General features: G+C 20.0%; 2 long non-coding RNA genes across 2 annotated transcripts; one reads left to right on the top strand and one right to left on the bottom strand.

Moving 5' to 3' along the window:
• Positions 1 to 2,169: 2,169 nt before the first annotated feature.
• Positions 2,170 to 74,853, bottom strand: LOC147657578 (uncharacterized). Its single transcript, XR_015292171.1, has 2 exons — positions 74,363 to 74,853; positions 2,170 to 2,492 (listed from the first exon to the last, which is right to left on the bottom strand). It is a non-coding gene; the product is annotated as an uncharacterized LOC147657578 (long non-coding RNA).
• LOC147657579 (uncharacterized) lies at positions 5,705 to 6,279 on the top strand. Its single transcript, XR_015292205.1, has 2 exons — positions 5,705 to 5,860; positions 5,929 to 6,279. It is a non-coding gene; the product is annotated as an uncharacterized LOC147657579 (long non-coding RNA).
• Positions 74,854 to 121,896: the final 47,043 nt, after the last annotated feature.

The raw sequence follows: 121,896 nt of genomic DNA, 5'->3' as shown, positions 1-121,896 counted from the left end.
TTCTAAAAATAATATTTTATAAAAATATATATCATTGAAGTTAAATTAAATAAAAGTTAATAACATTTAGTGTGAATTATATATGAAAAAAATATATAAAACATTCAATGATATTGAATTATAATAATATTGATTTCATTAATGATGAATTGATAAATATAATTAATAATTTTTTTATAACAAAATCAAAGAATCGTTATTTAAAATATTTAATATTTTATTTTATAATTTAATCAAAATTATACAATGATAATAAATATAAGAATATAATATAATATAATATAATATATAATATAAGATAATAAATAAAGAATGCATCAAGTTATAAAATATAAAAATTATTAATAATAAATAGTATTAAAAAATATATAAAATATATAAATAGTACAAAAATTGCAAATATATATAGAAAATTTTGAATTTATTCTAAAAAGAAGATATATAGTATATTCTATTTAAATAAAAAAATTTAAATTATTTTCATTATTATTCTAAGTAGAAAAAAATAGCAGAAAAAAAAAACATATATATATATGTATATATTTTTAAAATACATATTTAGTGATAAAATAAAAACATTTTTATTCCAAGATCATTTGAAAATGTTTTATAATTATTTTGTTGCATATGGACATTTATTTTTAATATTAGTAATTTTTTTATTATGTGATGTTTTCAATCAACATCAAGACGAGTTATTTTAATGACTTGTGATATTATAAGATAATTTTGAAAATAAAAAATAAAAAAGTTTAAATTCGTACAATATAAAACAACATTTATAAATAGATTTACTTTATAAAATGTTCAAAATTCGTGTTATAAATAAGAATATATTTTATTATATTTATTACTTTTATTAATTTTATAAATTTTTTCAGCAATTTAATTTTTGTTTTCAGAAAATGTAAAGTGTATACTAGAGATATTGAGAAATTTATAAGCATGAAGTTCAACACGATAGCTTGCAACAGGATGTGCTCTTACATTGTATCTTTGACAGCTATTACCGGCAAATCCCTTTTCAAGAGACTTTCCAACCAACAGAATTCTTGGAAGGAAATTCTTATCGAAGCAGCAAAATCCTCAGGTCTAAGCTTTAAACGATATTCCCTTCTCAACGAGGGTGGCCGATTGTTTAGGTTGGAATCTGAAGAGGCGTGGACGGCATTCCGGCTGGTAGTTCGAGTAATTCGAACGTGTCCGGAACGACGTTGTGTTTCGTGGGATACGATGGTACCATGCAGTTGACTTAAGCCATTTTCTAACTAAATAAGTTAAATTCTTTCAGATTTAACAATGGAAAAATTTTTCGAAATTTCATAACACACTATGAAATTTTAGCTATGTATATTGATTATTTTATAGTTAAAAAAAAGTACATTATTAATTTGTAATTTGTAATATTTTAAATATTATAATATTTTAACATTATTTGCAATTTTTCTATTTATAGATAAATTAAATTATTTAAACATGGTATACAGAATGTTTTCTCAGTATTATTATTCAAAAAATAAAAGTTACAAATAAAAATTGAATATTCTGGTGTTATTAATTATTTCAGAAATAAATGTGTAAAGATGATATGGTGACATAATTGTATTTTTTAACTTTATTTTTTTAAATGGAATTATATATTTTTTAATATATTGGTTGATGCAGCTTAACATTTTTTATAAAAAAATATTAATTTATTTATGTCTAAAAATTATTAATTTAACAATATTTCAATTGAATTTTATAAAATTTTATTGTATGAAAGACAAGAAAAGTATAAACAGGCGAGTATTACTTTTATATTTTTTGTCTCTATACAAAGATATGCAATATTTTTATATAGAAAATATCAATATGTATTGATTGATATTAAAAATATAATTCTATTTAAAAAAAGTTAATTTATGTGATTTCATGAGTTTCACAAAAAAATTAATAATATTATAATTTGTCTCCATTAATATCATTCAAATTTCATATAAAACAATTTTCGTTGTGAATAACAATATTGAGAAAGTAAAAATGTCAAAATCAGATGAGATACTCTGTATAGTATATTCTTAATAAAAATATTTTGAAAATACATTTTATATGTAAAGAGCAATATTCGCCAATTTTTTTGGATTAGCAACTTATTTTAAAATTATAATAGATTTTTGTGGCAAATTATAATTTTTAAAATTTTTATTTATTTAACATAATAATATATTTTGATACTTGTTTTAATTGTTTATAAAAAATGTACAATAAAAAATTTACAAAATAAAAGTAAAGAAGGTAATTGAAGAGAAATAAGATAGTTATTCATAAAAATGAATTTATTGAAGATATTTCGCTAAATAATATCTTTCAACAAATGTTTTTGATTTTCTTTTTTCTCACAAATTTTCGAGACTCCATTGTGAGTGGAAAGAGAAGAGGAAGTTCACCGCCATAGTCTGCTGATACTATCGTGTGGAACCTTTCTTCCTTTCTGGCGTGTCGTTTGGTGCCTTAGAATATTCAACAAGAAAAAAAATATTTATATTACAATATTAATAATTAGTATTTTGCATATAATTTAATTAGTAATTAGATACATTTTACATTTTGATTGTTACATTAATTAATTTGTTCATGATCGCATTTTTTAATATTATTCATAAGTATTAAAATATTAAATATTTTTATGTGTACTAAAAAAATTTTAGTGTCACATAAAGGGAAACAATGATATAAAAGAAAATTTTTATTATCAGTTAATTATATGTTGATAAAATAACGAATAATATAAATTATAGATAATGTAAATATAAATTTATTGCAATATTATATTTCAATTAAATAAATTAAATAAATTAAGGATGATATTATCATAATTATAATCATTAATTATAATATTAAGATATTTAAAAAGAATATTATCATATTAATTATAATAAGATATATATAATTAAGATATTAAAATATTAAGATATTAAGATATTAAAAAAGTTGTTTGAAAGATAAACTCTACAAAATAATTACATTAATTTGAAGTTAATTATTTTAGATGTATGTAAAAACTTTATATTACATATTTAATATTTTGGTAATTATTTAGAACATTTTTTATTTAATTTATTTAATCTTTATTATTATTATATTTATTGTTATATTATTTACAATATTGTTTTATTTTATAATTTCTTTGTTATGATTTATTTATCATTTTTTTTGTTAAATAAATGGATTTATTATTATAAAGATTCATTAAATTATAAAGACTCTCATTGATGAAAGGATTATATTAAGAATATTTTTTCTTTCATATTATTCATAATGAGACAGTTGATATTCTTATAATATTTACAATTTTATTATATTTATTAATATTTTATTGCATATAATTTCTTCTATTTGCTATTTGTTTAATCTAATATATATTTTTTTAAATTATTATGATATAAAAAATAAAAATATAATATATAATAAGATATAAAAATTATAAAATTAAAATCTATAATATTATCATATAATGTGAAACCTTATAACATATTATAATATTTTTTTTCTTTAATATACAATTGAATTAAATCTCAAATTTAAAAAAAATTTATTCAATATAAAAAAGAATTTTTAAGAAATATGGAAAATAAAAACATAAAAAATGTAAAATTTATTAAATTGATTTAATTATTAAGAACTATAAGAAATATAAAAATTGTTAGAATAGAAATAATACGTTACAATGTAAGTATGTATGAATATTTATATCTTATAAAAGACCAAATATGGAAATAGTAGGAAAGTTCTAGAAATATTAGAAATGACATCATTGTGCAGCACGTGCATCCACTATAATACACCTGCATTATGCTTGGCAATATATTCGCTCACATGTGCATTCCATTCTAAATGACGTTCATCTACATTACTTTTATCCTATCTTTCGCTATCTGCCTGCATAATATTCTAAAGTTATAGTCATATTTATTTCCATTCTGATAATTCTCTATATTTGTTTAAGTATTGATATTTGAATGAGTAAAATAGAGCTGGAGAAAACTTGAAATAAATTAAATTAGATATTGAAATATTCTCATAAATGCTATTTAATAATAAAATTTAGTGCTATTATTATAATTTAATATTATTTAATAATAAAATTAAATCAATACATTTTACAAATTAATTAATATTATGAAATAATATATAAATATTTTACTTAGTATTACTTAACATATAAATAATCATATTATTTAATTTAAATCATGGACAATTATTATGTATTTATTATTTTTTTTCATTTAACTGAAATATATATAATAGAGAAAATTTATAAATACTTTTATATAAATATATATTTATGTAATAATGATTAATATTTATGTAATAATAGTGATTAGTATTTAATACTCATGTACTTATAGTATTTAATAGTGATTAATAAAAAACATACTGAATAAAAAATTTTATTATTTTAAATATTATTATACTTTTTATTTCAAAGTAATAATTTTTCTTCTTCATATCTTTCTTTCATATCTTTCTGAAATAAATTAAATTTATTTATAAATAATAAATTTTAATTTATATTATATTATATTTATATATATTATTTTACATATATATAACGTATATAAAAAATTATAATTTTATATATATATAAAAAATAAACGCATAATATAACATAAGTAAAAATATTTATAATAATATTTTTTAATTGATATAATATAATTAAATATACACTATCATAATATGATTATTATTGTTATTGAATTATCACACCATAAAGTAAAAATATTTATTTAATATAATCCATATTGCTAATAATGATCACTCGTCATATGAAATAGACTTTAAAATTTATTACTTATATAGTATAAATTAGTACTTATATAAACATATATAAAAACATGTATTAAAATTATAGTATTCTATAATTAACAATTAACGAAGAAAAAGTTATATATCTTATATATTTGTTTGAATTAATTAAAAATATGTATATTTCTACAATTCTCATGAAATATAAATAATTTTTTTATGACGTTTTAATTAATAATTTTTAATTAATTTTATTTTTGCTAAGCTATATTTTTATCATACAAGTTAGATTTCGAATGTATTAATTCGAATATAATATTTATCATCACAGAAATATTTATTATCATTACAAAACATAAAAAAAAAAATGAGTCACATTGATAGTGAGGAAAAAAAATAGTTTCTTTCCATTAGTCAAATATTCAACAGTATATGTGTTTATATAATTTTATTTTTTGCAGTCTTGTATCGAGTGCGATTCGACAAAAAATGTCCTCCGTCGAATGATCAATAACGAATTTAGATAAAAACTTTTAAATTTATTCAGAATATATTTAAATCTAATAAGAAATTTTCTCGTATTTAAAATTGATACAATCATCGTCCAATGATCAGAAATAAATTGGATGGAAAATTATATATTAAAGGAATCAAATAAAATAACGAATTTTCATCTGTATTTCGAGAACGAAAACAGCTATCAAAATGAAACAAAATGGAAATGAGGAAATGAAAATATGATTCTCTAATTGTAAAAATACTATATTTATTTTTTAACATAATCATTATCGTGATAAGTTTTCTTCATTTCGAATGAAACATTTTACCGACGTTCGATAAAAAATGTCACTATTGCTTTCAATTCTGGAAAGAAATGAAAATCTAAATCCGGGTTGATAAAGCGAATGGTCTTAAATTTCAAACTGCAAGAGTATCGAGAGTTGAACGTGCGGCGTGCATTTCAGCACTGTCATTGACATCGTATTTCTAACCTTGAAATTGTGCGAAGCAAAATTATACTCTACACTTGGTTTATAAAGGAGAGATGTAGCTGTAAACAAAGTGTCACAGAGTAAAACAGTGTATTTATTATTTCTTATTTTGTTCTGGAGATACAGACGAAAGTTCATTCATTTTCAGCCGGATTCACAAACATAAACATAAAAATTGTGTAACGTGTTCAAATTGTAAGATGCTAATAAATCGAAAAAAAGAATATATATTCTATAACTATGTATATGAAATATATAAAAAGAAATCTAAATTACGTATGAAAGAATATTTCAGAAGATTATATAATTGTAACTTTTAAATCATGTAATAATTTAAATAATAATTTAATTTACATATTACAATATTATGCTTTGTAAAAATATTCATGTTAATTATTTAAATATATTATTATATTAATTAATTTTTGAAATATTAACAGTAAATACAAAATACAAAACATGTCTAATAAACTTATTAAAAATAAACTGGAATAAAAAATAACTGCTTTTCAATTCGACATTGCTGTCACTTTTATACAGAAAGGAACATGGAGTTAAGAAACCTTCGAAAAAGTTTTACAGAATTCTGTAAGAGTACATTAAGACGGGAAAATATTACCGTCCTTAACGGAAAAAGAGCAGGTAGAGGGATTACCTGTCGTAATTACTTACGAAGTGAAAAACTTTTGGGATTTCCTGCGATTTTTAAAAGAAAAAAAGTGATATTCAGTTAGAACAATAGGGATTTATTATAACTAAAGCATTTGTCACAATCTAATAGCTATGAATGTGAGATTATTGCAATAAAGAATAAAATGATCGAGTGGAATTTGCTAGATTTTCCTTATAATTATTATTATATAAAATTATATTAAAATTTAAAATTGAGACAAAAAAAACGGTGAAATTTTCAGATTCTGAAATGAATAATTTTTAAAAAAGCTTCAAAAGCTTGGTTAAAAGTAAATAGAACAAATTTTCGATCAGCATAAAACGTTGAGATTTAAAATTAAATTTTTCTAAAAATAATCTTTCTGTTTAAAATTTATAAAATATCTAGTAAGAATAATTCATTGTTAATTGATTCATTACATCGTCAAAAATACATATGTTTTCAACTGCGAGTTTAAACGAATATTTGAGAGTATTATCTATATATTTATATTATAATATATTATAATATAGAGGATTTTTCCGAAATCAAACGCTAGTGATTTTATGTGCAAGTCAATTTCACTTATATTTGAAAAATTTTCAAATTTGATTTATTTAAAAACGAAGGCTTAAATGGAAAAAAAATTTTTTTTTGCGATTTATTGATGTAGAATCATCACTGTTTGTACCATGATTTCGAAGATAATTTTGCATATAATTAGTCACAAAAATCTTCATATGTCTTACATAAATTCAATTAATTGAAAGTTTTATTATCAAATCCAATAATAATTTTTATGTAAAATGTTTTGTAATTCCAATAAAATATTATTGGAATTTTTTTATTAATAAAATATCATTCCATAAAACTCTTAAAATTTCAGTATTATTTTTTAAAAATATAACTTTGTAATACTACAGATAAAATATAAAATTATAAAATATTAAATTTAAATTTTAATATTCCTGTTAAAAATATTTTCAGACGAAATTTTATACGAAACATGATAAAAATTTGAAAATTGATTTCACTCAGATTTTCCATTGAAATATAGTTTGCTCTATTTATATAATCTATTATCTATTCTCCATTCTATTATCTATTCTACAGATATATAAATTTTCATTAAAATCAGATTTTTCAAAGTAATGAATAGTGAATTTTCTTAATAACAGAGTATGGAGATTTTTATAAAAAATTGTACATATTATTGAAGAAAATTTTTTTATGAAAAACAACATTTTTCATGATTTTCATGAATAAATATTTTATTAATATAATAGAAATAACTTTTTTTTCTTTTTATTTCTTTAACATCTATCTTATTGCTTCGACAAAATTAAGTATGTTTCAATTACACACCTCATTACGTATGTTTCACGCAATAACATATTTCTGAAAAAAGATTATTACGAAAGATAACAAAGACAAATCAAAGTTAAAATCATTGGAAAATTGATAAATCCGAATAACATATGGTTTGTTTTAGAATAGAAATCTAATAATAGAATTTATATATTTCTTATTATTGAGAATATTACTAATGAATTAATCAATACTCAAGAATTAATATTAAATATTGCAATATATAATAATAGAAGTTCATTCTCATTTAATATAAATGAATAATATATCAAATATTCTTACTCTATAAATTTGAGAAAATACTTAACAGATTTCGAATTAGAAAAATATCTTAAGTTTTCTTTTTAAGAATTGATCTATCGGAATAAAGTTATAATCATGTTCTTAGTTTTAAATTTTTATAAATCTTGACGATATTTTGAAAATCTCGTAAAATAAAAACATGAATATACAAGTTATCGAATTTATTACTTTTCCAATAATTTAAAATGTTTTTTATTTAAACAAACGTTTTGCCAACAATCAAATTCAAGACCAAGATTCAAACTTGAATCTTATTGTTACGTACAATTCTGAAAATAATGTTTTTAATAGTAGCAAAATATCTCAAAATGTGTAACCAATGAAAATTATAAATAATAATAAATAAAATAAGGAATAAATTTGACGTAATAATAAGAAATAATACATAAGAAATAAATTTATTAATAAAACAAGTAAAAGAAAATTCGATAGAAATAAACAGAAATAAACAACGAACTAAAGAGCGGTAATAAGTTACTAAAAAATCAGAGAACATTAATATTAAATCTCTGAGAAATATTATCTTCTTTAGACAAATCTGATTGTGAATTTGAATTATTTTTAATTTAATAAATTCATGGAGAAAGTGTACATGTTTGTATGCTGTAAAAAAAGTAGCAAATTAAAAATATAGATAAATTAATTAAAACAAATTATATTCTATTCTCGAGATAGATACATGAAATAGTAGATTTTTCATGTAGTGAATAGATTAAAAAATTCATCAGCAATAGAATTATCGTATTTTTATATATACACTTATATTGCCAACAATTATTTTTATGAATCAAATATATTTTCTCTATGAGTTTTAAAATGATTTAATAGAATATAAACAGACTTAAATTATAAATATCTTAATTAATAAAGAAGCTTATAACTTGATTTAAACAATTTGTTAGGCAAATTTTAAAAATATTAATTCTATTAAAATTAAAAACTTTATCTAAAATTTTTCGTACTAAAATAGAATTAATTGTTTAGTGACAAAGTAAACATACACAAAAAATAATATAGAATGTAAATAGAATAGTTAATTTTAATAATAATTTAAAAGTAATTTCTATAACATTTTATCTAATCTGTAAGATGATTACTGTCTACAATTTATACATTTTAAATAATTATTTTATGCAGCTAAATTTATGCAAATAAATAAATTAATAAATTAACGAAACTATTTATTATTCTTGACAATATCATTTATAATACGTATCTCTTTATTTTTCTAATAAAGCTGGGATTTTAATAGAATTTTAACAACTAAAGCTTAAAAAAATATTAAATGAGAATGGATTGTATGCATAAAGTCAAAAAAGCTTTTACTAGATTTTTGGTTTTTTTAAGTAAATATTGTTTTGTATGCATAAAAGATGAAATATTTTTTAGAAAGAGTATTTATTGAATATTCTAGTAAATATTTAAAATACGTATGTAATGTAAATATAAATAACGTATAATATTTACTAAAAAAAAATTTCTAAATTCTAATATAATTTTAAGTCTAATTTTGTCATTTTTGTCACTTACTTTAATTTCTCCTTAATCATCATATTGTTCATGTCTCCAAAATTTATAAAAATCGAAGAAATTATAATGTCTGAAAATATCATGCTATGTTCAAAAAACATCATGTGGATATATGATAAATATATTTTTGTTCATGGACCAAACAGAGATGATAGCCTTTCATGGAAGCAGAAAATGAAGCTATTTTTGAGGTGATTCTGGATTTCAAGTATGTTGATGAGAATGTGGATATTCGTCTGTTAGCTGAACTGAAATTATTCATGAAATCTGTATTAAATGCCAAGATTTGAATTTATTTAACAATATAAAATTATTTTATCATACAAAGATCTATTGTAAATTATCTTTCTTTTAAAATCTAATTCATTTGAATCAGATGACAATATAATAAAAACTAACATAAAAGTTTAAGCAAGTAGATAATAGCAAAGAATAATTACCAATAATAATTAATAATAAAAATAATTAGTAATAGTATAAGAATTTCAACGAAAGTTTTTTTCATTAGCTCAATTTATAACTACTATTATAAAAGAAAGTAACTCATTTTATATACATCTATCATCCCCATATAATTTTTTAAAACAAATTGTACCAGAAAAATTAATGCTACTTTTTAATTGCAGAACACTTTTTAACTAATTAATATTCGTTTATTATAAGTAATATTCGTATATTTAAGAATTTCAACGGAACAATTTCAACTAGAAGAATTTCAAGGAAGTAAAGTATGTCAGCTACAAATTATCTGGCTAAAAGTCAATGAAACTAAAAAGTTTTTATTACTTAAGATAGTTAAATATATTAGGAACAACATTCTGTTATTTTTTTTTAATCATTTGAAGTGTCAAATATTAAGAATTATTATGATACTAAGTTCTTAAAATTCTTTGAAATAATTTTTATATTTTAAAGCAGATGGCTACATTTTTTTCTGGTATGTTTTATACTCTAAAAGATTTTTATCTTTATATTTTTTTATGATTATTAATATTTAAAAGCTGTTAATATATCAATAATATTCTTTATTATTGTAATATTTCCTGAATGATTTTGATAATTTTTTAAGCATTCTTCATAATCTGTGAAAGTTTATGTTTACAATAAAAAAAGAATTGGCGCCTATATCTATCCTTTGTTTTGAAAGCAACTATTACATGATGTAACAGTTATGCGGATATATTTTATCGATGTCATTGATAATCAAATTAAAATGATCAAAAATAAAAGAGAATCTAATAAACAAAAAAAAAAAAAAAATTTAGAATTACAAGCGAAGCGAAAAATATTTTGAGAATTAGTCTTTTTTCATACAATATACTTTTATCATTAAATATGAAATTTAATTATCAAAAGAATAACAAAAAAATATAAGAAAATGAAATAATCTTAGTAAATGAACAAAATCTTTTGAAATCTTATTTGGATGAATTCTATTTTATTACTCAAGAATTCAAGATAATGAAAAAAGTTACAAAAAAAAATTGTTAACTTGTTATATATTGATAATATAACATAAACATAATATGTAAGGAACCTAATATATAAAGAACTTTGATAAGATTTTGATTTAATAAATTTGTCAATAATATTAAATTAAATTTAATCAGAATATCTTCTGGAAAGCTCAAGAAATATTCACAGTTAATATTAGCATATTAATATTTTAATAAAGTAGTATTTATAAAACAAGTTTAGTTTTATAGTTCAACAGAAGTGTTAATAAAGTGTTAAAAGTTAGAATTGGCTTTTAACTTTTAATTGATAATAATTTTTTATTTCAAAAGAAAGTTCATCCAATTTGCAACATTTGCAATATAAAAATTATAATTGAATGCGTTTTTATAGTTTATTAATATAAAAAATTTGTATCAAATCCATAGCAATCATAAAGAAGTGTAAAAAAGAGTAAAATACAAATGATAAAACTTTAAATGTCCTTCAATTTTTGAAACATATTATCTGTTGAGATTTTTAAAATAACTGGTAATTTATATACAAAAGCTTTATTAATTAATATTGTAATAATGAATAAAATTATATCTTGTAATATATATATATAACTATTTGGATGAATTGCATGCAATTACTAAGTTACATTAATCAAATTTGAAGATATTTGGTGAATGACAAGCGCGAATTTTGCATACATATACATATAAAATAATTTTAACAATCTAATGTCGAGATAAAAATGTTCAAATCTTTCGATAGAAAATCCAACGTGAAAGAAGATTATATTAATTAGCAGACCTAAATTTATTGGATTCAAAATGATCCAAATCAAAGGAAAAATAAATGATATGTATTTCATAATAATGTTTCGTATTTAAAAAAGAATACAATAAGAAAAATTAAATAAGAGATATTGCAATAAAACGAAATAATTAAAAAAAATTAATAATAGAAAATAATTAATAATATAGAAAATAAATTATAAAATTTTTTATAAAAAGATAATACAAAAATTATATATATTACATATATAATAATACATATAAAAGATATAATAATTTCCAGACATCTATTAAACATTATAATTATAGATTATTCTCATTATTTTTATTAAAAATTTATCGAATTTCTATTAATTCCAATAATCATCATAAAAGTATGATGATATAACCTTGAAAATAATTAAAAAAAAAAAACATCAAAGAGATAATTATAAAAAATTATTACACTACAAGTTGTGATTAGTTTTCTTGGTAGAACTATTTAGAATTTTTTGCCAGATTAGAAGAACAGCTAAAGCTATTTACATATTGAAAATATGTATTCATTTCGCGAGTAATATGTGTTAAGTAATGAACAAATACTAGGTATTAAAGACTTACATATGTTCATTCATAACCAACTTATACAGAGTGTTAATATATTCATGAGATACGCTTGGAGAATTCTAAAAATTGAAACAAACAAAAAATTATATATAGAAATTATATATATTAATTATATAAATTTAATTATATATGAAATACTGCTCATTTAATATAATAATAAATTATAAATAATTTATAAATAAATAATAATTTATAATAAATTATAAATAATTAAATTTTAATTTGTAATGAAGCGAAGATGGAGTTATTTAATTTTATTTGTGTCTTGCTAATTAAAATTTAAAATTTAATATAAATTTTAATTGTTTATTTAATAAATAAGTCTCAACCGATATTTTTATATATTAATTGTTATATTTTGACATTTAAAATCGATTTTTTAAAAATATTTTACGAATATATTAATACACATTGAATATTTAATGTATTGATTTCTGAAATTATTCTTTTTAAAAAGAATTTTTAAAAAATTATATAAGAATATCGAATAAAAAATATAGAATATGAAAATAATTATATAGGATTATGAAAATTTAGCGGTCATTTATTATATCTTACACTTGAATATATAAAATCATTGTAATTATTAATTTTAATTTATTATATTTTACATTCGAATATGTAAAATCATTATTATTTTTAATATATATATTTTTGTTTTGATATAAAAAGGTGAATGGTGAAATTTATAAATAGTATGCAAAAATATGAATTTAGAAATAAAAATTTTTATCTCCACAGAAAATGAAATTAAAAAAAAATACATCGAAAAAATTATTGGATAGATTTAATAGATATATAACATAATAATTGGATATATATTATTTTCCTAGAAATTTATTAATAAATTTATATTATTTTCCTTTATTTCAAAAAAGAAAGAAGTTCATTTTCTTCAATTTTAATCAAATATAATGCATTTCTATAAATAACATTGAAAATATTATATTATCTAAAGAATTTATAAATTTTTTCTCTCTTTTTTTTTATAATTCATTTTAGCAAAAGTTTTGCGACATTCATCACTTTTCATCTTTTTTCAACTTTTCATCATTGCTTATATAATGCCAATAATTTTTCGATATTCTTATGTCTTTTTGGAATATTTTATCTCAAAATATTTTAATTTTTTTTATAACAATGACAGAACTTAATGGAAAATTCAAGTTTATTTTACATATACTCGTAAAATAATAATATGTAAAATTTATTTATTGATAAGAAGTTTTGTGCCAACAAAATTTCACTTTTGTCATATATAAGAAATATTTCATCATCACTTCTAAGTTTTTAAAACTTTAGAAGTTTTTACTAATATTTTGAATATAATTTTGCGATAAGAGCACGTCGAAATCTTAACGATTACTAATATTAGATGCTATTATTTTGATTACGATCAAATAACAATTTTCTATATAATAATACAAGGGCCTTCGTGACTGAAAGAATACGTTGAATAGACAACTGATTTTTGTACCCCAATGATCTATACTTGCATCAAAATTTTGCATCATTATAGAGCTATTGAGATTTAGATATGCTTTCATATTAATATATTCAATGATTTGATGATTTTAAATGTATTATTAAAAATAATATTATTATACATATATGTAATTATATTTTTATTGAAAAATATTTATGAATATTTCTTGAATACGAATATATTCGAAAAATGTTATGCTAATATTACTAAACAAAGTCAATTTAAAAATAAAGACTTCTAAGAACAAATTTTGTTTTGACTTGTGTTCTTTGTAAAACTATTTTCTTTTAGAAGAATTAGAAAAAATTGAAATGCTTTGAAACAAAATATTATATATTTTGTAATAAGAAATATTTCAATAAGCAAAAATTATTTGAAATTCATTTAATATGTTTATCATATAGCAAATATTATTATATTGGGATTCGATGTAAATAAAATATCTATTTTAATTTAATTGAAATACAATAGACTATACTTTTAAGATGATTATACTTTTTTTGATTACTTATTTCTTAAATTGAAAATAGAATAAATTTTTATATATTATATTATATATTATTACGTAATATAATAATATTAAAACTGTAAAACTAAATGTAAAACTACTTATTTAAAATATTATTCTTTTATAATTTAATGAAATATTTATTTTAAAATAGTATTTATATGAGTTAGTTAAATAATTAATATACTAATGTTAATATATACTATATATATATGTATAATATATATATTTGAAATACTATTTCTTTACTATTTCAAAGCAAAGTTTATTTTCAAAATTTTATATTATAAAGAAATAAAAATATTTATTTTTATTTATCTCTTACTAAAGAGTCTATAATTCTATTTCTATTTTTCAAATTGTGATCAATTTTAAAACACCTTATATTCTATAGATTATATAATATAATTTATAGAATTTTCACATATATAACAAATTGTGATTCTTTTTTAAAAAAAAAAATAATAATTAATAAAAATTAATTTTTTTTTAAATTAGATAGAACAAAATTAAAAAAAAAATTAGCAAATTAAATTTTCAAGAGAGAAAATTAATTTTGAAAATAAATGAAATGTATCTATGTATCTAAATATATAATTATTAAATAACAATTTATATATATTTTTTTTATTATTTTTCTATTGACTTAGAAACTTATATAATACAATATATAGAATATATATGTAAAATACTTTATAAAGTGCATATAAAGTTATGCACAAGCATAATACTAAACATAAAATACAATTTCGACTATAATAACTTGTCGCGGTGTACTTTAAGTTGTTCTTCTAATGCTAGCATATAAAGGAATATGATATTTATTTATATTTTGTCACAAACAATAAAATAAAATAATAAAATCGTATATCAATTTCTTAGAAGTCAAAATTGTAAAGTAGAAGATTTTCTTAAAATAATTTCAAAACAAATCTCAAGAAAATTTTTTAAATTCCGTAGAATCGAATTTTTGAATTTATAAAATTTATAAAATTGAAAAAAAAATATTTTAGTTTTTCATTTTATTCTACAATAAAAAGTGATTCGAAAAAATAAAGTTTAAGTTCAAAGTTCAAGATTATAAAAATAGAAGTTTTGCACATTAAAAATGAATTCATTTTCATTAAAATCATATGATTTTTTTTTTACAAAGATATAACAGTTCAAAAATATTTTGGTCGAAATTTAGTATTTCTTTAATTTTGTGGAATTTATATTCATTTCAACAATACATGTTAAGTATCTAATAATTATTTTCATAATATAAATACTATTAACTTTTTGTTACATCTTTTTTTTATTTATTTTTAATTTAATCGTTAATTTCCTATCGTTAATGAATCTATTAAGATTGAAAATAATATGAAAAAATTGTAATTACTATTTATGATTTTTCATTTCAATTTATTTGATAAATTGATGTTTTAATACAAATAAATTTTTATATAAATATCACAAATCTTTTTTTTTTTTTTAATAAAACGAGATCAGAAATGAGATATTGAAATTCAAAAGCCATAGCAGTAGATAATTAATATCAATATATATCATTATCGATGATATATATCAGTTTATCGATGTTGGTGTTAAATGTATATTATAGTTTGTATATTTTTAAATATTTATTTCATCAAAAATTAAGATTTATTTAAAACAGTTATATTTTTTATTTTTAATTTTTTTTTCTACGGAGAATGAAATAGAGTAATTTAAAAAATTGATCACATGTCAAGCCGCCTTTCATTTATTAAAATGTATTACCGGAAAATCAATTAATTGATCGGATCAATTCAATTTATTTATTTTTTTTTTATTTTTATTAATCAAACCAAACGAAGTTCATTTCAATAAAAATAATTTATAAAAAATAATTTATATAAAATATGATTTATTTTTACTCTGTAAAGATAGCTTCGTTTAAAATCTAATTATGAAAATGTGATCAATTTTTGAAGTCACTCTTTATTCAATTTACCTCTTTATGACAAACTTTATATGTTATATATTAACAAAATTAATATTGATGAATATATAACTTTGAAATATTTATATTATATTGAAATAATGATGTATAAAAAAATTTCATTTTATATTATATTATATTACATTATATTATATTATATTATATTATATTATATTATATTATATTATATTATATTATATTATATTATATTATATTATATTATATTATATTATATTATATTATATTATATTATATTATATTATATTAATAAACTCATAAAATCTATTTTTACTCATCTTATTTATATTAGATTCAAAAAATTATCAATATGTTGAAAAAACATTTTAATGTTATTAAAAATTATTAAAACATAAAATTATCAATATTTAGATAATATATTTAAAGAATATTTTAATAATATTTATAGAATTATTATTTAATATATATTATTTAATAGAAAGAGATAAATTATAGCATTGATAATCATATAAAATAATTTTAGATTATCAGATAATTTGCAATTATCAATTCTTTGAAGTACTAATAGAATAGTCATTTCTAATAAGTAGACTAAACTTTCAGGTGTTTGCTCTAAAGAGACTTTGTCTCTGACATAATATATTTAACATAGAGTTCCTCCCACGAGGAAATCGAACGAATTCATTAGCATGTTCGATAGGTCATTCTAAATTAGAAAGTCATATAAGTTATATAAGTTATATATCTCATCTCATTCATTATTGATTTGTCTCAAAAAAAGAAAATTTACACATATTTCAGGATATAGAAAAAACATTTTCTATATAAATGACAACTTTTTTCTTATAAATATAATTATGATATACAGACAATTATTAAATTATTATCATCGACAAGTCTATGCGATGATGATTAGTCAGTTTTTTAGTAACTCGTTAAAAATCGAAATGAAAGTTTTTTAAAAAAAATTATTGCTTGAAATTATCTCAAGAATAACTAGTTTACCATTTTTTGAGATATTCTGTAATAAATAAACAATATACAATGAATGAACAAGAGTATATGAATTCTATAACTGAAATGATATTGAGAATAATAATTAATTAATAATGAATTATGTAAAACAACGAAAAATATTTTGTTGATATTTCATGTTTCTTGAAAAAATTGTGGCCTTCAAATCAAATCATTGAATGTTTCTTCAATTTGTTGTCTATTTCTTTTTGAAGCGATAAAGATTAAAGAAAAATAGGAAGTACATATCAACTCATGAAAACAAATATTCAACAAATTCTTGCAGTATATATGTTTTGTCATTTAATGTAATATGACAATTATCGATATTGTAGCATCATTAATAGACATTTTTATAAAATGTCTATTAATACATTTGAAACTTGAGCAAAAATCGAAGAGATAGATATTGATTTTAGATAAATACAAAGAATAGTTGTAAAATGGCGAAAAATGCAATGAACTTCAAAATGGTTGTGCATATTGACGACGACTTGTGTGCAAAGAAGAAGTCGAATATATGGAAAACTTTTTACTTTTCATATTTATTGGAAAAGTTCATGACCATATGGCATCAACCGTCATAGAATAAGAAATCACCACGAATCGCACTGCGTCACTAGTTTTGAATATGTTAAAAATGTACTATGAATCTCCTCTTAAAAGGTTAGAATCTTCTGTAGATAGAAATTTCAATTTAGCTAACAATCGTTTTATAATCGATATTGTTGGCTTATAATCTGAAATATGTAAATATTCTAGATCTGTATATTGATGTGCATTATGAAATTTTGAAGTGTCATTATGACGTTTCAATTTTACGTTTAAATTCTAATTTCTAATCATCTAATACATTAATAAAATGTTGTAAAGAAAAAACTTTCATTAATTTTTTATTGTTATCGTTAAAAAATTTTTATTGTTATCGTTAAATAAATGTTGACTGAATAAATGTTGATAACAACAAATATCATCTTTAAACTGAAACTAAATGTTTTTTCAATTTATATTGCTTGTTTCTTCAATTTTAAATGTTTGTTGTAAATATCTTGAAAAAACTTTCTCAATATTGTTTTAGTAAATACAACATTTTTCTTGGATGTTATATATGATATATATTTAATCATAAAAAAAAATGAAAAAGGCAAAAGTTTAATTGTTTTTTATATGCAAAACGAAAACCAGAATAAATTTTTTCAATTTATAATGATAGTAAAATGTCGTTACTATGATTTCTTTTAAATTTTTTATTTCCCATATTTTTTTATACTTTGTGATAGCAAGTATTAAGTCAAATATTCAACGACATATTGAATAATAGATAAAAGGTGTGATAATTTACAAAAATTCATGAAGCAATTTTTTTCGCATTCGTTACATCAATTTTATGACATTGAGATCTTAAAAACTTGCAAAACATAGAGAATTTTTATAATTTCATATTTTATTGAATATCCATCAAAAAAAAGTCCAATATTTTTCTTTTTTTGGTCATTAAAAAATGTGTGTTTATTAAATCTTTTTATAAATTATAACCGGCTTTTTATATTTTATAAGTTCATTAAGAAGTTATGTTCATATATCAAAATTAAGAAAGATTTTTTTTAATATAAAATAATATAATATAATAATTTTGTATAATATATACATGCATTCTTCCTTTTTAATAGAATATCATTTTCAAAGGATGAAATTAATCTTTTCCATGTTTTTTTCAATACTTTTTCAAATAACTTTTAAATACTTTTAAATAAATTTTATAATAGTGCGATATATAATAATTATATAATAATTATAGAAGTAAAATTTTAAATTCACTCTATTTTTATAGTAAAAAATATTTTTTACAAAATTGTATTCAAAAGATGAAAAATTGATGAAAATTTGATCTAAACAGATTTTCTATTAAAAAAAAAAAGATTATTAAATATATATATATATATAAAATTCATCATGCTCTGTCTATAAATTATTATTTATTAGTATTTGAACAATTATTATTTATAAGTATTTGTTACTTTATAATAACTTCTTGAAAAATAATTGTTGCAACGCAACAGTAGAATTATAAATCCATCAAATAGAAATATTTTGGTTTAGATTTATTTTAGCTTCTTGACAACCGTTTCGAAAGAAAGAGAAAAATTATAACCTCTGTATATTTTTTTGTCTTTTCTATGAAAACTCAGTGTGATTTATTATTTTATTGCTTGCGCACGTGCTGACCGAATGTTCGGTTGTCGCATGGTTATCTCAAGATCTATTAGTACTTTTTTTATTCCATAAATTTATTTAATAATTTCTTAATCTCTTCATTTCCTTTTTCTTTCTTTTTCTTCTTATATTTATAAATTAGACGATTAACTATTAGCCTTAATCTATTTGGCATTAGATTAATATAACATTATGAACAGTAAGATATTTACAACAAACATATAAAATAACAAAATTAAAGAATGAGAGAAATAAACAATTTTCAAAGAAAACTTCGATTTGATTTTCTTCTTTCTTTTCTTTTCTTATAATCTTATATGTAATACCTATTTTCAAATTCTTCATAATAAATATAAGAGACTTCTGCCAAAATACAAATCATCCGAGAACACAAATGAATAATATGCATTTTTTTATTCTTTTCAAATTTATTTTATATAGAATGAAATAATTTTTTTAAATTATCGTATAAATAATCGAATTGAAAAAAAAATAACATTTTTTCATTTATTTGTTTTGGAATAAATCAAATTTGAAAAATTTTCACGTATAAATGAAATGGATTAATTTCTGATCGATAAGATTTATAAATGATTACAATATAAATGATTTACATATTATAAATTAACAAATTAAAAATTTTTACAAAGTGATCATTTTCATTAATCTGTTTCAAATTTAATTCAAACTTTCTCATCAAAAATTATTTTTATATAATAAGGATTACATAATAAGAAAGATTATATAAAAACAAAAACTGAATTATCAAATAAAAATATATAAAAATATAAAATCAATTAAAATATTAGATTTTAATTAATTTGTGACTAAAAAATATGTTGATCAAATTAAGATTTTAACAATTTTAATATATTGCAGAAGAAAACTTTCGTTATTTGAAATTATGAATAGTAAAAAAAAAAAAAATTTTATTCAAGGAAAAGAGCTGTAGAATTATATTTCATTATGCCTTAATATATTTATACATTAAGTGTATACTATGAAACGCTTTCAGATATATTTTATAGATATAATTCAAAATTAAGTTTAATTGTATTATAAGACATATTAAATATCATAAAAAGATTTTAATTTTGTTATGTGAAATTGAAGAATTTTTCATAACAATTATTTTTTAGAAATATTTTTCATAACTATTATTTAATCAACGCAGCATCTATTTTTATATCTTTCTAAATTATATTAATGAAGAATTTTATTCAAAAAAAAAAAAAAATATATATATATATATATTAGAAATATAAATGAATTATTCCTTCCTTAAACATATAGAAAAAAATCAAAAACAATTTAACATTTTTTTCTAACAAATTTTTAAATGATAACACAAATGAAAAATAAATTTTTTTTTTGTGAAAGAAAGAAAAAAATTTTAACATATTTTTGTATGCTGAATCTGAATTTGGCTATAAAAATTGCTTGTCATTTTAGATTCGGCAGATAAATGAATAAAAAATATTGATTTTTATCATATTTCCAAAAGTTTTTTTAAAAAAAACTTTTTAATTTTATTTTATTTTTTTTCAATATTTTTATAAATTCCATTGTGCAGTACTATTCTTTTCCAATGATATATTTCATTTATTATTATAGGAATTTTTTTTGGCAAAATATATTTCTTCGAATTTATTTCACTTTTATTAATATATATAAATAAAAGAATTTTAAATTATTGAAAAAAATTGTGTTTTGATGTTTGAAGAAATAAAACTATACATTTTCGTTCCATTAGTCTCTTACTTAATGAAAATGAACTCCTTTGTGATTAATTTAATCTTCTTTTACATTAGAAATACATTACAGATATGTATAATAATTAAAAAAGAATATTTTATTTATATATATATATATAAATAATATTTTATTTATATATATATCTTGCATAAATTGCATTAGTTTCGAGAAATATTGAAAATTATAGCGTGTTCTATTTATTCAAAATAAATACCATTCAAAATTCGAATTCAATTCAAAGAGCTATTTTATAAATAACAAAAAATTAATATCATTTTTCATTTAAAAACTTAAGAGATTCTTCATGTTTTTCTTAAGCCTTCTTTCATTTGCTTATGCGATTCACATATGTGATACGCGTTCAACCATTCGTAAATTATAATTTACGTGCATCCGACCATAAGATACTCATTAAATGCAATATTTAATTTTGTAGCAATTTTCTTATTCAATTTACTGTGAATAAGTGATTTATGTAAATAGTTTTCGCGTGAATATTACTTTTTTAAAAATGGATCAACGAGTGAAATTTTTTTGAGATGTTAATCATTTGGTCCAATTTTAAAAAAAGTTATTCCGTTTTAAAGAGTGTGCGAATTTACCCATCACTGCATGTTTTTGTTTGCCAACTTCGATTGAAAAGAAAATTGCCAACAACAGATCGACGAATAGTGATAGATTTTCGAATTTCAACTTCGAAACGATTCGAAATTTTCAAGACTTAGAAACTCGAATTACTTCGATGTAATTCGAAGTCTAAAACTCTTAAATATCTTGATAAGTTTTTCTTACAAAACTTGGAAATTTTAAGTTTTGAAAGTTTCGAAAGTTTTGATAACATTTCAAAAGAATAGCGAATAAAAGAGAAAAAAAAATATTGAAGTGATAAAAAAATCAATGATACAAATTGATACAAATATTCAATGTTCAAACTTTCATATTTACCTTGCTATCCTTTTTTACGTTTGATTGAATTCTATTATATGAAAAATGCTATCCGAATTTTCAAGATTTCTAAAAATTTTCTAGATTTCTTGAATCTTTTAACTTATTGAAGCAGTTAAGATTTCTAAAAATTTTAAACTTTGAATGATTTTTGAATATAATATAAAAAAATAACTCAGATTTAGATTTTTGTCATATATACGAATATATAAATTTGACGTGATTTAAAATATTTCAAATTTAAAATATACGAAATAGAAATTGTGATTCTGAAATTCACGAAAATTGCCGTTTAAACATTTATGTGTAGGTATGATTATTAATCATATACGAATGATGATTCGTGAATCATCGCGTGAAAAACTTCCAAAAGAATTCGTTGTATAATAAGATTAATTGTTGTAGCATTTAATTGAAAAAAATAAAACATAAAATAAATGAATCTTGATTATTATTATTATAGTTAACTATTAACAAAATTCATTATTAATCTCATTGATATTTGATAAAATAATTTGTAAACTTTATATTTTGAAGTTTTCATATATTTCGAATGATTAAAAATGACTAGTTAATAAAAAAAATTGCTTAATTTTTTATTATAAAAATATTGTATTTAGTTTATTATTTATAATCTAATTAAACTAAATTATTACTTACTTATTAAATTATATAAACTATATAATTATATATTTATTTATTTATTTAGATTTGTACATATATTTTTTTTTATTTAAATAAAATAAATTTTAATAATTTAAATTCAACGATATTAATAATTATGAAAATAATTGTATAATTACATTTATGATTTCAGAAAAATAATATTTATTTTAAGTAATTCCCAAAAACAACAAATAATTTTATAATTTATAATTATAATCAATAAGATCCAGTATGAATTATAATGTTAAATTATATTATATATGAAATTTTCGACTTATTATACTATTAATTTTTAAAAAATTTATATTAGCAAAACAAGTTATATATAAAATTATTTTATTTTATTAAATAAATTATTAAAAGAGAAAGATCAAATTCTTTAAATATGTATTAAAAATAAATTTATATGTTTAATGAGAATTTTCCATGTATATTGTTAAATTAGAAATGGAAGATAATAAAAAAGATTAAATATTTGTAATATCGAAATTTTTTAAAAATTAAAAAATTAAATTTTTCAATTAAATATTTCTATCGAAATATTTAAAATTCATCGTATTTCATTACGTATTTAATTTCTTTAAAATTTTAACATTTAAGTTAAAAAGTTCATAAAAAGTTTTTAACTTTTTTTTTTCAAAAAGAAAAAATTTTTAGTTAAATAGATGTGCAATTATACGTTAACGCGAGTAGTTGCATACTGTTTTAACGAAATAAAATTAATTTCCACGAGAAGTAACAAGTTAGTACAAAGTATGGAAGGGCAGGCGACGAAAAGGAAATCTGTTTCATCGTGACTTTCCTCAGAGATCCGGAAGAATAAAAAGGAAGCGGTTTGGTACGGACTGTGAAACTAAAATATTGGATTACGTTCGATTCTGACCATACGGAGCAAACCTCTCCATCGCATGTAACCATTTCCTTCGGTTGCGGTTAAGCCGAACCTATTGCTCCAAACGTGTTCCCGCTTCCTTTTCGCAGGAAAGTCTTTGAAAAATCCTGTCACTACCTCCGGCCTCTACCAGGCTTCTCACCAGCATCACCACCTTTTCATTCCGCCAGCTTTCCTTTTCTTGGAATTTCATGGCCATGTTTCTCTAATTGCATTTCCTGTGTCTCTGACCGACTTACCGGTCCAACTTCATTTCCAGTCTCGTCTCGAGGTTTAAAAATTACTTTTTCATTCTATTTCGTCTTTGCAATTCTTCATCGATTGCATGGTGTGTTTATTTAGCAGTATATTTTCTTCTCTTGGATAGGTATTATAAAGTATAATAGAACTTTGAATATCGAAAAAAATTTTAGATGAATTAATTATTTTTGTTGACAATTATATAATTTATTATTTATTTATTTATTTATTATGAAATTAGAATATTATCTTGGTTGATTATGAATTAAATGTTGACATTTAGAAAATTACATAAAATAATTTTTACGTTTTATGATTCATTAATTTAATTTGAATTACCTTGAAACTTAGTTCTTTTAATATCATTTGATATCACGATAATATATTTTCTCAATAAACTTAAAAATATTGTATTTATAAATTGTTTTTTTAATTAATTGTTAATATGTGGTAAAGATTTTATGCTGTCCATTCTCTATGTTTGTTTATGTTTCTTCTATATTAAAAAATAATATATCTTTTTTTTTGTTAGTCATAAGAATTAATCATTATAATTAATGATTATTGTTTCATTATTGCATTAATTCGTTTATTATATTTTTATTATTATATTGAATATATTGCTGGCTCACTATTGCAAATTTGTTGAAATTATAAGAAATTGAAATTTCCATTAGATGAAATAATAATTAGAATAAAAATAGACTAAGATGACAGAGGTTGATTTTATTTTTATCTTCCTTCATCTAACTTAAATTGTTTATTAAAAATAAATAAGTCTTAAGAAATAATCTTTAATTGATATATTTGTGTATTATCTTGTTTTCAAGACTTCAAAATTAACCTTTCCAGAAATATATTAATATTCTATATAGTGTATTTTTTATATAATTTAATAATTTAATTCGTTATTGAAAGATAATTTAATAAACATGAGAAACATGTAATATTTTAAAAGTTTAAGTTTAAATATTTTATTCATATAAAAATGATACTAAGATACAATAATCATAATTTTAATATATTGAAAATATTAATATATTCATATAACAAATATTTTTTTGTCATAAATATATCTATTTTTTAATTGTACGTAATATATACATATATCATGTATGGATAAGTATTTCAATATTTATTAACTTATTTAATTTTTTAAATTAATTAAAATTTTACTTTTTGAAATTTTTTATTTTTTAATTCAATCTTAAGTAATATTTGAGTGCTAATATGCTATTTTTATGCTTATTTAAGTTAAAATTTTATGTTAAAGATTTTTAAACTTCATGTTAAGTTGCGTTAAAACATTGCATTTCTATCTTTCGATATTATTATTTTATTTCGAAATATTCGTAAGATTATTTACACTTATTTACATTTACATAAACGTTTTACTTAATGTCTGAAGTAAATGAAATTATTTCTCTGGAAAATAAATCAATAATAATGAATCAATAAATTAGATTTGAATAAATTAGATCTTTATAATATTCTGAATGTGTAATATTCTAAAAATATTTTTGTTTATTTAAAATCTGTTATCTTTGTTTATTTAAATCTGTTTATCAAAATATGAGCATTATAGGTTTATGAATATATTTCCTGCAAAAAGCTTTATTATGTAGATTACCATATTAAATTAATTAATTTATTTGATATTAACTCGTAAAATCGATAATTATAGTTTTCTATAAATAAGTATGCGCTTTAGGAAACTAATTGCTTTTCATCTTGACGTAAATTGCCCTTCTATTGTTATCCTGAAATCGTAAAATTAGCATGAATATTCGCGAATTTTAGCACGAATATCATGCGAAGAGTTAATAAATAGAATTTCATATTTATTCCGTGTCACGTATCGAGAGTTTATTTTCATAAACAGTGAGTCAAAAATTTTTCTTATTTTTAACAATGGTTTTGAATTTTGTATCAAATTTCTTATGATGAAATATTAATCGCAACGAATTTTTAAATTGAATCGATAATTTCTGATCGAATGAATCGATGTGAGAGATCAAAGAGTTTAAAATTCATTAATGTCTTTGTTAGCTTCAATATACAGATTTTGTCAATCTGATAATTTGAAAAATTGTTTTCAGGGATTCTAATAATTAATAATTTGAACTTAGATTTTCAAAATTTACGATAATTGATTCAATATAGTTGACATATTGAAAAAAATTATTTATTATTTCTTTCATTTTGATTTTTGAATTTGATATAATAATGGATAAAGAGAAAAATAACTTGAATTTCTGAAATCATAATAAATGATATATATTTTAATCTTGATCCATATTAAATAACAAATGTGATCTTATATTACGGAAGACATCAAAAAGAAAAAAATTTTTAATTTAAATTAAAGTAATAATTTAGTCTAAAAATCGAATAACGATTATTCAAAATATATAGGGTTTGAAAATCTTTTATTAATCAAGATATCTGATCAAGATATGAATCACAAAATTCACTTTCAAAATCGTAAAAATAAGTAATTTTTTTTTATAATTAATCTAAAACAATAGGGATTAAATTTTCTATTTAATTTCTTTTTTCTGATTCCATATGTATATTAATATATAATAATATATGTATAATATATAATATATAAAATAATATATAACATATAATAATATATGTGTTTCAATTGTATTGACAATTATAATTGATAATATCCATACATTCAAGTTTTTATTTTTATTATTACATAGATGTTTTTGAAGAATTAATTTTAAAGACTTAACAAACAATTGATATACAAAAATATCAATTAAAGCTTATTTATTTATTTAAAAATCAGAAAAATATGTAAAAAAAAAAAGGAAAAAGAGTGAAACCTGTCTCATTGAAAATAAATTCTATTTCTGTTGCATTATTGTTGCACTTTGTCTCATATGAATTTAAATTATTCACAACTTAATAATTAATCTTTAATCGACATTTTTATATCATATATTTTATATCATTATTTTATATCATATATTAGTTTATTTATTAGTTTGTTTTGATTTTTAGAATCGATTCCGCAAAGTACATATAATTAATATTCATTATTTGGCTTTATCGTTCTATGAAAAATTTGAACAATAATAATTGTATATTTTTATATTGAATTGTATGTACATTCAATACTTAATTTTGGCATTTAATATATTAATTCTCTTATTCAGTTTTAATAGTTTTAAATTATTTAATTTATTTTAATTAAAAAATTTCTATTTCTTAAAATCATTATAAAATAAAAGTTGGAATCATTTTTTTTTTTTTTTGCTTTAAAATTATAATTATAAAAATATAGAAATAAAGCAAATTGTGATTTTTATATATTTATCTAATTTTTTACTTAGTCTCTTTTCTAACAATGGAAAAATTTAAAAAAATAAATACTTGCATATAAATATATATTACATATAAATAATATTTGTATATTAGTTCATATACAAATGGAAAAATTGAAAATTTTTCTTTAGATAGAAAAAAAAGAAATTTTTAAAATTTAATTCTTAATTACTATATCATATTTTTATTCCCTTTCTTTACAATAAACTTTTTCTTATTATTATTCCGTGATTTGTAACATGTGTTTTTTCTTTGTATTTAAAATTTTCTTGATTTATCCTCTACATTTTTCTTTTCATCTGTTGTGTATCATTATTGGTTCTCAGGCTTCTCTCAATTTCGCCCTACGGACAAACGCGTGCATAGTCTCACAAACATGCCTACTGATACATAGTGCTTGACTAGACACTCGAAAGTTCAGAGAGTAGAGCTTGAGTACCGGCTACTTTACAAGTAGCTACTGCTATATGGATGAATGAGCACGCCGTTATTCCTCCAACCACTATCGGCTCTCGTCAAGTGCATTAGACCGTGCCATTTCCTATAAGAGGATTTAGAGGGTTGCTGTTCTAACTTCTAATATCGCGAAATTTACAATGATGATTTATCTTTTACTTGCGATAGTCTTTCCTTATTGATCTAATTTTTGCTATAGAATAAATGATTATAGAAAACTAAATGAATATATAGTTATATTAAAATGTATAAACATAATTTTAGGAGGGAAATTAAAAAATCAAAAGCTGTAAAAGTATGTAAATGTAGAATACATTCTACGTAGAGAAATTAGGATAAGATGGCGATTTTAAGAAAAAATGATTTTTAGCATTTGAAATATGTACAGTTTAATAGATATCTCTCTCTGTAATAATGCTTTGTCATTCAATTTATGTCAATCATCTATTTTCTCTCGTAATACATAGTGATTTTGATAATATCTATAATATCTATAAATTTATTGAAAGTTTATAACTTCATCATTTTATTCTTTTAAATTCTAGATAATAAAACAAATAAAAATTAAATTGAAAAGATAATGATTAGCATTATTTATTAATTTGACTTTTAAAGAAATAACAAAATTTCAAGCAAATTTTCAGACAATTAAGAATAGAAAAAAATATAGCATTTTATTTAAAAAAATTAATTTAATCTTGAAATCCTTTTTAAAAAAAAAATATTTATACCATATTCTGTCGTTCTTTGTTTAAATATATAATATTTTTTTTATATTTTTAGTTTTTTTTAAAATAGTTTTTTAGACCTTATTCAAATAAAACAAATCTTATACATTTATATCAAATTAAAAATCTTCATATTTAATTTTTTTTTAATAATTATTAATTGTTACAATTTAATTATAAGATAATAATTTTTAATAAAAATTAATTTGATATTTTAAATATGCTAAATTTCGAAATTATGAATAAATTATTTTTTGATATAATTATTTTAATTGTTTTGTAAAATTATATTCTGAAAAATTATTACAATCAGTAAACAAATACAAACTATTGTAAACAATTATCATTAATATTATAATTTGATCATATTATTTTATTTTTTAATAAAATTTTTTTAGGTTTAAAGATCTTGGTTAGTAATTTAAATTTTACTATACAAATTATTTACGATGATTTTTAAATTGATTGGTATTTAACGTGTTAAAAAAATCCATAACCAAACTTCATTTTTATAGAAAAGTTTGAAGCTTAGCAATTTTCTTCTAAAACATTAACACAATTTTAATCAAGTTCTAATCTAATATTTTGTATTAAGTTCTTTATTGAAAGAGGTAAATAATGCACGATTCTTCTATAAACTTATTTTTAAAAAAAAAAGTTAAATATAAGAAATAAAAATATAAAAATTTTTATAAATTTTTATAAAAAAAAAAAATTCTTTAGAAATTAATGAATCATAATGCTTTCAGCATAAATCTTTAAATTCCTTCATTCGTAAAAAGTTTAGTTTAATAAAACTTTAAAATTTTCTTAGATCAGATATAACAATTTCGCGATTATTAATGTATGTTTAATGTATTTTAGCTTAATTAAATTCGTAATATTTCAATTTAGAGAAATACAATTTTATTCTATCCTAAAAAAGAATTTATTTAAGCATATTTTAAAAATAAATATTATATCAATGAATATATTCGTATAATATTTTTTCATTTAGACAAAAAGTTAAATCTAATAAAAATAGTTCTTATTTGTTATAAATCTCAAAAATTATTATATTACAAGGAATTCAAACTCAAAAACTTTAATTTTAATAAAAAAATTTTTACGTATATTGAATATAATATTGAATGAATTATACATGAAGTAATTTTTTTTGATGGAAAAATTTCTTTCAAGGGAAGAATAACTAAACTTTTAATATTTTTTCATCTTTGTGTACAACTTCATGGGAATATTTTTTACAACAGAAGAATAGGGTATTTAAACATTTTATTTATTTCTTGTGCCATTGCAAAGAATATAAAAAAAATGAAAATATTAAAATTTTAAAAATTGATTTCATTGAAATGATCTATAAAAAAAATTGCTTCTCATATAATATATTATTTATATATCCAAAAAGTTTTACCAAATATAAAATTATCACATTATTTCTTTTGATAATACAATTTGCTAATTGAATTCGCACGATATAATATAGAAGACTTTTATGCCTGACTATATCTTAGACGTTTCTTATATTGATCTATAATTATAAATCATTTTATAACTTATAGTAATAAAATAGTGAATAAAATAATATTCGTTTATTAACGATAATATTTAATTTATTAATTTAAAAAAATCAACGAAACTGAACATGAATTGATTCTAAAAAACTTGAAGGTAAATCTTGAGGAAATAAAACTGATTCCTTTTTGTCGATAAATATAGCATGTGTGTTTGATTTTCGTCGCCAAATACGATCTGAGATAATTTCCTTGTTACGAAGGTTTCGCAATTTTGCAGGAAGTTGAGCAAGGACACGTAACAGTCTGCCTTATGAAAAGCGGAGATTAAACGAGCATAAGCGTATCGAAACAACGCGGAAGGCGTGTAATTGAACGCGACTAACGTGGCTTACTTGCAAGTTGATCTATAAATACGAGTCGCTAGTATAAGCTTCGCTTTATTAATTCAAGCTTCCTCGTTCCTCTTGAAGCTAAACAGTTTGCCTTCTGGAGTTCGATGGCGTTTGTGAAACAGAGAATAGAATATCTTTTTGCGTATTTGTGATAAGTAGATAAGTAATTGGGAAACAATTGGATAATTGTAGATGTGTCATCGATTAGAAATTAAATAATTTTCAAAATATAATATGAATTTTTATTAAAAATAATATATACCAATAATATATATGTATTATATGAAATATATTTCAATAGATGCTTTAAAATTTTTATTATTGCCAATTTCATTATGCCATTTAAAAGCTTAAAAATAGGTCTGATATTGATGTATCTATTATGGCTTCATTTTTGGAAAATCTATTTGTATATTGTTCGATTTAATTTTCATTATTTACTGTTTTCAAATTTTTATGATAAATTATTTTTATATCTGATATAAGTTTTTTTAAAATTTTAATAGTTTTGATTCAATATTTTAATGCCATAATTTACATTCTATTCTTTTTTTCAATATTCAATTTACTTTCTGATTTTATTCTAATATTATTCTTGATTAATTTATCGATGTACAGTCTTCTTACCAATCTTAACACATTGGCTATCATGTGATACATCGGCATGTCATACTATGTTTGTCCTATGCCACGCACTTTTATATTTTATATCAATCTATTTATTACTATTTTATTTAATTTATCATCAAAGTATTTAAAATTTTTTTGATATATGGAGTCAGAAACACGCACTTATGTAAATAGTAGTATAATTGAATCAATAATATATCATAAAGTTAGTTTTTTGAAATTTTAAACAATAATATGACATCCGAGGAGAGAAAAAAAATTGTAAATTAAATGTTAATAAATTTTAATTTATATGTACATATTGTTATAGAAATCATTTTAAATAATTTTCTTCTTTATATATAAAACAGTGCTCAATTTTATTTTTCGACTAAAATATTTTTTATCTTATATCGTAAAATTTATATTTATATCAAGGTTCGAAATAGATTTACATTAGATACATGTTATTTTCTTCAATTCGATCTCTAATAATTAGGTAAATTTAGATTGATTTAATATTGGATTAGAAATTAAATTAAATTTAATATTGATCTAGATCTATTTCTTAGGTGCGAAGAATATTTTATTCATTTTTCTTCTGAATATGAATGAAGATTTCAAGCCAAAATTAAAATCAAATCTAATTAAATCGAAAACCACTTTAAATTAAAACCCAATTATTCACACTGATCGTGGTATAAGAGGAAAAATTTACGTCTACCTAAGCTAATCTAATATACATATTTTAGAAATTCAAAAAGAATATAAATGCAATTTTCATAAATATTGACACATATTCCAAATTTTAATTAAACTTGCAAATAATTATAAATATATATATAAATATGAAAATAAAAAAATATTTGTCTTTGAAATTATTAAATTATATCTGAATAATGAATATGTAATTTTGTGTATGTAAATATTTCAAGAACATAGAAATCAGTGATATATTCTTCACTTGAAATAATTAAATAAGAAATATTAAAAATATTTAATATAAATACAAAAATTCACATTTAAAATATTAATCAAATGTATAGTTTGATTAATATATTAGTATGATTTTTGATATTTGAGTATTGATTATGAATTGCATTTTTTGACATTATTTATAAATATCTTAATGTTAAGTGAAATTTTAATGAAATTTTTGCAATATACACATGTTGAGATGCAATTAATATATCGTGATTGGCAAACAGTAATCTATATTGCGACACAGTATTTCGCGCATCTGTCAAGTAAAGCAATCAATACACGCTCAAAACATATTGCGATGCATGTCTCAACTGTTAGATTTCGATGCAAGTTGGAGTATGTATGTATAGACTGATATCAGCGTATCGATATCGAACACATCGGTACAGAAATCAGTATTTATATGTGCCATTCTAAATGGTGAACAAGATATTGATACAGATTTTAATGTATGGAGTATATTATATATTCTAAAAGTTCATTTTTAAGAATTAAATATAATAATATGAATTTGTGTTATAATTCAATAGTTTATTGTATAATTTTTTTTGTATTGTACTATTATTTTATATATCTCTCTATATATAATTTGAACTAAATAATATAATTTATAAAATTTCTAATAATTTTATAATGAAATTTGGAAAATTTAACTAAATAAAGACATATTCAATAATATATATAAAATCTATAATAATTTAAAAAATATTTTCAAATCAATATTGTATTTATTTAAGAAATACTATAAATAAACAAGTAATAATTAGTAATTTAATTAAAGAAATTTTGTAAGTTGAAATAATGAAAAACAGTATAATGTGTCTAATTAATATGATAAACTTAAATTAATTTTTTAAACGTTTTTCTATTTTTGCAGATAAAAAAAAATAAACAAATAGTTTACCAATTATTTTATATAATAACAATGTATTTGATTAAGAAAATTTATAAGGAATAATGTAATATAATAATGAAAAATTTCTGTTTTAATAACTTTAAAAGAAAATAGAAATGTTTATTCATTTAAAATTTAAGTATATTAAGTAAAATAAAGTGAAATAGATATAAAAGTGAAATAAAGAAAAATTACAAAAATAACAAAATTATTAATTACCAATTTATGTCTTTTTTTTTTGCTATTATGTCTATGTCTATGTCTATGATTATTAGAATTATTTACATCATGTAATTTTGTAATTAATGATTGTAATAATAAAAAATAGCTTTAGAAAATGTGAAGAATTTTTTTAGAAAATATTTAATTAAAATTATTTATTTATATTATATATTTATTAATTATTTTATTCATTTTATATACCGATATAATTAGAATTTAGAAATAATTATTTATCAAAAATAATACAATAAGTATTATTTTTAATAAATATGAAAAATTAGATGAAAAGAATTAAATATAAATTTGATTTTTATTATAAAATAAAGAAATAGCTTGTTAATGCTAATGCTATTTCTTATATAAAAAAAAGAAAACTCAAATTCATAAGAAATAAAAATATAATATTATAACAATATATACATATATATTGTTATAATAATAGCAATTATAACAATAATAATATGTAGTAAATTAATAATATAGATATGATAATATAAATAATATTATATGATATAATATAATATAAGTCAATATCAGAAAAAGTATATTTATAATTCTTCATCAATGTATTTTATTTTTAAGTGAATTTCACTTATTAAATTTCAAAAAATGTAATTATTTATATGTAAATTTCTATAATCTTGAATTGTTTACTTGTTTTAATAACATAGTTTGATTTAAATAAATTCAATACAATTGTTCTGAAATGAATAAAATAATATTAAATTATAATTATACATATATATAATTATAATTATAATATAATATTAATTTAAAAATAATATTCACTATTTTCTTCTATGAACTAATATTATATTATATTACTTATATTACTTATATTAATTATAATATTACTTAAAAGGAATAATGTTTCTTATGAATAAAAAATAATAAAATAATTTGAAATATAAATAATTTAGAAGTAGAATTAGGATAAAATATTAAAATATTAAAAGTGTATAGTTTGAAATTAAATTTGACTTGAAACTTAAATATTGCTATAATAAGTGCATTGTAAAATATTTCTGCGTGAGTAGATAGTCTATTTAATGTATATTAAAGTATTTTAACTGTTTACCTGAATAATATCACGTCAACAACAATATTATACAATGTGTTGAAATTTGATCAAAGAAATTCTGTAAGACAGTATCTAGAAATAAGAATTTGCCGAGCAATAATATATATTGCACTCATACTACGCTTTTGCTGTATTTTGCTGTATGTCAAAATGTCAAAACAGACTGACAGAAGCAAACGTTCTGCTAAAGAGATGATTTGGATATGAAAGACAAGTTGAAGAGATTCTAAGAGAAAGTAGCAAGATTCTAAGACAGAGAGTCAAGAAATCTTTGATGCTCTCTTTGCTGCCTTGGGAGAGAATTTAAGCTCATCTATGTCTCGTTTAATCTTGTTTCTAAACTCGTTACTCCTTTTTGTAGAAATTTATCTGCAAAATATTGTATAACACTTCATCACTTATATTCAAATATTCAATAATATATTCAAATAACGGAAGGGAAAGCTACTTGGTCGATATAAAATGTCATATTTTGAAATGTTATATTTTGCATAATATAAATGTTTTGATGATTTTTGATGGGTATTAGTTACATTAATTCAATTAGACATTTTGAAAATAATAGATTTTCATACTTTTATTTTTTGCAACTTCTTTGGAACTGCTGTTTAGTTTTCTTGTACTGCTATATTGAAAAAGAAAAGATATTAATTAATAGATAGTTATTAGAGATATTTTTAGAGATTGAAACAAATACAAAAATTGATATACAAAAATATTTAAATTAGTTTATTTAAATTATTATTAAATTATTAAATTATTAATAGTTTAAGTTTGAATTAGATTAGGCAAGATGATAATGATGAATAGTTTTTATTTAATATAAACTTCAATTATTTATAATTTAATAAATTAATATCAACAATCAACAATTTTTATATTAACTTTTGTGTTTATATTTGTGTTTCTTATTTTGACCTCTAAAATCGATTCTTCAAAAATATCTTATGATATATTAATTATGTATGTATAAATTTATAAATATAAAGTGTCTCAAAATATTATATTTCAAAAATTAATTTAGCATTTAAAAGTTAGGAAGAAAATTTGTAGAATTTGTAGAATTTGAGAAAGATTTGTATAATATGATATTTTTAAAATATCATTATTTTGTTCATTGGATTGCTATATTTTATAGGGATGAATATGAGAAATAGACAAGCAGAAAAATAAGATTAAGTTCATGAAACTTTTATTAGTAATTATTTATAAAAATTACTTCATTGATTTTGAAATATATTGTTAAGATCATTATTAATTCTTTTTTGTATCCATATATTTTATTATCGTTCGATTTTAGTTTCTGTAAGATATACATAAAAATATTTTTGATATAATATATCATAGTTCTAAATTTTGAATTGAGATAGATTTAAATTAAGTACATGTTATTTTCTTTAATCTGGTTTCTTGATTATTGAATGGCAATTAAATAAATTTTGGATTTAATTTAAATTTATTCGACTTTGAGTTAAAACTTATTTAAAATTAACAAACTAATTAAACATAATCTAATAATAAATCCATTCGAATCCACTGAAAATATTAAAACATTTCGATTTAAAATTGAACAATGGTTTTTTTAAATTTGAAAAATATCAAATTGAAAGTCAATCAATGGAATATTGTTAACAATACAATACGAATATTGATAATGTGTGTGTGTGTGTGTATTTTGTAGATAATAATTAGAAATAAGATAATAACATAAGATTTGCTATGTCCTGTAAACAAAATTAAATAAAATATTCTAATGAATGCTTAAATGAATTTTTTTTGATTATATAAAAAAATGTTTATTTAAATAGTTTCTATGATCTTGAAAATATATTGTCAAATATTTATAACAATTTTTTTCTATAAGTATAATATATTGCTTGCCCTTCAAAGTTCATCTTTCAGTTTCAAATAAAAGAATTTTTAACATAATATATTTAATTATTATAATTAATTATAAAATTATAATATTAATTATAATTTTTTAAGAATTTAACAAAGTGTAAGTTAAATTGAATTTATAATGCTTTAGAAATGTTTTAATTGTATTTATCTTACTTTTTGCAGAATACTTAAGAAGTAAGCCTTATATTACATTCAATTAAAATTAAAGTTTATTTATAGCCTAAGAGAATATCTAGCATAAGAGAATAAGATTTTTTATTTTTTAAATTATTTTTTTCGTCGTTTATATAATGAATATAAACATTTTAAAAATAAAGTCTAGAAGAAGTCCTTTAAAAATCCAGAGGACTTTTTATGATCGTCTTTTAAGTGCAGTCGCTACTGCAGAAGTTGAAACGTGAACAAGTAGTCAATCTTCGTAGGGATCCTCTTCAAAAAAATTTAACCCAACTTACAAGCATTCAAGTTTCTTGCTCATAAGTGAATAGAAATGTGAAAATTTAGAATCAGATCCGATGTCAAGTTTTTTTTAAGATTTATCTTTTTCAAATGTTTCTGAAATTTTGAAAGTATGCAGTGCTAAAAATATTTTTGTTCGAATGTTAAAAATTCTAACTCGGCAATTATATATATAAATAGAAAAAAGTTGTTCTGAATGATATCCATTATAAAATATTTCAAAATAATTAAAATCAATTTTTGTTTGAAATCAATTTAATTTCTGAAATTATTTGTTTACAAATATTGAATTTTGAAATATTTTTTTTTTATTATTAGTATTAATGTATGAAAAACATATTTAAAAATATTGCTTATGATTGTTTTTTATAAATAATTATTATAAGTAGAAAAATAAAATTGTTTAGTGAATTTTCTATATATTTTCTATATACATTTATATTTTTTTTCAATAATTTTTCAATTCATATCTTAACATTAAATAATACAGTTTGAAATTTTGATTTTGAAACAAATATATTTTTTCTTATAATATATTGTATAAATTATTCTATAAATTAACTTTGCTTTGTGCGTCATAACATTAATTTATATGGAAATAATTTATATTAATTCATTGTTAAATTTCTTGGAATTTTTTATATATTTGTAATTAACATGAAAATATAAAAAAAAAAGACTGTTCCTTTTATTCATATTTGTTTAATAAGCTAAAAATTTTTCCAATAAACAAAACTGAATTAATTATACAAATTCTTATTAATTGCAATACAGAACATTGAAAAAATACTACAAATCCCAAATACACAGACGAATGTTATTAATAACAAAACGAAATATATTAGTGAAATTTTTCTTTGTTATTACTTTAAATAGCAAACAAAAATTGCTTTCTATAGTGTTTAATAAATTGTTAAAATCTGAGTTTGACTAATAATTTTTTTAAGATTACACAAACTTTTTATAAATAATTATTTTCATCGATGTTATAAATTTTTGTTCAATAATTTACAATAATGTAATTTTTATTTTTAACAAATAATATTTTTAATTATGTAAAAATAATTTTTTATAAAAAATATAAAATCTCAAAATTATAATATATTAAAATAATTTTATAATTACTTTATTTTATAATATTTTATATATTATTTTTTATATAATTTTTTTTATATAATTTGTTTAATCTTTCACAATCACAATTTTCATAATTTAACAACTATTTTCTGTTAAAATTAAAGACAAGTTTTTTTATTACTAGAAAATAATTATGCAATTTTTCATTACACACACTATATATATATATAAATGTGAATCGTTTAGATAAATACGACGAGTAATATCAAGGCATTCAGAGAGGAAACGAAATTGAATATAAACTGTTGCACAAAGCAATTGCACCCTGATCGTAATAACCGGCTTAAGAACGTATTCCTGAGTACGAATTGAGAACTTTAACACGTAACATCGTAAGTTCTAGTGAACAACGATAGCTAAGTGAATACAGAAAACGAGAAAAGTCGTAGAAATGTTAAAAGTCAAATGGTACGAGGGACTGAAATAACGATCACCATTAAATAATTATGAGATAAACATGGATATAGTTAGAAAGATTATATTAAATAAGAACAATAAATTTTATATCAGAAAAGAAATTGAAAAAAAAGCAATGATAATGCAAAATTATGAAACATTAAGTGAATATGCATTATTCATAGAATTATTTTTTCAATAGTTATAATAAATTTAAATTTAAACTAATTTTAAATAGTGACTATAGATGTATATTAATTATATATAGGTGACTATATTAGCCAAAATGATAAATCACTTGAAACTAATTATAAGTTATCAACTTAATAATTAAATTGAGTACTATTTAGTTAAATGCTATTAAGTTAATAATTAAATTGATGTTGCTAGTAATAAATATATGCAAAATGTTAATACACTTTTAGGAGAAAATAAAACGAAAACGTTTCGATTTCATCATTGTATAATAGTATCCAAGTACAAAATAAAAATATAAATGAAAGTAAAAATTATTTTTTGATTAAAATCATATAATTTTTTATTTCATTTAATCAATTAATTTTTTTATTTTTTATAATTAGAAAACATTTCTTATTTTATGTGTTTCTTGTATTAAAAATAATTATATAATAAAATTTATTTTTTTAAATGTATTTATAAATAATTATTGAAAATGGATAAAAATTAAATACTTATTTTTGAAATCATATAAAATTTAATATTACAATAATTATAAAATACAATTATTTAATATATATCTACAAAATAAATTTATTAGAAATTTTATTATTTTTATGTATTCATATTAATTTAATTATAATTATCATATTTACGTGCTATTTATATCTAAGAAGAGTAAAAGCAATAAAGGATAGAGATTCTTTCTTTATATGTAAATTTTCTTTATATGAATTTCAAATTATAATATAAAGATTATATCTTCTGCATAAATAGCTTCTTCGACATAAATAGCTTAATTAATTTTTTTGTAGGAAGTAAAATAATTAATAAAAAATATAAGTATATGTATATATATATAAAATTTCACTTATAATTAAAGTTAACTTTCATATGATTACTACGTATCTATGTACAAAATATTGCATAATATATCTCTTTATACTAAAAAACTTATCTGAAATATTTTTTCAAATATTTAAGCGTTTTCAATTAAATCGTATATACATAAATTATTTTACTCTTTTTAATTTAGATTATATTAATCTATTCAATAGATTAATATAGATTCATACAGTGACATTCTCATTGAATATTCTTCTAAAATGCATTTAGATTTGAAACAGAGATTAGATTAGATTAGATATTTTCGAAATAAGCCCATCATAAAAGAGAAAGTTTTTAGTAATATACTGAGAGCGAAATCAAACGCCTAACCATCAGACCTTTACTAACGCGCCGAGTTTAAATGTCATAAAATAATAAAACATCCATTTTGCAACTTCGACATTTTAAGTAAAAAAGAGAAAAGTGTTTCCCTTTGCTCAGTATTTTTAAGTTTTTCTATGAGGAGATATTTGACAACCATAGAGATATTTCCTCCATTGTGTGGAAAGAAGCTAATCTTGCTTCAAAAACTAAGTTGAGACTTAGTCGAACCGAAACGAACAACGATTTTTTTTAACTATTTTTAACTATTTTTAATCCCTTTTTTTTGTGCGTTTTTGTGAGTGTTTGAAAAGAATTGTTAAGAATAATCATTTCATGTTCTACGAAAAATGATTAAATCACTAAGAAACCTGTAGAAGATTTCTTTATATATAAATAGATTAGAATAAATATAATCATAATAAATTTAAAGAGATGTAAATTGCTTTGTTCGAGCATGTAAACAATTTTCCTTTACTTAGTCATTTTGGGGATAGATATTTTCGTTCCGGTATTTTCATAACCTAAGATAATCTAATTTAGCCGTTATGAAAGTATTTTCGTATTTAAAATCACTTTCTTTTTGAAATTAATATTCATATATTTCCATCATTATTTTTATATTTTTATTATATTTTAAATGTATTTTTTATATATTTTATATTTTTTATATTTTTATTATATTTAGAATATATTTTTTTTAAGACAGAATTTTAATATGTATCTTAAAATCTTGACTTGAAAATATTTTGAGATCAATAATGCATCATTCATATTATATCAATAATAATAAAAATTGCTATATCTCAGTAGCAATAGCAGTAGTCAATTTTTTTTTATATAAAAAATTGCGAATGAAAATAAAAAAATATTTAATAATGTATAATTTCAAAAATATCAAAATTTCAAATCAAATATATGTTTAAATATTCAATTCCATTATGTTTAATTTAATTAAATAATTAAATTGAATATTTGATTCATTTAAAGCAATAAAATTGTAAATGATAATTTTAATTTTCTAATATCATTTTAAGGTTTATTTTTTTATATGTAATGATGTACAAAAAAATTACACTACATTATCAAATGTTCAATTACAAGACAGAGTATATTCTAAATTTTTTAAGAAAAAAATGTTATAGAAAAAATATAAAAAAAAAATTGTTTGATATAAAGTGATACATTATATTAACATTCTGTATTAAAAAATTTAAATTTAATTTAGCAGATATTTTAATTTAAAATTTGTAAAACTTACTATATGAAAAATAAAAAGAACATGAGTAAAAAATATCGTTTTACTTATTATTCATACAGTCTCTATTTCTATCTTATTTTATTATAACAAAAATTTCAATTGTTTATGATTTAATAAATTAATCTTAATCGACATTTTTGTATAAGTTCTGCATTTATTTTGATCTCTAGAAATAATCTTTTAAAAGTGTTACATGAATATATTAACACATTAATGACAGAATCTTACTTTCAATTATATTCCTATATATATACTTCAATTATATATATATATATGGGCATATGTATATTCTTAGAATATAACTACACAATTTTTGTTTAATTCTATGCATAAGAGAGAATTGAACATTACAATTGCAAATGTTTAGCAATTAATTTCTTATTGGAAATTCTTATTTCCAATAATATATATAATGAAATACATTAAATGAATCTGAATTATAATTCTTTTAATTTTTAATATATTTGTGAAATTTTATGAAAGTGTAACTTTTAAAATTGTAAATTTAATGAATAAATTTATATATTTTTCTTACATATATATTTGGATGTATATATATTAACTTTGTGTATAATATAAGCTGTCCGTTTAACAACTTTCAAAAATAAAAGAATTCAGGATTTGCCGAATGATAAAAAAGCATGAATTCGATTATTAAAATATATAATATTTATTTTCTTCTAAAAATCTTCTAGAAATGAAAGAAATCTAACGATAAAATATAGTAAATAAACTAAGATTTAATTTTAGGTTATTTTATATATTTATTTTATTTTTTATAATTTTATCTTTAATTAATTATTTTTTAATTGCTGTAAAATATTTATATAAAAATAATGTTTCTATGTTATTTCATTCTATATTATTATATGTAGATTCTAAATGTTGTATGTAAATATCGACATATAGAAACAAATATATATTATTAACTAATTGTACAATGAGAATCATTTCTATATTTATTAATTAACCAATTTATTAATAATTAATTTAATAAGTCAATTAATAATTAATAATCTAACTTATTAATTTATTTATATATTTGATTATTGATTATTGAATGTAAAATTCGCTTAATATAAATGATATCTATTTAGTGAGTGATAAATTGATGTATTAATATGATCACAAGCACAAAACAATTGAATTTAATTAAGATAAAACTTCATTGCAGATATTTCTTACATGCTGTTCATATTCATTCTATTATTTTACGTAAAATATACATTATGAAGTAAATTTCTTATTTAATAATGTACTATGTGATTGAAATAAGAGAAAAAAATATATATTATATTATCAATTTTTCTAATAAAATATCGAAATTATTGAATTTGAAAATAAAAATTTTATTTTTTATAAATATATAAAATATATATGTTTCATATAATTCTTATATTAATTTGCTACAAATTAATTTTGATTTACAAAAACTTTTTTAATATATAAAAGAATTGTACATAAAAATGATTCAAGAAATATTATTTCTTGAACAAAATTATTACAAACATGTCTTTTGCATTAAATTATATATTATAAATTATAAATACATTAAATTATAAATTATATATTAGCAATAAATGTTAATAATGTATCTAATTAATTGCTAAAAAATTTGTTCATTATAATATGTTATTAACAAATTAATATTGTTATAATGAGAACGAGCTTATAGTGATTCTGTTTATAGATTAATCGATATTATATGTATGTAAATTATATATAGTTCTTAATATCATATTCATAATTATCTAATAACTCAAACAGTCACTCTATAAATGATATGTAAATATAATTATTTTCTTTTTGTATATAATAACATAATTTATCTTCATTTTCGTGAAATTGTTTTTTTTTAATTTATTAAATAATTTGAATAAGAACAATAAATCAATGATAAATTAGTAAATATATGAACTTCTAATTAATAAATATATGAAAAATGTGAGGACAAAAAAAAATAAAATAAATATAAAAAAATAAAAATAATAAGTGTCACGTTTAATAATGATACTTTTTGTTTCAATTCAATTATTAATCTTATATCACTAATAATCATTAATATCAGAAAAGTTTTTTTAATATAAATAAGTTATAATTTTGATAAAAATGCATTATATATGAATAAGATATTTTTATAATGAATTTAATAATATTCTAGTTATTATATATTAGTTATATGTCTAGTTATATATTAATTTTCTATTGCTTGCATGTAAAAAAAACTTAATTTTGAAAATATATATCTAGGGTAAAATGAATATGGTAATGCCATCTATGAAATATAATTCATACTGAAAATTATTTATCCAATATTCAAGATTTTCCTGAATTAAAATAAAATGAATTCAATTATTTTTAACTTTTTTCGGTTTAGATGAATATAATTTTATTATATTACATTAATATATCAATTTGAAGAATTTGAAAAAATTTAAAAAAATAAACAACAATTGAGATTGATAATTTTAATTATAATAAAAGGAATGTAAAATTGGATAAATTATAAATTAAAGTCATTTAATAATTTTTATATATATAAAGTATAAGCACAAAATCAAATAAAATAAAAAAAAATGATAAGATTTTAAATGATCATATAGAACAATATATTTTGCAATAAATCTTCAAAAAATATTATAGAAATAAATGTGAATAATATGCAAATATGAAAAAATATTAAAAAAAAAGACATATTCAGAAAATATTCATAAGATATGAAAAAAAATATTATCATAATCGAGTAAAATACGAAGAAAGCTGTTCAATAATTTGAAAAACAGATTGGTCTGGTTTATGATCGAAGAATAAGATGCTAATTTTTTGAATTAAAACAAAATAATAATAACAATGAGCAAAATAAAACATAAAGGAGATAATACCTTTTTTGTTTTTATATACATATATTTCGTATACAATCAAATGTTAGTTCTTATTTATAATATATTTTTCGTACAATGATATTTTTTGCTGCTTATTTAATATTTTACTAGTACGTATCAAGATTGGAATCGAATTATATACATATTGTTTATATTGTGTATTTTTTTGTTTATTTGTTCATTTATTTATTGCCAGATGCTATTTTAATATAATATCATATTGTATTTAAAAATATGATATTGTATTTAAAAAGAATCTTTTGCGTCTTTTGGTCTTTAACATGTTTAACTTTTTCAACATGGATGTATTTATATTCCAATTAACACTATTAGCTATATTTATATCTCATAAACATTTCAATACTATTGAAAATATCTCTACATTCAATATTATTGGGTATATTTATATTTCACGTACTTTGAGAATTATTTTCAAGTTTAATTTTATTTTTAAATTCCATGAAATATAAATATTTCTATTATTTATGAACGTAATAAGGCTATATATGATACAATATGATACAAAGTACAAATAATAAGGATGTATAAGTAGTAAAGAATATATTATTCTGACACTGATTATTATTGACATTGATCCTAGATAACATTAAAAAACTAGATGTCAAAATAACACAATTTATATTAAATTAATTATTTATTAAATTAATTACGTCAATAATACTATTCTTATAATTTTGTAATGTTATAATGTTTTATATAAGATGTCTTTCACACCATATCATCTATAAATAAAACAATATATAATGTTTTATTAATTCATAACGTTATATATTTTTTTTTTGGTTAATAAAATATTGTCGTAATAAAAATTGATTTTACTATAATATTCTATTGGTATTAAAATGATCCATTATAGAACACTATTGAAATATACGTCTTAATTATGATTAAAAAAAAAAAAAATATTTATATATCTTTTAATAATTCATTATAATAATCATAAAAAATACAATTGAAAGGATAAATATGTTCAAGAAAATCAATCAATTTGTTCTTTGAATGTAAGAAATGCAAGAAATTAATATAAAATAATATATTCATCATCAATTTTGTGAAGTGTATGAAAAATATATCATGATTCAATAAGATAAGAAAAGAGATAATAAGAAATTTTAATTTTCGTGAAAACATATATAATGATCAGCGAAACAGCCAATAGTTTAATTTTCATTTCAGGCAAATATTCTGAATATGAAGAGGGAATATAAAAATTGATGTTTCGTTACAATGTCTTAACAAATTAGAAACGATAAAAAAATAGTTTATAATGAAAAATGCTATAAACAACAAATATTTTGGAAATAAATTATTATCTTTCTTTAAAATCTTTCAATCAGAATTTTTTTTTTTTAAAATATTGTAAAATTTTCTGTTTGATATGATCGTTTTAAAAAATATAATATATGTTATTATCACCAAATTACATATTCATCACAATATTATAAATTTCTAGAAAAGAAATAAAATTTTGAAAATTAAAAAAATTGAAATATAATGTAATGGTATAAAATAGGATTGTATAGTTCGAAATAAGAGAAAAATCAAGAATAACGAAATTATGTGTATTTCAAATTTGATTTATTCGAAAACGAATAAATTATGGAAAAATTTTATTCTATATTTTCGTTTTATTATAATATTTCTAGAATTTCACTTATATTATGAATTATAAACTGTTCTATATAATATGTCATTACAAAAACATAATAAATGAACATGATAATGTAACTAAAATAAATTACTGAATGTTTCATTTGTTAATTAAGAAAAAAAATCGTTTGTCAATAGTGACTTAATTAAATTAATTAAATTATGCTAGATTAATAATTGAAGAAATGTATCTAAAAAGAATAAATTTATTTCAGAATATTAACTTTTTGACGAAGATAGTTTGACAAAGAATTAGACATTAGGAACAATATAAAAGTCAATTGAATGAATAAAATTATTTAGAATAATTTTCTTTAGCTTAATGAGTTAACAGATATTAATAATGAAGTTCAATCATTAATTTTTGTTTATTCGAAAAATTAATACTGAATTTGAAATAATCGAAGAATTTCTATTTGCATAAAACAATTATAAATGAAAATATTTTTAGAAAAATATTTTTAGAATACATTAATTTAATACAACTTAAAGTGAAATTATTTAAAATAATTATTATTAATAATGTAAAAATGCGACGATGTATGGAATAGAATATGGCTTAGTTGAACTAATTTATAAAGTTGCAAAGTGTTTATATATATATAAATTAATACAATGTAAATTAAAATTAATATTAATAATTATAATTAATAATAATAAATTTATTTGATTTTGTGAATGTCAATGTAATGAATTTTTATTAAAAATAGAAATAGAGTATTTTTTACCTTTTTATTTTACAGAAGTAAAGTTTATATTAAAATAATTTCTTGATTTTAGAATCGAAATCGAAATTTTTCTCAATAAGAAAATCCATTTAATGGAATAGCTTTAGAAGTTAGCTTTTACTGCAAATTCAACAGCGTATCTTAATGTATTCAACTTAAAATTGAAAAGAAATATATTGCTTACATGCGAAACTTATATTCATTTTGACTATCATTATTAAATCTCCAATTGTTTTATACACTTTCTGTGCTGTCAAAAGTTATTAAATGAAAGAGAATTAAATTAAATGAAGAGAATTCTGTATTTCCATACAAATTTACAGCGAATACATATTCAGAAATAATTAAAGACTACAGTTTCAGTAATGTTTTCCAGATCTTGATGCAAATGCGAAATAAATTTCTTTGTTATAAAATTCATTTAATCATGCGATTGAAGAGCTTTTATCTAACTTTCAATTGAAACTAATTAATCTGCAATTTAATGACATATTAAAAAAGAAATATCATTTAATAGAATATCAATTTGATAGAATTTTGTAAATGCCTTGAAAATAATAAAATATGCACGATTAAAATTACAAGTTTGTGGATTTTTATTAATATTTAATGATATCTATTTGTATGGAAAAATATTTTTAAAGATAAAATACATAAAATTTCACTATAACTCAACATTAAACATTTGTGATCAATTTTATATACAAATTTACAACTTCTAAATAAATGAATCAACTTGACTTGCAAAATCAAAAATTATTTTATATCCACTTTTTCAAAAATAGGATTTGAATTCTATCAAATCTTATAATATATGGACAATTTATATAAATCATATAAGAAAAGATTATGATTGTCTTGACTACTTAATTGATCTCATTATTATAGTTTGAGAATAATATATCTCATATACTGTTTAAGATACTTTATATGGAACATTTCTTTTATTTAAAGATATTTTTCTTGATCTTGTTACTAATTATTTATAATAACTAAATCGAAAGCATAATTTTTTTGTTATTGATTTTCATTTTATTATGGTTTGAAGAATTATTCAATTTTTCAAATTTGAATATCTGTAAGGGAACATTTTTATCAGGTCATAGCATATTTTTTAAAGAATTAATATCAGATAAAAAATATAAAAATTGCAATATGTCAAGTTAAATTTTATCTATTAAATATAAATAATTTTATTTTAGAAACACTTGTATATAGGCAAATCATATAATATTAGCAGTATCATATCAGCAGTACACTAACAATATCTCTTATCTATTGGATTAATAAAAATTTAGAAAGGATATAAAATGATATGTATTTATATCATTTTAGATATAAATAATCTGAAATTTTAATATAATAATTTTAATATATATTTTAAAAGAAACTTTAACAATTTTTTATTATAAAATATAAAATTTATATAATTTATCATCTATTATCAGTAAAATTGGATTGATTTAGCTTGATAATAAATTAGCTTGATAGATAAATTAGATTCTTAATTTAGATTCTATAATAAATAATTTTAGAAGTATTCTTTTTTTAAAATGATATATTTTCATTATATATCATTACATTAAAATCTTAATTGATTTTTGCATACGAATTTCTACTTTCAGTGTTTAAAATTAATTCTCCAAAGATCATCCAATATAATAATATTTTGTATGCATATATATGATATATAAATATATTCTAGATATTATATAAAGACGTATATAAAAATATTTACTTAAACATTAAATTAGTATTAATTTTAATAACACCTATTTATACATTATTAAAAAATATACTAATGATCCTTAATCTTTTTTATTCTTTTTATATTTTTTGATTTTCTTTAAATATTTTTTTATTTTCCGAATTTTTAAGACTTAATTCAAAATTTAAATTAGTAATGCATGTATATGATATATATCAATTTTTAATAAGATTTCATTCATAATATTAAAAACTATTTATTAATATGTTGCAGTAAAAAAATTTGCGATTTATAGATTATAAATTTTGGATTTTTATCTATACGATTGAATATGTGACAATGTAAAAAGATAGAAATATCTTATAGCTGACAGAAAAATATTATATTATATATAATATTTATATTATAAGTTTATATTATAAGTTGGAATGTAAATACTGTTTTACCATGGGAAGTGAAATTTTGCACGCGAGCAAAATCTTCTCTTCGCGAGTTACGTAAAAGTTTTCTTTTAAAAGCTTTTAGGTATTAAGAGTTTTGTGTAAATTGAAAGTAACTTATTTAATGATTTATGTTCTATGTGCTTACGTACAATTTTCTAACAGTATTCTAACATAATGTTTCAATATTCTAGTTAATAGTACACTTATAACTTTTACAATAAATTTATATCTGTATGGATTGATAATTTAAAAAATTTGTAAGATAAAATAGAAAAAAAAAGTATAAATAATAGGTTGAATCTTTAAATATTTAAAAATATTATCAAGATTATCAATATACACTTATAATTTCTTTTAATATTTTAGGATTAATTTTTTAGGTAAAAAATAAAAGAAAAATTGACTTTTAATTATTAATCATAGAAATATATTTGTTTCTGATATTTTTGTAAAGAAAATATAATTTATTAATAATTCAGATCTATTTCATCGAAAAAAAATTAAAATATTGCACAATATTGACATGAAAAGATTAAAGTCATTAATAATAAATTATGACTTTTAAAACAAATAAAATAATTGAGGTTATAAATTTTTTATCAAAATCAGAAAGCTGCAAATTGAATTCATTTTGTAGAAAAATAAAAATGACGTGTATGACATGTTTTCAAAAATAGTTATATTTTCAAAAATAGAGATATATTATATTTTATAAATAGAAATAGATTTTTTTTATCATTTACAATATTAGAATAAATTTTTAGACCACAACAATTTATATCGATTAATGAATAATAGAACTCACCAATAAAATTAAAGAATTATTAAAGTTTTATTGGAAAATTATTTTTGAATTATTATAATATTGTAAAAATATAATAATGATTCATCTGAGCTCATTTTAAATGAAATGTCCACATTCATATATATGACTTTATATTAAAAAGATATAAAAGAAAAAAGATTTTCTTATATTGAAAAACTAAAAATAATTTTATTTTTAAAAAATTTTTAAAATTTAAGAAACCCTACTAATCTTAATATACTTTTCTTTTTCCGATTCATTTTATCAAATTATATTTTTAGAGAAAAATTTCTTTTTTACAGCTTCTGATTTACTGTTGCATTTTATTTTGAATGTATCGTATTTTGAATGAAATGTTAGCCTTTGATATTTAAATAATTCGACAAGAACACATGGTTAATCTTGTACTTCATGTTTCTATGTACAATTCGTGCATGGTGTATGCTTAGTGCATATTTAACATGTTCTTAGTGTATGTTCAATATGTGTATGTCATTTGTGTTTAATGTGTTTAGAATCAAGTAGTAGCCTATTGCTTCATTGCTTCTTACAATAATATCATTCTTGCAATACGTACATATTCATGCATCGCTGCATTAGCTTATTAGATATTGTATCACAATATTATATACACGTATTAAAGACTATATTACATACAAACTATATGTAAACATCTGAGATACATATATCATAAGTCTTTGTAAACAAAAAACTTTTTTTATAAATTAAAAAAATTATTTGGTTGTAAAATCAATAGGATTTGTAAAATTTTTAAGAAAGAAGAACCAATTTTAATTTTCTAATTTTTTTTTTTTAATATAAAAATATCTTTGGAAAAATGTTATTTAGAAAATAAGAAATTTTAAAAACTTGCCAGATTATTATACGATATTTTTTTATATCTCAGGTTCTTATATCTCTATTATACAATATAAGTTACAGCATCAATAATTAAATTTAATTTCTTTTAATTTTACTTTAGTTAAATTTTTTAAATATAATTTTGTTAAAAATTACGTAAATGATCTTTATTTAAGCTTAATGTTTTCATTTAACAATATGTTTATCTATATTTTTCTACAACATAATATAATATTTATTTTATATATTTATTATATATTTGTAATTATTTGAACATTTATTACAAAATGTATAAACAATATATATGTATAATAAATATATAAAATATGTATAATAATTAAATGTATTATAGTTACATGTACAAACAATATTGATATTTTTTCTTTATGTAATTTTATTTCTTATATATTATATATTATTATATTATATCAAAAATTAAAACATCTTAAAAATGATTTTAAGAAAATTTTGTATTCTCACGTTGACTTTATATCTTTATACTTTATAAATATTTTTTTTTTCTGATAATTTTTGGTATCATAAAAAATAAGATAAGCGAGAATTATAAAAATAGAAAAATAAAATATGTTCAAATTATGTGTATCTTAAAAATGTTAAAACAAAAACGAATAGTTAAAATAAAATATTGAAGTTGAAAAGATGGCGAGTATGCAACGAATTTAACAAAAGAATATGATATTGAAAAACTAATATTAATTAATTATTATATTTTGGATATTTACTTAATAATAAATTTAGGATGAAATTGATATAAAAATTTAATTTGAATATGAGAAATACGTGCTAAAATTTTTTAAAATATTATAAAAACATTCTGAATTAAGAAATGGACTAATATACTAATATAACGTATCTTTTCATTTTGAAGCATTTATAATTTTTGAAAAAAACCTTAATTTAAGAAATAATTAAAAATAATATAATTTCAAAAAATTATTAAAAAGTGATAATTTAACAGCTAAAAAATATAAAAGATTATTTGCTTTGATAATAAAATATATTATTATAAAATTTAATACATAGTTCTATTATCTGAATGCATTTATATTATTATTATTTACTTTTGATAATTCGTGATTTTATTATATCTTTCTTTTTGTCATTCTAGTATTTCCTACAATAGCAATTAAGAAAAAATTTTTTTAAACATTATCTAATAAATTAATCAACATCTCAAAAAGAATTTAAGATATTTGATCAAATTATAAAAAAGTTATTCATTTTAAAGAATATATGAATATTTATTGTTACTTTATATACATATTGTACAGTTGTTATATTTTATTATAATTGAAAGATATACAGAATAACCAATAAGTTACATTTAACACAAAACGTAGTTTGTTAACAAAGAAGTTTTTTTGAATTGATAAAATGTATTCTCATTTTGTGGCCTTCGGTTCTGCACCAAAGAAAAGAATTCATGAAATAAGGTCAGTTTACTGTTTCCTTGAGAAGCTAATTTCAGAATACTTGCAGCTCTTTTTTCACGATACACTCACCTTTACCATGGAGAATCGCTTATAATAACCTTATTATGTATCATGCAAAATGATGGACAATGACAAAGATATATGAAAATTATTTCTATTATTTTCTTCTATCCATAGCTAAAGAATAGTTTTATCTCTTTCTTAGTTATGCTTCAATGTGAATCAAATATTTTATATAAAATTAAAGATATGTTTTATAGTTTTATTGAGATAATATTTTTAATCAACAATTTAAATATTTTTGAAATTTTCAGTTACATTTATCGAATAAATTTTTTTATTAAATCATTTTATTACATACATTAATATTTTTATAATTAATTTTATATTTCTATTTAGTTTATTATCTTTTCAGTACTATTATTTAACTTAGAAATCATGCATTTATTTTAATTAAAGAAATTTTATTTTGTATATCTAATACTTATATCTATAATAATACTAATAAAATTTTTAATTAAATTCATTTTTATTTTATTATTCAATATTTTATTACTTTATTTTATTATTTTATTTATTATTCAATATTTATTTTATTATTCAATAATAAAAGAAGAAACGAAGAAGTTTCAATAAAAAAATGAGAAAATACATTTTTGATAATACATTATACATACTATATAAGTATAATTTCAATTACGACATATCAATATATATATATAAATAAAAGATCTGAAAATTTTTATCACAAATATAATAAAGTAATAAATAAATATTATGAAAAAAATTCTAATTTTAAAAATTCATTTTTGAATATTAAATAAATAATTGCATATGTCTAAAACTACAAAACATAATATATAATATGATCTTTTTATATTCAACACTTATTTATGTATATATTATTATAGACAATATATTTATTTTCTATATTTTTTTTTCAATTGTTATTAAAAATTCGCAAAAAACTAGGTACATTATAGAATACTTTGCATTGATAGATTTGCACAATCTTTTTTCTAATCGTTGGGATCAAAAAAGCAAAAAAGAAATTGTTAAGATAAAATATATCTAATATAATAATTTTTTTATATATTATTTTATTTTTGTTTCTAATTCCAATATTTGTTAATTAATTAAAAAATATTTGTATAATCTGTATAATATCTATCTAAATTTATAATAATATGAATAATTTTTATTATTTTCTATTATTTTTTATTATATTCTCTTAATAAATAAGAAATATTTATGAAGAATAATTAACAGTATTTAATATAATATGAAAAAAAAAAGAATTATTGCAAAAAATTAGTTTTTGTTAATTTTTTCCAAAAAGTAAGACATATCACCTGATTTTCCTTTTTTCAACTTATCTTTTCATATATATTATCTGAAATATAAAATTATCTTACAGTAAAAATATAATTAATATTACTGAATCTTGGTAATTTTAATATCAAGGAAAGAAATAAAATCCTCGAAATATGGATATTTTTGTCTTATTATTTTTAAGAAAGGTTTAATAAATGAAAATTTATGTTTAAAGGTGTAAATAATTTAAAGATTGTATAAGAATTTTATCAATTATAAAGAAAAAAAATTTATAAATATAAATAAATTTTATTATGCTTCTTTTTACATTTGAATAAAAGGAAATAATAATTGATTAAATTAATTACTAATAGATCATAAGTTATAATTACTTCGAGTTGTAAATATATATTTTAATATTATATATTTTATATTTATTTATATTTATTATTACGTGAATATTAATTACTATTTCATATAAATATTACATGGAATGTTTTACTGAATAGATAAGAATATATAAGAAAATAGTAGTTATATATTTAAAAAAATAGTATTTCAGTTAAGCAGTTTTTAATTTTAACATTTTTATAATGTAGAAGTGAAATTACATTATTTTATATAATATATAAAAAATTTAATTTATTCTCTATTTGTTCTTTAAAGAATAAAAAATATCATTTAAGGAAAACCAAAATATATCATTTTTGATACTTATTGTATTTCAATTAAACAAAGAATAAATTTATTTCCATTGAATCCAAGCATAAATAATAAATACTTATTATAGTGACTTCAATACTAAATGAAATAATATGATCAAATTTTGCATTAGTTTAGAGAAATATTTTAATTTTTTTGTATTTAATTTTTTCTAATTCTAAAATTGTACTTCCACAAATGCTCGAATTATATTTAGCTATATAAATAGAGAAAAATGATTAGAAAAGTATAAAATAAAACGGTATTTGCACGTTATAATTCTTCGATTAATTTCGTATATAATTCTATTCTCAAAACGAATATCAAAAAATATATGGAAATATATAGAAATAGATTACAGTGTGATCGTAATAAAGTAAAAAGCGAGGACGAAACGCTAGTGAATACCTGCGAATCGTAAAAATTGGAATAGTCGGATTTGGTTTGTCTCCTCGCAAAGAACAGTAGCGGTTCCTTTCTCACGATCCGACGGTCTCTACTTCAGAAGGACCGCTCGTGAGCGTAACAGCGAAATCTTATTACTTTCTGTAGCGAAACGTGGCGGTGTGGATCACAAGCTCGTGAAAAGGAGAGAAGAGAAGAGAAGAGGATAAGAGTGGGTCGATGCGCGCGCGCTCTCACTCTCGTGACGTGATTCATCCGGCTTTCATGAGAAAATGCAATCTTTACAGCGCGCCACGGCGAAGCCAGGCCCCGGCCTTATGTCACGCGCTATAACAGCCGCTATTACGACCGCCCCGCTAGACATCGTTGAGACAAAGCTAACCGGTTGTTCCTTCTCGGATGCACCAAAAGGCTGCATTACCGTACCACTTGCGAAATAAGCGGTATATGTGTATACATGCGGTATATCCACTGGAACGCGCATTGAATTCTCTCAAGTTTCGCTTGAAATTTCGATTCGGAAATTTTCTCTTTTATCAATTTCTTTTTTCATTGCCGTTTATTAATCGAAGCAATGTTTCTCGAAAATTAACGTTAGAGAACAGTTGTTTATATCGTATTGTTACTCGTGGAATTATTGCAACATATTGATTTTTTTTTTTTTCGTTATTAATAACGAAAACGATATTTAATGTTATAGTCGTGAAATAACTGTGAATAGCCTATGTATATAAATATTTGGAAATATAAGAAAATCAAAGAATTTTATTTATGGCAAATTGATGAATATTTAAAAAAATTAGATAAATTTTAAGGAATTTTTGGTCAATTTATTTTAGTTGATTCTAATTTAAAGATATAAATTCTTTTAGAATTTTTATAATGTATTTTATATGCCTTATATATATATATATGATAAAGATTAAATTAATGAGAACCAAAAATTAATATATAGTTTATGTACATATAAATATATACGAATGATATTTATTTTATATTGATATTAATAAAGAAGTATTCTCACTTTTGATACTTTATTTATCAATGAATTGAATATAATTAAGTCGTATTGAAACAATTTGAGGATTTACATATTCATTTTATTGCATAATTGGCATTTAAATTGTATATACATTAATAACAATAAATATAGTTTTAGCAATATATATTATTTTGGACATTAAATGGTTTTTCATCTTTTTGTAATATATTCTAATATTAATATATTTGTGGGATAACTTTTTAGATGAAGCGAGACAAAAATAGAATGAGACACTCTGTCTCTTAAATTTAAATTATTTGTAACTTAATAAATAAACAAATACTTTTATATATTTTTGTTTATTTAGAATCAATCCTTTAGAGATATCTCACAAATACTTTACACTCCGTATATAAACTTTTAAATTGTTATTTAAGAACTGATATAATATATGTTTTATTTCATTTCATAAAAGTTAAAGTTATTTAAATTAAAACGATAATTTTTTTTCATTTTAATGTACATTGCTTATAATATTATTGGTTAAATAAATTGTTTGTATTAATCAATTTGTGGTATGTGAAACAAATTGATTGATCTCAAGTCGTTTAAGATCATCTATATAGATTAAATTTCAATCAAATTAAATAATAAAAACTTAAGTTATTAATAAGAACAATGTAATTTATAAGTTTAATTTATAAATTGGCAGTTAATATATGTAAATCTAAGAATTAACATAAGAAAAGATTTCCAAAATTTTATTATGAGTTTTAAAAAAAGAAAAAAATATTATTTAAATAAGAAAATCTATTTTAAGTTAATTTTTATTAAAAAACTTAAAATTTTTAAATATTAATAAGAAACTATATTTGATATACTTTTGAAATATGTGTTTCATTGATGTAACATTAAGATATAAAAGATTAAATTGATTTATTAAATATATCTAATATTAATAGCATTGTGTAAAATCAGTGTAAAAAATCAAATTATTAATAATCATGTGAATTAATTATTTATTATAGAGTGTACATGAATTATTCGATATTTAATGTTCTAGTTTTCAAAGAGTTGATAAAAACAAAGGAAAATATTTCTTTTAATGTATGCTGATGCGCAAAAATTTCTAATAAGTTTGTTTTTTCATTTTTAAAAAAAAATTTCGGAAAATTCTTTTTAATATTATTTTCGACAAAAATTTTCTTATCAAATAATAAGTACATTTATTAAAAATAATTATAATTTTTGAGATATAAAATGCGAGATAAAATATAGGAAATTGTTAAATTGCTTTAACATAAGAAATAATAGAAATAATAGAAAAAAAATATTAATTAAAATTTGATCACAGAAAAAACAAGAAAAAAGTAAAACTTTAATTGGATATACAGTTAATAATTTTAATGCTAATATACAAAAAAAAAAATATTATACGTGGATATGAAAACGTTACAAAATAAAAAATAAAATTAAAAATAAGATGATTAAATTTAATTAAATTACATTTCAAATTATATTTAAAAAATTACAATATTTTTAATAAATTTAACAATATAAAATAATAATGCAAAAAAAAGAATATTTATTACTATATGATATATATATTGTATACTTGTTAAAAAAATAATATATCTAAAAATTTGTGTTTATTGACACAAGAAACTATTATTATTTTATTATTAGTAATAAAAACTTAAGTTATTAATAAGAACAATGTAATTTATAAGTTTAATTTATAAATTGGCATTCTACAAATAAGTGAATTATCAATTTGATATTTTGATGTAATATTTTTACATGTTCAAACCATTCTTTTAAAATCGTTTTTTTCTTACTCAAAATCATAATTTTTGAGTTGTGTCATTTTTCCAACAATCTTTAAAAGTTTGAAGAATATATTTGTTTGAAGAATTATTAAATTGACATGTACAAAAGTTTTCGATCAGTTTCGATTATAGATCCGTGAAAAGTTTAGAATATTTACATTCGAAGAAATCTACGCAAAACTACTACATTTAGTTGACCTTAAAATCTCAAAATGAAACATTGTTTCGAAATATATATATATATATTCAATGGAAAATCTTTGCAAGAAATTATTTCTATATCATTTCTATTCATCGAAAAATTAAATCAAAAATATATAAATCCGAAAAACGACAAAAGAATTGAATTGTAATCATAAGCATAAATCAAAGAAAACAACTGTGAATATTTTCAATTATAAAGATTATAACAATTATAAAAATGTTACTAATGTTAGTTATTTTATCAAGTTATGATGTAATGTTAATGATTTTTGGCCGAGTAAGTGCAAGAAAATTTATAATTATTAAAAGAAAAAAAAATAGTAGCATTAAGGAAATTTGCTAAAAAATTTCGACATTAATTTTAATTACTTTTAATATAGAATATAATAAAAAATAATTTCAAATATAATAAAATATCAATTATCTAAATTTTAATTATTCAAATATTTGAATATAAAATAAATGACATATATATAAGATGTTAGTATATGTATAAGATATATATAATATGTTCGTGGGACACTTTTGGAAATTTGATTTTAGAGTTCAAAACAAAGAGAATATTCGAACACAAAAATAATCATACGTGAAAATAAAAATATTGTTGACGAATGAAAAATTTTAAATTTCCCATTCATTAGATTTGAATTCGATTGAGTATCTTTGGGATAAAATGTCAAATTAAAAAGTCAAAAACTTGGATAGCATTATTTATTTCAATGTTAAATAAGAATGGCATAAAATTCTATATGCTTATAATATATTACTTAATTAATTGAATTCGTGATTTATCATTGTTTATCACAACAACGGGCATGACTCTTAAATATTAATTATAATATATTAATATAAAAATTAGAAATATTATTTTTAGTGTAAAACGAATCGATCGAGAATTTTTGCATGTGATAATTTAATAAATCTTGAAATATATATATATACTATATGATGAATAAATAATATTAATTTATTTTTGTTTTTATAATCTGATTAATAAATCCACAAATCATAATTAATAACAAAAACATATCTATGACTTACTTAAATAATATTTAAAAATTGATTTGGAAAACTTATTTCATTGTTAAAAAAAAGCAAATTGACATAAAATTATGAAAAATGATCTGATTATTTAAAAATCATCGCTATCATTATACAATTCACTTCATAACTATTATTATATAAAATAGCAGTAATATTCATCAAGCCTATAGGATCCAATTACAAAAAATAATATTGAATTGAACATTCCCACAATAAAGCACTTAGAATAATAACCATAGCAATGAAACACTTCATAAAGATCACACGAAATATGTGCATCTAAGATTATGCTTGCACTGATATTAATATTAACATATAGCAGATATATAATTATATAATATCCCACTAATTATTAAATAATTTTTCTTCTTAAAAATATTAAATATAAGAATATTAAAAAAATTAAATTCTATTTAATAAAAGTAAAATCTATAAAATAGCAAACAATATGTTGAAAAAGAAAAAAAAAACATATATATATCTTTCTTTTACATGTTTACATTGATTAGAATTATTTATAGATTCTGTGAAAATTGTAGTTATAGATAAATAAAATAAGAAAAATTTATTTTTATAGTGTTGCTTCATGTAATATATCTTTTAAATATTATGATATATATTTTTAGATCGTATAAACTTTTGCATGACATTATAGTTGTTTCTATAATTATTCTGTATTTTTTTATCTATTTTAATTATATTATTAATTATATTTTTTATTTTAATAGCAATATTATTATATTACTATTTTAATTATATATTTATTACATGTTATATATTTTGCGTTTGTGTTTTTTGCGTAAATTTATTAATTGTCTTGCAAATTGTATATTGCTGTATTGCTATGCAATTTAAATGATTTCTAAACTTTAATAAATTTCTTTAGAAATCTATAATATGGAGATTGACTTGATGAAATATTCAAATAATTTAAATCCAATTAAAACGAAGAAATAACATTCCTTTCATATTTGCATATGAATAGTATTAAAATTTACGCGATAAGCATGCATATCATATTGTTTAATTTAAAAGTGAAAATTTTCATTATCTAAAAATCTAAAAATGATTTGTACACGCAAGAAATAAACTAACATCTATAGATAATTTATAGATATTTCTTTAGTTTAACGCGATATTTCTTTTTAATAATTTTTGAATTATTATATATTTTTACATCGAGAAATTCTTAATGTTTCTTAAGTAAATATTATTTTTCATGTTTATAAAATAATTATTAAATGAAAAATAAAAAATTAATAATTAATTTATTATTTCATAATTTAATAACAACTACTGTTATATAATTGGTATCAATTATTAAATATCTTTTAAGACATTAAGTATATTAATATATTTTGTTGTAACAAGATTAAATCAAGACTACAAATTATAGAATTCCAACCGCCAGAGAAAGACGTCAATTAATGAGTTAGTATTGTGGAAAGGATAATCATGTCGTATCATGATTGTTATAATTATCTACAAGACATTGAATAATTACATTAAGACAAAATATCTTTTATTTTTATATATAAGATATCAAATATGATATATTGATTATGATACAGTATGAATTTATATTTTTTGTTTTATTCTTTAATTTTTTTTTTATAGATATACTTTTTAATTTTAATTTGGAGAATTTTATGAATACTATCATTTAAAACTATTATATCATTTATGTTGATATAATTCATATTTTTTATGATATATAAATAAAATAAAATATTAATCACCATTAATTGGTTCTTTAATGCACATAAATAATTTGTGAAAAAAAAGTCCCTTTATAAATCGTTTAGGAGCTTTCGAATATCAATTTATAACGTGCCGAATGAACTTGGACATATTATCAAAGAGTAAATCTAAACATTTATTTTATGATGAAATGTAAAATTCTTGCTCTCTGATTTTATGATGACAAAATTATAAATATATAAATATTACAAATAATTTTAAGTAATTTGGAATCTAAATTAGTATAAAATAATAACATAATAAAATCAGTAATAATTATTATTTATTGTTATTACTGATATATATTTTTATATATAAAATCGAAATCAAAATTATTTTAATTTGCTCATTTATTTATTATATTTAGTGTTAATATAAATGTTTGCTCTAATATATTGGGTGTCTATATATTTCTAAAAAATATGTATAAATATTTAAATATAAAAAATAAATAATAATTTTGTAAATATAGTGTATAATATTATATATTATAAATTTGTTATATATATTATATATAATTCTTTTAATATTTTATTTAAAAGAGACTCTAATAACTAAAAATAAATAATAAAAATAAAATATATTAAAAAATATCAATTAATTGAATATTAAGTTATGATTATATTTTCTCGATCAGACTTTTAGATAAAAAACTATTACTTGCTTTGATTTTTGAGGATATGTTTATAAAGAAGTCTTTCGTTTGAGATGTTTTATAAACATAAATATTAAATATAGAGTTAGACAAAATTTGAAATGAATTAAAATGAGCAAAAAATTGTAATATTTCTATAAAAAAATATTATTTGGAAATACTATTTCATTTAGTGTCTAAACTATGAACAAATTATTATTTTTTATTTATACACGATTAAAGTAAAACGCGGATGTAAATAAAATATTTATGCACTTTTTGTTTAATTAGAATACAATAAACATCAAAGAGGATTTTGTTTTATCTTTCATTTCTTTTTTTTTAGACCAAAAATATTTTCAATTTTTTTATATTATATATATATAATAACATGATTCAATATATTATATTATAATAATATTAAATTTCAAAACATTTTATTTGAAGTAAATATTATTTCAAAATAAATAAAATATTTTTTTTTTTATGTTTCAATACACTCAATTCAAAATAAAACATTTGAATTGATTTATTGGAAAGAAAAATCTGTTTGCAAACTACATTAAAAAATGCAAGGGATAAAAATACTTACTTTTATTTATATATTTCAAAAATATATTTCTATATATCTTCTTATCTCAATTATCAAGTAATTCAATTTTCAATTAATTATGAATATTAATTCATATTCAAATATCATATCTATTATAATATATTTTTCCATTTCTTTTTTCAATATTTCTTTTATATATTCAATCAAATAATAATTTTATTTGAACAATGAAATTTGAAATAATACATGTTACATAAACTTTGCTAATCTATCGCTTTTTGATATCTGATTCTATCTGATTTTGATCTTGTACGATCTGACCGGTTCACGAGCAATAAATGTATGCATGTGTATGTACACGCCACATAAGAGAGTCGCAGACACGTTGTAAGACCGACTTTCTCCTCCGGCAAGCAATAAGGCGGCATTACGCAACCACGCTCTCTGTACCTTTTACTATGTTGCAAACAGAGAGCCGTTGGTCAGGCCCGTTTTCATCATCCGCACTCAAGCTGCGAACTATATGCGTGAAACGTATGATTCGAGCTCAAACGATATACCACGTTTCTCCACAGATTTGTATTAATTATTATGTTATATACTGCGGCGTTTCCCGTAATTTGTGGTATAAACGAGGTCAAGGAGATATTATGGCTAATTGTAAAATGAAAATGAAAAGAAACATGGGAAATAAGTAAAAGTATATAGAATAATATATATTTTATTATATATTGTTATAGTTCTTGAATGAAGTTATTTTTTCTAAAAATTTAGACAATAATTAACTTCAATAATTTGAAAAATGATTTTTTGTATTTCAATTTTAAAAAATTTCATCATAATATTTAATAATAAATTTTGTTTTCATTAATCTTTATTTTAAAAAATTTATCTTTTAATAAATAAATAATTAATTTTTTAAGTTTAGTTTCAATATATATCTATAATAGGTAAATAAATATATATACATATCGTATATATCGTGTATATGAGATATGTATATAAAAAAATTTTGATTTTGTAATCGTAATTAAACACATAAAGATAAGTAATGCTATAATAATTTTCGTAATTTACATAAATAGCATCAAGGAAATTATATGACTTAAAATAAGAAGTGGAAAAATAATTAAATCATTATTATTGAATTAATCAAATTAAAATATTTATTAAATACATGTGAACTTGCCTAATTTAGATATGATTAAATACATAAGGTTATATGTATGAGAATATTCTTTTATTTTACTACAAAATTTTGTTTTTAATGACATGTATATAATTTATTTATACATATTTATTCAATACTTGATAAATTTTCAATTTCAGCTTTATTGAAAATAAAATCTTAAATAAAAAACTTTATTTTAAAATTTTTATTTTCATATGAAATTTTAGAATTTTTTATTGATTATTCAATTGTATCCAATTGGGAATTAATCATCTGAACAGAAATAAATCTGCTGATTTTTCAACATATTTTTGTATTTTTATTGAAAATAAAATATTATATTCTTAATATTATTCTTGATTTTAACTATTAGTTATAACTAGCTAATCTTCTTTTAAATTATCTTTATGATCTTATTTGAACTATTAATTGTAAGACACTATGTATATTTCATAAAAATATATACTGTTCTTTCACATATTATTAATTAATAAAAAAAATATATATGTTTTTTCATTAATTTCACTAAATAAATTTTAATATTGTTAAATAAATTATTTAAATTATATTTATATAGATATTTATTCTTGTTTTGAACAAATAATGGAATAAGTAAAGTTAAAATTGTAATTTTAAAGCAAATAACACAGAACAATTTTTTGCGAAAAAACGATTTGCAAAAAAATATGCAACAAAGAATGTTTACTAAAGTAACATTGCAATTTAATCGAAGTTTCTTCTATTTTGAAGTTTTTAGGAAAGTTTAAGAAGAGTCGAAGCTAGAAAAGTTTAAATTTAAAACGAGTGGTTTGCGAACAGAAGAAATATGTGTAATAACTGCTCGTCCAATACAACTTGTTAAACTTTTTCCTTTGAGCAATAAAAAAGTTTAAAAATTCATATTTCGTATATAAATATGTATATATTTTTCTTAATATTTTTTTTAATTAAAATTTTTTACTTTTGTTTTAATTTTGAATTTTATACGTATATTTAATATATTTAATATTTTCTGGAAGTTATTTTTGGGAAATTGATTCTAGAGATCAAAACAAAATTGGTATACAAAAATCGATTGATATTTATTTATTTAAATCGCGAGTAATTTATGTTTGTTAGATAAAAAACATAATAATGAATATAGAGCTTACTATATTTGTCTTTCGCTTTGTTTGATATAAACTTTAATTATTTATAACTCAACAAATATGCGTGTTTCTTTCTCCTCTATATTTGACGGGACACGTTGTGCAATTGCATCGCTTTTGTTGAGTTATACACGTGCATGCACAATTATGACGATAATAGAACCTTTTTTAAATAGTGATATTATATTTATGCTAATAATTTTCATAATAATATTAAACTAGCATCTAGTATATTATTAAAAATAATTAGAATTTACCATATGATTAGAAATAATCAAGGATTATCAATTTCTTTTTTAAAATATGAAATTGTGATAAAAAAAATATATATATGAAAAAAGTATATAATTTCAAATTTGGAAATCAAATAATAAAAAATTTTAATAATTACGATTTAAAATGAACAAATTATTGCACAATAAACTAATGTATATTTATTTTTCAAATTATTAGAAAAAATACCAAGATTACAAAATTATGATATTTTTTGTTAAATATACTTTTTTTCGTAAAATTCTACAAATTTATCATCAGCAACTTTATATAATATAAAGTGCTCGGATGTGTTAATAATAAGTCTTGATAACCAATATTTTTTTTATAACTATGTACTATATATGTTGTCTGAATCTTTATATTAACATTTGAATATATTAACATATATGTTTTAATTCATAAAGTATAATATTGTTTGTTTTATTGTATTGATTGAAATTAATGAATCTTATTTTTTACATAAATAACTTAAATAAATTTAAATCAAAAGTAATTGTTTTTGAAAATATAACAAATTGGCTAATTATAAGGATTTATTTTTACTTAGAAAAAAATTAATTTGATAATAATAAATTATTAAAATTAATACAATATATATGTTTTGAAAAATAAATTTATTGTGCAATAAATATGCATGTATTATTTTGCATATTATATTACGATCTTGTATTATGTATATTGAATATACATTATATCCTTATTGTATCCTGCTTATGATATATCTATTGTATTTATATGTATTGAATTTTTTATGTGCTATTCATATTTATTTTATTTAAATGTAAATATTAATTAATATTTATATCAATATTTATTTTAAAAATGCATTATTTTAACTTCTATTTGATATTTATAAGATAATATATTTTAGAATAATTTAAAAAAAATTCTTTTAAAAGTTTTATGTGAAATATAAAATATTTATGTAAATACGTATCTATATTTCATTTAATAATATTTTCAAAGATGAATGATTCTTAGAAATAATTTCATAAAATATAATTATTATAATTTTTTTATTATAGATTATATTTATTAAAATATTATATATAGATTATAATTTTATTAAAACAAATTTTTTTACTTTACAAGTTATACTCATAGAAAACTTGTTAGTATATTTAATTTAGTTTCATCAAAATTGTTAATAAAATTATTTTCACCATCGCGAGATATATGATACGATATGTGACTAAATGTGACTAACTTATCTAATATTTATCTCATTGAATTATAAATATTGTTTAATTTTAAATATAATGTCATTGATGAAGGAATAAATTTAAAATAATACATAAATATAGAATAGATAATTTACGATATTATTATTATATATATAAATTAGAGTCAGGAATATTTCAATAGTTTAGAATTAAATAAAAATGAAGAATAAAATTACATTAGAATAATAAAATTATATTAGAAATTTCATTTTTAAAAAAATCAAATTTATCAAATATATCTGAATTTGATTAGTTTAAGTACGATTGGATCTATAAATGAATATCAAATGAATAATAAATTTTTGGATGTTGATCAATGAAGATATTGAACAATCGACGAATTAATTAAATAAATATATATTCAAATTTGAATTTAATTTTCTCAAGGCTTTAAATAAAACAATTTTACTTTATATATTTTACTGATTCCCTTATGTAACTTTGTACTGATTATTTAGTCGTCTCAGTTGGGAATAAATCAGGTGCAGGTGTACTTGAATATAACTTTCAAATATATTTTTCCCGGAAACGAAAAACAATTTTATATTTCTTGAGTTATATCGTTTGCATCATTATTGACAATCATAATTATTGACAATCTGTAGTTTATGACAAGTATATCTGACAATAAGTTTAATTATAAAATTGAAGCATTAATTATATATTCTATAAGCAATAATTATTATTCTATATTGATATAGGATTAAGAATTTAAGAAATTTAATAAAATAATAGTTGATTGAAATTATTTATTAAACTTAGAAATCGTTGATAAAATGAATATTATTAATTTCACTAATATCAATGTTAATAATCAATGTTGATAAAATGAATATTATTAATTTCATTATTATCAATGTTAATAATAGATTATATACCTTTTAGACAATTTGTCTAGAAAGAAAAATTCTATTTATTTAGACAATTGATTCTGAAAAAATCATCAATTGGTTCTTGATTACTTAATTAAGAGCAACGTTAAGAGTTATTAAAAGAACTATTAAATTACATTAAGGATTACTTAAAAAGTAACTTTGCTTTATGAAATTTCAGGCGATGAAAGGATTATTATTATAATAAGAAATTGAAATCGGATGAGTCTGCAGTATAGTGAATGGCATTTGAATTTTGCATGATTATATTTTTCATGTAAATGAAAACTTTATCTTTAAAACTATAACTTTATCTTTAAAACAATTAGGATTAAAAAGAAACATTTTAAGATAAAATGAGTGATGCTTCGTAAATTTTATGTATTTTATGGATAATCGTATTACATTAAAAAATTTCAAGTGTTTTAATATATGAGTGCATTTATTGATATAATTTTTTATTCTTTTAAAATATAATTAATCTTCAATTTTTTTTCATTAAATTTGGATCAATATGATGTTAAATTTTTATATAATAAATTACGACTAATGATGAAAATGTATGTAACATATCTTTCATAAATTATTTTACATTATAAAATATATTTAAATTTTGAATAAAAATCTCGATAACAAAAAATAAATAATTGAATGTATTTATTATATAATACATCACAATAACAATAAATAAATAATTGAATGTATTTATTAAATATATTTATTAAATTTAAATCTATTTATTATATTATAAGCATTAAGGGTTAATTTAGTTAATAAATTTAGTTAATAATTATTAATTTAATGATATTTCTAATATCATCTTATTTAAATTGTCTCTTGATTTTTTAGGTCATAAAATTAGTCTTTTCATTTTTAATTTATTTAATTATATCATTTATTTATTAGTTGATAAATTAATACTAAATTCGTACAATTTAGGATTTGTATTTATGATTTCTCAACTCTCCATGCAAAGATAAGTTTTATATAGAAAATAATCATTTAAATGGAAGAAAAATTAATTACAATTTTGTAATTAGTTTTTGATAAGAGAAATGCTTTATTTTGCAATTCTAAATAGACATTATCTTCGTATGTAAAAATAAAAGATTTAAAAATTAATAAATAAATAAATTTTAATCTTTGCAAATGTGACATATTATATATTAAAATGTGATATAATTTATTGCTAATAAAAATAAAATAATATATTGTAAAAGAATTCTTTAATAAATTCAATAATAAATAAATTATTTAATATTTATAAAATGAAATCACAAGAAATTTTTATTTTTGAAAAAATTGTTAAAACAAGATATTTAAAAGAGTATCTATATAAACTAATATTTGCTATAGTTATATGCCAATAATATTAATTGGCATATAGATTAAAATACAAATAGATAAGATACAAATTTTCCTTTAACCCCTTTAAAGTATAATAATAAGAGAGAGTCAGAGAAGCTGTCTATTATAGTTGGGGAAAGTTGATTGAAACGGGATATTTACTATGTACATATGTAAGTATAGTACTATACTTACAATAGAAATTGATGATTTTTCCTGGTCTGAATATACATAAATAAAAGTTAATATTTTTATTTCATTATCATATTGTTAGTCGTGTTTTTCAATAATAATGATATTTACAGTAATTTTTATCGTTTAATTTATTCGAAAGAGAAATCAAAATTTTTATTTATTTTAATTCATTTTTGTAAAATTATTATTGAATTATTGATGTTTTCTTGACGTTAGTAAGTTTATATACATATATTTAATATTTGATTATATTATGGAATATATTGTATGGATACGCATATAAAAAAATAATTTATTAATTATGATGATTAATAATAATTTATTAATGATGATTGTAAATTGTAAAGAATGCATGTATAATTTGTAATATTAAAGAAAAATATAAAAGGATTTAAATATTTAGAATTTTTATTAAATAAAGTAGAAAAATAAATTTATATTATAAAATAAAATTTTATGAAATTATATAAAATATAATTAAGTTATATTTAAAAATATTAAAAAAATAATAAAATAATTAAGAAATATTAGATTGAAATTTATGAATATATTATGAATTCTTTAGAATTTTTTAATTTTAAAATAGATAAATTTTAAATAATATTTTCTTAATATTTTCTTTTTATATTTTCAATTGCAAGAGATATCAGTTGGAAATAATATAATTCATTGAAATTTAATTAATTTTATTTCTGATTATTACATATGTAATGTATAATAATAAAATTGTTACAATAAGAAAAAAAATCTTTTTACAAGTTATTATGCAAATTATAAATATATGGTAGAGAATGATAATATTATGTATATAAAAATTCATATAAATAAAAATATGGATTTTATTGGAATTGGATTTTTTTTAAAAATTATGCAAAAATTTGTTTATAAAATATAAAATATAAAAAGTATATTTTTAAAATTTTATCTGAAAAATAGTGATATCTACTTTATTATGATCTGAATTCGAATTTTATATTTTGAATTTGATGTAATTTTTAAATGAAATTAATTCAAAAAAATATTTCAGTTATTATTTACTAATTTATATATCATTTTAATATCATTATATGATGAAATACCACGTATTTATTTTGCGTTAAATTAAAGATAGATATTCAAATTTCTTTCTTTCAAATTTGATAAGAATAATGTTGTTTTTATATTTTAAAATAGATATGCATAGAAAATAATTCATAATTTTATTTTTGTTTTATTTATGTTCTGAAATACTCAATATATGTATAAATACATATAAAAAGATATAATATTTGCACGAGTTGATTCGAAAGTTGTTTAAACAATTGTTATAATTTGATATATATTAATATTTTTAATATATATATTTTATTTTAATTTTTAAACTTATTAAAGTTTTAAATTTAAAGTTTATTTTTTGTTTCAATCTGTATGTGTTGAAATGTATAATTATTTTAATTTAAAATTAAATTTTAAAATAAAATTTTTAGTATTGAAATTTTTTTAGTAATTATTAATACAATATCTATATTATAATAATTTAATTACGTTCCAAGCTACTGAATATCTTATAAGATTTGCTCAATTGAAATAAGTTAACTCTTCAATGAAACCTTTTATTATCTCACAACAAAATATATATTTCCATTATTATATTATAAAATTGTTGTATAAAATTTGTATAATTTTGTTTTTAATATAATTACATAAAAAATATGTAAATACTTAAAAATATTCTAGTGAATTTTTTTAGGATATTTTTATATTATATCTGAAAAACGCTAGTTCGATGAATTGAAAGAATAACATATCATACTACAATTAATATTACATATTAATAAAAATAGTGAATGTTTCGAATTTTCGAATCAATAAATTTGCTTATTATGCAAATTAATTTTAATTAATTAACAAATTGGCTGTAAAATTTTTGAATTTATTTGTGCAATAGAGCTAATAATTTAAATTAAACCAATAATTTACAACATTTCATTTGTACACTAATGTTATTAATCGATTAATTATTGCAATGCATACATGCAAGAAGATGTAATAGATTTTATTGTGTACGTGTGCGTTCCATTTATAGATATCATTATCAATAAAACTCGAATTAATTAATATAATCTTTGTGACTTTGGTTATAACTTTGATAATTTCCAATTACTTAATAAAAAATTTAATTGTTTTTATTTATCAATATCGTGAAGAAAGTGAATACATTCTCTGAAAAACAATATTTTTTTTACATACTATTTTATATTACATAATAAGTAATATTTAATATTTATTTTTAAATTTTTATTTTTTTAAATTATATTTTTTATAAATTGTTTTAAATTTATTTAATCAAATTTATATTTCTCTCTTTTCAATATTCGACGCAACAGCATCGCAAATCGATTATTATTAATTAATTATTATATTATTTCATAAATTGATTTTGATAGAGTGCACGATCCAGTTAGAGATACCAAGTTGATTCACCACACTTTCTGTACATACGTACAATTCGAACTTGTAAACATCGCAGACGGAAATACATTTTATATATTAATAGCCTGTTCACCAAGATGCATCTGGATGAAAGTGAGCAAGCTGCAAGTAGGAACAAGTTACGTCGAATTGGAAACTAACGAGCACAGTATCGTATGTAAAGAACGTATTTCCACTTTCGAATATATACACTTTGAGGCTTATGTTAAAAGCAATTGGCCTTGAGTGGTTTGATGGCCTTTAGGAAGTACTTACAAGTATCTTGAAGAGGGTTTAATTTTAAAGGAATAATTGAAATATTTTATTTTTGTATTATTTTGTGTATTATTTTAACTTTTAAATGATAATTATAATTTTAATATGATAATTTTAACTTTAAAGTTTAATTTTTAATGACACTTTATAATATAAGTGACATGTTGCGAATTACTATCTTATATAATTCTTTAATTTTTATTTATTTTTAATAAAATATAGAAAATGTTAAAAAAAATTAAGGTTATCAAGATAATTAAAAAAATTTAAATATTGAATAGTTAAGGAAACATTTTATCTTATTAACTATTAGAATAAGAAATTTTGTTTCTTCTATTATTCTTGCTTTGTCTATCCTGTTAAGTATTACAATTTTATATTGATTGTGTCTTTAACTTATATATTAAATAAATTGATAAAATAAAAAAAACAATTTTATATTTTCAATGAATTTTATGATAATTCAATACACAAAATATATTATTATAATAACTTATAAAATCATATTTAAATATACAAAGTAATCTAATCATGTTTCTTTATTCATATAATTTTATTATCCTTTTAATATTTTATGAAGATTTATTTTTAGAATTTATGATAAATATCTAAAATAGGAATTATCTAGTTAATTTTGATGTCTTTGAAATATGTTGTCAAGGTCAATATTCTGAACAATTTTTCTCTTTTAAGGGAAAGTATAATATAGAACGAGCAGTTAAAGCGAAACATTAATGTTTTTCTAAACAAAAAATACGAATGAAAGGATATCGTATGAAAAGAATTTAGACAGTGATCGAAGCATTTTATGATTGATCATGGCTTCATGAAAAGGTTTTCTCATAGTGCGAAGAATTTATAAGTACAAAAGTTTTTTGAAATATTGAAGTTTCGATATATTAGTGACGTAATAACGATTTTTTTAATTTGGGTATTAATCAATTATTATATATAATAGATAAAATATATTCTATCGATTATTTCAGGCTGAAGTGTAAATACCTCATCTATGTAAAGAATAAAATCAAACACTTCAGTGTGAAGTAAAGGAAAGTAGCTATGTAGGAAAAATTTCTTTTATATATTTATTTTTTCTTAAAATCAATAGATTGAACAGTAATATATTGAGACATGACAATTGCCAGAATGCAGAAAAGAAAATAATTTATATATTTATGATAATTCTTCATATAAAATTTTAATTTACTTACCTATTTTTTGGTTTTTTATATTTTTAATTATAGATTTTATTATTATATTTATTAATTTATTAATTATATAAATTAATAATTTTCATTTTAATAAAATAAATATTTTTCAATTTTTAAACCTTAACTTAAACATTTTAAATGAATGTGCTACCATTTTGAAAATACCTCGGGAAAATCTTATTTTTCTTTGTAGCTAAATATCTCTTTAATGTTATATCTTATTTTTTTATCTCACTTATTTACACAAGTCCACTATTCTTATACAGAATAAATGTTATTTTTATCCTTCATTTTTTTGTTAACACAATATAAAGTTATGGGTTTAGTTTTATCCTATTTATAATCGCCATTTATTCTTAGTTTTCAAGATATACATAAAATATTTTTGATATTATATATTGAAATAAGTTTAGATAAGTTCAGATTATACGTGTAGATTTCAATTAAATTTTGTTTTATTAAATTCACAATTTAATACATTTAGATTTAATTTGTTTGATCTAAAATTAATCAAATTAAACATCTGATGTTCTAAAGCAATATTCTTGACTTTTGTACGAAGAATTTTTTGCCAAAATTTAGGCTAATTCAACACTAATTAATTTTTTGGAATAGCAAGTTTTTTTATTTGTTAATGAAAATCTATAATTATATTGGAAAATGGCTTTGTTTCTAGTTCCGTTTCTATGCTAGTTCTAATTTTGCTTCGGGGACTTGGATTAGAAAAACAAAAAGAAACTTGGAGTAGAAGAAACATCAATTATCAGGCATGAGAGAAGTACTTTTTGCCCTCGTAATTTTAAAAACTTGAAAAGATGGAAGCTCGAGATATCATGGGTGAAAGGGAAAGAAAGTATGTATTTCCTTTACAGCAACACATGAGAGTTCCAATGATCAGAAATTCAATGATCATCACATGACTTGTGCTTTATGTAACAGCTTTTAAATGATATAAAGATAGAAAAAGATATTAGATATATCGGATATTTTAAGAAATATTGTGAGAATATGCGTAAAATTTCAAGTAAAAAAAATATGCAATTTTATACAACTTTATTTTTCATTTTTTTTAATTTTTATTTAAAAAAGAAAAATTATTTTTATGTTTTTACAAATGAAACATTTTTTAAAGATATATAAAAACAGATTATAAAATTTATTTCAATTTATCAAAAACTGTTTCTGTCATTTATTATTTTAAACATAAAAAATGCATTTTTTACAATTTTTATTTTTAATACTATTTAATATAATTTTTAATTTTAATAAATTAATAACAAAATTTAAAATTTAAAATTAATAACAAAATAATAATACAAATTCTGATAGAATATAATATAAATTAATCTTTAAACATGAAATCTTGGACATATATAAAATTTGAAACACTTATCGTATATATCGTTTATCAATACAACAGTTTGAACAAATTTTAAAATAATAATAAAATTTTGTTAATAATTATTCATGCATATTTTTTTAATAATTTTAATAATTTTTTTAATAATTTTTTTTCATTATTAGGCGATTTCATCTAAAAAATTTTGAAATTGTTTTCATCATTCGAGAAAGTTAAATATTTTTCTATAATAATTCTTAATTTTATTTTTATTTATCTTTTCCTATAATAATATCAATTCATAATATATGTATTCTTTGTATTGGATTCTAGTATTTTCTTCGATATATAGATATATTAGAAACAAATAAATAATTAATAATATTATCTTTTATATTATATAATTGATTACCAGCTTTCTAAAAGATTTTCTGCTTATCTTTATTAAATTGTCGTCATCGTGATAAGTTTCATATTTACTGAGATCTTTCTCTTCGTTATTATATTTCATTTTGTTTCATTTACTGCGAACTTAAATTGTTTATAATTCAATAAATAAACCTCATAATTTTACAGTAATACAATAATTACAATAAAATTGTAATAGAATAATCACTTGAAAAATTAAATGTTCAAAAAGACATTATCTTTTTTAAAAATTTGTAAAATAGGTTAGTAATTAAAAAGTTAGAAATTTTTAAAAAGTTAGAATTCTTGTATCTTAAATAATTTACTGCTAATAATAAATAGTATTAATATCTGATATTAAATTATATATTGATATAAGTAGTAATATTAATAAAGTTGAAGTTAAAAATATTAAATTAACATTACTTGTATAGATTATCATTTTTATTTTTATTTCGAGAAAAAGATTAGAAATTTAATTTTTTTGAGAAAAATATTTAATTTGATAATAATAATTGCTTTTTATGTGAAGAAATGAAATTATAAAATAGAAAAAAAAACAATTCTTAAAGAAACAAAAAAGAAAAGAAATATGATGAAAATAAGAGATTGCTGATGTGTAGATACGGTGAATTTATGTTGTTTCGATAAATCTGTCGGTAACGAATTACATCTGTTTGATTCATGTGTTCTTTTAATCATTGCCTCGACAAACTAGACATCTCTAAAAAAGCGATTGGAATATTGAATGGAAAAAAATAATCAATATGTTTGATATTTTTAACAAAATCTCTAAAACAACTATTATATTTTTTGTATGCAGAGTTTATAAAGAATTAATCTCTTTCAATTAGCTTTAGAATATGCAATAAATAAATAAATTGTTTTTTTATGTTTGATAAAAACAATATTAATTCCTTAATATAAATTAATAATAATTTTGTAGTGTTCATATCACATCTTTAGTAAAATTTTAATAATGAAATTATTTTCAATATTTTGAGAAATTGTACTGCTTATATTTTAACAAAAACAAAAATTTGATGTATTTAGGTTTATTGAAATTTATATAAATTTGATATTTTTTAATGTTTAAATGGTAAAAGTTATTAAGTCAGAACTATCGAAGAATTGATTTTTCGTTTATGATTATTTTTATTCTTATCAAAATAAATGATCTTTCCATCATATTATAATTTTCAATTCAAATAAATATTCCCATGAATTTCGATGAATTATTAATTACGAAATAAATTTTATAGATAATACTTGATTTTAAATTGTTTTGATTCATGAGTTTAATGTGATTTATAAATCCAAATTTCAAACTTTTAAAAAATATTCATAAAAGATATTCGTATAAAGAATCGTAGCTTTTAAAAATTTGAAAGAATTAGTAAACATATATATGATTCTTAAATAGATAATCAATTTATTGATATAATCGATCAGAAATGTGTACAGTTACAAATATATGTACAAATATCGTCGATACTTGCACACTTGTTTTTAAACTTGTTATTGCAGCAAACAATACTCAAATAAACTGATTGAACGTGTTAAAACGATCTTGAACCTGCTTACCTTGGGTTGGCCATGCGATGATGTTTCTTCTTCACATTCGCCACGTGACAATAGTCCAAGGAAATCGTCTTTAGAGAAATCCGAGATTTAACAGATTTAATTTGAAGAATCGAAACACCCACGATCCCACGATCAAGTCAAATTCAGGAACGATTGTCACGAGAAAACAATAGGCTCACTATAAAAATAATAATAATAATAATAAGGGGAACAAGAAACACTGAACTATCGAACAATAACGTTGTCAATTTAAAAAAATATCTCTCTCTGGAACTTGCGCAAAATATTGTAACATCGGTCACGCGGTTCCTTAAGAAGGAAAAACTTGTTACTCGAGCGCACATTAACAACAGAATTTTTTCTTGCGATTGTCTGGTAATAATCCTTTTTTTCGAATCGTTGCGATCACACCGACGACGACACGACGACAACGATGATGACGGTGGTGCTGACGGCGGCAGCCAACGTAGCGTGGATGCACGCCAGGAATAGAGGATTTCGAGGAGGGCAAAAGGGGGTGGTTGGCGGTAAGTCTGCAGAGGGGGTGGGGAGGAAGTGAACCTAAGCGCAGGTTCCTGCGCTCGACGAGTACATTTGCCTATCGAATGCACCTTCCTGCGATGTGGGAATATTCGCAGCAGCAGAGATTCCTTTTTCTCTGTCAAAAGCTATAACCTTCCATTCAAATCTGGTTCTACTAAATTAACTTATTAGCGGAATTGAGAAGATAGATTTTTCAAACAGATAAATGAAAATATATAAATATTTTTGCTTTTTTCAAGTAATACGGAATATAGAATTTTAGTAGCAACTTATACAATTATTTTAAAATAAGCATTTTATTGAAATACAAATGATAGTACTTTGAATAACAACTTATATATAACAATAAAAATAATAAATATAACATAAAAATTCAATATTTAAAAATAAGAAATTGAATATATTATAATCAAATATTTCACTATAATAAATTTTGAATAAATATTTCATTTTTTGCAAATTTATCCGTAATCTTTAATATTAATCCATGCTTTTAATTAATTTAATCGATCAAATTGAATTTAACATATTCTTATAACATCTGGCGGAATAGAATACTATTATTTTTGTTCTTCTCATCATAAATTGATTAGTGATATAAAATTTTTTTAAAATTATTCCTTAAATACATACAGATATTGCATTAAGTTTAGATTATGATTTTGAATAAGTTAATCTAATATTTTGTTTATAAAAAAATTATTTTTTGAATATTGTATATTGTACAATAACAATATTATTTATTTGTATTAGAAAATGAAAATAATTTAAAAAAGTTAAATATTTTAAAATATATTATAAATATATTTTAATAATGAAGATATAAAAAATTAAATTTAAAAACAAAAAACAATAGGAATAAAAATTAATATTTATTTTTTTTAATTTTAGACTATAAATCTGTGTATAATAAATTTATTATGTTATAAACTATATAAAATATATATACATATAATATATTGCCTTCTTTTTATTATTTTCTAATATTTCATTATTTTAAAAATACTTTTAACTTTTTGTTATAATTACATAATATTTATAATTATTATATATATTATAATGTTGATTTTCTTTATATGAAATTTTTAATGATCACTTTTTAATGATTAGAAATTTAAGAGATATATTAAGTAATACTTTTGATCGGGAAATTTTTATTTGGTTTTGTAAAAATTAATTCATAAAAATTAAAAATTGATTTTATTATTTTAATTTAATTATTTTAAATTTATAGTTAATAATTAAAATTATTTTTAAACTTTTATTAATCTAAATATATATCAAATAATAATATTTATTATTAATTAAGTATTTAATAATTTTTTTATATTTTTTATTTTGAAATAAAAAGTTTCTATTTTTAAGTTTTTTATAGGATATTAAGCATTATTTTATAAATATTATTTGTATAAATATAGCAATCTATTACATTTTTTTCAACAATTATAGACATTATATTTTATATAAATATAAATATAATAAAATATTTTCTTATGCTTAAATTATTTTTCATTTGCATAACATTTCTAATATCTATTTAAAAATTAAATATTAAAATATCTATGTAAGTATTAAAATTCTGACTATTTTTCATAAATGGTCAAATGATATAAAGACATTAATTCTTTGATTGATATTATTCAATATTTTTGATTCTTCGGATCATACAATATTTGTAATACTATAATATAATACTATAATAAAAAAAAAGTATTAAATGTATCAATATTCATATGATAGCTCACAAATGATAGCTCTAAATATTCTTTTGACTGTTACTGTATATATAATTAAATGAATTTCTGTAAATTCTTCAAATCTTTTTTAAATTTCTATAAAATTGATAAGAATTAATGAAATAATTTTAAAGTAAATTATATTTATTTATATTTATATCATTTCAAACGTAATAATACATTATTTACATATGATATAAAATATACATTGAAAAAGAATAATTAAAATAAAATGAATGAATGGGAATTAAAAAAGCAATATAATTAGTATTTAATTCTTTAATAACTTTTATTTTAAGGGACAGGATGTGCAACAATTTATTACAATATATTACTGGTTTCGAAAAATGTAAATTTTTTATATTATGCGATAATATTTATTTCATAAATCAACAACATTACTTGTTGATTCATTTCCCATAATTTTCTGTCGGAGAGAAACAAGTTGTTGAAAGTAATACGCTTGAAAACACCCTTCCATTACAAACTCATGAGTTACAGTTAACTGGTCGTATTATTCGTATTTCAGTCTCGGTTTCATTCGAAAAGAATTCGAGTTTTCTACGCGAGGTGAACGGATGCCGTGAAAGAATTTCCGTTTTGGCAGGATCGTTTAGTTTAACCAATTTGCCAGAGAGGCAGCTTCGTTTAAATGTGAAAGATTACACAAGCATCGTGGCATAACGTCGTGTATGTCGTCACACAACATTGTACCAACTTCCTTAATTTGTTTTTACTCCGTGCGTTCGCCTATTTATGCCCACGTCGCTGTGGGGATGCTTTTAGCTAATAACACGTCGTAACCATCCCCTTGCTTCTCTTTTATTCGCCCCGTTATCTCTTTCTCGCGCTCTATTCTTTCTATCCTCAAAGGATTTACCAAATTTCCGACGATTGTGCATATTTTGTTTTTCCATTGAACACGTTGTTTTTAAATCATAATTCTCGACGGTGTATAACTCGCCTTCTAAAAGACAAACAATAACGCAGATTCAAATAAATGCAGGTTATCCGTAAAATCAAAGTAACGTAATATTTTTGCTGTATGATGTAGAATTTATGTGATATTGATTGTAATTTCGTATCCATCGATTGCAAACAATCTGATATTTAATATTTTCAGTATTGAAATCGAATTGAAATAAACTTATTTCTTCATCATTGATATGTTTTGTTTATTTTATTATTATCTTCTTATTTTATCTTTTTTTTTTAAATAATTTATTATATAAAATTATGAATATCGAATAATCGATTATGATAATTACGTCGTAATTTTAGAAATCAATCGAAAGATAATATTTGAAAATAAAATATCATATGTATTCATGACTCATAATAATGATATAATAAGTGTATTATCTTTTACTTTTCTTTTCGAATTTCCTATATGTTCAAATTTATCATATTTTCTTTAAGATTGAATTAATAAAGGAAAAAATCGAATTCCTTCATTTCTTTCTGAACTTTTTCTTTTATATATAAATAGTAACTTCGCGTGGGTATCTATATATAAAACTGTAAACAATCCTATCTATAAATAGCACTAATAATTATATCCATATATGTAATTATTAATTAGATTGTAATTTAGTTTTTAGATTGTAATATAGATATTCTTAAGTCAAATGTAAATAATTATTTTCTGAATAATAATTTTTAATTAATCATAAGTTAAATATAAAAAAAAAAATTATACTAAAGTTTTAAATAAAACATCTTGGTCTGCAATATTATACTAATGATATGATAAATTATTTTCAATAAATTTTAATTTTTAAAATAATATAATATGAATATATATATATATATATAAACATAATATATAATAATAATTAATAATATAATATATGAAAAATTTATTGTAAATATTATTAAAAAAATTGACAATCCTTTGACATTCGTAGTCATTGTATTATTTTAAATTCAAATTTTATTAAATATACATTTTTATATTTCTAGTTATAAAAAAATATACATATATATGTGCTTATTTGTAATTTAAAATATAATTTAAAATATATCTATATATATATTTGCATATTAATTTAAATATCAATTTTTGAATGCTTTGTTTTAAAATAAATACTAAAATCAAGCGCATTTTTCTTATAAGAATGTATCTTAGAATATATATCTAATATAATATATATCTATAATATATATCATAGAATATATCTTACAAGAATATATAATTTATTATTAAACTTCTTAATATCAAGAAAATATATAAAATTAATTAAAATGTTCAATATTTGGTGGAAATGGATGGTAGAAAAATTTTAAATTTTTAATTTCAAGACATTTTGAATACTATTAAGAATATTTTATCTGTGATATCATTAAAATTGTAATAAAGTTGTTAAATGAATATCTAGAAGTATGAGAAAAATATTCCTTGAAAGCAGCTTACGTTAAGATATATCTTGAGAAATCGTTTCATTTATTTCAAATGCTCGTGTAAAATTAAAAGTAATAACATAAAATAAAAAACTATTTTTTATTTTTAGTTTATTATTACAATTGATTATTTTTCACATGTTTAAATTGATTATGTTTTTTTTATTAGTTATTAAATAGTAATATAACTTAACTTTCATCTTTATATAATAAAAATGTTTTTAATTTTTACTTATTTTTTATTAATTTTTATATGTATTAATTTTTAACTCTTAATAAGATTAAGATCTCTTACTAAAATATTACATAAATCAGTTCTTAAAATATTTTCAAAATTCAAAAATTACATACATTCAGAAATTTTCATAATAATTTACGTAACTAATAATATTTTGGTTTAAGATAAATTCAGAAAATAGTGGTATACGTACGTGGTATTAGCGGCAGTACATATCATTCAAATTTTATAATCACTTATTGAATAATCAATATAGGCTTTAGAATAGTGGAGTAGCAGCTGATGAAATATAGATTCTCACTTTAATGGGTATAAAATAATCATTAAAATATGATATCTTACTGTAGAATATGTTTTTTAAACTCGCCTTTTAAGCAAGAATTTGAACTATTAAAAATAAAAGGTGGTATTTATAAAAAAATGATTTTGCATTCATTTAATAAATCGAATAAGGAAAAAAAATATGAGATTGATGAGTATTTAGATCTCTTTATATTTAGGAGAATAAATGTGGAAGAAAATACATGTTAATAATAAAATTGTCAAATAAAACTATTGGAAATAATTATTAAAATAGTTTTGTCGAAATAAAATAATAATAATAAGTTATTAATCGAAATAATTTTTTAAAATGTTTTTAAGATGTATTAAAATAATGTTAACGATAGTATTTGAAGTAATATATTATTATATTTAAATTAATTATTTCAAATAATATTTTTCGTGAAAAATAAATATACTTTTTATTATGTTTTTCAATTAATAAATCAACTTAATATTAATTTCTACTCATTCCATAATATATTAAATAAAAACGAATATTAAGATACATTATAATTGCTTGGTGAATAGGATTTTATGAAAATAATATTCAAATATATACATGTAACAAAGATATAATATTTACTTCAATTATTTCAAGTTCCAATTAAAAAATCTAATATAAAATATTTGTTACACATTTCCAATATTTATTTTTAATCAATATGGAAATTAATTATTATTGCGAATTAATCATACTCTAACAAAATTGAAGAAATAGTTTTTATCCAAATATCATTGCTCGGTGAAGATGATCGGATCCTAAAGCAATGTGGCGCTGTGATATTAGTCGAAAGTTTGAAGAATCAAGAGTGCGCATGTGCACAATTTTGTACGGGGCTGCACCGGGGGAGATAGGTCGTATTTGGTGGGTGGTCGGCGAATATTGACGCGACGCAGGCGAGCCAGGGGATAGCAGGTGGCAGGAGCTTTGCCGAGGCCAAGGGCTCCTGGGGATGGTTATAGGATGGAAACACTCGAAGAAGTTCGATTCGCTCCTTCTTTATAGCTACTCTCTTTTTATCTTGTTCGATAAAGATAGCAAAATGAGATCAAAATTTCAATATCGTTAGGTAATTCGCTTAATTGCTCAAGTATCATTCTTATTTTTAATTATATAAAAAATTTGTTATCGCTTGAATTACGTCAAGGTTGTTCCGATAGTTGCAAGTATAGGTATTTTTAGTCTTATTTAATGTATTTTTAAATAAGTTTGATTCGTGTTGAGATCCTGAAGCGAATGAAGAAAAACATTTATGATCGTATACGATACGTCTCTTGTTTTTAAATCGAAAATCAATTTTGTCTTTTGAAGGGAATGAAATAAAGAAGTTGATAATTTATATCAACTGTGAACTGTAAATTTTATATATTATTGTATTGGTGGAAAAGTAATGTTGATTTTGCAGGAATAAATTAACTTTGTACAAATACTATGAAATAGTCATATATTCTATTGATAAATACGTTCTTTTATATTTTTTAAATCATTCATCATTAATAAAAATCATTAAATAAAAAAATTCATTTTTATTATTTATTTCAAAAATATATTTTTCTAAGAAAGCATTTATACTTGTTATATAATATTATACTTGTTATATAATATTGTACTTGTTATATAATATTATATAAAAAAATAAAAATATAAATTTTATCTTATATTTAATATTTAAGCATTTAATTTACATTGATTTCTAAAGATAAATAAAATATTTTGTAAATATAGAATATATCTCATAAAATAAATTTATCATAAACAATGATTTGTGAGTCACTTAAAATTATTAATTTAATAGAAAATTGATATAAATTTTTCACTAATACATAATGTATTAATAATGTTAATGTAATAATGTTATAATGGAAATCGAAAGAAGATAGCAAATAATAAAAATTAAATTTAAAAAATTATATTTAAATATAGTTTATTAATTAATAATAATAATTCTGAAATTTTAATTATTGAATATTCTATTATTATTTTTCAATATCGTTAGTTTAGAATTTTAGGGTTTATAATTCAATAATAAATTTATTTTTTAATCGATAATATTATATACTATATATAAAATTTGATTTTTGACATTCTTTATATTAGATTAGAATTAAACTGAAAATTATTAAATACACAATAAATAATATATTAAAATCATTTCATTTAGATATGATGTGAATTGTAAAATTTAAAATTAATTATGAATTTGTCAATTTATCCCGAATAATGAAATTTTATTAAAATTATATGATTCAAAAAAATTATATAGTTATACGCTATATTAACTATATAAATCATTTAAATATAGAAATGAAAATTATCTTGAAAGCTTAAAAATATAGTCGAGATGTCATAAACAATATTACAGAAATTATCACAGAAATTATTGTGTAGATATATTTAACATAATAATTATTTACATTTAGTATTTCTCACCGATTTAATGAATTTGAAACTGAATATAATTGGAGCTTGAAATATAATGAATTATAAACAATATTTATTTATATACGTTATCTCCACTTTATTTTTGAAGTATTTAAACATAAAAATGTATATAATGAAATGATTTTCAATAGACAAATTTCATTGATTTAAACAATTTTTAGATTTGTATTCATATATCTATTTGACATTATATATATATACTTCAATAAGTAATATTCGAGTCCCATCAATAATTTTTATCATTAATAACTAAAAAAATTTTTGATTGGCGAACGCCAAATAATATTATCATAATTCAAAATAACTTTTTTATATCATGTATTCGGTTAATGTATATGATTAAAATTAATAATACAAATGATTTTTTATATTTCACAATCATATTCTGATTAGATTAGATTAAATTATTGAATTTTTATTTTTTTTATTTTGATGAAAATATGACTTTGATACAAGAATAATATTTTTATACATTTTTATACATTAGTAAAATAGCATAATGTATTTTTTGATATAATAATAAATATTTTTCCATTTTCTATAACTTAATTTAATATTAATTGATTCAAATCTAATTCTATTATAACTCAATTTTAATATAATCCAAAATTAATTTAAATATAAAATCAATTTAAAAAGTATTTTTGCATATAATTCGGAAATTAAAGCCGAACGATGATATTTATAAATAAAAATTGTTCAAAATGATGATCTTCGCAATATATTTTTAGTTTATAAAATTGATGAGGAATCGATAATGTAAATAATTATCTTTATCTTTCTCTACAATGAAATCTGAATTCTTTATTTTCTTCTTATAAATTATATGCATCTTTTAATTTGAAAACAATAATTAATTAATTACAATAACTTATATAGCAGTAATTTTAGAGATTATGATTAGTTTATTACCTTGTATTATGTTTCTCTATATATTTTATATAAAAAGTTTATCTTGTATACATTTTCTTCTTATAGTTTCTTTTATATGATTATCTCAAAAAATTATACATAATATTAATTATTATATGAAATTAGATATAAAATTTTAAACGTAATTCTGATATAATATTCAAAAAATTGTAAGTTGGAAAAAATAAAGTACAGAAAGATATATGATATTAAAAACATATATATAAATAAATACATATATTTTATTATGTTTATAATATAGAATATTTTCTCTTCTTTAATCTTTTCAGATAAATGATATCAATTTATTAAAAAATTATAAAAGAACTATTATTATACATTAGAATGCAAAATATGTAAATGATAAGTAAAATAAATAAATAATATTACTAAAATTTTACTAACATACATATATAATTTTTGTTATATAACAAAATATACTCATAATATAAATATTTTAAAATAAACTTTCTCGTTAGTTTAAGTTTTACAATAATATTATATGTAAATTTTAATAACATTTGCTTGTTTAACCACATTAACGGTTATCCGATTCAAATGCAAAAGATTACCGAACAAAAGAAGGATTTGCTGTGTTATGAAACTGTAGTTTAACGACGTTACTTCTATTGCTTTATATTACTATAGTAGTTTGTATCTATAGAGTGTAAAACAAATTAGTAAAGTCAAATTTAGGTTACATCCTCGAGGAACGAGATATTTACAACATTGGTATGAATCATTATGTTACAAATTTGATATCATTTTGTCGTATTCAGATTTGAATTTAAATGGGGATGTATTAGAGAAGATGTATTAGAGTGTATAGAGAAATTTTAAATATTCTCGATGTGCATAACTCTCAAAATGAATTGAAATCTTCTTCGTTCTTAGTATGATATAAGATCAGTTAATGTTAAGTTTTTGATATTGAATTTTAGGAAGTTATTTAAATGAAGGATTAATTTTATTTAAAGTTTCTAAGTATTTAATTAATAAGTTAGAATAAATAAGATAGATATATTTTATCTAGAATAAGTTTATATTAATAGAAGGAGAATATTGCTTAATAACATTTTGATAAGTTTTTTTAATCAATATAATAAAATATAAAGCATAATTTATAAAATAATATTATTTTAAAATTCTAAAAAATAGTGAAATATGTATGATTTTAAGTTTTGATAAATATTTAATTATATTAAATATTTATTAAAAATTTCTGGATAAAAAAAAATTAACATTTCGAAATTTTACAAAAATAGAATATCGTTTTCAATAAAATTTCAACTATTTTAAAAAAAGTTTTTACTTGAAGTATCTTTAAATTATCATTATATTTAATAAAATATTTAATCAAAATTAATTTCAGAAAGAAATTTTTCTTAAAATTTTAATGTTATTTAATTTTAAATGATATTAAATTATCTCATATAAATTATTTGAATATATTAAATAGAATTTTACGAAAGTAGACCTATAAGAAATCTTATAGGTCTAAATTCATTTAATTCGGAAATATGAATGAAATTTTGAATGAAAATTTGTAAAGTTTCCAACATTTCTTCAATTTTCAATATATATATAATTTTATCTCGCGAATTTTTTTGCAAGAGCACTAAAATCAGGACATTTTGTAACTTAAAGTTTTGCTCTATTTTTTATATATAGTATTATGTTTAAAAAAGCGAAATACGCATTAAAACTTTGCGCATTGATTTCATCTTTTTAAAGTAATATTCGATCAAAAAAAAATTGCTTCATTTAATTATGAGTATAATCAATTATACTCATAAATTTCATTAAAAATTAAAGAATTTTTCACTTTTCAATTTTTTTTTCTTTTTACACAAATTCTTTACCAATAAATTCTATTGGAAAAAAAGAAAAATAATAAAGATATTTGAATTTCATTTAAATACGATGTACGATTCATTACGAAATATTCAGATTCTTTTATAATTTAATTCTAGTTTTTTAAACTGTTATTAATAGCCTTGATAATAGCTCTTTCTGCAGGCAAAGAAAATTTCTTCTTTAAGCAATATTTTTTATTTTTGTTAATATAAAGATTATTAAAAAAATTCAGATTAGTTTTATGAAATCAATCAACTTTATAAAAAATTTCTCTAATATTTTCTTCTTTGTGAATTAAAACTGCACCGTTTTTTCGCTTATTAATCTTTCGTTCTATTATTATTGGAAATTTAATGTTAAATTAATATTAAAACATATTTAAACAAATAATTAAGTTATATCATATAATTAAACTTAATAAAATAAACGCCAGTTAATGCTACTGTTATATAACAAAGTTACTGTTATATAATAAAATTGTGCAACAGATGAAAATCACTTTTTTATATATATCGTTTACATTATTTATGTAAATTGCAACATCTTTAATAAAGTTTTATTGAAATTCAGTGTTTATACTCTTTCATATCCGTTCAGCTTATCTAATTAATTTTTTTGTGTTCTTACTCTAAACTTTGAATTATATACTAAAATATGAATGATGCACTGCATTTTACTAGACAGCCATATTATCGTTTATATTTTGTATCACGTAATAATAAAGATATTAATAATTAATAATAAATATATTAATAAAAAATATAAATATATTAATAAAGTAATTAATAATAATAAAGATATTAAAAATATTCGAGGCTAGTTACATTTTCCCTACATAAGAATTATCAATTTAAATATCAAAAACTAATTACTTTTAATATTTTTAATTATTTACCTTAGTAATTGTAACTTACAATTGTATGATTTACTTACATTATTATTGTCTTTATGTATAGTAAAATAAAAAAATTTAATTATTATTTATTATTTAAATGACAATTATTGTATATATATATATAATAAATTCTATAAATACAAAATTAAAAATAATTAAACTATTGTTCAATATTTCATGTTCAAGAAAAAATAATAAAAATAGAAGAAAGAAAAAAGAAAGAGAGATTTTTCATTTGAAATTATATTGTAAATTATATTGTAAATAGTATAGTATAGTATAGTATTAGAATAGTATAGTAATTATATTGTAATAGTAAAGTATATTGTAAATATACTAAGTAAATATCTATTATGCGTTTTCTATTAATAGTAAAAATAAATAAACAATATTTAATATATTTCATAAATTTGGAAATTTTTATTCTATCTCATTATTATAATTTATCATAGTGTTTATATATATATATTATATAATTAAATGTTTTATTGTTATACAAAATACATATTTATACATACGTACATAATATTATGCATAAATATATAACGAATTATATTTAGAAATAACAAAATCTGAAAAAATGAGATGTATCAATAAAAATTTATCGGCTATTGGAGTTGATGTTTATATTTCTTATGTCTATTATTTTTTAAATTAATTAAAATCCGCAATTTTTAAAAAAATTCAACTCAAATTTTTTAGATTTATTTTATTAGATATATATAATTTTGTTAATTTAGTACTTATATGATAAACTGTTTAAATATATATTTTTTATTTAAAGTATTTTGTATGATTTAAAAGAATTGATCATTTAATATATTTAAATCTGAAGTTGTCTTATTTATATAATTACATATTGTAGTTTGATTTAAAATTATAATGTATACGAAATAATATAATTAAATCCTAATAGATTTTGCTAAAATATTTTAAATAGTAAGTAGTAAATAATCTTATTTATTTTAAAATATAATTTTAAAATAAAATATTTTATTCATATTTTGGTATCGTAACTTTAAACAATATTAAAAAGTAGTATTTTATTTGAAGAATATTAAAAACGTTTGAATTTTGTCTTGAAATTATTTATTTATTTTAATTTATTTATTTTATTTTAAATATTATTGTTGAAAATAATTAATGGCAATATATTTTGAGTATAAATTGAGTTTTTTTTCTTTATACTTTTATCAAAAATCGTAGTACAACTGGCTGAATGATTGTTTTTGTGCAAAAATAAAAAAGAAAAATATAATAATTCAGCAAGTATGTAGAATAAAATTTTTTTATTTATAATTTTATTTTCAAAAAAATTAAATAATTAATGCTTTTTTAATTAGAAGATGAATAAAAATAAAAAAAACTGCATCAAGGAATAATCTAATATTTTAAACTAAAGTATTTTATTTCATGGCAAATTATTAAAATAAAATATTTTATTTCGTTCGGATTCTTATAAAATTTTATTTGCCAAAAAAATTTACATCTTATTTAAAATACTATTTTATTTAAATTGAAATGAATTATTTCGTTAAATATTTATTTCCCAAATTTTAATAATTAATATTAAAACCTATTAGTATTAAAAAATCTATTAATTTTAGAAAGACCAACTATATTAAACTTAGGTATTATTCTAAGATAATTTTAGGAAAGAATTAAATTTTAAGTTTGTAAAAAATATGTATTTTCGATATATCGATCTAACGTAACAAAAAACATCAATACTCTCAAAATATCGATACATCATTACTATTCTTAATTATATTTTATTTGTAGGAAAATATTTCAATGAGAATATCTTTCCAAATAAAATTAAAGTAAATTTAAAAAAATCAAGCCAATATAACGACAAACACTTACCTTTTAATGTAACTGAATCGATGCTCTACTGTAAGCTGTTCGTGTAACAGGTTTGCTGCAGGTCACGATGAGGGCAGTCTGATAATTTCACCCTTGCGCCGGCTCGGTCAAGGTCATTGCCTCCAAAAGATCGTCACAGAGAGATCTGACGACCTTGCAGCGCTTGGTGGCTGCACAACTGAGGTTCGGGTTCGATGCCCTCCCCTTCCTGACCTACGTTGTGTACGTACGCGTGCGCCATGGTCGATCGTACAATTATCCTCAATTATGCTAATTAAATTGTCGCGGTTTGTTTTTAAAATCAATTGTATGCTTTAAATGAACTGTTATATTTTTCATTTTTATTTTACCGTTAAATTTATTCGATATAATATAAATATACATTTTTGTGTTTCACATATACATATATTAAAACTTTTTTATTATATTATTGGCATGGATGCGTACCTTATTTAATTAAAGTAGAAATATAGAAACAAAAATTTTTTTGCTATTTATTTTGCATTTATATGTTATAACAATGAAAAAGAAGTTGGCTTCTTATGTGTAAATTTAATTAACAAATTTTACATGATGATAATTTTATATTTATTTAAGCTATTTATATATTGATTTTGTATGTATCTTTGTTTTATATTGTATCTTTGTTTTATATTTTCAAATTTGTAATATAAGATTAAAAAAAAAATATTATAACAGAATGATAAAAATAATAATTAAAGAATAAAAAAAATATAAGTTAAAAAAAAACAAAGCATTAAAATTTCAAAATTTTTAATTTTATAGAAATGGTTTTTATACAGAAAAGAATAATGTAAGTATGTTTTTTTCCATTGTTACAAAATAATTATATAATTTTGATATTTTTATTCCATTTTAATGCATATGCTTGCAATTAAATTTATGGTAAAAAGAAAAGCAGTTTTTTTTTCACTTATTTGAATAAATTAATTCTAATAAAACAATATATATATATATAATATATATACATATATATATATATATTATGTATATATATATATATATACTTCTAATAAATAATTATTAGAAGTTAATTCTATTTTATGAAAAAATTTTAATTTTAACATCAAAATATATTTAATTTTTCAAATGATTAATCTTGATTATATTATATTAACTTTAATTGATTATTAATTCATTTAATTCTTATATGACTTATATATCATTTTGATTTCAATTGATTATAACAATGGTTATAACAAGAAGAATTTAAAAGTGTATTTGAAATAATCATTATATTAATTTGAATAATTTCAAGTAATATTAAAAGAAAAAGATATTAAAAATTTCATAATATGTAATATAGATATAATATTAATTTATTTGTATAAAAAATTTATAATAATTTGTTGCAAATATTCGACAAAACATTATATTTAATATTAGAAGTTAATTCAATAATATTAAAATACATAATATTTAAAATTTATTTTATTAGATTATTATTATTCGTTTAATGAAGAACGTAACGTATAATATAATAGATAATATATTATAATATATTAGATGTAAGTAACATAATGGAATATAAAATATAGAAAATAGCACAATCTATTTCTAAAAGTAAATAAAGCAAAAATATACACAAATATTAAAAATAAATTTTTAAATATATCGATTCGAATAATTTATTTTTACTTTTAATGGAAAAAATAATTTTTATTTGTTCTTAATATCAAATAAAGAATTTTATTTTCTTTTTATTATTATTGTATTTACATATTATATATTAATGTTATGTATTAATTTATTATTGAAATAATAATTCATTATTTAGAATTGTAATTCTTTATTTTAAAGAAGAAAATAATTTGGTGTATGTAGCATTAGAAAAACATAAAATAAATTATATAAAAATTTTTTTATTTAAAAAAAACTTTGAACGTCCATGAAAATTCGATATACATTATATAGACGTTTCCTCTAATCCGAAGAACGGATAAATTACACTTTCCCCTCTTTCCTTTCTCGCAACTATTTCCCTTTTCCCTTTCGTGAACGATCTTCTCGTTTTTTTCGATTTCTTTCTATCTATACTTATTCCTCTTCTTAGAAAAAGATAACGTGAACGTCTAATGGATTTAACTCTCTATGGAAAGCAGTGAGATTGATTTTGAAAGGAAAGATTACCTTCGAAAATCGAAGGAAGTGTTATCATTTCTATAGATGTGACAGACTAACCTGAAAAATTAATGACAAGATTTCTCTGATTATCATTCAAATACATTTCCAGAATTATGTTCTTGATTATTATATATTTATTTTCCATATATTCTATTAAATTTATAAATGTTATGTATTTAAATACATAACATATCATTTGATCATATTATTTAAATAATATCGAAATAAAAATACTTTTGAAACATTGAATTATTTGAAAAATAATAATATTTTATTCAATAAATTAATCGAGAAAATCACTTTTTAAAAATTTATATCTATCTATATTATATTATAGATATATTATATTTATAATATATCATTTTAGATATGAATAATTTATTAAAATTTTTTATTTAAAATTACAGGATTAATTCTTTAATATTTATAAAAATTTTTCAAGTATAAATTTTTATCAATTGTATTTTGGATTTTTTCTTAAATAGGTGATATTCATATATCATATGTATATGTATTCATATATCATATATTCATAATGTATATGTAATTATTATATTAATAATATTAATATTTAAAATATTAAATAAAAGATAATTAGTTCATAGTAAAAATTAATTTTATTTTATTTTTACAATTAATGAATTAATACAGTAACCGATGTATATAAGGTATATTCAATTTTCTATCTTCAATAATATGAAAATAATTTTTGACTTAAAAATATAGAATAAAATTTTCTCAAAATTTTCTTAAAAGAATCAATTTTAATAATAAGCTAGATAGAGAATTTGTTTTATTCATTCAATTTGACTAATCATCATTTTTAATAATTATAAATAGACTGCGCATATTTATAATCTGCGCAAAATGAAATTTATATAAACATATTTAAAAAAAACTTAATTAGAGATTTATTTCTTTAAATATTATATGTACTATATTTTGAATTATTTGAATAAAACTAAATTTAATAATTTGATTATTTTATTTTAAATTATCGATTTATTAGATAATGAAATGTCGTAAACAAAATTTAACTTGGTAAATTAAAAAACCAATAAATAAAAAATAATATATTCAAATTTTTTACTTGTTCAATCGCCTGAACGATATTATCTTTTAAATTGATGACAATTTTTGTTTTCTTGAAATAAATTATTTCACTATATGTTATTATACTATTAAAAATTTTAAACATAAATAGAATAGCCAGATTATATGAATACCATTTATATAATCAATAGATTTTTAACTTAATTTTCTTAAAAACGAAGTCTCATATAAAAAAAAATTGTATTCTATACTTTCGACACAATTTAGACATTCTATATAATATATATCTCTATACATCTGCGTAAGTGTTATTAAAATTGTGTAATTAAAAATACGAATATTTTATTTGAGTATTTTTATATTTATTTATGAGTAAATTCAGAAAACATGAAAAAATCTTACCTTCGTTAATATCGATCAATGTTCAATAAAGTAATTAGACATACCCTAGAGATGTAACAAACAGCTTTATATCCCAAGAGAACGAAGATTTGAGTTCGATGGGAATGGTTTATCGAATTTCGACGGCCATACCCTGGGGAAGATATCAGGATCGAATTCACCCTCCTGCAAATAACATACTTGTATAGGTACAAATATTGCACGTATGAGTGTATATATGTATATATTCAACTCTCTCTCTTTATATATATAATGTATTTATATGACCAATACGCACATAGTAAAGGGCGTTAGTAAAGGGAACGAAAAGATGAAAAGACTTCAATCCTCGTTATTGTTCATTTTCTTCTGTGTCCCAATAGATTCAGGATTTGCAATGTAATATTAACATCGGTATATTAATGGGATATAGTTCCATTCCAAGATTTTTATTATGCTATGCATTTACTGAAGAGAATTTTGAATTAGATTTCTCCAATATACTAAGGATTATGTAATTGTGTATTTATTATATAGAAATTAATTACATAAAATCTTACATAATATTTTTTTTTTATATAAAAAAAGAAAAAAAATATTTTTTATTTTTTTCAAGATTATTTATTTATTATTCAATTATGTAATCATTCAACTTCAATTTCATTGGAAAAAACTTTGAATTAATAAAAAAATTATTAATTTTTTATTATTAATTGTTTTTTATTAATTATTATTATTTAATAATAATGATGATGATGATATTTTAATAACTATTAAGATTTAAAAAAAAGTGCAATATTTTATTTTTATAATTTTAAAAATTATTTTAATAACTTTCGAAATAATTTATTATTAATTAATTTAAAAAAAGATATATATATTTATTTCGAAATTTTATTATCTGACATATTTTAATAATATAATATAAAATATTTATATTCTAAGAACTATTTCATTATATTTTAAAAATAATTTTACTTTTAGTTAATTAATTCATTATTTATATAAAAATTCATTTTAATCTTTAACATACAGAATATAAGTCATTTTATCATTTGAGTTTATTTAATAACTATTAAATATTTTGTATAAAAGAAATGTTTCAAACAAAAATTTTTTGATATTGAAGAGGATATACAATATAATAATTATATTTACGAAATATGAAGTATAAAGTATACAATATGAAGTGTAAGATTTTTTTAAGTATAATATGTAATATTTGATTGTATAATTCGAAAATAAAATTGATGTAAAAAATTATTAAGATATAAAATTAAAAAATAGTTTATTAGCAAGATATTTTTTAATTAACTTTTAATTTTAATAATGCTTGAAATGCCATTACGATCAGTACGAATATACAAGCAATTAACCAATACGATTAATATATGTATATGCACATATAATATGTTGCTTACAAATCATCCTTCATGTTTTCAGGTATCGTACCTTATGATTAACTTTATTTATCATTATTCTCACAAAAACTCAAGTAATTTTTTATTGAACATTTATTTTTTTGAATCTTCAAATATTATATATTAAAATTAAGACTCAAAGTCATCATATCTCGATCAAAAAATAAAATATGGAAAAACTAATTATTACATTGTATATCCTCTTTAATATTAAAAAACTTTTGTTCGAAATATTTTCTTATACAATAAATAAATTATACAATAATAAATTTACGAGTAAATTTAGATGACAAAGGTAAATGGCTAACCTATATAACATATATGTGATTGACATTCTATTAAGCTGTTTTGTCATCACGTATTTTTTATCTAATTAACTAACTAATAATGACATTCGTGTAACTAATAATTCTTGGATAATAACACGTAATATGATAAAGCACATACGATACTGTATTAATTTGTGCAACGTGTGTTAAATTCTCAAAATAGAGATCGTTTAATATTACGCTATTCGTATATTATACACGGTTGAACGTTATATACATATTATATAATTAAATATTAATACACATTGCAATATTAAACGGAAATTAATATTGTTACTCATAAAATGCAAATACATTGTTTATTAAATATCAATGAAATATTATATTTAAATTTTTTTGTTAAACTTTTAGATACATTTGTTCTATATTCTTTAGAAAATGCTTTCGAAAAATTTTGTCTTTTATAATAAAGCTCAGCTTAGATTTTTTTAAATTATAATTATACAAAGTTCTAATTATAATGAAAACTAATTGAATTAAGTATTAATATATATAAATCTGATTTTACTTATATAATATAATTAAAACAAAAATTTTTTAATTATATTTATATATTATGAATATAATTAAAAAATAAAATATTCATTTTATAATGTTCTTACATATGTAAATTTTAGTTTAGCAAAAATTAAATTAACTTAACATTATAATAATAAATTATGTATAATCGTATAAGAATTCATAAAAATCATCGATATTTTAGAGTAAATAATAAAAATCTTATTTTTTTCTTGTTTTGACAATAAATTGTAATCTGTCTAGAATTTTTAATGGTTATTCATACAATATATAGATTTTTATAACATATAAGAAATTTTTAAACCTTAATTCGAGAAATAAAATTTGAAAACTTTTTTATATATTTTTATAAATCTCATTATAATCCAAAAACAATAAATGATTGTTTCTATTGTTGAAAATAATAATTATATGCAAAGCTGCGAATTTTTTAAGGATTTTCATACACAACGAATTCTACATTGAAGTGAAAAAAATGCCAAAAAATGTTGGTAATTTAAAATTAATATATTTATAAATATATATATATAAATCTAAACATGCATTTAAAATTTTTAATCTAAAATTAGATTAATTTTTCATTGATCTTATATGTATTATAAATTCTTATATAGATTTCAGTAGGAAAGTTAAATTATATAATGTTTTATTTATTATTATATACACTGACTAATATTTAATAAATAATATATACTTCTAGAGTTTTTTTATATATATCATTTTTATTAAACATATCCTATTTTATTTAAAATAAAGTAGCAATTAATGATTTTCTAGATACTCATTTTTACATTCATGAACAAAGAATGAAAGAACTAAAGAAATGAAATACTATATCTTGCTTTGTAACATTTTGTAGAATATATTTAATATTAATAAAGTATTAAAATTTCGTTAAAAATAAATTTTGAAAAATATTTAGATACATATTTTTGAAACTTTTATTAACATTATATTGAATAATTTTGTATAAAGTTAAAATTAATTGAAAATGATTGATTTCGATTTAAATTTATCATAATAACTTTGATTTTATTTAAATATTTCTAAAAATATAAATAATATAAAATTAAAATTGTTTTACTTTAAAATTCTTGCTTCTCTTCACTTAGCATATATATGCAGATATTATATTATACAGAATGTTAAAAAAAAAGAATTCAAGAATTTAAAGCCTGTAATTATCAAAAATATCCAATTAATAAATTTTAAAATTGATCTTTTTGATAAAATCGAAAATCGAAAATCAATTGTAAAATCGATAAAGATTTGATATGGAAGAATTTCTTCGTTGAATAAAATAAAAAGATTAATTCAGATATATAACACAACAATATTAACATAATTATTACTGATATTATTAATATTAATTAATATAACGATTACTTTATATACACAACCGAAATGCAAAATTTTTATTTGTTATTTGAATATAAAATGTATTTTATATATAGTTTTAGCCAATACTTTGTTTGTTTCTATGAAATAATCTCTGCTATTAATATTAAATAATATTAGTAATAATTGTATTAAAAATCTTAAGTTATGTTCTTTTGAATTAATCCTGATTTAATGAATTTAAATTTTTATACATATAAAATATAATGGATTATGTTATTTTATGCTTATTTTTGATAAGGAAAATTAATTTTCAAATTTTTAGCATTTTTTCATGTTTTTCATATTTATCAATTTCACTGAAATTATATATTTTTAATTTCATGAAAAATTATAAAACATTTTTTATAATGGGATAATAAAAAATTTGAATATTTTATAATTGAATATATTTTAATATTTTATTTTATCTTGTATTACAAACTTATATATATTTAAAAAATTGAAATTTTAAAGATTGATTTTATCTTATGAAATTGATATTCTATTAATAAGAAAATTGTTCCATATATAATTCAGTGTCAGTGATTTATATATTTATAATCTCTCATATAAAATAGAATTTTTATTGATTTTTAAAAATACAACTTATTCATTGAATTTGCATAAATGTATGAATATTTTTGCGACTATATGTAGCTAGAAAATAGAACAAAATATTAAGTATATAAAATTTATATACCACACATTATATATAATTTTTATTTTTTTGCGTTAGAAAGTTTATTTAAAGAAATTCCTATTGAATATGTTCTTACACAAAATCATTCGCAAAATTGTATAATTAAATAGCTTCTGCATAAAATGAAAATATTGAAAATTCGCAATTACACGAAAAAATTTTATTTGAATTCCATTGATGTTACAAGAGTACACAAAAAATATTGTAGATATTGCAATTCATCTTTATCTTAAAAATTTACATAATTTTAACGAACAAATTATTAAAAAAAAACAACAATATTTATTTTATATTATTTTCAAATCTTTTTTTAAATATTAAACATTAGAACAAAATAAAAAACATCAATTTCTATTATTATCAAGACAAAAAATTAATTATTTTATCAATGTTCCGATTTTTATTCAATTGTTGAGCATAAAATAAATTAAATACTAATCTATACTAAAGTGGTAGAAGATAATAAGTAGAAAAAATGAATTCCTATAGTATGTAATTATTTTTGCTTCAAATCCTTTCATGATTTAAGATCTTTTCAATTTGGTATAAACGAAATATATTATACATTATGAATTTTCTAATATGAATATTTTCTTTTGTTGTTTTTTTATTTATACTTATTTCTGTAATATTTAAATAAATATAGTTTGATTGGAAATGAATTAATATTATTGATATTGATTATTGTATACATCTTAATATAAAGAACCATAATGAATTGTTCTTTTATTTTATTAAAATAAATTCATTTAATAATATTAAATATTAATATACGTAATGATATTAAATATTAATAATATTAAATGGATTCATTTTAATAAAATAAAAAAAATTTTTATTTTATTTTTCATATTTAATATATTTATATTAATGCAATTATATCTATTATACATTAGATATCTATTAATTATATAATAACATGTAAACAATGAAAAATATTTCATTAACAAAGAGAAGTATTTCCAACGAACCAGTAAATATTTAATAATAAAAAAATTACTTCGTATGAAAGAAATTCTTGATTTCATCGATATAAGTCATTCGATTCAATTCGTTTAGATTCGAAGGGTGGTCTGATTAAATTCCTTCCGGAATAAGAGCATGGCAAAAGAGCGAGAGAAGAGGAGCGTGAGAAGATGGCCAACGAACCCTCAAAATCACCGGAACAACGGAGCCTCTTCAATTCGTGCCTTGTTCAATCGATCGTTCGTGACGTACGAACAAAGATCGCTTCCAGTATGATCGCGTTTTATCGATTCAGACGGTATTCAATGTATCAGTTGCTTCTGAGAATTGGATAATTATAAATCTTGTTACTTCTAACGTTTGATAAATTAATTGATTCGAAAAATTAAAAATTATTTAATTATTAATGTGTATCAAATTAAAATACAAACATCTTTAAGATTTTTAAATATGAAATTTAATAAAAATTAATATATTATAATATTAAAAGATAAATATTTATTTATAGAAATTAATTAACATAATGATTAAACATATATATATGTAATTAAATACATAAATATAATTAAATTCGATATTTATTTATTAGTGATGATAACAATACTGAAAATAAAAAATGATACATATATATATTGAATATAAAAGTTTTTAAATTATTGGTATCGTTGTTGTTTATACTTTTTATTGATAAAATTAGAAGATTAAAGATATGAAATATTCTTTTATATTCTTATAGATCTATTAAAATAGTTTTAGATTAAAATCTTAATTTCTTAATTAGTACATCATTTTAATAATAAAATAATAATTAATAATAATAGAATTGATTGTAAAACATTATATCATAATACATCACATACATTCAAGATGTTATTATATATTTAACATAATTTTTCCTAATATAAGCTAATTTTCTTTGTTACGCCATATATATATTTATATATCAGTATAAATTAATGATAAAGTAAATTAGATAATAATTATAATTAATAATTATATAATAAAAAATTAGAATAGAATAGATTAGATTTTATGCGTATAATCTGCAATATTTTAATGTCATAAATTAATGAATAGAAATTTAAATAAAGATAATTATAAAAAATAAATTTTAACATTTACAAAAATGCAGGATTAAATATTATAAAATGATTTAAAACAATTGTGATTAATTGAAAATTATTTATTATTTTTTCATTTACATAAATAAATAACATAGAATAACATAGCAACATTTCAGAATAATTTATTCACTTTATAATTAATGCATTTCAGAGTTATCTATTAGGATGCCATGAAATCATATTAAAATATCAAATGAGTTTGGTCACAGAATGTTTTATCTGCAATGCACATTATGAAGGAAAAGTAATTTTATTTCGACATTTCATTAAAATACAAGAATTCCATAAAATACATTAGAAAGAAAAACGACTGCATACAATGTTTTAACTGTTCATAGAGATATGAATGCTACATTAAATATCGAAGATTATTCACAATTTATTATATTCGTTAAATTAATATAATATATCTTACTCCAGTATAATTATTATTTTTTAATTATTTTTTTATTAGATGAGACAATTGAGAAGAATTGGCAAATATATATAAAAATAGTTTTTAATTTTTTTATTAGAGATAACTGTAAAATTATTTCCTTTGTATATATAAATAATATTTTAGAATTATTATAAATACTATATTCATTATTAAAAAAAAGATTCATATCAAAGAGATAAGAAAAGAAAGATTAATAAAATATATACGATATATATTTATTACTAAAATATATAAAATTATTATAGTAAAATAAATAATAATGATAAATTTATTTTTGTATAAGAAATTATAAAAAATAAAAAATAAAAATACAAAAGTTAAAAAAAATTATTATTTTATATTTATTATTTCTTATTATAATCTTTTTTAATAATTCCAATAAAATATATATAATTATATATATATATATAATTCTAATTAAATTGTGTTTGGTTTTAAATAATAAATTAAAAAATCAAAAGAATTTTACAAATATATCGAAAAGTTTCAATAGAAAATCCAAAAATAAAAAATTTTTACCGTTACATTAATAAATAATTTTTTATCGATATGTTTTTAACATATTTCAACTTTTATTTCTCTTTTATTCGTTATCCTATTCGGTAAAAAAAGTAAAAAAATGCTGTATTAAAAATAAGAATACTTTTATTGAATAAAGTTTAATCTTTTGTTATAAAATATTATTGTACCGTGTAGAAAATGTATGTTCAATTTTAATTTTTTAAAAAAATCATTAATAAATCGAGTTATTATAATATCAGAATATTGCTATTTTATTATTTTATTGTAATTTCAATTAAAATAATGAATATAAATCCTTATATATGTATTAATAACATTTTATTAAAAATCGATTGAACGAAAAAAAATTATATACAATACTATTTATAAGAAACAAGAGCAATTGAGCTTATAATATTCCAGAAATTGTACTAATAGTAGTTTTGTGCATTTACGTTATAGATAATTTACATATGAGAATACGTATTTCGAAGAAATAGCGTGTGTAGTTTCATGAAGTAGAAATTGAGCACAAAGGAATGGTAAGGGACATGAAAATTAATACTTATATTTCAAGTATTCAATGCGTTAGAGACAAAAGATGTCTTCGAGAGTGTAAACTGTAGGGAATAAAAATCATTCAATGTATTTTCCTCTACAATAAATTGATAGTTACAAAAGCTATTATTGCCGTAACAACTTTTGTAAAAAATGTAACATATAATTGTGTTCTGATTACTTCAATTTTTTTTTTTTTTTCTACTATTATTGGGAATGAAATATTCAAAATTTTAAAACGTTTCAAAGCTCAAAAAGTTTCGAGTTCTTGAATGACAATATTTTTTTCTATTTTTGTAATTCGAATTTTTTTCTGAAATCCAAAAAAAAAAGAAGAAAAAATAATTTGTATAAACAACTTGTATAAATATCAATGATGATATAATGAATGATGATATAAATTTATCTTTATTTAAGTAAATAACATTGCAATTGAATTTATGTTTATTTAAATTTAATTTTAATATTTATAATTGTATAGATTTGTATAGAATAATAGAAAAAATAAAACAAAAATTTAATTTTTTGTAAGCCAAAATAGTTTTTTTCTATCTAATAAAATATTTGTTAAATATGTTTATACATATCTAAAAATTATGTTTTGATACATTTTTAATAAACAATTTGAGTTGTTATTTAAAATTATTCATAAAACTATACCATCAATTATAAAAATCTAAGTAAATTTTAAATGATCTCAACTAACAAGTTGTATCATTGAAAAATCAATGAAAATTTTATTTTATATAAAATTGTAAATGTATAGAACATAATTATATAGGAAAATAAAATGAAATATTTAATTTTACATTATGTTGATAAATAAAATACAAAGCAAAGTAAAACATTTATTCTATATAAGAATCTTAAGTGGAATTCTAACTTTGAAAAAAATAAGATTTATATTAATATCAAAAAAATATTTAACTGCAAATAAAAATAATATTTTCTAACAGTAATTCAGTATATTTAGTTCTCACCAAAATTATAGTAGATAAAATAACAATTAACATATTGTTATTTAAAATATATATAATTAATTAATTATCAGTCTAATAATTTTAAAGAAAAAAAAATATACATGTATATTAAAAAAAGGACAAAATATATACAAAACTTATTAATATAATGAAATTCTTTGGAGAATCGATTATAAAGTCAAAATAAACATAAAAGCTTTTACAAAATGTTTTATACATAAATTTTATAAAAATGTTAATTAAAACTTTATTAAGTTATAACCAATTGAAATTTATATTAATTGAAAAAATAGAAATAGATTAAAATTGTTTTGTCTTCAATATATTACACAACTTAAATTGCTTATAATTTAATGAATAAACTTCAATTAAACTTCATTTTTTTATGTCAACTTTTATGTTTATTTTAGTCTTTAAAATCAATTCCACGAATACATTTATTTCATGTATTATATAAAAAATAAAAAATATGAATTTTTTTAAATGAAATATTATTTTGAGATGATGAAGTCAATTTTTATACATAGTTCCAATATTCTTTTTGTTTTCTTTTTCAAAATGATTTTCTAATATGCATAAGAGAGAGCAAAAATTTTAAATCATTAAAATATTATTCAAATTTTAATACTGTAGCACGCTTGTAAAGAAAAAGAAATAAAAGCAAAATGTATACAAATTTTGAAATTTTTATGATTTATTTTCACTCTATAAAAAAATTTCTCCATCGAAAAAAATCTACATTTATACGAATTTTCGAGTTAAAATAATTTTCTAGCATAATAATGTACAAGAAATTTTGTAACCGATTGTACATATAGTGAAGATCATAATAGTGGAAAAAGGAAAAATAACATGCTCTAAGCATTCGTCAGTCGTTACCCCATAAATCATTAGAGATTCACAAGCAGACCGTTTCCCTCGTAATTGTCGACTGAGAGAACCCCTCGTCACATAGTGTATCAGCAATTACGGGGTACCACGTTAGCACGATGTGTGTTTCCTCGTGATGGTTGGTATGACATGGTATCGTGGTGGACTATATATATATATATATATATATATATATATATAGAGAGAGAGAGAGAGAGAGAGAGAGAGAGAGAGTTTAGAACCGACCGAAGACAATGCAGCATGATTATACTATTAATCGAGTCAATTCTCGGCCATTGTATCGCAATCGGGTATATTATATAGAAAACGGAAAGGAATTACCTTGAATCGAGAGCCGATCTTTCGTTATAATTTACATTCCTTTACTCTAACTTCTTTGGAGTAAACCAGCTGATTATCTTTAAGATGAACAAAGAATCGCTTATGCGCGATACGTTAAAAAATTGCAGCTGCTTATGCATCTAGTGATTCTTTAAAAATAATGTTAATTGTGTAGACGTCAATAATAGAAATATAATTCAACAAATATGTTATAATTTTATGAATGAATACAAACGTGTATCTACATATAATATCTCGTGTTAATATATCTCTAATATATCTCTAATTTTTTTTTAATTATATGTAGTATTAAATATATGAAATATATTAAACTAAAATTGTAATATATAAAAGTATTATAATGATATATGGAATATTAACATTTCAGATTATTTAATTTCAAAATTTGTTTTTATTCCAAAATAAGTGCAAAATTATATAAGAATTACATAATGAAATGTAATTTATATAATTAGATTAATGTATAATTCAAATAATATTCAATCAGAGATGGGGAAAATTTGAAATAAATTGAAATAAATACTAAAATATTTCTATAAACACATTAATAATTTATTTGAAGATACTATTTTAATTAATTTAATTTATAAATTATAGTTAAATAATATTTATATTATTTATTATGTTATATATATTTATTATAGTTATGTTATATATTCTTATCTTATAATATATTAATTGTAATATGATATTATTAGTTTTATATATTGTATTATAATATAATTAAAGTTAAAAGTCATTTATTTAAAATATTAATTTCTCGTATTTTAATAAAATAATCATTTATACATATAAATTGATTAAAATACATATATATATAAGTATATATAACGAGAAAAAATTTTTGCACATTTTACAATTGAATCAACTAATACATTGTATTATTTATATTAATAATCAAAAAAAATTTTGTTTTTAATAAAATTTTACATATGGAACATTGTATTTTACTTTTTTCTTCTTCTTTTTTAATTGTAACATCATAAAGGAGACTAGATATCAATTATTATATACACTATAACATTAAATCTTATTAAAACTAAAATCTAATCTAAACTGGTTCCAATAAATATTTTTGTTAATAACTTTTTAATAACCTCAAAAATAGTAGAATAAAATATCACAATATTACTCAATTTTTATTGATTTTAATGATCTTGATAATATAATAAAATATTATCGAAATCGAAAAGTGATTTTTTTTTTAGTATAAATAATTATTTAACTTAAATTGTTCCAACAAAACTTTTTATTTATATTATAACTTTATAATAAACAATCATTTTTAATAAATGATTATCACAAATAAAACTTTCACAATATATTTTGACGACATAATTAAAAAGTCATTGAGATCGAATAATGATGTTTTTTTTGTAAATAATTACTCAATGAAACAATGTCATTCACTTTTGAACACTAATTGAGTTAACTGTCTATTTATTATGAACAAACTCCAGATTTGTTCCAGATGAAGACACGGAAATTTTGCATACAGTAATCGTAGTTCATTTATGTCATTACTAACACAAAAAATGCACAAGGAATCGTGTTTAAATGTTTAGCACATTTTAACGCCTCATCAATTTTATGATAACGTTCAGTTTCTTTCACGAACCTGTCGTTGCATACCGCACTGCGACATCCTGTTATAACCTGATGCAGCTGCCGTCGCAAAAAGTTCGACCTTCTATGACTATAATAAGAATAATGCAATTGCCTTCGGCCTTTCGTAGAAATTCACATGTTGGAGGTATTACATACCAGTGATTCTTTCTAAGGATAATCAATCGTAACATGATTGATAAAATTTAAAAATATTTTCTGTAAAATTCACAATCAATAAATGTTTTTTAAATGTATCTTAATGTTTTGTAATTGTTGTTATAAATAATTAATCATAATAATGTGAATTGAAAAGCAATATATATATAGTACATTTATTAATAATTATTATTTGAAAATAAATAATCGATAAATTATTATTTGTATTATTTAAAAAAGATATATTATTTAAAAAAGATAAAGTTTTCTGTTCTTTTGAATACATGCATATAATATATATAGACCATTTATATATAGACATGTTTATATTTATATGTATACATATATATAGACATTTCTACATAAAGATTTGTCACCATTTTTGGAAAGGATAAGTTCATATATATTTTTAAATGGATGATTCTAATAATATGATGATGCTCCTTTACTTATAATAGATTAGATCAATTTTCAACTTTCTTGAGACAAGACCTTCCTTACAACTAACCTGTAAATAATCCCTTTTATCTTTCAGTAAGGAAAAATTTATTTTTTAATGAGGTAAAATAGGTATATAATATTTTTATATTTTATAATTAAGATTTGACGGAAATTATATAAAGCGAAATTAAAAACTTATATCAATTATATCAATTATAATAAGTATAAAATATTTAATGTAAATAATTATCAGTATTTTTTCTATTATTGCAAGAGGTATTGCAAGAAACAATATTTCTATGTATTCCCATATAAATAGCTATATCGAAATAAATAAATAATACAATATAACAAACAATATAAATTTTCATTATTGAATTTTTTATTATAAACAATTACAAATAAAAATAATTTTGCGGATCGCATTAGGTTTTTGAGGATTGCAATCTGTAAGTTAAAAATTTTCAGAAAATTATATAATAGATATAAGGATTATTTATAAATTAAATTAATTATGAATATTGATATTTTAAATATATTGTTTATCAAATGCCAATAACTCTTAAAAATAAACGGAATTCGTAAAGCATGTGTTAATGAAATATTATATAATGTATTAAATAATTTGAAAAAAGAAAAATGATATAGTATAATGTTTATGAGCTGAGCATATTATATACATAAAGTAAATAAGAAAACACAAGTGAAGAATGAAAATGAATGAAATTAAGAGACTGATTTGAATATGTAATGTTCAGATAATAAATTAACAGATTTTTCATTTCATTTCATTTATTTTTTTAGAATATAATAAATCAACAAATTTTTTATTTTTGTTATCTTTATACTTTATTATAAAATCATATGTAATGCTTTTATATTATATATAGGTGTTTAAAAACATTTTTAATTTATAAACAATTTAATTTATAATCAAATACATTGCAAATTTAAGTTATCAAAATAAAATAATGAGTTTTGTTGCATAGATATTTTCATATAAATAATTGAATAATAAAAAATAATAGTATACATAAAAAAAATGATTAATTCGTTTAAAATAAAAATAAAATATATAGTATATTGTTAACAAAAAATAATTTTTAATATTTGTTTAATCATATCGTATCATAAAATCAAAAAAAAATATTAAAATCAAATTTAATTTAATTTTTATAAAAATTAATAAAAAAAATGTTATTTCAATTATTTTATCATAAATTTTTAATTTATGTTCAAATATTTTTGCAATGACTAAAAATAAATGTGATTTTATTTAATTTTTAATATTATTTTATTATATCAAGTTAAATAAGTAAAGTATTATATATTTATATTATTATATGTAAAATATAATAAATATTCTACTGAAAGAAATAAATTTAAATTCAGTTTTTCTATTACTATTATTACATTATATTAACGTGATAAAAAAAAAGAATTAATTTAGGATTAACCGTTAACCATTATTTCATTCGCCTATCGATAGTCTGCATATAAGATAAGATTCATATAAGATAAATATTTTAAATTGCGTCGAAAAAATTGTTTATTGTAATATTATATTTTAATTACATGTAACTTCGTAAATCATATATAAAGTGTTCCATCAAAATGTGTAGACGTAATTATCTTCCATCTTGTTTGTTATTTCAAAAAATAAATAATTTTTAAATAGATTTAAATATAACTAATTTTTAAATAGAACTTACCTTGATTCAAGAAGACCTTTTTGTGATTATTAATTTCTAGTTGAAAGTACTTCAAATATTTTTATAGATGATATTTGTTTTTTTCAAATAGAATTATATATACATATATAATTTTGAATTCATTAAAACAAATATTTCAAAAAATAGAAGAGATATAAAAAAAATTTAGAAATAGTTAAAAAATATTAAAAGAGATAGATTCAAATCATTTATTTGATATCTCTTACGTATTATTTTTGAATAAGTTCTGTAAAGTCAAATTGTCAAATTCTTAAAAGAAAATTCTAAATTTTTTACTATATATTAAATACGCGCATACGTGTGTATGAACATGTGACATCGAAATGTTTTCCTATCATTACGTAATTTTCATATGTAAATTTATCTATTTTTAATATGAACGGTCTAACAAGATATGAGTTTTTTACGAAATGCCTGATATATGCTAGATTTAATAGATTAGATAGATAGATTTAATACTTTTAAATTTTTTTTAAGATTGATTAAAAGTAATCATTTTTTAATATCTTTAGATACTGAGAATAAGCTCGTAATAATAAAATATATTTTAAAAAATTTTTCATTATTTTATAAATGATATATTCTAAATGTTCTAATCATTTGAAAGATAAGAAATAATGTAATAAAAATATATTTATCTAACAATAATTAATTTGAATGTGGTGTATATTTTGATCGATTGGTAAATGATCATTGATAATCATTCCATCAAGAATGTTTTTATTGATATTATTTGATCGATTATTAATTTTACCGATATTTTTTATTCACCGATATATTAAAAATACATTGATAATATTTTTATCGATATTTATTTCATCATCGGCTATTATGAGCTTATTTATATAATATTTGTTATTATTAATAATTTTTCAATATTACTCGATATATTAATTTATTTGTATAAGAAATAATGAAAATAATAATAAAATTTATCACTGTGTCGACAAAATTACGACAAAATTATCAATTTATATAACTTTAATGTGAATAATGAACAAACAATATTATTGTAATTAATGTTGATGAAATAATCGAATCGAAATAAAAATATCATTGATAAAACAATTCTCGGCAATTACACACGAATCTATTTCAAATACATGAATATTTTAATTCTAATTCTATAAAATTTAATGAAAGATAAAGAAGGATAAAAAATAGCATTCATCTGCTGTTAGATTTAAGTTTTTATTAAAAACTTTAATTTATTACTTTTATAGTATAATTTAATGTTTTATAACAAAAATTAAAAGAGAAATATATATAGAAAAATTGAAATGATATTGAAACATTGTAAATATTACTATTTCCGAATAAAAAAGTACAAATTAGATCATATTCAATATTTGATTTTAATATTTTTGATTGATTTCCTTTATTTTTTTATTTAAAAACAAATACATATAAATACAAATAAATATCATAAGTTTTTATACAGTTTTTTATAAAGAAATTCACTTAACTCAAAAATTCTGATTCATAATAAGTTATACTTGGAGAAATTTTTTAGTGATGAAAAATTTGTTTGAAAGTATGGAATCAAATCTAAAATTTAATCAAGTTAAATATTAAATATTATAATATAAATAATATAATATTTAAATATAAATAAATTAAATATAATTTTAGTTAGAATTTTTTTATAATAGAAACTGGAAGATTAAATTCTTTTATATTTAATTTTGAAATTTTGCTTTATTTCGTATCATTACAAAATTATGTTAAAAAACGAAGAAAAGGAACAGAAATTTTCAATATTAATTTTCATTTTCTTCAAATGATATTTAAAAAAAAATGATTCATATCTATATAACTCACTCAAAAATTTTTATTAAAAATAAATAAATAAAATTAAGAAATGAAAAAATAAAAATTTATCATTATTTATTGCAAAGAAATTTCTACGCAAAATTGTACTTGAAACATGATAAAAAGTTGAAATTTTAAATTGATTTCATCTTATTGAAACAATGTTTCATTATGTTTTACATATAAATTTTCATTAAAATCAAAATTTTAAATTAATTTTAATATAATAAATTAATTTTCTTATAAAATAATGTAAAACTTTTGATGTCTACTATATATATAATTTCTTTTACTTAAATACAATTTTATACGATATATAAATTGAATTGAAATATTATTTTTTATTTAACCATAAATAAATTATTATGATTTATACGTGATGTTAATTAAATGACATTTTTGCTTATTAGTATAATGAGTAAATTTTTTATTATATTAAAGTTAGTTAAAACAGTTTATACACGTTAATGTTCTTTGAAAACTTTGACAAATTTTTAATGCAATGAGTTTTCTGAGAAAGTTTCTCTTAAAATCTTCATAAACATAAAAAAAATTTGTTCTTTTAAAAATTAATTAAAAATCTTCATAATAATGCCGATGAAATTAGACATTTTAATTAAAATTTAACTAAAAATTAAATACTTTAATGTTTAAATATAGATAAATTTGATCAGAGAATATAATTTTCTTATTATTAGAAAAAGATTAGAAAAAATCTTTAAAAAAGATTTATTATTTTATTTTTTTTTATTATAATTATACAAAATATTGTAAGTCTAAATTAAATAATGATAATTTGTGTATTTTATTCTAAAATTAATTTCTTTAGTTTCTTTAATTTCTTAAATTTGTATGTATCTATATTAATTTAAAATAACATATGATTCTAGTAAAATAACAATAATGATTCTAATAAACAATAAATTTTCTGGACATATCTATCAGCAATATATTACTAAAATGTAATATTAATTTGAATGTCAATATTATGTGAAAACTTAGAAATTATAATCATATTTTTAAGTATATCAAAACAAATATATCAATTGTATAATTAAAAAAAAATGAGGAATATAAATAGTTATTCCAAAAATTTTTATGAAAAAAATTAATGTATTAGTTCATCATTAGTTAATAAATATTAACTATAAAATGTATATGTATTAACTATAAAATTATAATTATATTTATTTAATATTTATTATAATTATTATTTATAATGTTATAAAAAAAATATAATGCTAAATATATATATAAAGACACATATTATATTTTAATAATCTTAATATATATTGTTAAAAAAGATAAGACATATTTTATTAAATTCTGTTACAAAATAAAATATTTTTTTATCCTATAAATATTGCTTATATCAAATGCAAAAACTTTATCAAAATAAATTAAAAAGTTTATATTTTATTGTCATATAATTATGTACAATAAGATATGATAAAAAATTGTATTTATTGTATATTATTACTATTGATACTTTTTTTTTAAATTCAAATATTTGACATTTATCAATTTAACATTTATTATTCATATAAAATGAATAAATGTTCATATTATTAAAATTTAATAGAAATATTTATTTTTACTTGAAGTTAAAATAAGATGAAGAATCGATATTATAATTATTTTTATTTTTGTATTTTTATAATTTTATATTTGATGTAATTTAGATATATATCTGTATATTAATTTATTTTAAACGGATGACATTATGATATATTACTATAAGAAATATGATCATATTTTACATTTATATACCTGATAATAGTAGAAAATGGAATTGTAACTTAAATCATTTATCATTTCTTTATATTGAAAAAATTAAAAAAAAATCTTTCCTTTACAATTCTCAAAAATAATTCAGAATTTATATTAATGAATGAAACTTTAATTGTACATCTTTTTTTTTTATGATATTTTTTTTTCGATTTTTTTACAAAATGTTTCTATAATTTAAAAATTGAAATAAAATAGAATGTTATATTGATTTATATTCGATATTTCATAAATTTAAAAAATTTAAGATTAATTTGAATGAGTCAATATTTCTTAAAAGGATATATATTCTGAAAGAATAATTCAAAATTTTAATATCAAGATATTTCTTGCCTATCTTTCACTATTTTGCTTCTATATATTACATTCATATTGTGAATAGTTCGTGAACACTTTATATTATGTTTTTTGGTTTGTTTTCGGATCATCCTCATATTTTTTTGAATTTTTACGATGTGATCAAAAATCTCTCTTATTTTTGAAATGCCATTTGCTATTTGATTTATTTTTAACATCTTAATTATAAATAAGAAATCTTTGAGAATCAATAATTATAATATCATAACATTATCTTTAAGATATGAGAGAGATTTATATATAAATATATGAAAGAGATATATAAATAAAACATGAAAATATAAAAAATAACACACTGATTATCTCACGAGACTTTTTATCCGATAAGATATGTACAGCTGGACATAAATGGAAAAATGGATAAAGAGGAAATAACACGAAAGTGACATTTTAAAGATATGGAAAAAACTAAGAGACTATTCTACTTCACTTTTAATTGATAATATCGAAAATATCAATTATCTAGTTATAAGTATATATCTAGTTATAAAGCATTAATCGTCTCTTTTTCATCTTTTAAAAAGTATACTTTTTTCATAAATTGTTGTATTGAATGAGATAGTGTAATAAAAAATAATAATTTTAATACTATTTCATTAATTATTATTTTTTCAGATATCAAAATCATGATATTATCCATTTATTTTGTCAACATAAATATTATGCTATTACTAATATAATATTCTTTTTTTAAGCTCTTAAACCAATCTAGATAATTTTCTTTTTTACTTTTTTTATTTTCTTAGATATTATAGTTTATTAGATATATAGATATATATTAATATGTTCAAAAGATAAGATTTTTCATTTATAAATATTCTTTTATTATCCATATTTAGTTTATAAACATAGTATATAAAATAGTTTTTAAGTTAGTCTGTCTAATCAGTCTAGCTAATCTTAATAAGTATAATTTAACTGTATTAAATAATTTTGTAATTGAATTTTTTTTTTGTTCTTATCTTATTTCGTTTACCTTTAATACAATAAATACAAATATTTTATTTGTATTAATCCGATTTTTTTATATGACATGAAATTTGAAGTGAAAAAAATGAAGAAAAATAAAAGAAAAATTTTTTAATAATAAGTGTATATTCAGAATCGGAAAAACAATTATGAAAGTGATGTGTTTCTCATAATCATTTATTGTGTCTCTTTCATAAATTTGAAAAAAAGAATAAATAAATGGAAAGACTAATCAATAATTAATATAATATTAAATAAAAAAATACAGAACAATTCATTTTATTATTCTTGAATAAATGCCTGTTTAAATGTAATAAAAGAAAATTAGTTATTTATAACAATATTCCGCAAAACGCATTTTGAAATGCATTTTAATATCGAAAATATTCAATAGCGTATTATTACTATACTTTATATCATAACAACTCAAAATTGGATACAAATGCATATGCATGAATGTTACAAAGTAATCGTTCTGGGCCGATTTTTCATCTTCAATAAATTTACAATATCTCTTTCAATATATATCTCTTTCATCGCCATTTCTTCTTTAAAAACTCAAGTTTTCGCTAGGATTAAGCTTTTTCCTTTGAGCGGAAGAAAAATCTGATTAGATAAAATATGACACCAAAAGTTATAAAATAACAGATAACAATTGGCAGCATATACAATTTTTCACAATTTCTTACAAAGCATTATTGGATAAATGAATAAAATAAATGAACAAAGATTCATGAATTTACAATATCAAAGATCATGAAATTATTTCTTAACACGAATCTCTTTGTGTGACTTCAATATGAACTTCATAAAATAATTTCATTCATACAACATTATTTTAATTATTTAAATAAACATTATTAGAAATTTTTGTATTGGAAAATAAATATATTATTTACTATGTAAATAATCAGCTTCATAAATTCTAACATGGCAATATGGATAACAAGCAACAAACTAATCACTGAACTTTAAGAAGCATTCAAAAATGTTCACGAACAATTCGCAAATAATTCAAAAATATTTTCAGAAATATTGTTTGCATATTAATTCACGAATATTTTTCAGATAATCTATCAGTTTCTTTAGTTTTTTGAGAATAATATGGATTTAAAACTCTTAAAAAATCAAGATTTTTAAAAAAATATCGAGTAACTCGTGAATAATTTCTACACAGATTCTGAATAGAGGCCTGAAATAAAAAATTTTATTTCATTCTAATCTTATAATTATAATTATAATCTTATAATTAATTATAAATGATTATTATTTACTTTCATTTTATTCAAAAAATTTTATCAATAAGAAAATACTGTAAATATGAAATTATTTATTAAATATTTGTGAAAAAATTGCGCAATTATGAAATATGAATAAAGAATTAAATGTTCATTAATATGCGAATAATATATGAACAAATCATTTCTAAAAAATTTAATTTCCATCTATTATCACTATTCTGTTCACGAATAATTTGCGAATGCTGATAAAAAAACATCTTTAAATATGTGAACTCGTAAAAGTGAATATGGCAATGTCTGTTAATGGTAGTAATGATATTGCTTATCGAAATAAGATTATTAGAAAGAAATTATAAGAAATTTAATGAGAAATTCTTGTAAAAGAAGTTCGATAAAATATGGCAATGATATAAAAATTTTTAATGGTATCCAATGATTACCTGATAATCGAACGATATTTAACATTACCGAAAAATCGTGGAATGAATCGAATATAACTTAATACGATATTTGTCATCAAATTATATTAAATAATTTTTCATAATATAATTACTCAAACATAAGATTGATTTTATTTTTTAAATAAATTGTTCATCAAACTTATTTTATCATAATTTTTAAAATTTAAAATTTTTTGTCAACATTTATTATTTTCTTTTTCTCTTATTATTAAACTAAGTTAAGAATACATTTTTTTCAGATAAGTATTTGAAATTAATTAATTTATAAGTTTCTATGTTTTGTTTGTTTTTTATATATTTTCATAATACAAATTTTATATTTTAATTTTTCTTGTTTTTATAAAAATTTAATTTATTATTTTTTATAATCATATTATTATAATCATATTCTTTTTATATAATTTATTAATTATAATCATATTTTGCCCATAATTTATTAAAAATCAAAAATTAAAATATTGATCTATCAATTCCTTAATTGTTTGTGATCTATTTACGAACTATTCGGTAATTCTAATATAGATATATTATTTCTATCAATTTGCGAATAGTTTTATTCAATCTGAATCTAATATTATAATTCGGCTATCGTGATTTATCAAATTCATTTATTAACAAAATGCACTATGTGTAACAAATTTCACTTCTCGTAATTTTAATTGTAAATTGTGAAAACTGAAGAAAAATATAAAGAATCAAACAAATTTGCGAACTCTGTATCCACAAATAAATATCTTTATCTTTAAATATCTTTTAATTTAATTTTTATCATTTTGTTCTTATATTATTTAATTTCACTTAAAAATGCAAAAAGAATGCAAAAGATCAGAAATCTAAAACGCAAATCCAACGAATTGGAAAAAATCAAATCGAGTCGTTTTTTGAAATTGCCTATCTTATAATTAGAAAATGTCAAAATTCACAAGAACTTCGAAAGTTATTTCGAAATTAATTTCGTTGAATATAATCATGGTTTCAAATCTTTTAGATATTTTTCAATCCAACAATATGAAATGATAAAATTTTAAAAAATATAATATCCAGTATATCCAAAAATGTATATATAAAAATAAATCCATTTAATATATTTCTTTCATTTTTATGCACAATATTAATTTTTTTTTCAAGTATAAATTTTTTTAGCTATAAATATTGAATATTATATATAATAATATAATAATAATTATAAAAATAGACATTTAAATAATTATCATTTAAAAATCATTAAAAATCATTTAAGTATATATATATATATGTATATATCATGTTCATGTTATATTAAGATATCAAAAAAGAATATTATATGATTATAATAGAGTTTAAACTATTATAACCATTATATAACATTTGCAATGCTAATGGTAACAAGATTTCGAAGAGTGGATTAAATGTTTATGTAAATTTTAATTTTCGACAAATTTTCATCATAAACGATAATAACTGTTTTAATTAGGTTTACCTAGTTCTTGCCCTACGTTTTCCGTTTCTTTTAATTAGTATAGGCTATGGTTATGATGATTACGTGTGCTTCCAATTAGAAAGCAAACAATATAAAAGGAAAAGGATGATTAAAATAATGGTTAAAATGGTTAAAATGGAGCAAAAGATATTTCGATTTATTATTAAATAGAAATTGTATTTTTTAATTAAGAAATAGACAAGAAAAAAAGGAAGAAATTTCATCGAAAAAATAATAAAAGAAATTAAAATTTTGATTGAAATAAAGTGAAATTAATTGAAATTGATTCGAACTTGTATCATTTAAATTAGTTGAAATAGTAACTATATCTAATATTTCAAAGATAATATAAACGTGTGTATATTGCATTACATACAGTGTTTCGTTTAATTGGATACGATTAAACATATTACGAGAGATTAAAAAAAATTTAACAAAAATTAAACAAAAGTAGATTTAAAGTCTAGAATAGGAATAGAAAGAAACATGATAATCTATTATTCATGTTTTTCTTATTTTCATATGATAAATTTTACAAAAGAAAATATATCTCAAGTCTTACACTAATGATTTTTCGATATAAGTAAGTTAATATTTTTTTTGTAAGAAATGTCCAAATAAATATATTAATAAATTTAAATTTAAATATAATTTCATTAAAAAAAAAAAAAAGATTTTCATTTCTTTCATTATATAATTTTCAAAAAAATTATTTATACAATATGATGCATATCGAAACCAAACAATTTTTAAAATATTTTTTGATAATTTTAATTTGTTATGAGATATTCGATTCCTTATAGTTAAAAGAAATATTTAATATTTTTTATTTTTTTAATATTAAATTTATATATATATTATATTATAGATCAGAATTAGCAAAAACACAAAAAAATTATATAAATTATATAAAATTATATAAAAAAACATAAAAATTACAAAAAAGTTATTTATCAAAAAATAAAAAAAATGAAAATGAAAAGACAGTTTCAATTAACTAATTTTAATTAATTAAATTTAATTAAATAAACATTATTAATGTTACGTAAAAATATATTTTTATATAAATAAAAATAAACTTTGAGAAGAATAATAAATAATAGATGAATAATAAAAAAAATAATTTTTTTTGGTTATTTTTAAGTTCTATTAAAATATTTTTATTTAGAAATTGATTTTCGAAAAGTATATGTCAATATAAGTATTTTGGTTTCGTTATAAATAATAATTAAACATTTTGAATTTTAAATCAGAAACAAGTTTTATAATTTTAAAATAACTTTATAAATAAAAATTAAATAAATTTGAATTCTTGAATGGAAATGAAGTTTCCAAGCAATAGATTTTTCATGGCAATTCATTTATTTAAGGAATATTTATTATTAAAAATTTTTATATTTCATAAAAAAAAATAAATAAGATATATTTTTATATGAATTCTTTTAATTATATTTATTGTTATTATGAATATTATTCATATTATATATTGCAAAATTACTTATTTATAATAGTAATTATATTATTCGAAATTTATAATTTTTGAGTTATTAATTTGAAAAAAACAATTCGTATTTTATTTTATATTGGCAGAATTCTTTAACTTATTCTCAAGTTTCAAACTTTTTATTTAGAAATTTTAATGTAACATTCTCATATGTTTTTATAATAATTCATAATAATATATTCAAACACGTTTTCGCAATTCGTAATTTTTGTTTTATGTCATTTATATTTTATGTTAGCAAGTGAGCTATATAAATATATTCTATTTTAAATAGAGAAATGATTGTGAGAGTTAGCGCGACCTATAAACAGGACGATCGCAAGCGTTATCGCGACCTATAAACAGGACACTCGAGAAGGTTTCGGTTACGGTCTTCTTCGCGACCGCGACGGTGAGGCGCCAATAACACTAAGCAGAGACAGCTGCAGCTCTTGTTTATGTTTATGTTATAACAATCGCCTAAATCATCGAGTGTTCTGGATCAAGACCATCTGCCTCCCGCCCTGGACTTATATCTTGAATCGGGTGATGTCGATGCCCAATTACAGCATCGATATCTTCCCCACTATAATTGGAACACTCCCCAATCAGCCAGGAAGAGAGTCGACCGGGGCTGCGGTCTTCTTGGCTAACACTCACTACCGATTAGGTCTTCGGCCAGTGCACACTACCGAAATATTTCTTGTGCAGTCAAGACTACCGCACCGACTCTCCGATTCAGAAAGGTCGTAGTCACAAGTCGAGTCAGTCGTTAGTGGACATCGTGCTTCCGACCGCCAGACACAATGATATTGAGTTGGGACACAGCTTTCCAAAAAAGACATCGCCCACCGGCATTAGGTCGACAAGCTTTTCGGCAGCGGCGAAACCATTGGTCCTTCGTGCCGGATTTCCGAACGAGAACGGACTTTCGGCATTCATCTTCGGCGGATCCAGCAACGTCGGAGAGGCTACTCACTGGGATTCGAGATCAAGGACAGCGGATCTCGGCCTTCATCCAGCTTCAGCAGCGGGGACTGAACAGGCGATACCTGTCTTGATTCCATCGTTCTGGTGAGTCTACAGTTTGTTTACTCCTTTATTCGGATCGGCACCTGCTACCGAGGAACTTCGCAAATTGGTGGAGGATCGCGGCCGGATAAAGGCGATTCTGACAAGGTTCAGAACCTTCTATGATACGCACCGTGACCCGGAGTCAGCCGAAGCTCTCCAGTGCTGGTTGGATCGGATCGCAGGGCTGATGAAGAAAATTGAACCTATTCAGGACAGAATACAAACCCTCGTTTGTAATATCGCGGACGAAGAAGTCCACCTGCGCTTCTTCGATGAATTCGAGACACAATACTTCGAATTAAAGGGCGCGGTTATAAGACACCTCGGTCGCATTCGAGCGTCCGAGCATTCGGTCATTTGCGAGCGATCCCGAGCGAACGTTCACACCGGTTCCTCGATCGCACAAATCACAACTGTTACCTCCGGTTTCTATACCATCCTTCAGTGGCGACTTGGGTGAGTGGATCTATTTCCGCGATAGCTTCGAATCGATGGTTAATTGCGATGATTCATTCACCAACATGGAGAAGTTCCGTTACCTCAGGGCGTCTCTGAAGGGTGAAGCACATCGTCTCTTGGCATCGGTCCGGATGACGGAAGACAATTATGACGTAACAACTACGACGAAACTAACACCATCGTATCATTTATCACGGTTGTTCGAACTTTCTGCGATGCAATCACGGTCGGCAGCGGACCTGCGACGGCTCTTCAACGAGTGTACTGCCCAGCTTCAGGCATTAGAATCACTGGAGATCCAGGTCCAAAACTGGGACCTTATGATCATATACCTCCTGGAGAGCAAGTTTCACTCGCAGATAACTGAGAGCTAGGTGCAGACCATGGCCAACCTGGACCGGCTGGCGACCCTTTCGGACATGCGATCGTTTCTCAAGCAACAGTGCTCCTCCTTGGCTATCTTGAAGAAGCGCGCGGGCACTTCGAAATCAAAATCTTTGTCGTCTCAGGGATCGCGCGCGAGAACCGTCGCCTTGGTGACCACGAAAAACCCGGTTTGCCCGCAATGTGCTTTGAATCACATACTCGCGCGGTGCGAACAATTCAAAGCGTTCGCGATTAACGCCCGCATCGCTCAGGTTAAGAAGTTGAAAATTTGCTTCAACTGCCTCCGTTCGGGACACGGAGTCAAAGAATGCAGCAGCGGCTCGTGCAAACAATGCAAGGAGAAGCATCATACCTTGCTCCATGTGGGGAAGAAGTCCATGAACATACCAACGAGCGGTACTCGGTTTAACGCATTTGCAGATATCATCGAGATGCAGCGAGTTCCAAATCACCTTGCCATGCCTGATCATGGACGTCACCAGCGGCGATATACCCAACACCCAGATCCCGGAATCCGCGATTCACGTTCCACCGCAGATCCCTCTGGCGGATCCCCAGTTTGGTGTTCTACGCGAAATGGATTTCATAATTGGCAATGGCCAGTTGTGCGATATCATGTCCATGAGACGGATCAGGCTGGGGAAGGGGCTGCCAAGCCTCTTAAAAACGCAGCTAGGGTGGGTATTCGGCGGACGGTTGTTCAACGTCCCACGTACGGAATCGGCGTTATGCAGCGTCATTACGAACGAACAGCTGAGTTGTCAGCTGTCACAATTCTGAGATTTGGAGGGTATGTCGACTGGGGAGATAACGCCTCATCCTTGCAAGAGTCGGTTCCTTGAAACGGTGGGGAGGGAGCCGAGTGGTCGCTATGTAGTTACCATTCCTTTTGCACAAACTGGGAGACTCGCGCGCGATGGCGGAAAGATTTCGCGCTTTGGAGCGGAGAATCGCGAATGCGCCTGAACTGCGCGACCGGTATATGCAGTTCATGAAAGACTACTTATGCCGAGAGACATCTGTTCAGACAACGGAACCAACTTCATGGGCGCGTACAACGATCCGCGAGTTCCTCCACCGGAACGGGAAGTCGATCGGTCACCATGCGATCGCGGAGGGTGTCGAATGGCGATTTATGCCCCCACACACACCACACTTCGGTGGACTGTGGGAGAGTGCAGTTAGGTCTGCCAAGAGACACCTTCTGCGAACAATTGGAGAGACACGCCTCACTTACGAGGAGTTCAGTACCGTGTTGGCCTGGGTCGAGGCGTGCATGAACTCTAGACCACTCCATCTTTTGTCGTCGGATCCAAGAGACCTCGATCCCCTTACTCCTCACGGGAGGTTCTATCACTGACATAATCCATCCTGACATCACGGACGTCAAGGTTAGTCGCCTGTCAAGATTTCAGCTGCTGCAGACGATTCAACAACACTTTTGGCGAAGATGGGAGCGACTATTTGCACCAGCTCCAATAACGATCCAAATGGAAGGACCCAATACTTCAGACCATCGGAGTGGACAACATAGTCGTGCTCAAAGACGAAAATCTGCCGCCACAGCGATGGAGACTGGACCAATTGTAGCCAGGACCAGATGGGATGACATGGATTGTGTCAATGCTAATCAGCACTGGCACCCTCACCAGACCAGTGGCCAAGATCTGCCTTTTACCTATGGATGACCCAGCGCCTTCCAGCTACGACGAATAGCCAAACCGGACCAACCACACGAAGAATTGAACGTGAGCGGTTTAAGGCGGTCGGAATGGTCGCGAGCGTTAGCGCGACCTATAAACAGGACGGTCGCAAGCGTTATCGCGATCTATAAACAGGATATTCGAGAAGGTTTCGGTTACGGTCTTCCTCGCGACCGCGACGGTGAGGCGCCAGTAACACTAAGCAGAGACAGCTGCAGTTCTTGTTTATGTTTATGTTATAACAATCGCCTAAATCATCAAGTGTTCTGGATCAAGACTATCTGCCTCCTGCCCTGGATTTATATCTCGAATCGGGTGATGTCGATGCCCAATTAGAGCATCGATATCTTCCCCACTTATAATTGGAACACTCCCCAATCAGCCAGGAAGAGAGTCGACCAGGACTGCGGTCTTCCTGGCTAACACTCACTACCGATTAGGTCTTCGGCCAGTGCACACTACCGAAATATTTCTTGGGCAGTCAAGACTATCGCACCGACTTTCCGACTCAGAAAGGTCGTAGTCACAAGTCGAGTCAACCGTTAGTGGACACCGTGCCTCCGACTGTCAGACACAGTGATATTGAGTTGAGACACAGCTTTCCAAAAGAGACATCGCCTACCGGCATTAAGTCGACAAGCGACTTACTTCGGCAATGGCGAAACCATGAAGTTATGTAAAGAATATGATATATTATTATTTTATTCCTAATGGAAAAACAAAGAATATAATTAAAATATAATTAATTATAATTATAATAATAATAAAAATAGTAATAAATTATAGTAAAATATTAATAGTTCATATGTACATGATCTTTCAAAATGAATTGTAGTTTTATGTATTATTATTTTGTATTTTTACTAATCTTATTATTTTCTTGTCATAATCTTATTATTTTTTATATACGACTTTCCTATCATGAAAATGTCAAATTAAAAATCAATATTTTTCAATATTTATATTTATTTATATTTATATTGAGAAGTCATTAGATATTGATAAGTCTAAGAAATATTATATAATTTAATATTCTAATGGCACATTTCAAAATTTTTGTTAAATCAATATTATATCTTCGTTATTGTATTATAAAATTTTTGCAAAGATTTATAAAATTTATAAGATTTGTATTAGATTCTTTTGAACATTTAATTACATAATTTAAAAATAGATAATTAAAAATATATCAATAAATTTTTTCAAAATTTTATGTGATTTAAAATGGCAAAAAGTATATCACGTTTAAGAGAATTTTAATAATTTTTTCTAAGTTATGTAAATAAACAGTTTAATAAAAGTTTAATAAAAACTACTAATATAAACTATTACTTTTTAATCTTTTTATAAGTTCGTATCGCGAAAATCAAAATTCGTAAATTTCTATACTATTAAATATTGTATATATAAAAATTAATATTATATAAAAAAATATCATGTATATGTATATGATAATTTTTAAAAATACTATATAGAATTTTAAAATATAATGGGCTAATTTTTTTCTCTTTAGCTCTAAAAAGTTTATTGCATATAAAATATTATTGTTATATTAATTAAGATTAAAAAAAAATCAATATTTTCATTGAAACAAATTCAAAAAATATAATATAAATTATTTAGAATTAAAATACAAATGAATATTAAAAATAAACTTTTGAATGAAAAAATTATAAATTATATAAACTATTCATGTACTAATTAGCTATTCCCCATGTATTATTAACGATATATGCACCATCATTTCATTCATAGAACTTATTCTATTTTATCTCCTTCTATCTTAAATTAGTAATATTTTTTGATATAATATTATAAAAATATTGATTAACATCTTGTATATGTATAATTGACAATTTACAATTTATCAATGTCAATTTTCATTTTTTCCATCAGATATTAAAATATTTTTGTTAAATATAATATAATAAAATATGTTATATTTATTTTTTATTAAAAAGAATATTTGATGAAAGAAAACCAGGATTCAATACTAGATGACTGATGATTATTTTCTTGTATTATTCATTTTTTTCAGTGTTTTTCTATTATTCATTAACATCAATACATTTTTTCAGAGTTTTAAAGTTCTCTATATTTTAAAAAATTTTTATTATTTACTATTATTTTCAGATAATATTTTTTATTTTATTATATTTTATAATTTGATAATAATTTTTAATATTTTTATAATAGAAATATTATTAACGAGAAATTTTAAGCAAAACAGGAAATTGTAATATGTAGATTCATTATCACTTTTGCTTTTATAGTTATAATCACGAAAATATCAGCTCGATAATCGATTTAATTCGATCGCGTTAAACCGATTTTAAGGGAAATGGCAGTATGGCAATAAGGCATTTGTTACGCGCGAACATGGGGATTATAAATCATTTCGTAATCTCATTATTACTACCCTCGTGTCAATCTAAGTATTGTTAAATTTTATCATACTATATTATTATTGCAAAATTTAAATTATTTAATTATTATTCCTGTGATTCAAATAAAATTGCAGGATAAAAAAATATAAATTGTATAGTAGATAAATTTGCATATATAGAAATGTTTTCTTTTTGCATGTATAATTTTTTAGTATTTAATTTTAAACTGAGTACACAGCATAACGATCAGGAAGAAAGTGATTCATTCATTCAAAAAATGCAAAGCAATCTTCTTGTTCTGCATATAATATTTTCTGTTCATAAAAAAATATCGATCTTAAAAATGCATTAAGTGTATATATATTAACTGTGTACAAATATGTTATGACCTAATATAGAGGAATTTATATTACTTTCATCTTTTTCATTCTATTTTATTTTATAACTAGTTTTTTCTACAGTATATCTAATAGTAAAATATATTGGAAAAGTTTATGAATAAATATATTTTTACATGCAGTTTTAGTATTATAATAAATTTATAATTGTTTCTAATTATTTAAATTAAAAGATAAACGAAAGATTGAAATTTAATAATTATTTATATTTTTCAAGTTGAAATGAAATAATTGTAATAATAATTAAATAATTTGAGGATTATTAAATAAATTTGACGTTACATATTTTCTAAAAGATTATATTCTATACATTTTTACAGTTAAATCGAACTAATTTCGATATTTACATAATGTGATAATATAATGTAATATATATTTATTAAAGTTAATATATATGCTTATTAAAGTATATTATTACTTATTAAAGTTAATAATATTTTTATTTTCTTACAAACTTAACTCTTGTTACATTAAAATATTGAATAAAAAGAAATTAAAACAACGAAATAAAATAAATTAATACAATAGAATAAATAAATATGTAAGCTATAATATTTTAAAAACGCAAATATATCATGCAATAAAATTAATAAGAATAATGATAATAATATTTCAAATATGTAAACATATATTCTCAATAATATTTATTTTAAAAATAATTTAAAATTCTAACAA

The sequence above is a fragment of the Apis florea genome, unplaced genomic scaffold (genome assembly GCF_048593485.1).
Source record: "Apis florea isolate Af1SG1 unplaced genomic scaffold, ASM4859348v1 contig_3078_pilon, whole genome shotgun sequence".
Lineage (NCBI taxonomy): Eukaryota > Metazoa > Arthropoda > Insecta > Hymenoptera > Apidae > Apis > Apis florea.
The sequence above is the reverse complement of the archived record's forward strand: the minus strand, read 5'-3'. Positions and strand labels throughout refer to the sequence as shown.